This window comes from Aotus nancymaae, unplaced genomic scaffold (assembly GCF_030222135.1).
Source record: "Aotus nancymaae isolate 86718 unplaced genomic scaffold, 86718_ANA_hifiasm-v0.15.2.pri h1tg000059l, whole genome shotgun sequence".
Classification (NCBI taxonomy): domain Eukaryota; kingdom Metazoa; phylum Chordata; class Mammalia; order Primates; family Aotidae; genus Aotus; species Aotus nancymaae.
In genome coordinates this window covers 26,603,786-26,742,723 of record NW_026988473.1, presented here as the reverse complement: position 1 = coordinate 26,742,723, position 138,938 = coordinate 26,603,786, and the positions used below count along the sequence as shown (strand labels likewise).

The 138,938-nt window shown below is 42.7% G+C and overlaps 1 protein-coding gene and 1 long non-coding RNA gene across 14 annotated transcripts; both read left to right on the top strand.

Annotated features, from left to right (window-relative positions):
- The first annotated feature begins 18,563 nt into the window (after nucleotides 1–18,563).
- LOC105717270 (uncharacterized) lies at nucleotides 18,564–59,808 on the top strand. 3 transcript variants are annotated; one of them, XR_001107494.2, is made up of 5 exons: nucleotides 18,564–18,696; nucleotides 47,037–47,612; nucleotides 49,924–50,057; nucleotides 56,816–57,640; nucleotides 59,177–59,808. It is a non-coding gene; the product is annotated as an uncharacterized LOC105717270 (long non-coding RNA). The 3 variants fall into 3 exon arrangements; XR_001107495.2 differs by lacking the exon at nucleotides 18,564–18,696 and adding an exon at nucleotides 27,885–28,082; XR_010338403.1 differs by lacking the exon at nucleotides 18,564–18,696 and adding an exon at nucleotides 40,535–40,746.
- A 7,240-nt stretch (nucleotides 59,809–67,048) lies between these two features.
- Nucleotides 67,049–130,291, top strand: EHF (ETS homologous factor). Of its 11 annotated transcripts, none has more exons than XM_064365033.1 (9): nucleotides 67,049–68,415; nucleotides 110,444–110,543; nucleotides 114,178–114,423; nucleotides 116,743–116,805; nucleotides 118,653–118,721; nucleotides 118,844–118,912; nucleotides 123,964–124,026; nucleotides 125,614–125,809; nucleotides 125,913–130,291. In XM_064365033.1, the coding sequence occupies exons 1-9, from the start codon at nucleotides 68,368–68,370 to the stop codon at nucleotides 126,010–126,012; spliced, it is 954 nt and encodes a 317-aa protein (XP_064221103.1). In that variant the 5' UTR covers nucleotides 67,049–68,367; the 3' UTR covers nucleotides 126,013–130,291. The 11 variants fall into 11 exon arrangements, with proteins under 11 accessions (XP_064221103.1, XP_012307751.1, XP_012307754.1 ...); XM_012452328.2 differs by having other exon boundaries at nucleotides 67,049–68,436; XM_012452331.2 differs by lacking the exon at nucleotides 67,049–68,415 and adding an exon at nucleotides 80,977–81,191.
- The last annotated feature ends 8,647 nt before the right edge of the window (nucleotides 130,292–138,938 follow it).

Sequence of the window (138,938 nt, the reverse complement as noted above, 5' to 3'; positions counted from 1 at the left end):
GGCACATGCCTGTAATCCCAGCTACTTGAGAGGTTGAGACAGGAGAATTGCTTGAACCCAGGAGACAGAGGTTGTGGTGTGCCGAGATCACGCCATTGCACTCCAGCCTAGGCAACAAGAGTGAAACTCTGTCTCAAAATAAATAAATAAATAAATAAAATAAAATAAAAAGGGGAAATTTGGAAACAGAGACAGACATGTACAGAGAGAAGACAATGTGAAGACACAGGGAGAAGATGGCCATCTCCAAGCCAAGGAATGCCTAGCGCTTGAGGAGTGGCCTGGAACAAACTTTCCTTCATAGCCTTCAGGAGGAACCAGCTGGACTAACACCTTGACTTTGGACTTTTAGCCTCCAAAAGGCAAGAGAGTAAATGACTGTTGTTTAAGCCACCCAGTTTATGGTTCTTTGTTATGACAGCCTTAGCTATCAAATACAGGGAGAAATAACTGTACTTATTTCCTGGAAATGTGAGGATCTGGGAGATGATGTAAGAACCCAGCACCATCACTGGCCATAGTATGCCCTTGACGATGGAGGCAGGATGACTACTTTTGATCTTGGGGAATCAGGCAAGACCTCACAAAGGTGGTAGCATTTGGATTGAGGCATGAGGCTGTGTAGGGTGTCGGGATTGGGCATATGCAGAGGAAGGCTTCATCGCACTGTCATCTGCAATAACAGTCTTGGTCCCAGAAAGGACACAGGCCCAGGGCCAAGTAGCCACTGGATGGTGCAAGGGATCTCAGTAATTTTTGCCTATCCAGTATTCCTTTTCTTGTCTTCTGGCAACAGACACTCATTTTTCTTTTATCAAAGTCACTTCTCCCTGATCCAATCACTACTTAGCCCTTCCCCAGGCTGGCCAGTGAGAGTTCTCCAACCTCCTGGGTCTCATGATGGGCCCAGAAGGTAGCATATGCCCCAACAGGGCCAACCAAAGTTATCACTAGGGACAGATAGAGGTCCTGAGAAAGGGAGTGTTTCTCTTCCTCTGGGATAAGAAACAGTGAGGACAATGAACCTGGTGATTGTCGGGGACATTTTCCCTGACTACCTGGAGGAAGCCATTATCAGATGAGGGAAGGAGACAAATGTGCAAAGAGAAGTAAATCTGAGAGAAGGAGAGTGATGGAGATGTGGAGATGGATGGAGAGAGAGAGAGAGAGATGACTCTTTACTTATAAGGGCACTAATCCCATCATGAGGGCCCCACTCTCATGATCTCATCTAAACCTAGTTACCTCAAGTCCCATCTCCAAGTACCATCGCACTGGATGTCAGGGCTTCAGTATATTAATTTTGGGGGAACACAATTCAGTCCATAGCAGGCATATATTAAGCTTGCAGAATTCACTGTGACAGTGCCTTTACAAACTGGTTTTGACTACATGTTCATATAAAACCTAATTACTGATTGAAGCCTAGTGATGAATTCTGCTCTTTTACTGAACACTCAAAATGTATGCCCAGAACAGTGCCTGGCACATAGGAGACATCTAGTAAGTAGCTGGTGAATACATAATTGGATTATTTGTAGTGGATTCTATTTTCTGTCTCCTTCAACATTCCAGCTTTGCTGGACTTCTCCTTTTTGTTCCACACTCTTTCTCTCAAGTCCTGTGCACATGCCAATTCCCCTGCCTGGAACCCTCTGCGTTCACCTAACAAGTATTAATTGAGTGCTTTTTATGTGCCGGGCGCTTGCATAGGTACTGGGGACACTACAAGTGAGAGACACAAATTTCCACCCTCATGGAGCTTACGTTCTAATAGGGATAGAAAGGCAATAAAGAAAAATAAATGCATGACGTATATGCTATGTTAGATGAAGAAAAGAGATATAGAGAAAACTGAAGTCAGGAAGGTGGATGGGATGTGTGGGTAGGAGGGGGCAAGTCGTGGGAATTTTAATAAGAAGGTGACAGCTCACCAGTAACTCCCACTCATCCTTCAGATCCTCCCTGAACCCCAAGACAAGGTGAATGCTCTCCGTTTTAGGTTCCATGGTATATTTATTTCATTTGCCATTATAATCATTATAGCTGCAATTACTCTACAAAAACTGTCTTTCCTGCTGGACTAGAGCTTCACAAGACCAGGGACCATGTCATCTTGTTTATCACTCTATCCTAGCACCTGGGACTGTGCCTTGTCCATGTAACTGACACTCTGCAAATATTTGCTGAGTGAACGGACAAGTAAAAATTGGAGATTACTTTAGAAAAATATCCTGTTTTCCTACTTGCTATGTGTACACAGAGGGAGCATTTGCAATATAAATAATGTTCACTATGTTTCTTTGGTTGCTATACATAATAGGAAATTTGGAAATCTTGGTGTCCAATAAATAGTGAGCCCAACAATTGTTGTAGTGCAGGGCTTCTCAAAGTGGAATACACACACCAGTCACTGGCAGATTGTATTTTTCAAAGATGGTTACAATAATATATCTTTCCCCATGTGCTCTTCTTTGACATGCCAATGATTGAAAGCTGGGTTCTATCTTCCCACTCACTCACCTGAGACCATGACTACAGTGGAAGTGACATTATGTAGCTTTTTTGGGATGTTTGCTTTGGAACTCAGCCACCAGGCTGCAAAGAGACTTGATTTTGGCATCTTTCTTGGAGCTATTTAAAAGAATTTCTCTTTCTCCTGGGTTTGAAGCAGGGAAGGTGAAAGCCTGGAGCTGCTGGGAATGTATCATGTGGTAGGAGACTGCTCAAGAGTGAGACCCACACAGGAAAGCAGAGCTGACACACAGAGAGAACAAGTCTTGTTGATTGTTTGAGATCCTTGACCCAGCAATGCCTGAAGTCCCCTTAGAATTTTCACTTGGATGAGTCAATCATTTTTCTTTCTTTCTTTCCTTCCTTCCTTCCTTCCTTCCTTCCTTCCTTTATGTTAGTTTGAGTTGAGTCTTTGTTACCTGTATTAGAATCATGACCAATCGAATGGACAATATTCTTGGAAGCACAGAGTTTGCAAACCTAGTCTTTGAAATTGTTTGGTGCTATAAAGAAACAAGGATCTCATTAATCCTCCTTCCCTAAGAATATCCTTGAGGAGCCTTGTCTGTCAATTACTATTAATGAGCACATCCAAAATGCCAGCCCTTTGATGATCCAGGAACCCTCATCAACTATTTCCACCCTCTTCCCTCTGTGACCTCTGCAGTTTCCCTGGCTGCCCTGGCTGCCCTGGATGGAGGATAAACACCTTACACCTGCTCCCAGCATCCCCTGCTGGGGACAGGACTGGCTCAACCCAGAGGAACATCTTGGAGATCTCAAGTGACTCATCCTGAACAGAGCCCCAGTTTTGCCTGGGGACCTCAGGCAGTTGTTGGGTGAGAAATTCTAGAATATGCATGAATAAATAAACCGGAACTCAGTGCCAGTTTGGAGTGATTAAAGGATCCTGTGAAAGCAGAACCTCTGGGGAAATATATATGCTTCTACTGTATAAACTCCTAAATTCAAAAAGGCAGAGGAGTAGCCTCTTTTGATCTGAGCACCTGTGGGTACCCACTCTTGACCTGAGGGTTCTTGGATTGAGCCAAACTTCTCATCATGGTGGCTGGTCTCAGGCTCTTCCCTGTCACCCTGTAAATGCCTTTATAAAAGTTCCTCCAGAAGTTGGGTGCTGGGCTTGTGATGATTACTCTCAGTAGGTTGAGGTCTGGCCCCTGGGTCGTTATTAACAGCAGGAATGAGAAGGCAGGAGAGTGAAATTCTTCCTTCGAGATGGTTCTTCCCGCTCCTTTGTTTTACAATGGCAAAAATCGCAATTACTTTTGCACGAACCTAATAGTGGGAAGTAGTGATGTTGGAGGCTGGGGGTTTCAACATGTTCTTCCCTCTCTCTGGAATGTTCTTCCCCACATGCCTCCCCTCACTCCCCAAATTCCATTATGCTCCAGGGCTGTCAGATGCTACCCTCTCAAGGAATCCATCCCTGACCCTACTTCCTTTCAGGCCTGTTTAGTTCTTATAGCTGTAGGGTTTCTGGAGCTCTTTATCCATCTTTTAGTTCTTAATGAGTTTTCAGCACACTGCCTGACACCATGCTCCTCAAGTATTTGGTAGTGATGCTTCAGGCTTCAGAATTAGCTTCTTCAACTCCCATTTCTCTGGGATAGCCTGTAAAAACCATGGAATGAGACATGTTGAAATCCTGTGGGCTTTGGCTAATTGAAGGCAGTAACTCCCCTTTCTCCCCTCCCAGAGGGCAGAGTGGCTAAATTCTGGAGACAAGAGATCAGGATTGGAAACCTGTTCCATCACTTTCTGGCCGTAGCATCTTGGGCATGTAGGTTAACTTCTCATTACCTCCTCACTTTTCTTATCTGTACAGCGGGGATAACGTTGAACCCTACTGCTTAGCATTGCTGAGAAGATTAAAGTGACACAGAATTAGTTCAGTGGCTGGCATATAAGAAAAACTTAGCTGTGGTTGCTATTATAAATCAATAAAAATCTACTGAATATTTAGTAGGAGACAGGGCAGAGTTTTAGGAACCCCACGTGGAATTGACTTCTAGGTAGCTCAAGGCAGCATCCAGACTTCACTGTGACCCAGTACACGCTGTTTCATCATTTTATTCATTACTTAACACATGTTCATTGCCTGTCTATTATATATAAGCTACTGCAGCTTTCACAGTCCTGGTGTGGGAATCAGGATTAATGCTGGGAAAATATTTTGTAGTTTTGGCTGACTGATGGATTAGCATTCTAGACTGTTTATTTCTTCACTGGAATTTACTTTGCCAGCTCCCAGCCCTCTGGTCAGGGACAAGAGATCCTTTGCTTCACTTTAGGAGACTGCTAAAGGTGAAAATAATACTTCTGTTTCTGCTATTTTTTAAACAGAGCGACTGTAAAGGAAGCTTAAGAGAGAAGTGTATGGGTTCAGACAATACTTTCTGGCTGGTAAGACATGAAACCGCAAGGATTAGGAGGTACGCTGCACTTAAAAAAAATACCCAAACCAAGAACAGGCTAGGGACTTAACTCTTTGTGTACTGGGCTGAAATTCAGTATTCGTGATCCACAGTCTTTGGTTGGTAGTAGTAGAGTGTTCAGTAAACATACATGTATTTTTAGATTTGTAAGTATTTTGTTCAGAATATAGTACCCTTTGCCTGACTCCAGGTGGAGGAGCATTGGTTATATGCAACACTTTATAGATCTTTTCCCTGTTAAATTCTTTTTGCCCCTTCAATTCTTAGAACTTTTGGCCCCATAGATTCTGCCCAATTTTTGAATGTCAAGTACTCTAAAAAAAAACTTTGGCAGGTGGTGGTTTGACGTGCAGAACATTTTGTTGGATAGCTGTTTCGTGTTGATTGATTCTAATTTTTTCTCTAGTAAATCTGAGTACTATTAGCATTTTGAGGAGGACAACTTTTCTTTTTATTTCCTTTCTTTCTTTCTTTTTTGAGATGGAGTCTTACTCTGTCACCCAGGCTGGAGTGCAGTGGTGTGATCTCGGCTCGCTGCAACCCCTGGGGAAGGGCAACTTTTCTTTCTGTGAAGCTGTTCTTCGCATTTCCAGTGAAAGCTAACAGCACCTAGTTATTACAACAGCTGAAAATGCCTCCCCCTTTTCTAGAAGCCCTGGAGAGGGACTGCACCTGCCCTAGCTGAGAACCACTAGCTAATACTGTACGTCTCTAGGAGGTTTCCTTGTTTGGCAATGGTGTGGAGTCCAGCCTAGAACTTTCCCCACTAGAAGGGAAGCTCCACAAACCCTGCACAGACCCATGCTGGATTTTATTCCCTGTCATTTTTGGTGCTTGAGGACAGGGCTTGACCCTTATGGATTCTCAATAGATATTTGTACTGGGTTGGTGGAAAGAGTATACGTATAGTAATTATAGCATTAATTTCACATAACTTACTCAAAATGAATTGCAGAGTTTTTTATAAACAGAGGTGATATTCAAAATATTTAACAAATAGTACTTGCACAAGCATGAACCAGTCAGAACTTATTCTGGAGAATCTGGAAACCCCCCTGATGGAACAGGCAATCTTTACCTGCTAGCTCATGGGACAGTCCAGGGGGTTCCAGTGATAGGAGTCAGGAAAGCAGGGCACAGTGAGAGATGGCATGTATCTGTTAGCAAAATTTTAGTGGCCAGCAAGGCAATCTTACAACATGCTTCTGAATATTAGAAGACCATTTTGCAGAGTACAGTACACAGAATGTTTTTACTACATCCTGGTGAAATTTCCTTACAAAAGTTTCTCTTCTGGTTTCTACCTTTCACCACTTATTTTTCTAGAATTCTCTTCCCCTTATCAGTCAGTGGGAGTCCACATTATTCAAGAAAAGCATGAGAAAGTATTGGGATTCACCCTGGACTTCATGGGAGTAACCCACAAATGCCTGTTCCTCATGAGCTCAGGCGAGGTTTGCTACACTCACAAAGCCTTCTAACCCTTCTGCTCCTACTCTTGAAGCCATGACCTTTGGAAGAATAGTTCTCCCTGTGACAATCCTAAACTTCAGTCTCCAGAACTTGGCTGAGAACTTGCTCCTGTAGGAAGAAAGGGCTAGTGACAAACATTTGGATTGCAGGAGATCAGAAGCTCTAGAGTTTAGTTCTGCTTCTCCTCTTACCAGTAATTTTAGGCAGAGAGAGAAGTACATATTAGTGTCGGGTGTCTGTGGGCAAATCTCATAGCCTCTCTCAGTTTCATCAGCTATTGAATGAGAAATCTGCACTGACTGCTGTCTAAACCTCGTCCAGCCAGGAGTTCTTGAGTCCCATCTCCTTTGACTGTCTCTGGGTCATGGAGGTGGAAGGCTCATTTCTGTTTTAGTCTCCTGCCTACTGCCCTGGCTGCTGGTCAGCTCCTCCCTCGCCTACATGGCTGGCAGCTTTGGGCTCTACATATGGGAATCTGGGGCTTGGTTCACTCTCCTTTGGTGTTTGCCAAAGGGTCAACTGGGCAGTGGGGCCTCCAGCCCTAGGCCTTAGCTTAGGGCGTCTCCCATGGGAAACTGTGGCGATGCCTGCACTTCCCTCTCTGTTTCACTGACTCTCATTCATGCTGTTTCTCTTTCTCTATCTCCCTCTCCTCCTCTCATCTTCTTTCCTTCTTCACACCCTCAGACCTTTGCCAGCTCACCTACTTCCACTCCAAGGAAGCCAAAATGCTAAGGTCCCTGTCTCTGTTGTTAGATTGGTGCTTTCTTTCTCTGGGTCTTCAGGAAAGTTATGTAACCTCTCCTTGCCTCAGTTTCCTCATTTTTAGATGTAATGTTAATTCCCAGTTTGTTGGGTTAATTCAATGAGATGATCCATGTAAAGCACTTACAGCAGTGTGTCTGGGAAATGGGAATTGCTCGCTGCTAGTGATGTCTTTTGTCCCCTGCAGCAAGTTAATTTGGCTCATTAAATACATATGGGTGTGATAAAGTTAATTATTAATTTGCTCTGGGAAATTTGCATTATCTTTCCTTCAAGCATTTAAAAAATAGGTGAGCCATTTGCTAACTTAGTTTTCTTTTTAGATTCAGCTGCCATTCTCATCCTTTCCCACAAGCACACATATACTTCAGTTTCCTTGAACTATTTGGGGTTCCCAGACTCGTTGAGCTCTGCTATGCTTCCTTAATTTTGCATTTGCCTGGCATGTCCTTTCAGCAGTCTGTCTTCTTTGTCTTTGGTGGTGGTGGGACAGAGGGACTTCCTGTCAATGGATGTTTCAGGAATTGGCTCACATGTCACCTCCTCTGAGAAGCCTTTCCTGACCACACATCACCTCCTTCAGGAAGCCTTCCCTGACTGCTACCCTGCTACACAGCAAAGTTAAATGCTTTTTTATGCTTTGTAGATATCATTGTCATAGGGCTTATACCATGGTGGCACCATTATTTCTACCTACTTGTCTCTCATTCTAAATGCAATCCTTGAAGGCAGGGACTATGTTTTATCATCTTGTTCTCAGCAGCCAGCCAAGTTTTTTTTTTTTTTTTTTGCATACAAAGTGCTTAGTAAATGTTGAATGAATGAAGAAGGTGGAAAGAGACCTCCTAATACCTCAATAGAGAAGTCACAAGTCATTGTTCTAAAGGACATTCAGTTTACTAAGATAAAAGCTTCTGTATCCTATTCTTACCTTAAGTACAATTTTAACAATTTTTAAAAAATCCATAGCTGATTAGAAAGAACAGATTAGAAGAAGTGGGGAAGAAGCTGTTAGAAGTAAGAATACTGAAAGCAGAAATGACACTTGAACTCTGATAGTGATAAGAACAGCAAAATTACAAAACACACAATGGAGCGCTCATGTATGGGCTTGTTTCATGTATGGGAAGCAACTTCAGGTGGCACAGGACATTCCTGCACAGCCCAACAATTAATATTCAGCAGAATGCCCCGAGTTACAAGAACATTAAATTATACTTTGCATACTCTGCTTAAGAAAAAGCAAAAGTGTTGAAACCTATTGGTTTTTTCATGGAAGAAGCTACAGCCATCTGGAAATGACATGGGGCTCTTTAATCATGAAGATGCTTGGACATTTTAACACAGAAACTGTTTTGCTGGGTGGAGGATATTCCACAGTCTCATCACTGCATTTGGGTACGAAGGCCATCTTGCCAGTGAACAGCAGGATGGCAAGCAGAAGACATCATCTTAGGACATTGCTTTTCATGCTCTCCTCTTCAGAGCCCTAGGGTTTCCTTAGCATTCTCTTGTAGATGGTGCTGGGGGGTGGCAGGTGGTGGGGAGTTGTGTTCTCTCTGTCTATCATGATTAGCCCCCTATTTTCTGTGCAACTGGTTGGGTGTCAGAGGAAGATTTTGTTTGAAGGAAATAGTCCTCATCTGAAAAACATGGTAATAGTTTTCTTAGGACAGGTAATATGCATATTGGATATACGGTCTTAGGATGCAGTGGGTAAGAGCTGTATCCAAGGGAGTTTGAGTCCCAGCTCCTGGGATTCGCATCTCTGTACTTCAGTTTCCTCATCTGTAAAATGGGGATAATAATAGTACTTGTCTCACTGGGTTGTTATGAGAATTAAATTGGTTAAATAAAATATGTCAGGTGCTTAGAAAAGTGCCCAAGATATAATAAATGCTATGTTAACTGTTTGCTGTTTATTATTTAAGAAGCTCCTTGATCAAGCATGCCCCATGTAGGGGGAAGATGAAACTCTGAAAACTGGTGCTATTTGATCTTTGAAAAATAGGCAGGTACACCGCCATAAAAAAGAATTAGATCCAGCTGGGGGTGGTGGCTCACCCTTGTAATCCCAGCACTTTGGGAGTGTGGATCACCAGGTCGGATCACCAGGTCAGGATATTGAGACCATCTTGGCCAACATGGCGAAATCCCATCTCTACTAAAAATACAAAAATTAGCTGAGCATGGTGTATGCCTATAATCCCAGCTACTCAGGAGGCTAAGGCAGGAGAATCTCGTGAACCAGGGAGCTGGAGGTTGCAGTGAGCCAAGATAGCGCCCCTGCACTTCAGCCTGGCAACAGAGCAAGACTTGTCTGGAAAAAAAGAAATATAAGAAGAAAAAAAAGAATGAGATCCTGGCCTTTGCAGCAACATGGATGGAGCTGGAGATCATTATCCTAAGAGAACTAGCACAGGAACAGAAAACCAAATACTGCATGTTCTCACTTATAAGTGGTAATTAAACGTTGAGTACACATAGACATGAAGAGAATGAAAGACACTGAGGCCTACTCGAGGATGGAGGGTGGGAGACGGTAAAAATACTACCTGTTGGTTACTGTGTTTATTACCTGGGTGATAAAATAATCTGTACATCAGACCCCTGCAACACATAATTTATCCATGTAACAAACCTGCACATGTACTCCTGAAACTAACATGACAATCTAAAAAAAATCTTGGGTGGTAAAATATGAATTTTTTATGTTATTATTTGCTTAGTACTTCATTTTGTAATTCCTAAAAATTAAAAGATCACCAAATCGAGAAAGCAAAAAACATAAATAAAGATAAACCTTATTTTGCCTAAAAATTTTGAAAAAGGAAAATATGTTGGTACTTGCCACATGGAGAGGGGCAGTGCATTTCAGATGGAAGATCAAGGCAAGGAGGGTGAAAGATTGTATGTCCAGGCACTGTCAGGAGGTAGCACACAGGAGATGTGTGGCAAATGGCAAATGGGTCCCAGGTCAGCCATTGTGGTCAGAATGTAAGGGTGGGAGGGAGGTGATGAAGAACAACCAGTGCTGTACCTGTGCCATGCTGGGGATGATCTAGCTCTCTTGTTTGCCTTGCTAAGGAACCAGAACTTTCTTCCCAGTGACATCTTTATTGTTTATTTATTTATTTATTTATTTTTGAGATGGAGTCTTGCTCTGTTGCCCAGGCTAGAGTGCAATAGTGCAATCTCGGTTCACTGCAACCTCTGCCTCCCAGGTTCAAGCAATTCTTCTGCCTCGGCCTCCCGAGTAGCTGGGATTACAGGCCCCCACCACCATGCCCAGTTAATTTTTGTATTTTTAGGAGAGTCGAGGTTTCACCATGTTGGGCAGGCTGGTCTTAAACTCCTGACCTCAGGTGGTCCACCTGTCTTGACCTCCCAAAGTGCTGAGGTTACAGGCTTGAGCCCGGCCCCAGTGACATCTTTAAATCTGCATTCTAGAAAGGTGCTCTGGCAGTGCTGTGGAGAATAAATAAATCAGAAAGGGAAGAGGTAGATGAAGTCAGTGGCTGTTGTAAAGATAAAACTCATAGGGTGGGGTATGAGACAAAGAGAGGGAGAGGTCAAAGATGATTCTGGAGGTTCCTGGTTTGAGCAGTTGGGTAGATGAGATGCTGTTCATCAAGATAGAGAAGGCAGGAGGAGGAGCAGGTTTGGGTGGGGCAAGAGAATGAGTTCATTTCTGGGACAGGTTGAATTTGAGGTGCCTAAAGGGAAATTGAGGGGGATATACCCAGTAGAGAGTTGGATGGCTGAGTCTGGACCTCAGAAGAAAGAGAGCCAGAGATATTGATTTGTAAGTCAACAGCTTGTAGATGAGAGCTGAAATTTCGAGAATGCTTGAGTTCACTCAGGGAATGAGTACAAAGTGACAGAAGAATAGGGAGAAGAATGGAACATGGGAGAACATGGACAACAGAGGGGCAGGCCCAGGAAGTGGTCAGCGTAAGAAAGGGAGGGGAAATGTGACAAGGGTCTTGGCTTGGGCAAGTGGGATGCAGAGCAGCTGTCAAAGGGGACCCTCCTAGGCCTTGCCCACTCTGATAATTGATCTGAAAAATACTACTGCTCTCAAAGGGTAAGAAGGGATTTATGGTCTTGGGAACAGTGTGTCTTGGAGTTGGAAAGTATCTCAAAGATTTTATGGTTCAGTGGTTTAAAAAAGGTTTAAAGGAGACAGTCCTTTATTATAAAAAAACCGAAACCTTGTGCTAAATCCCAATCGATGGTTGATAAACAGGCCAGGCCTGGTGGCTCACACCTGTAATCTTAGCCCTTTGGGAGGCTAAAGTGGGGGATTACCTGAGATCAGGAGTTCAAGACCAGTCTGGCCAACATGGTGAAACCCCATCTCTACTAAAAGTGCAAAAAATTGGCCAGGCGTGGTGTCAGGTGCCTGTAATCCCAGCCGCTTGGGAGGCTGAGGCAGGAGAAACACTTGAACCCAGGAGGTGGAGGTTGCAATGAGCTGAAATCACACCACTGCACTCCAGCCTGGGTGACTGAATGAGACTCTGTCTCAAAAAACAAAAACAAAAAACCAGAAAACTCACAGAGCTGCTGTTATTAAGGCTGGAGCTGGACAGCTCCCAAATGTCTTGGAGCAGCCCACAGATCCCATCGTTCCACAGACATTTATATGCCAAGCTCTCTGCTTAGCTCTGGTTGTAGCTGTGGATAAAAAGACAGTTCTTGCCCCTGGGCTCAATGGTTTTCAACCTTGGCTGTATCTTAAAATCACCTTAGGAGCTTAATAAAGTTCCCAATACCCAGGTTGTTCCCCATACCATGAAATCAGAGTCCCTGGGCAGATACCTCAAGCATCAGTAGTTTAAAAACTCTCCAGGTGACTTCAATGTGCAGTCACATTTGAGAACCAGCTGAGTACAGTGTAGACAACCTGGTGAGCTAAAGTATTTCTACTGAAACCAAATGGTAGAACCTTGAACCTGTCCACTCTCCTCATTTTATTCAAGAGAGTCGAGGAGTTAAGTTGGCCAATGTGGACAGAGAAGGGGTTGAGCCTGGAACCTCTGTCCCCTGACTTCTTAGCCCACATTCCTGTCTTCCTACACACTAGTGTGGCCTCAGCTTGCTGGGTGCTGTGTGGCCCTTTACCTGGTTGGTCACTGGGTTTGGATGTTAAGTAAAAACCTGGTGAATGATCTCCATTGTTCTCTCTTTTCACCAAGGCTGTCTTCTTTCTCTGTGAAAAACTAGCTGAATTCTTTCTCTAAATGGGGTATTCTTCATTCAGAGGTGGCACAATGGGCCTCTTTCACTAACAATTCAGTTTCTAGTAACAGAGACCGTGGTGCCTGCCAGCAATCTCCTTGTGAAACTGGCATGCTCTCCGTTCTGAAAATGAACCGTGAGCACCAACACCTGGAGAAACAGGGGGCCCCTGTTTGAGCTGAGAAGGGCGCTTGAGGCACCTGTGTGATGTTGGGTCAGTGGAGGAACTTCTCTGAGCATTAGTTTCAGATGGAAATATTGGGGACATAGGATTGCTGTGAGGATTAAATGACTGGATGTATATAAAGGGTGGGGCACCCATCATGGGCCAAGTGCTAAGCTAAGGCTTTTGTATACACAATATGCAATTTAATCCATAGGATTAATTCAGCAAATTTGATGTTATAGATTGTTATCCCCTGTTTATAAATGAGGATATGTAAGCCCAGAGAAGAGAAGTAACATGTTCAATGCCACACAGTCATTGAAGGAGCTAATCTTGGGCTTCCCCACAGTGAGAGGTCAGTATTGTGTTAGCTGTTACATTTTATGAGACATTGTTTAGAATTCAGATGGGAGGAATGAAAAGATGGCATGGGAGGTAAGATTTTTCTTACTACTTTGGAGATGGTGCTGAGAACCATAATATTTAAGCTAGAAGCTGAGGAGTTTCATACTGGGAACAGAAGGAAAGAAACTAATTTTTGCTGGGTGCAATTTAAGCACCATCCCATACCTGTTTTGTATGCATTATTTAATCCACAGGAATAAACTTGCAAGGAAGGTGTTGTGGATTTTTATCCCCATGTTGGAAATGAGGATTCAGAAGCTCAGAGAACTTAAGCAACATGTCCAGTGTCACAGAGCAAGATCAAAGCCAAACTTTGGACCAAGATCCATCTGGCCTTGGAAGCGTCTCCCCTTTGGCTTGGGCTTTGCTCTGTATGTCTTGTTGACCCCAAAGAATAAAGTCACCTACATGTTCCAGTTGGCTTTTTAACTTCCTTTTGAATGTCATCCCCACTCCCTAGTTCCCACAATAATCAGAAAGGGCGGTTTCCTAGGCTGTTTCCTTGGTAGTCAGATTGGGAGGAGAATGGCACTAATACTAGTACTATTACTAATAACCATAATTATGAGTAACATTTATTGAACACTCTGTTCCAAGTGCTCAATATGTTCTGGACACTGTTGCAAGAACTTGACAGATATTATCTCATTTAATTCTTACAATGCTCCTATACAGTTAGAATAGTTGCTTCCCCCATTTTTGTAGATGGGAAACTTGGCACAGATCAGTTGAGCAACTTGTTTAATATTACACAGCTGGGACTTTTTTTTTTTTTTGAGACAACTGGGATTTTTTTTTTTTTCCAGATCTCAGCTAACTGCAACCTTCACTTTCCTAGTTCAAGTGATCCTCCCACCTCATCCTTCCAAGTAGCTGAGACTGCAGACATATGCCACCACACTTGGATAATTTTTTGGATTCTTTTGTGGGGACGGAAGTCTTGGTATGTTGCCCAGAATGGTCTTGAACTCCTGGAATCAAGTGATCCTCCTGCCCCGGCCTCCCAAAGTGCTGGGATTATATTGAGAGCCACCGTGCCTGGTTGAACCAGGATTTTAACCATGTGGTAATACCCAGAAACCACTTGGTAGAATGTGCTGGAAGCAGATATGGTGGTCCTCATGCCTCTTGACCTGGCTTTCTACTGGCAGCTGCCAGGTGTTTGATCAGGGAGTGCTCACTGTGGAATGACTCTCCTTCCACCTGATTTTGAGGGAACAGTGGTTCCTGGTGTGTGAGTTTCAGAGTGAGCCCGAGAGGAAGGTATCTGACTGTTTCCTGCCTGTAGTTGTCCATGGACTTGGTCTCCGTTTAACTTGGCTCCAACCTGCTCCCTCAGCTGGGCTCCCAGGCCTACCACATACCCCTGCTCTCTGAGAACCCAAGGCAGAATTCCCTGCCTCCTTTAAGGAGGGGGCTCCCTTCCCAGAAGTGGGTCTCTTGTGCTTTCTTGTCTTGTTCTCATGCCACACTCTCTCACTCTCTGCTTCAGGTCACCTTTGTTTCCCCAACCTAGGATCCGGGAGTCAAATCCGCATCCTGTCTGGGATGGCTAGAGATCCCTTGTGTGTCTCTGGCCTTGGCTACTGTATTCTTACGTTTGAATAAATTTAATGTGGAGAGATTAACTTGATCCAACGCACACAGTAAGAAGTAGCCAGGCTAGGATTTGAGCTCAGCTGTCTGACCCCAATCCTTCTAGTCACTATCTCATGTGTCTTTCCATGTCTTTTTTCTCCCCTCTCTCTCTTTATTCTGAAGTCCAAAGTGTCACATGGGTGGGGGAGCACTTGGGTCATTTGGGTGAGGAGCGCGGCTCTTCTACTTGCCATTTTCTCCCTGCTCAAACTGTGTGCCTTGTGATCCCTCAAATCTGGAACCAGGAGGATCCTACACAGTTTGTCTGGGGCCGAGTGTAAATAAGTCACTTGTCTTTCTGAGTGTGACAGGAGTGACTCCGTCATGTGTGAATGTGTGTGTACATTTGAACGATCCACCCTCCCTTACTTGCTCCTCCTGACAGATAGCTGGTCCTGTGCCCGAGTTTGATTCATTTTTGGTGAAAAACAACCCCAACCTGAAGATAAGAAGTCATCCCAGCAAGATTGGAGGTTGAGATAATGTGGCGCTTGCAATGAGTTCATTTTAACTGGTGACTTCTTCCACCTGAGTTCTCATGTGTGACGAGTGAGTCCTGATGTGGGGAGGCATGCTGGGGGAAGCCAAAAATTCAGCCAAGTTCTCTAAGGAGAGCTGAGGTCTTCCCACTGCAAATACTTAGGAGACCAGCCCCTGGACCAGTTTCAGAAGATGCAGTGGGGCTCCTGGTGCAAACCTCTGGGTACCATGCATTCTGTAGTGAGCATTTCCCAGGCTCGTGGCAGCTGGCTGTTTTGAATACTCTTCTTCGGTTTGTTTCTGCTTTCTGAATCTTGGTTCCCCAACAGAGGAGCCAGACTCTTGTCTTCTCAGCCCCCTTTACAGCTGGGTTGGGGAATAGGACTTAGGCTCCTTCAATGAGATACCCTCAAAGCGGAATTTGATTTTGAAGTGGGGGTACTAGGAAAAAGCCCACTTTTCATATTACCCCATACAAGGAATAATTTTCAAGCATCCCTGCAAGGGATCCATTTTCAAGGGCAGCAGTGGTTGGGGTCCTGGCAGGGTCAGTGTGGAGTTTGTGCCTAATGGTGCTGGCAGTGTCACCTCTGCAGGAGCAGGTGGAGATTGGGTGTTATTCTTGGTGGCAAAGTTTCCAATCTGATTCTTTTGGAGATTTGTGAGATACTCAATATGTTTTAAATATTTTGAGTTGTGTTAAATGGTCTAGGCTATGGTCTATCTTGGTATATATTCCACAGATGCTTGAAAAAATGTGTATTATTCTGTGTCTGAGTGGAGTGTTCTGTAAATGTTGATTAGACCCTTTTGGTTGATGGTGTTGTCAAATTCTATATTCTCATTGGTAATGTGTCTAGTTGTTCTATCCGTTGTTGAGAGAGGGGTACTGAAGTTTCCAACAGTAACTGTGAACTTGTCTATTTCTCCTTTCAAGTTTTTGCTTCTTGTGTGATGCATGAAGCATCATTTTTGCAGCTCCATTGTTTGATGCATACCTGTTCAGGATAGTTATGTCTTCCTTGTGAATTGGCCCTTTATCCTCATCATGTAATATTCTTTCTGCCTGTGGTTATCTTCTTTGCTTTGAAATTTACATTATCAGATATTGATATAGCCACCTTACTTTCTTTTGATTAAAGTTTGCATGACCTTTTCTTCCCATCCTTTTTTACACTCAACCTACCAATATCATTTGAAGTGAGACAACATATAGTGAAATCATATTTTACAATCCAGTCTAACAAGCTCTGACTATTTGTATGTTTAATTTGTATCTAAATCATTTACACTTAATGCAATTATTGATGTGTTAGGCTTTATGCCATTTTATTTTTTGTTTTCTGTTTGTTCTCTGTTTTCATTTCTCTATTTTATTTTATCTGCCTTCCTGTGGTTTAGTTGAACATTTTTAAAATTAAATTTTGATTTATCTGTTATGCTTTTGACTGTACCTCTTTGACAGCCTTTATAGTGGTTGCTCTAAATATTATATATGTGTGTTTATATATATGTACACACATATATAAAACTTTTATATGTATATTAAAAACTATATGTATACTTTTATATATACATAAAACTTGTTAAAGTCTACTGGCATGGACATATACCAGTTCAAGTGAAGTGTAAAAACTTATCTCCCTTTATATCCTTTTACTCCTTTCATTTATATAATGGTTTCAAATATTTCCTCCAAATACACTTAAAAACATATTAGGCAATGTTATAATTTTTGCTTTAATTATCAAATGTAATTTAGAAAACTCAAGAGAAAAAGACCATAGATTTCACTTACATTTTTGTTGTTATCATGTTCTTTTTTCTTCCTAAGAAAGAAAAAGATTTCTTTTTTTGGCCTAAGATTCCTTTTTTTTTTTTTTCCCAGAGAAATTTTTCCACCCAATCTTTTAGGGTAGGCCTGGTGGTGACAGATTTTCTTGTTTCATTCATCTGAGAATGTCTTAATTTCTTATTCATTCCTGAAGGATATTTCTGGTGGATATTGGATTCTGAGTTGACAGTTCTTTTCTTTTAGCATTTTGAGTAATTTTTTTGTGCCGCTCCCTTTTTCCTTCCATAGTTTCTGATGACAAATACTCTGTCATTCAAATTGTTTTTCTTTTATAGGTAAGGTGTTTCTCTCTAGCTGCTTTTAAGATTTTTGTCTTTGATTTTCAGAAGTTGACTATGATGTATCTTGGAACGGATTTCTTTGGATTTATCTTGCTTTGGGTTTACGACTCAGCTTCTTTAATTGGTAGGTTTATGTCTTCCAAATTTGGGAAGTTTTCAGCCATCATCTCTTCAAATACTTCCTCAGGCCTGCCCTCTCTCTCCTTTCATTCCCAGGACATGCACTTAAATCTTTTTTGATAATTCCATAAGTCCCTGAGGTGCTGTTGATTTTTTTTCATTCCAGTCTATTACCTCTCTGTTATTCAGACTGGGATATTGTTATACTACTGTCAAGTGGACTGTTTCTTTTCACTGTGCCCTCCATTTTGTTGGTGAGCCCATTCATTAAATTTTTAAATTTTTGATCATTATATTTTCCAGTTTAATTTCTATTTATTTTACTGTGATATTCTATTTCTTTGATGAAACTTTCTTTCTTTCTTTTTTTTTTTTTTTGCGATGGAGCCTTGCTCTGTGGCCAGGCTGGAGTGCAGTGGTGCAATCCTGGCTCACTGCAACCTCTGCCTCCCAGGTTCAGCAATCCAGGTTCGGCAATTTTCCTGCCTCAGCCTCCCCAGTAATTGGGACTACAGTTGCGCACCACCACACCCATCTAATTTTTGTATTTTTAGTAGAGACGGGGTTTCACCGTTTTGGCCAGGCTGGTCTTGATCTCTTGACCTCATGATCCACCCGCCTTGGCCTCCCAAAGTGCTGGGATTACAGGCATGAGCCACTGCGCCCAGCTGATGAAACTTGCTATTTCTTCACTTGTTTCAAGCATGTTTATAATTTGTACACTGAAGCACTGTAATGATATTTGCTTGAAAATCTTTGCAGATAATTCCAATGTTTTTGATATTTTGATGTTGACATCTATTGATTGTTTCTTTTACATTCAAGTTAAAATTTTCTTGATTCTTGGTGTAGAGAGTTATTTTCTATGGGAAGTGGACATTTTGGTTATTATGTTACTCTATCCTGGATCTTATTTACACCCTCTGTTTTAGCTGGCCTTTATTTTTTTGACACTGCTCTGATAGAGGAAGTGGAGTGCTGCCTTGCTGTCTACTGACGCCTGAGGTGGGCAGGGGCTCCTCATTACAAGGGCAGAATTGGGAGTTTTGGTTCCCCACCAGGCCTTCCTGATACCACCCTTGCTGGGAGGGATAGGAGTGCCTTATTACTGCTTGTCACATGTTGTCCACTGACACTGCAGTAAAGGGAAGTGGCCTCATTATGTCTGGGTGATGGTGAAGCCCTGACTTCTCCCTTAGCTCCACTGACACCGCCTTGCATGGAAGCAGAAGGGCACCTTGATATTGCTGGCTGGGGGTGGAGGTCCAAGCTCCCCATGAGAGATCTACCTATACTGTGGTAGGTGGGTGCTTGTTACCACTGGGTGGTGATGAAAGTCCCAGCTCTCTACTTGGCCTTCTCTGACACCATGCTAGCAGGGGTGTTAAGGAGTCATAAGACAGCCTGGTAAGAGTGGAGGTCTAAGTTCTCCACTTGGCCTTTGCTGGCCCAGGTGAGGGTGGGCACAATTTTTTCTGTGGTATTTGGCTGGACTAGGGCAATTATTGCCTAAAAATTTTCTGTCTTGCTACCTTCCCCCTTTCTGGTCCTTGGCTAAAGAGAGTTGGCTTTTATTGGGGCTTTTAATGTCTGTACTCATTTGCATTTCTAGGTTACAGAATACATGCTTCACTTAAGTCTGGGATATAGAAATCTCACATCTCTGACTTTCCTGGGGTTCCATCTACCTAGTCTGTCTGCCTTCCTCTGTGTACCTTTCAGAATTTTCTTGTGATTGTCTATGGTTTTCAGACATACTTAGTGGGAGAAAGAGTGTGAAGTACATCTACTCCATTTCCTCAGGAACAGAAGTCCCAATGTCCTTTGAAAGTTTCTTTTCTGCAGAAACTAGCCATACTGAGCTCTGTTGTTTGCAACAAAGAACCCCAGCTGATACCCTTTCCCTTTATGAAGGTCAGGAGCACAGAAGAACTGTCCTCTGAGCTGAGAACATTGATCTCATCAATAAGTTCCCAGAAGTGGTAACTCTCTGCTTTGCCTATGAGTGGCTTTCCTCTGTTTTCTCCAGATCACAAAGGTTATCTTCAGAACATGACCAAAAACATTTTGTTTTTTTAATTTCAAAAGTAATACTTGTTGCTTATAGCAAATTTAGAACATATAGGTAAGGGAAACAGAGAACACCCACATCAGAATAGCTACTGCTAATCTATGACATATAAATATTGTGTATACATATGTGGTATATAAATATAATACAGATACTCCTTGACTTATTATGAAATTACATCCAGATAAGCTCACTGTGAGTTGAAAATATTCTAAGTTAAAAATGCGTTCAATGCGCCTAACCCACCAGATATCATAGCTTCACCTAGCCTACCTTAAATGTGTTCAGAATACTGACATTAGCCTACAGTTGGGCAAAATAAGCTGACAAAAAGCCCATTTTATAATAAAGTATTGAACATATCATGTAATTTATTGAATACTATGCTGAAAGTGAAAAAAGGATGCTTGTATGGGTACTTGAAGTATAATTTCTACTAAATGTTTATGATTTTTGCAGCATTATGAAGTTGAAAAATCATAATCAAACCATTTTAAGTCAGGAACTGTCTGTATATTATTATATCTATGCAAAAAAAATACAATATGCTCTACTTTTGTTTAGAAACTTGCTTTTTCACTTAACCAGATACCTTAACATCTTTCCACTGCAATAAAGAAAGTTTTAGATCATAATTTTAATGGTTACATAATATTCCATTGCAAGAACAGTTCTTTACATATCTGTTCTGTTGTAGAATATGGAGATTATTTCCAATTTTTTTCCATTGTAGACAGTTCTGCAAGGAACTTCTTTGTAGATAGTCATTGTGCACTTATCTGATTATTTTGAGATAACCCCCTAGGAACGGAATTTCTGGGCTGTACGGAATGTACATTTTTGAAAAAGTATCTTTTGATATGTATCTTTACCTAGCCTCCTATCCTGCTTTTAGTACTAGTCCCATTGGTTGGCTCTCATTTGGCTCTAGAGTGATCTCATTCACAGAGCACCCATGGTGCCACCTCCAGCCTCCCCTCTGCTTTCTGTCCACAAGTGCTAGCTTGCAGTAGTATGACATGTGAGAAGTTAATACAGATGCTATCACACATTCCCTATTCCACTTTACCACATCCTGAGGGCCTTTCTTCATTCATGACATGGTGGAACTTCTGCACAAAGGTGGCAAGCGTTTCATTTTAGGTTCAAGTGCTTGAGGATCCAGATGTAAGACAGCAAGATTTGGGAAGTAGATGTGCTCAGTCAGTTCCTTCCCCTACCACTGACCTCTGACCTTCTGGGAATAATAGAGGTAGAGAGGAAGTAAGGGGGTTAGGCATGAATGGGAGTGGCCTTACTTTGTGTCTCCCTCCAAAGAGGAAGGTGTAACTTGGCAAGGAGGGGGATGGTAGTCCTATTTGTTTGAACACAATTTTTAAGGATGGCCAATATCATGTAAAGCCAGTAAAAGTAAAAAACAGCTGGTGGGGTAGGGCGGAAGTTTCCCATCAACTCTGAGGTTCATGAGGGGCCTCCAGGGAACCCTTATGGTTGTGTAGTGTGCACATTAAACAGACATGCTGGCCAAGGGGTCATGGAGTTGAGATCCACCACAACTTTCATTATCAACAGTTGGGCTCTGGTAGAGGACTGTGGCCATCTAGGTGAATGGGTGCACTTTTCTTTGCACAAAGTACAATCTGCTTATAAACGGTGTACCCAAAGAGTAGCATGTACCCAGAGGAGGTTTCTTTACAAATTCTTCCACCTAAGTGGGGCACCATTTTTATGCAGGCCACATAAAGGCAGATGATGCTCCTGCATGAATATACGTTGAGAACCACAATAAGTATTTACCAGTACATAGAATTTGGCCTTCTGTGTTAAGTCCCCAGTTTGCTGGTAAATTTCAAAACAAGTTCAGTACATTTCCTTGTCCCAAACTTAGAACATGACTGGTTGGGTGTGGGCAAGAGGCCAACAGCCTGTTGGAAGAGCAGTGACTGATATTGTCACTAAACTATGGAGAAACGTGCTAGGCAAGACCTTATCTTGGCAGAATCTTCTGTTGTGACTTTTTTGGGATCTATAAATCTCAACACAAGGAGACCAAGGGACCCCTCCAGTGAAACACCCTTATTTTGTAATCAGAAAATGATGACCCTGAGAAATGATAGCCTATTGTCAATGCTACAAGGTGGTGGAACTGGAACTCAAATCTGAAGTTTCCTGGCTGTGTTCCCAGGATTCTTTAGTTGGCTGTGTGATTACGGGGACCCTATTGCCAAAGAAATGATGGGGTCTTCCTCACTGATCTCTTTCCCCAGAAGGCAGATATATACTTCTTGGAAATGTTCTAGGCATGGTCCTACATCCAGGGAGGAGTATGCCTCAGACCACATGGGAAGTCTAGGAATGTGCCCTCCTGTGATGTCAATGAAAGGGGTGGTCTCTATATCAATGGCTTCTGCAGTATAAAATGCCTCCTCATTCTTGCTGTGGTACTGACTCAGCTGTAAGAGTCATATCTAGTTCCTGGGCTGCAACATGGCCACTCCAAACAACAAAAACAATAATGATAACAACACTAATGATGGTAAACACCATCATCATCTTGCTTGGTTGAGGCAGAGCACCTTTGATCTGGGGATCTCCGAGCATGTTACCAATGTGATCCAGCGGCTAGTGTCATTATCTCCCTTTTACAGACAGAGAAAATGAGACACAAGAAGTTTAAACCAGAAGCTCAAGGTCATGTGGGGTATTATTAGTTGGGACATATGAGGAGCTCGGATTGTTAGCTCTGAAGTAAAAGGTCAAGGCACTTAACAGGCTTTTGGTTGGCAATGGCTGCTGTTTATGAAGACTTTATATTTTTATAAACTATGTCATAAAAATAAATGCCAATCATTAGATTTTATTTCAAGCATGTCTTCCACAATCTTAAATGCAGTGAGCATGTGGCAGAACTTCCCCAGCTCTGAGTAACCAGTGCCACACATATCACCTCTCTAATATTCAAGTAGGTCTCCTGTAGTTCAGGAAGGTGAGCCTAATCTTCTCTACCAGGACTCAAAGCGGGCATTATGTGGCAGAGGAAGCACTGGTCAGAGTCTTGGTGACCTCAGTTTGAAACACAGCTCTGCCTTTATTAGCTGTGCCACCTTAGAGAAGGCACTTAAATTCTTTGGGCTCCCTCCTTCAACTGTCATGTGAAGAATTTGCAAGAAATGATTTATGTCATGTTTTTAAAATGAATTCATGGCTTTGTGAAAATTCATCCTACTGCTTTTTTTTTTTTCAAGCTTTTTCCCAGAGGCATCAGAGAACCTGCCTTTTCCTAGGTTTGAGCCTTTGGAATACTCCACATCTTCTTATATGTTGCTCTATTATCATTTTTCAAAGAGTTTCAAATTTTTGAAAGCAACAAAGATTCAGTCATAGTTCAGTGAAGGAAATAGACACCAATCCAGGTATTTCAAGTAGAGAGGGATTCAATTCCGAGAATTCAGAGCATATAGAACTGTTGTTGAGGGCTGGTAGAGTGGAAGTCGATAGATATTACACTATCTCAAAGTCATTCCATTGTAGCTGTGATCTAAATGTCAGGGAACTGCTGCCCCTGCTGTTTTCACTAGTGACTGGACACTGAAATGAGGACTCTCTAAGCACTTATGTCTCTATTATATTGTTGCTTCACACAAGGGCATTACTGGAGGAGTTCAATTTGCCTCCAGAACCATGCCTTTAGGGGTATCTCGGAAATGTTGATTTTTTTTTTCTAGCTCCAGAGTTATAGGGAATGGGAAATTACTCCCAACAGTCCTATTTAGCACAAACACTGCAAATGTCACCTTCCCTGCTGTATTAGTCAGGATAGGTTCTGCTACCCTGTAGTCATAAACAACCCTAAAATTTCAGTGACTTAATATAACCAGTGTTGATTTCTCACTCACCAAATACCTGGTGCAGGATGGGTAACCTTCCTCCTTCTTATAGGCATATCATCTTCTAGAACAAATGACCTTCAAGACATCAAGGCAGGAGAAGAGAGAGAGATGAAGGAGGCACATGTGTCATTAACCACTTCAGCTCAGGAGTGGCACGTGTCACTTATGGCTGTAGTTTGTGTCCAAAGCTAGTCACATGGCTCACCTAGCTGTGAGGCAGACTGGGAATACAGGGAAGCACATGGAATATTTGGTTAGCACTCACTGTTTCTATTAGTCATGGTAAAAAGAGGAGGTGTTTTGGTTTCAAGTTGGGGTAAGCCTGGTTCTTAATCTCTCTTTCCTTCTCTGAAAGTGCTAGAAGACACAGATTTTAGGGTTTCTCCAATGCCAATTTAAACCCATTTCCTATTAGAGGTTTTGGAACCATAACCTATAGATCTCTGTGGCATCTTTGGAAAATCAGAAAAAATGTTCTTTCTCTATAAATAACTCTCTGATTGATCTAATCTGGCACCTAAAACTTCTACCATTAATATGATCTTTTTGAGCCACCTTAAGGATACGCGTATTTCAGTAAGTTAAACAATGAGTCCTCTTGGATTATATTGGCACACTTTCAGGAAGCAGCATGTGGGATGAATGTGCTGAAGGCACGTATGGAGGGATGAGAAAGGAAAATTGGTGTTAGGGGATCCTCTAGATCAGCAAGAGGGCTCTGTGGACATAGAGCTGAGGATCAGAAGGGAGAGGACTGGTTACCTCAAGGAAGAGAAGGAGGCTTCACAAAGATTCTCCATATCCCCTATTTACCAAGGCCTGGATGTACTGAGTCCTCTGGGGCAGCTACATCTTTACCCAACTATATCCAGTAAGGTCACAGGTTCTCTGGACTGAGCCTGCTTTTCGAAGATAAACTCAGAAAGAGCTACCCAACTAAAGTATAGTGAAGAGAAGTGAAGTTGAAATGTATTAGCTGATTAATCTTCCCTGGCTTAGAAACCAGCAGGTCTGCCCTTGAGATTGGAAGATGGATTTTAAATTCTGACTCAGCCACCTACTCACAGGAGCTCCCATGGACTTGTAAAACAGCTGTGTGGCCTTGGGCAAGGCACTTAATGTTATTGCACTTCTACTGGAAGAATTCAATGAGGAATGCCTGATAAGGCCAAAGTAGAGACTCAGTGGATCCAAGCTCAGCGTCTCTTCCCATAGTTATTTCTGTAAAATAAGGTATGTGAACCAGATCTGTCTCCAGAGTCCTGGATCTCCATGGTTTTCTTAAGGGACAGAGGAGATGAGGAGGAGGCTGAGCTGGGGAACAGCATTTGGACTCTCCAGTCCTGTTTAAACCAGAGAAATCCAGGTAAGATTTAGTTTGGAGAAAAATGTGTTTTGCTGTGAAAATGAACCCTGAAATCCTCTGGAGTGGGTGATCACTAGAATTTCTTCTCACTAACACATTAACATCCCAAGAAATAGTAATGTTTGTGAAAATGCCTTAAAAATGATAACACACTATACAAATGTAAAGCTATATTATTGTCATTATCATTTTTCATTGTGATTTTAGCTTGAATTTTGGTCAGAACAGGTCATGTATCAGCCTCCATAACTCTTCCCAATAGCTCCACTAAATTATTGCAAAGCCCATTTAAAGTGAGATTGCTCAGATGAGATGAGAAGCTCCTATCTTTTCTTAGGAAGGAATGTGTTTTTGCAATTCAGTTCAATGCATTTATTGATATTACCATATCTAATATAGTGATAGGGTGTTTCTATCTATCGCTGTCTTTCTTGAAAAACGAGATTATCAGCAGGGCATGGTGGTGTGAACCTGCAGTCCCAGCTACTCAGAAGACTGAGGAGGCAGGATCATTGGAGTCCAGAAGTTCAAGACCAGCCTGGGCAACATAGTGAAACCGTGTCTGTAAAAAAAAAAAAAAAAAAAAAAAAAAAATCCAAACAAAGTTTCAAAGGATTTACAAATATTTTACCATTTGTATAAAATTTCAAACCATGCGACTAATGCCAAATATTGCTAATGGATACTTGAGTATATGATAAAGTATAAAATAGGTGTAGAAATGATGAACCCATGATTCAGGAAAACGCTTAATTCAACATCTGGAAACCACTCATGGCATAGAGTAGGTATTTCAATAAATACTGTTAAACAAACAAATGACTGGCACTTTCTGGGGAAGGTGGAAGAATAAAAGTAAGGGAGGTGTGCTGAGACTTTGGTTTTAATATCTCGTTTCTTAGGCTGAGTGTTACACAGGCATTCGTAATCACATATACTTTTGTACACTTGATATATATGTGTGTGTGTGTGTGTGTGTGTGTGTGTGTGTGACAGAGTCTCACTCTGTTGCCCAGTCTGGAGTGCAGTGGTGTGATCTCAGCTCACTGCAACCTCTGCCTCCCAGGTTCAAGTGATTTTAGTGCCTCTGTCTCCTGAGTAGCTGGGACTATGGGCAAGCACTACCACACCCGGCTAATTTTTGTATTTTTAGTAGAGAAGCGGTTTCGCCGTGTTGCCCAGGCGGGTCTCAAATTCCTGGCCTCAAGCGATCCTCCCACCTCAGCATTCCAGAGTGCTGGGATTACGGGCGTGAACCACAATGCCCGGCCTGAAATATTTCATAATTTAAAAAACTAAACCCAAATTCAGATGTCTGCTTCCAAGGTGCTCACAGGCCAGACCTAGGATGGTTACTACTAACTGATATTTATTATCCCAGCACCAGCATGTTTTGGCTGTGTGTCGTGGGTAAGTTATTCACCTTTTCTGAGACAGTGTTACCATTGTAAAATAGGGATAAAAGAGTTTAGACCTTGCCGAGTCCTTCAGATTAAAGGAGATAATCAGTACGTGGCACTGAGTACCTGGAATATATTAAATAGTGTGTGCTCAGAGATATGATCGCATACAGTATCTTGGATCTCCCCAGCAACTCTATGAAGATGAGGAAACAGACTCAGGCAGCTCAGAGCCAGAACATGATGTTGCTGGAATTTGAACCCAAACGTTATCCAGGCTGAGTGCTAAAGGAATTGTAAAAATAGAATTAGCCTGTTGCCTGTGTCTCCCTCTTTCTTTCTTCCTCTGTGTTCTCTGACCTGCTAGCACCAGTGGGAAATTTACAGTGTTGGCCTCAATGCTGTGTGCACACTTGTCTTCAGCTCCCTGAGTTAGCAGAGCATTGCCCCAACTCTGCCCTGTGTCCAGCCCATGTGCCTTACAACTTTCTGTTGCCAAAAGAGAGCCCTGCTCATTCTCTAGACTCAACCAACAAAAGCTGCCTGCCATTTTTAGAACACCCATAGGCACTGAGAAGTGCAGAGCTAGTGTCCTGAGCTTGGTAGCCATCTTGCTTGGTGTTAACGAAGAGTAATTAAGTCATCTCATAAAACTCAGTGGTGGAGGTTATGGTTCAGAGCAAGCTGAGTCAATGTCAAGGCCATTTTGGCTTCATCTGGTTCATAGCCCTACGTTTCTCTTCTGATGGTTCAGTTCAGGGGAATGAGAATCAGTCTGGATGTAAGAACACTTGAGTTTGAATCTGTCTCCTCCAATCACTAGCTATGTGACCTTAGAAAAGTGACTGAACCTCCCGAGCCGCTGTTTCCTCATCTTAAATGGTGATAGTAATCTTCCCTTAAGTCTCATCATACAAAAAGCTTTCAACTCATTATATTATTTAAGCTGTTGAGCAGCTTAAATAATATAATGAGTTGAAAGCTTTTTGTGTGATCTATTATTAGGCATGCAGATAGTGTTTTATAAATAGGAGGATAGAAATTGGAAAAACAGGATTCTGAAGGTTGGACTCATTGCATTCTTTGCAAACTGCCCCCTGAGCCCCAACTCTTCTGTTGGCTCAAAGTCACTTCTCAGAGCAAACCAGATTGTCTTGAACCCTGCTCTTGCCAATATCTCCTCCTCTTCCCTGATGTCAGATTGGGGCTGAAGTTGTGGTGGGTGAGGGGAAGGCAGGAGAAATAAAAAAAATGATGTTTTAAGAAAACCTATGGTTTTCTCGGATGCAAAGGCATAAGAATCATACACTGGACTTTGGGGACTCGGTGGAAAGGGTTGGGGGTAGCGAGAGATAAAAGACTATATACACTGGGTACTCCTCAGGTGATGGGTGCACCAAAATCTCAGAAATCACCCCTAAAGAACTTTCTATCTATCTATCTATCTATCTTATTGTGTTTTGGGTTTTGGGGTACATGTGAAGAACATGCAGGATTGTTGCATAGGTACATACATGGCAATATGGTTTGCTGCCTTCCTCCCCATCACCTATATCTGGCATTTCTCCCTATGTTATCCCTCCCCAGCTCCCTACCCCCCGCTGTCCCTCCCCCCAGTTCCCCCCGACAGACCTCAGTGTGTGATGCTCCCCTCCCTGTGTCCATGTGTTCTCATTGTTCAACACCCACCTATGAGTGAGAACATGTGGTGTTTGATTCTCTGTTCTTGTGTCAGTTTGCTGAGAATGATGGTTTCCAGGTTCATCCATGTCCCTACAAAGGATACGAACTCATCTTTTTTTATGGCTGCATATTCAGGTATCCAAACACCACCTGTTCCCCAAAAACCTATTGAAATAAAAACAGAAATTCTTTAAAAGAAAAAACCTACAGTAGTCTTGGAAGAAGCACGGTGGTGAAGTGGAATAGACGCAGGCGTGGAAGTGATGTGAACTTCGGTAAGTTGCTGAACCTCTGAGCATTCCCCTTTTCTGTCAATTCAGGAAACAGAATCCCTTACTTGTACAATGAGTATTATAAGGATCAGTTCAGATGATGCATGTAAAGGTGCAATGTGGGACTGGCAGGTAGTAAGCATTCCATAAATGGCAGCTATTAATAACTAATAATCACTGAGTGGTGGGCTGCCTTCCATGAAAACATTCCCAGCAAGCTGCTCTTTGGAGCCATCTCTGTCCAGTTCTTTCCTTCCAAAGCTTTTCTGAATATTCATTTGTTCCAGATTTCTCCTGTGTACAAAGCTGAGGAGTGAGAACCCCCACAGTGGGGCTTGCACAAAGATAGCCTGGGGGGGGACTTTTTCTAAGAGCTATGACTTTGAATGGTCTCTTCATCGATGCTGACAGATGAGGGCTGGTGGAAGTGGTCATGTTTTAAAATGTCTGATGTCTGGAAATACAGATGTGCACATAAAACATTCGTTCATTCAAGATGGAATCACTGTTCCAGACACAGAGACAGGGACTGGGGGTAAATAGCACACAAGGCTTGATTCCTGTCCTCATAGAGCTTACTCTCTTGAGGGGAAACAGATGAGTAAATTCAGCAGAGTAAGGGCTCTAATTGGGTAAATGGGGGCTGGGCTGCCTGTGTCTTTGGGTTGGTATGAAGGCTGCTGATCCAGGGTGCCAGGAGACCTGGGTTTTTGATGCAGGCTCTGTGACTTTGAGCAAGTCATTTCCAACTTCTGACCTTCCATTTCCCTGGCTAAAATTGGGGGCTTGCCATACTTGATGCTGTATTGTGTGGGTCTTTGCAGCTCTGACATTTTTTTTTTCTTTTGGTCACTCAGAGACTCCAGGATTGGGCGAACAACCTGTATTCTGATTTAAAGTGTGAATCTAATAATTTCAAAAAGAAAGAGACTAAAAGGGACAAACTTGTTTCTATTTATTTTCCATCCTTCTTTGGGGAAGCATAACATTTGAAATCAAATTCTCGCTGGCTTAGCCAATGTGGAGACTTCCAGGGGAAATTCTCACTGCTGGAATTTAGAGAAGTGGCTTAAAATGACCATTGCAACCGAAAGGAGAACAGTTTTTTTGAAATCTATGTAAAATCATCCATCTCTACAGATGGATGATGTGCTGCTGCAAATGGACAGAGTACGTCTGGACATCCAGGGTGAGCCCAGGGATCCAGAGAACGGACTGGCTGACCATAGACAGGGTGACCTATCAAGGTTAACTGTGGTCCTGATCTATGTGGTCTCTTCCTAAGGGAAGATTTTTCTCATGGTTGTTTCCTTTTTCAGCAGGTGTTTGTGAAGAAACTGTATCTGTAGTCTCATTTGGTCCTTGCAGTGACACTGTTGGCGGGATTATGATCAGTAAGGGCTGGCAAAGCACCAGGAACCATGAGAGCAGGAAGCCTTTTGCTCCACTAGGTAGATGGACCTAGTGACCGCTGGCACCATGTGTGAGGGGGCTGCCTGTCAGGAGCTGTGGCCGTAGCTAGGGGGTTACAGCTGCCACCACAACCCTGGCCCTGTAGGGAGGGAGTGGGGGAAATAAAGAGTTCACATCACTCTCCTGTTTTCCTGGAGTCTCCTGCTGGTACCTTGCATTGTCTGAGTCTAACTGGAAGCCAGAGGGCAAAGGAGGTACCTTTCCAGCTCTGCAAATTCTCTTCACACAGGGCCAGGATTTCTGCAGAGAATTTGCAGAGCTGGAAAGCAGAGCAGAATCAATGCCAAGCAAGAGACTCTGCAGACTCTCATAGTCTTGGGATCTGAGAAACCAGGTCTCCAGTGAGCATTCACTTAAGCCTGTGCACCTGGCTTTTTCTTGCTTTCTCTCCTACAGCAGCAGCAAAGGAACCATGGGCCAAAGGGGCTTGTTGAGTAGAGGTGGGCCAGCATTCTAAAGAGGAGTGGAGGAGAAACCTGATTTCTTTGACTCACCCTATCTCTGAAGATGAGGGGCAGGCACAGACCAGCCCTCTCCACAAAGACAAATGTATTCTTCCATTCACAGGAGGGGTAGGAGACCCTAACATTTGTTAAGTATCTATTACATGGGGGGTATGGATGTAGGCCCTTTGTGTGTTTGCCTCTTTTAATTCTTTGTTGATCAACTCAGGAAAATAAACAGCTCTAGAACCAGCTGTCTTTGGAGGGTGCAGGCAGGCCTGGCTCTAGAAAATCTGGTGACACTGACCAAGTTTGACTTCAAAGCCTTCCCTCTTCTCTGATTCTGGTGAGCCCCACCCTAGCCCCATAATATGGCCAAGCACCCAGATATTGCTTCTATCAGGAGAAAATAAAATGCCTGATGAATTTCTTCATTCAAGGTGTTAGGAACTTAATGTGTTTCCCCTCCCAGGAGAATTTGTGTTTTTCAAGACAGTCAGCGAGTGGGTGGCGCTGAACTCAACTCAAAAGAGTGAATCACTAATAGTGGAATCTCAGGCATCCAGGGAGGTCCTATTTCTGGGGTGGGTTCCTTCCTGGCACTTCATTTTCTACAAAGGTGGCAGCCACCTATTGTCTCTAGAAAGGAGGCTGTCCCTGTGGGTGCGGTGATGGTGGGAGAGGAGAGGCACCTGCAGGCGGAAGCCAAGGTCATCTGATACTCAAAACCAAATCTGTCCCTTTAAAGGAGAAGCAGCTTAAAAATCTACACAGCCTCCCGAGTGAGGGGAAGAATTCCCGCTCTCCTCTCTGAAACAGGGTTTTCTTCACCCAGAGCACGGTGCTGTTGTTATGCAATGTCCCTGTTGGCAAAGATATTTGAACCCCTTGTTTTCAGGTCTGTGTCATTTCCAAGAAAGAGCAGTGGCCTTTGAGTAGGACTGGGCTCCTGAATAGGGGCCCTGGTGCCAAATGAGGGAGCCAAGAAAAGGCAGAGAAGAGGAAAGTCCTGACTTTTACTCGAAGATGAGACAGCCAGCCCTGTGGCAGCCAGGTGGCAGCCCTGTTGTTCTGCAGTGGTCTTGGGGTCAGAGTAAGGGCAGAGCTGGGCTGAAGGCAGAAAGGCCAGGACAAGCCAGGTGGGAAGGGCAAAGTCTCCTGCAACCTGGTGAGAGGATGTGGGCTAAGCCACTCTCATCTGTAGCTGAAGGCTTGGTGGAGAATGGCCCTCAAGATTCAAGTTCACACCCATGGATTTATAGAGGGCAGGGCTGGGGCAAAGGTTTTTCCCATTATACTTAGTAACATCATCAACAACAATAATCGCTACTACCATTTATTGAGCATTGACTCAAAAGACAGGCCCTTAACAAAAATTATTTACTTAAATCCTTACAAAGGTTCTATTCATTCACCCAACACGTGTTTACTGAGTTCCTACTATGAGTCAGGCACTATTCCAGGTGCTTAGTGTAGATCAAGGGACAGGATAGACAAAACCTCTGTGCTGGTGTCAGGGTTACACATGCAATTAACAGCACACAACTCTAGGGGGCATCACACAAGGGGCCACCTTATGAATGGTGCACTCTGGTGTTGAGCATCCTGGTAGCCCCTTTCTGTGGTGTTTGCATTCTAGTGAAGGGAGTCTGATACCAGTGAGGTAGATGTTATTATCCCCTGACTACGGTTTAGGAAACAGAGACATAGGAGTTAAGTAACTTGCTGAGTTTTTCAGCCAAAAATGACTGATCCATGATTTATACTGAAGTCAGTCTTTGCAATTCACCTGTGCCACATACTTGTCTTTCTCTCCCTGGTGGGCACAGGGAGGAGGGAGTAGCCAGGCTGGCCGGGTGAGTGCTGGGCTGGCTGGCCCAGCAGAGTCACCGTGTCCTGACTGGATGGACAAGGACTGGGTAAGAGGTAACAGAGAATCCCTTGGTGAGTCTAACTTAGCTATGGGAAGGCTTGCTGAGAGCAGCTGCCTCCATGCAAAGGTTGGGGTGACTGGCCTTTAATCCTCCCCAGCTGAGGATTTATTCAAAGAAGTCTGTCTCTGGGGATACCCCTCTGTGGTCTTGAAGGGCCAGAGTTAGCTGTTAGTTCATCCATTTATTTATAATTCATTTGTTATTTTTTAAAAAAAGTCCTAGCTATGTCTGGGGGCAAAGAAGTGGGTCCAGAGACCTAGAGATTTGCAAGGGTAGCTTCTAAACTGTTTTGGTTCAGAACAGAATAGAAAGGATCCTCAGGTGACCTTGGGTCTGCTTCCCAAGTATATTGGGCGTATGCAGCAAGAACAAAGACTGCACTCTACTCTGGTAAGCTCAGCCTGCTAGGGTTGGATGGAGATTTTTTTTTTTTTTTTATGAGTGATTTACTTCCAATTATGTAGTCACTTTTGGAATAGGTGTGAGGTGGTAATGTATGTTTTGTGTATTTGAAGTGGAGAGTTCCATAAGTGTTTATTAAGTTTACTTGTTCCAGATCTGAGTTCAAGTCCTGGATGTCCTTGTTAATTTTCTGTCTCGTTGATCTATAGAATCGTTAGCTCTTCTTGTTACATTGATCCTTTTGCCATTATGTAATGTCCTTCTTTGCCTCTTTTGATCTTTGTTGCTTTAAAGTCTACTTTATCAGAGGTGAGAATTGCATCTCCTGCTTTTTGTTTAGTTGTTTATTTGTTTATTTTTACTCTCTGTTTGGTTGGTAATTCTTCCTCCTTCTCTTTGTTTTGAGTCTTTGTGTATCGTTGCATGTGAGATGGGTCTGGATGCAACAGATCGATGGGTTTTTGCTTTTTATCCAATTAGAATATATATAAGTTTAATACTGGCATTTGATGCTAGCTGGCTGTTTTGCCCATTAGTTGGTGTAGATTTTTCATTGTGTTAATGTTCTTTGCTTTTTGATATATTTTTGGAAAGGCTGATATTGGTTGTTCCTTTATATGTATAGTGCTTCTTTCAGAAGCTCTTGTAAAGCAGGCCTGGTGGTGGTGAAGTCTCTAAGTACTTGTTTGTTCGCAAAAGATTTAATTTTTCCTTCGCTTATAAAGCTTGGTTTGGCTGGATATGAAATTCTGGGTTGAAAGTTCTTTTCTTTAAGGATGTTAAATATTGGTCCCCACTCTTTTCTGGCTTGTAGGGTTTCTGCTGAGAGATCTGCTGTGAGCCTGATAGGTTTCCCTTTATGGGTAACCTCACCTTTCTCTCTGGCTGCCCTCAGTATTTTCTCCTTCATTTCAACCCTAATAAATCTGGCAATTATGTGCCTTGGGGTTGGTCTTCTTGAAGAATATCTTTGTGGTGTTCTCTGTATTACCTGGAGTTGAATATTACCCTGCCTTGCTAGGTTGGGAAAGTTTTCCTGAATGATATCCTGAAGAGTCTTTTCCAACTTGGATTCATTCTCTTCGTCACATTCAGGTACACCAATTCAACGTAAATTAGGTCTTTTCACATAGTCCCATATTTCCTGGAGACTTTGCTCATTCCTTTTTATCCTTTTTTCTCCAATCTTGTCTTCTCGTTTCATTTCACTGCGCTGGTCCTCAACTTCTGATATCCTTTCTTCTGCTTGATCAATTCGACTGTTTAAACTTGTGCATACTTTGCGAAGTTCTCGTGTTGTGTTTTTCAGCTCCATCAATTCACTTATATTCCTCTCTAAATTGTCCATTCTCGTTAACATTTCGTCAAACCTTTTTTCAAGGTTCTTAGTTTCTTTGCATTGGGTTAGAACAAGTTCTTTTAATTCACAAAAGTTTCTTATCACCCACCTTTTGAAACCTGCTTCTGTTATTGGAACACACTCGTTCTCCATTAAGCCTTGTTCCATTACTGATGAGGAATTGCGATCCCCTGTAGAGGGAGAGGCATTCTGATTTTGAGTATTCTCTGCCTTTTTAGGCTGGTTTCTTACCTTCATTATATATTTATCCCTCTGTCGTCTTTGTAATTACCGACTTTCTAAATGGGTCTCTGAGCGGACGTCCAATTTGTTGATTCCCAGCGCCGAAATCTGAGCAATCCACTGCGCCGGCCAAAATAGCGGTGTTAAGATTGATGGTGCTTTTCTGCCTGGGAATCTCCGGACTCTGCACCAAGAACTGCTGCGCTAAGGCACCAGCAAAACCGCCGTACCGGCCACAAGAGTCACTCTGGCAACCTGTGGGGCTCCTCCGCTGGGAATCTCTTGGTCTGTAAGTAACAAATATTCGTCTGAAAGTGTGGCGTCCTCTCGTTCTCTGTGCTTTCACTGGGAGGTACGAGCCAGAGCTGCTAGTGATCAGCCATCTTGGATCTCTCTCTGGATGGAGATTTTATAGCAATGAGCTTGGAATCTCACCTTTGGGCCAGATAGGGTACTACTCCAGACATGATGTAGGGAGAGCCTTGTCTATATTCCTCTACCTTTGTCCAAGCCTGCTTTGTCCTTCCTCTTGACGAGGATTAAAGATAGCCTCTGGGTATGCATCCCCTTCTTTCTTCCATCCCCGGATATACCTGTGTGTGCAGTGGGCTTCTGAGACCTGGGTGGGGATGCCAGAGACTGCATGCCAGATGTTTGGGATGCCAATCCTTGGGACTTTGAGGAGGAAGAGAGGTTCTGAGGGGTATCTCTCTATGGGACAGAGTCAAATGGAACACATGCAAGTCCCTTGGAAGGCTGGTATCTAAGTGTTGGTTACACAATGTCCATTCCTTTTCCATTGTTTGAATTTCTCCTTCTCTATTCTTTCATCCTCACTGGCATCTTGAGCCCAGGTCTGGGGTGAGAGAAAGGATGGTGTAGGTGAATTAGCAGTTGTTACCAGAGGAAGGCAATAAACCCAGAAAAAAGGCCATGTGACTTCTGTCTTGGGCCCAGTGTGATGCTTCTTGTTAGGCTAACGTGAATCCTGGGACTCTTCCTGAGATTTTGTGGGAGAGTCTTTGTGCTGGTAACAGAGGAAGGAAACCAGAGTTAGAGCTGGTGGGATGAAGCAGTGGGAACACTGATTTCTCCTTTTTTCAGATTCAGGGATTTCTTCCTGTCAGAGACATCTGTGAGGGAGGGATGGGATTGGGAGTGAGGAGAATCCCTGCCCTCTCCTCTCATCCAGTGGTTCCAGTGCCCACACACCAGCTCATTAGATGGACATTTTGATTCCCCTGAACATGTGCATTCTTTAAATCATTGCTTGTCATTAGCTCCCGGGAGAAAATGGAGGGGCTGAGATATTAGTGAGAAAACATAAAGTTAATGGAATGATGGAGACTGGGAGAAGGGGAATGTTAGAAGGAAGTGAGCGAGGTCTACTAAAAGCAAACTTTATCTTCTTCTCAATTTTTCCTAAGACTCGTGTTGCCTGGGCAGTCTCTTTTTGGAAAAGAAATTTTCATGACAGTTTGGGCCAGGGATGACAAATAAATGTCTGACAAGGTTGCTGCCAGCCCCTGTCTCCCAACACATTAGCAATGGCACACACCACTTCTCCTCCTCTCTGTGACTATAGACGCAGACCCATCGCAATCCAGCATCCTGCATGGCCCCATTGGTCAGAGTTGACATTTGCAACGAAGCCACTTCCCTATGCCTGGTTAGGCCTTTTGCTATGAGTTCTCTGGAGTTACCTATTTCCAAGGAGCTCCATCTTATTCTTGTGGTTTCCATAGGACCTGGAGCCCCAGAAGACAATCCTGTGTGGATTCACAAAATGCCCTCTGGATTTGATGGCTGTCAGTGCATACTAAGCCTGACTGACTCACTGGTAGATACTTGTTTCCTCCACTGACACAGCTGGTTCTTAGGCTCAGCCGGAGTTCGGGCTGAGACCTCTCATTGCACCATATTCCCTCTGTTACTAATGAGGCGTTGTTCCTTAATTACTAGGTGCCAGATACTAGAATTGCTTTTCTTTGTTTCAAGGGATTTAGCAAAGGGCTTATAAATATTTGTTATGTCTGGCATGAACTGCCTGATTTTTTCATTCTTCAGGTCACTGAGTAGGCAATCAAGGCAAATCCAAGTTAGCTGGGAATCAGAATGAAGGGAGACCAGGAAAAGTCATGCCTAGAACACCAACAGCTGTGGGATTTATCCTCATTGTACCTTTCAGAGCCTTAGATAAAATCCCTCTGGATATACTCTGCTTGTTTATTTAAAGGAAAAAAATCAGAATGTGGGAGAAATGGGTGCTTTGGGTAATTTCGTATTCTAATAGATGAACATTAATGAAATTACAATATTAAACTACTAATAGCCCTTGCTGTAAAAAACTCTTCCAAAATAGCTGAGTCTAAGTTTCCTGCCTCAGTGTGTCCCACCTCCTGCTCTCGAGTCCTTAATGATCCAGAGTTTCAAGGCCCCAGTACCCTAATCTTGAAAACAGAAACTTCAGAAGTTTAAATATATGATCCATCAAGAAACTGTCTTTTTTGAATTAAATTCAAGATAGTTAAAAAAAATCAGTTGTTTGTTTGTCATGAAAGCTAAAAAATTAACTGAAGGTACAGGCTAGTTGGAATTCCAGTTAATGGATGGGCTCTTTTTTCCTTCTTGAAGAAACTTGTGCCCAAGGGCAGACTGAATCCTGGTGGTCTGTGCTGGCCGCCTTCAGCAGAAAATGGTCTGAGGTTCTGATGGTCATCATTCTCAAAACTGTCCCTGCCAACACACTCTGTAATCCCAGGAGATCACCTGACCTCTATGAGCCTCAGTTTCCTCCTCTGTAAAAAGGGCAGGGTAATCAAGTTAGGCAAAACATTTAACCTAAATGAGGAAAATGTATTATTAGTGCCCTGAAAACCATGTAGAAAGACATTAGACATATTTATTCAATATCATGTTGAAATTAGTTTTTTAAAAGAAGACTTACTGGATTTTCCAAGAACAACTAAACTGAGTCCTTGTAGACAGTTTAGAGAATACAGAAAATTAGAAATAGGAAAAAACAAAACAAAACAAACAAAACCATCAAACAAAGTCTACTCAAATACAGGTACTCTTAACTTTTGGTTTATTTCCTTCTAGTCATTTTTAGGTACATTTTAAAATTGTGGTAAAACATATGTAACACAGAATTTACCATTTTAGCCTTTATTTATTTATTTATTTTTGAGACAGAGTCTTGCTCCGTCACCAGGCTGGAGTGCAGTGGCATGATCTTGGCTCACTGCCACCTCCACCACCTGGGTTCAAGCGAGTCTTGTGCCTCAGCCTCCTGAGTAGCTGGGATTACAAGCACATGCCACCACGCCTGGCTAATTTTTGTATTTTCAGTAGAGATGGGGTTTCACCATGTTGGCCAGGCTGGTCTCGAACTCCTGACCTCATGATCTGCCAGTCTCGGCCTCCCAAAGTGCTGGGATTACAGGTGTGAGCCACTACACTCAGCCTCATTTTAGCCATTTTGAGGTGTAGAGTTCAGTGGCATTAAGTACATTTATATTGCTGTGCAACTATCACCACCATCCATCTCCAGATTTTATCACCCAAGACTGAAACTCCATATCCACTAAATGATAACTCCCCATTCCCCTCTTCCTACCCTGGTGACCACCATTTTACTTTCTGTATCTATGAATTTGACTTTCTTGGTGCCTCTTATAAGTGGGATGATTTTCAGTCACTTTTATAATAGGTTATCTTAAAAAATATGAATGGAGCCTAATGAATATTGAATTTAGTGTACTGGCTTCTTTGAACATTTCGGCATCATAAGCATCTTTTTGTATTCTATACTCTTCTTGTATTGCTATATTATATAAATGAACATCTTTTTTTTTTTTTGAGACAGTGTCTCACTCTGTTGCCCAGGCTGGAGTGCAGTGGCACAATCTTGGCTCACTGCAACCTCTGCCTACCGAGTTCAAGTCATTCTCCTGCCTTAGCCTCTCCAGTAGCTGGGACCACAGGCGCACGCTACCTTGCCCCACTAATTTTTGTATTTTTAGTAGAGATGGGATTTCTTCATGTTGACCAGGCTGGTCTTGAACTCCTGAACTCAGGTGATCCACCCACCTTGGCCTCCCAAAGTGCTTGGATTACAGGTGTGAGCCACTGTATCCGGCCTTGAACATCATTTTTTTTGAGACGGAGTTTTGCTCTGTCACCAGGCTGGAGTGCAGTGGTGCAATCTTGGCTCACTGCAACCTCCACCTCCTGGGTTCAAGCAGTTCTTCTGCCTCAGTCTCCCGAGTAGCTGGGACCATAGGCGCATGCCACCATGCCTGGCTAATTTTTTTGTATTTTTAGTAGAGATGGGGTTTCACCATGTTGGCCAGGATGGTCTCCATCTCTTGACGTAGTGATCTGCCCACCTCGGCCTCCCAAAGTGCTTGGATTACAGGTGTGAGCCACCGTGCCGGCCTTGAACGTCGTTTTTAATGGCTGAACATTATAGAATCCAGTGGGTGTACCAGCCATTATTAGTCTTCTGTTGTTTCCAAATATTTGCTGTTTTAAACAGTGTTGTGAAAACATATTTTTGGGTTGAACTTTTATCATACTGCAAGGCACTTCCTCTGTGTGAATCAATAAATTAATTACTGGTTTATAAGGAATGTGAAACTTTCAGGCTTATAATCTGTATTACCAAATGACTAGGAAAAAAATGTCCAGAAGGTGCCATTCCCAGATGGAGTGGGTTGCCACCAGGGGCTGTGAAGCTCTAATCTTAAAGGATGTTGAGTATTGGTAGGGCTGATTCAAGTGTTAGATACCTAGTAAGGATAGGAAGGGCAGGGAAGCTTCCAAAATTCCTATGTAGGAGAGGTGTAGGGGTGCTGATCTCTTCATGAGCGGTGATGGGAGTTTTCCTCGAAACAGCATGCACAGATCAAGCACTGTTCGTTCCTTTAGATTGTGTGTTTATTAGGGGCGACTTGGAAGGTTGCTGGTGGAGATTATGGGTAATCTAAAGCCAAACTCCAAACCAGCCCTTGGTTCCCCTACCTGGGAGAGAGTTGACAGTAGTCAAACCTCTCCCATCTCTGAGATTTTGTGATTCTAGGACTCTTGTCACTGCACAGACTCTAGCTGGACCCAGAGACTCCAGCCACTCACATCACCCTGGCTCATCCATAACTGTCTTTTGTTTCACCTCAGACATCACTGAGAGGTGGCTGCCTCCTCTCCCTTCCTAGGAAAGCCCATGTCACAATAAGCATGCCTGTGCTTCTCCTCAGTGCTTTCTTGGTAGCACCATCTGACAAACACTGCTCCCGGCTGCCTTCAGCTGCTCTCCAAGAAGACGTCATAACCACAAGAGATCCGAATCAGCCCGTTTTTTCCCCTGTGGCACTGTGTGCTTTGGCTGCCTGGCCAGAAAGTTGGGACTGTATTTACCTATCATTTTGATACTATCTTGGGGTGTAATTGGAATTGAGCTGTTAGTGTGGAAACTCTTACTCAGAACACAAAGGATTGAAGAGCACTTGAAGGCTGAACTCTGGAAGGACACTTCCCTGAGGCCTCTTGGCATCTGGCTCTTGTTTCTTGGAGCGGTGGTATGGCCAACAGGTGGATGTTTCCTTTGGGAGCAATTTCTTGCTTTTTCAGTAGCTCTGGGCTGTCATTGAGCCCACTGTTCCTTGTCTTCTCTGCATTGCTTGGTGACGATGTGGGTGAATTACTCCACAGTTCAATTCCAGTGACAGAGCAGTCACCATTTGTTGGTTCTAATTGTCCCTATGGGAACTCTGGTATGCATCTCACTGTGTTTCTCTTGAATGTGTCTGGGGTCCTTCAAACAGCTTCATGTCCCTCTCAGTGTGGACACTGAGATTCCAACTCAGATTCTAAGTCAATGGTCTCAGCCTTTAGAACCACAGAAGGAGGCCAGGCATGGTGGCTCATGCCTGTAATCCCAAAACTTTGGGAGGCCCAGGTGGGTGGATCACCTAAGGTCAGGAGTTTGAGGCCATCCTGGCCAACATGGTGAAACCTTGTCTCTACTAAAAATACAAAAATTAGCTGAGTATGGTGGCATATGCCTGTAATCTTGGGAGGCTGAGGCAGAGGCAGGAGAATCGCTTGAACCTGGGAGGTGGAGGTTGCAGTGAGCCAAGATTGTGCCGTTGCACTCCAACCTGGGCAACAGAGCAAGACTCCATCTCAAAGAAAGAATAAAACCCACAGAAGGCACAGAAGAGGGAGAGATCATATATGACCTTGTGTGTGTGAAAAGTCCTATTATTGCTACCCACACCAACAATATTAGTGGAAAAATGTCTTCAAAAGACATTCATTTCAGTGATACAAGAGATTTGTTTCTTTTCTTAATTTTTCCCTGTACAAATATGTAACGATTTTTTAAATCACATCCTCTCCCCCCCATTAATTGTATTTATAGGATGAGATTAATTCTAACACAATAGCAAATGATGTATGCACATTTAACACAATTCATGAAGGCATGAAAGGGCATACAATAAATTTTGTGAATTCCACACTAGATCATTCCTTGCCTTTCTCAATTGAGAGGTGGGCTCTGACAGTGCCCAAGAGAAGAAAAAAATCAAGTGTGACAGTTTAAAAAAATATTTTAAGTATTAAACTCTTTATTATGGAACTTAAAACATACACAGAAGTTGGCAGAATGACATCGTGTACCCTCAATTTCTGTCTCCAAGCCTCAACAGTGATCAACCTGTGGTCAGTTCTGCCTCTTCTGGCTCCCATCTGCTCCCTGACTCCAGTTTATTTTGAAGCACGTCTCAGACATCCTGTCACTTCAGCATTGCACTCTGTATGTCCCAAAGGTAAGCATTCCCTTTAAAAAAATAGATCCACTTTTTAAATGAAGAAAAATGAGAGGCATTTTCATAAAGGTCTTAGAAAGGGAAGAAACTATATTTCTTTACTTTAAAAATGTATCAGAAAATGAATCCATGTTTACTGCTTCTAACATGGATACCATAATAATAGGATCATTCTATTATATGTAGTCTAGTGAGATCAGTTTTTCAGATAAACTTAGAAGGGCCATTAAGTAAGATATGTCATAGTTTTTAGTTACTTGCTGAAACCAAGACTTTAATTCTGCAGAACGTCATACCACGATTCCAAATTGTACACATTGAATGTATTTGTCCAGAGGTAATCTCAGATCCACTGTATATGTTTCCATTTGCCTAGCTATGGGGTTGGTCATGTCAGTTTTATCCAGACCAGGGGTCTCCTAACTTTTCTTTCTTTTTTTTTTCGGAAACAGTCTCGCTCTGTTGCCTGGGCTGGAGTGCAGTTGCATGATCTTGGCTCACTGCACCTTCCACCTCCTGGGTTCAAGCAATTCTCATGTCTTAGCCTCCTGAGTAGCCGGGACTACAGGCACCTGCCACCACACCTGGCTAATTTTTTTTGTATTTTCAGTAGAGACGGGGTTTCGCCATGTTGGCCAGGCTGGTCTTGAACTCCTGACCTCAGGAGATCTGCCTGCCTTGGCCTTCCAAAGTGCTGGAATTATAGGTGTGAGCCACTGTGCCCGGCCTCCTAGCTTTTTTTGGGTGCACACTTCTATCACTAGATAATTCTTCTATCACTAGATAATTAAGCATGTACTCATACTATTTTCCACAATGTAAGTTATTTATTATAAATTGCATTATGTACTCTATTATGCTGGTAAATTATATTCATTATAAAATAGAAACTAAAGGGATGAAATGAGAAGTAAAAGTGAGTAGCAATTCTAATATCTTCATCTTCCCTCGGTGGATCCTCTTGCACATACCCCCATTTGCAGACCACTGGAGAAGGCTGTGGGAGGCAATATTACATCCCATCCCAGTGAGGTGTGTGGGCCGTAAAGCTGAACAGCCTGGGTCCAAATCCCAGCTCCATCGCTCTTTTGTTCTGTGATCTTGGAAACATCACTTAACTTCTCTGCATCTATCTTCTTCTCATCTGTAATATGAGGGCATTAACCCTTTATAAGTTATTGTAAGGTTTAATTCTTACACAGTGCCCGTGATAAGCATGCAATACATTTTAGCCAATAATCATAGTAATGATAATAAGGCATTTCTAACTGGGATGGGTCTAGGTTTTTCTTCCCCTTTTAATGGAGGACTGAAGCATTATGCATGAATTTACATTTCCTCAGGCATTGCTGGTGTTGATGATGATAATGATGGTGAGGCCACGATGATGGTTTCAGGAATGGGTGTGTTGGGTGTGATGAACAACATGACCTATATTGTCATTCATTTAGTTTATCTGCATTGATGAAGCTGCTGATGACATGATGACTGTTACAGGGATGGTCACATGGGGGTGATGAATATGACCAGAAATGGAAGACTTTTACAGTCCCTACCCGAACTACATCGTCGATATTTTCATTTGTCTTTCCTAGGAACCCTTACCTTATCACCTGACCAATATGCTGATGACTAACGTGTTGTGCCCTGCCTCCCTTCCAGGCCTCTCTGCCTTGTTGATCTGTTTTGCTTGTGCGTCTTCCACTGTGCTCTTGGGTCTCTGTCTCTCAGTAAAGCCTAGTACTGCAGTTGCTGTACACAAACCCAGTAGATGGAGTAAGATCTCTGTTCACTGCAGGGCCATTCATCTCCCAACAACTATTTTATACTTATTTCAAGAGACTTGCCTCTCAGCCCCTGGGGACCATGGAAAGAGTGCTAGAAACTTACAGAATATGACCCTTTGTGACCTTATGTGAGAAGTGACCTGTGTCTTTCCTGTCATGAAAGGACAGATATTGTAGAAATCAAACGCGTAACACTTGTGCAGAACCAGGGGTAATACCCAAACCTAGTTAGACAGGGGTGCCTGGAACATGGTTGTTTAGGAAATCTTCCACTCAGTTCTGCTGCCTCCATGTACCAGATGATCACAGAAGCCTCCTGGGAAGGGCTGAATCCCCCCTGGGCTGGGGATTCCAAGAAAGCTGCAGAGGAAAGACTTTCTTTTCCAAGATCAGAACAAAGGAGGGTTAGCCTTGTGCTCAGTAGTGCCAAAAGGCAAGGGTGGATTAAAATAAGAATTTGCATTAAGCTTTTTTTCTGGGGGCTTGTTTTTATCATTAACCTTGTTGATGGGACTTGAGGGAAGTCTGCACCATCTTCTCCAGAAGTGCTTCAGATTTTGTATTTTTAAGAAATTGAAGAGTCTGAGATAGGCACTTCAAATTAACCTCCCCAAACCTTTCGTTCTAGGAATTGACTTGGGGATTAATCTTTTTAGCAAATTCTGACACAGCAGCATCTCACAGCTTTTTATTTTTTTCTGCAGACCACATTGTTTCCACCTGGGATATTCTGAAAATGAACAGTGACACCTAAGAATGTACCATTATCTCTTCATGCCAATTTTCCAACCCTGATGTTGGCTATGTCTTGAAATTACTTGGCTCCAATTTTAGGGCATGAAGTATGAGATTCTGTAGCATGAGATATGTTCTTTTTTTTTTTTTTTTTTTTTTTTCGAGATGGAGTTTTGCTTTTGTTTCCCAGGCTGGAGTGCAATGGTGCAATCTTGGCTCACCACAACCTCCGCCTCCTGGGTTCAAGTGATTCTCCTGCCTCAGCCTCCTGAGTAGCTGGGATTACAGACATGTGCCACCACGCCCAGCTAATTTTGTATTTTTAGTAGAGACAGGGTTTCTCCATGTTGATCAGGCTGGTCTCGAACTCCTGACCTCAGGTGATCCACAAGCCTTGGCCTCCCAAAGTGCTGGGATTACAGGCATGAGCCACCCTGCACAGCCAATATGTTCTTAAAATACTAAGTATATATGAGTTATTCCTTAACATCTTTAACATGCAATTTATTTTTTATTTTTTTTTAATTTTAATTTTTTTTAGAGACAGTGTTTCTCTGTGTTGCTCAGGCTGGTCTTGAACTCCTGGGCTCAAGAGATCCTCTCATCTTGGCTTCCCAAAGTGCTAGAATTACAGGCGTGAGCCACCACACCTGGCCTAACATGAAATATTCTTTAACAGTATTCTTTAGGATAATATATTATTCTACAGATTTAAAATAATTTATCAGTTCTATACTTAATTATAAATACTCTTGGGATTAAAACATACTTGTCTAATAAGCAAATAGTCATGCTATTCCAAACAATTTTGAATTGCCTTTCCAAGCATCTTTTTTGGGGGATTCCTTCAACTGATTAAGAAACTCCAGGCCAGGGAAGAGGAAGAGAATTTGATTTGTGACACTGGTGGAATGAACTACATCCTTTTGGTGGTGACTCTACTGGGGACTTGTCACAGAGCTTATTTTCTAAACAGATGTGAAAATGAAAGTCAGGCTGCTGTCTGGGTGGTAAGATAAAGTTTGCATTAATACTTGACAGCATTATTTTGGCCAAAGTGTCAGATCAAATGCCCACATTATCACCTCCCCTTCCCATTTCCAACTGCCTATGATAGGAAAGAATTTATAAAAGACTAGAAATAGGTCCAGCAACTGATGAGTGGCTAAAGAAAATTAGGTATATACATACGATAGATTGTTACTGAGTCGTAATAGGGGATGAAGTACTGATACATGCTACGAATAGATGATCCTCATAAACATCATGCTAAGTGAAAGATGCCAGATAAAAAATGTCACATATTGTATGATTCCATTTATTTGAAAAATGCAAAGTAGGCAAATCCATAGCGATGGAAAGTAGATTGGTAGTTTCCAGGTGCTGGGGAGAAGGCAGACTGGGAAGTGACTGCTTAATGGGTGTGGGGTTTCCTTTTGGGATGATGAAAGTATCTTGGAACTTAGACAGAAGCGATAGTTGCACAACATTGTGAATGTACTAATTGCCATGGAGTTGTACACCTCCAAATGGCTAAAATGAATTTTATGTTATGTGAATTTTATCTGAATTTAAAAAAAGAGTAGAAACAGAAAAAGACCAAGGAAAAGGGAGGAAAGGAGGCATTATTGAACAAGACATTTCAACAAGTTTTGGAATATGGAGAATATATGGAGAAGTGGCAACTGACTTATCAGAGTGGCAGAAGAAATAGTCTACATGACTGTGAGGAACGGGGTAGATATGGAACCAGTGAGAAACAAGCTGCTTTACTGGGAAGAAGTATAGAAAGACGGAGGCTTGGAAGCAGCTGGTGCTACTACAGATAGCAGTTATCAGGGAATTTGTTGAACTTCAGAATACGGAGAATTTGGATGTAAGGGGCTTTTTTCCCCCTCATCTCAACCCAGGAGACTGTTTTTTTTTGTTCTCTGGGTGGGAGAGATCTAGAGACAGCCAAATACAGGGTACGGTATTATCTAGAAAATAAAGAAGAGGTTCGAGCCTGCAGGTGAGACTCTTGCTCTCTTCCTGGAATGCCGGCAGCCAGGCTTAGATCAGGCTCTCCACCCTTCCCCAGGAAGATGATAGGAAGATCCTTTTCTGGAGAAACCGACTCATCCAAGAGTGAACAGCTCAGATTCTTACTTTTTAAAGCTCCCCAGTAAAAATGTAGCTCACCACTTGATCAGTTTCCAGTGATGACCCCTGATCAGGCTCTTACTACAAACCTCTGGATTTTAAATTGTTGCTTAGTATCTCAATTTTAAAGATCAAAAGACAGGGTTACTTTTGAAGAAACGTCCAACTTGAATAAAGGAATTAAAAAAAAAAGGAAAAAAAAAGTAGTGTAAAGAGCAGGGAAATGAAAATTAAGTTAAAAAACAGAAAGTTTTATATAATTGTAATCCTTTGCAGAGATAAAGAAAGATATTGCACACCTAAAACAAATACAGGTTGCCATGGAAACAGATTCATTAGTGAAGAGGAAAGAGACCTTGGAAATTAAAGACATAAAAGACAAAATAAAAATTAAAAAAATTAAACGTAACTTAGAACATAACATTGAAATGATAAAACTTTAGATTTCAAAAACAACAACAGAGAATCAACCAAGGAGATTGCGTGTGACCAAAAGAAGTCTCAGAAAGAGAATAGAGGAAAGGAAGAAATATTATAAGAAAAGTTTCCAGAATAAAGCATCATGGGTCTCCAGATGGATAAAAATCTATCCTGTACCCAGAAAAAATGGACTTTTTATGAATTGCATCAGAATCCATCCCTGTGAAATTTTAGGACAAGTAGATCCTAAAATCTTCTAGAGGGAATCCATACAAAGGACTTGAATAGCATTAGACTTCTCTATAGCAATATTGGATACTGAAAGAAAAAGAGCAATACCTTAAACTTGCTAAAAGAAAATGATTTTTAACTAGAATTCCATTTCCATCTCAATAAAAAAAAACTTGGTGTGAAGAAAAAATTCAGATCTTCTCAGGCATATAATAGCTCTAAAACTCTACCTCTTGTGCACCTCATCTTGGCAAGTATCTCAGGAAGGTGCACTTTGTCAGAACAAAGACATAGTTCAAGAAAGTGGAAGAAATGAGATCTGGTAATGAGGGGGATCACATTATACAGAGGCACAGCCAGAGGGGTCCCAGGGAGAACATGGCCAGGGTGACAAAGGGATGGACAACTTCAGAAGGGGCAGCATCAGGGGAAAATGTGAAATGAATATCTGATGGGCATAAACATTTGGAAAGTAGTATGGTTACATAGTGTGTTGTTACATTTGCCAAAAAAACAGTAAAAGGCACAAAAATTCCCAAGCAGATGAAAAGTAAAGGCAATGGTTAACTCCTGGAAAACCAAAAAACAATATTCAAGAAAGGAAATGAAATCATGGTGTACCTCTGGACTAATGGGTGAAAAATGAAGATGTATGTAGTTATTAAAAAGCAAATATTTATTATTGATTTAACCCAAAGTTGTGACATTTGGAAGCAGGGGTAGGGACAGTGGGATGTAAGAGACCTAGATCCTCACTTACTGTAATGCCTAAAATTGCCATACCAAAGAATAGCAGCATAGTATATTATTTAGAAATGTGGATGCAAATGCCAGAAGAAAAATTAAAAGAAGTAAAAAATGCTTTCCTCCAAGAATAGGACATAGGAGGTAATAGTTAGGGAACAGGTACTCTGCATCATCTCAATTAATTCTCACAACTGTGACTGAAGCTCTTTTGCTCTCCTTGTTTTACAGATGAGCAAACTCACAAAGGGATGCAACTTGCCTAGGGTCCTGTAGCCAGCAGCTCATGAGTGTGGAATGGGGATTCAAACGAGGTCCAGGAGACTCCAAAACCCATGTGCTTAACCATGAAGTTTTACTAACTCTTCTCTGCTTCTTCATTAAGTATTTTTAGTGTCTAATTGCCCATACTCTGTGCTGGGTGCAGTAAAAGAGGATTACACAGGTGCAATATGGGCCATGACTCTTGTTGATATCAGCACATCAAAAATCAAGGCTAACGAGCACATGAAAAGATGCTCAACATCACAAATCACTCGGGAAATGCAAAACTGCATTGAAATACCACCTCACATACATTAGGATGGCTACTGTCAAAAAAACCAGAAAATAACAAATGTTGGCAAGGATGTGGAATAACTGGAACACTCATGCACTGTTGGTGGGAATGTAAAATGGTGCAGCTACTGTAGGAAACGGTATGATGGATCTTCAAAAAATTTTTAAAATGGATTTATCATATAATCCAGCAATTCCATTCCTGGATACATACCCCAAAGAATGGAGGAAACAGGATCTTGGAGAAAGGTTTGTACACCCACGTTCATAGCAGCATTATTCACAATAGCTAACATCTGGCAGCAACCCAAGTGTTCACCAACAATAGGATATTAGCCTTAAAAAGGAAAGAAATTCTGATACATACTTCATGGATATACCTTGAAGACATTATGCTAAGTGAAATAAAGCCAGTCACAAAAGGACAAATGTTATATGATTCCATTTATATAAGCTACTTAGAGTGGTCAAAATCATAGAATGGTAGTTGCCAGGGATATAAAGGTGGGCATTTTTCAAAAACTGAGAAATACAGACAAATAAAAATCACTGAAACACTGTTTGCCATACTTCTACCTTAGTTCCTCTTAGTTCCTTTTAAATCTATTTTTCTTCTTCTTTTTTTCTCAAAGAAATACATGTTTATAGTTTAAACACTCAAATAGTACTATAGATTTGTAATAAACAAGAGCAGTCTAATTCCCCTCCTCCAAACCCTGTGCTCCAATCCTTTCACATGTTATTTCTGGTCTTTATATTTATCAGTAATATGCCTAATGGCTTCTCTGGCTCCTTGTATTATTTGTTTGTTTATTATTTGTTGAATTTACTGCTATGAAAAATAGCGATTAGATCACTTACAGGGCCTTCCTCACACCGTGCTCACCGTCCCCACCTATATGCATAATTCTCCTTCCCTGTCCTCCTGGAAGCAATATTACTCTTTTAGTTAAGTCACAGGTCAGTATTTATGTTATAACTATGTAAATATTGTTTATGTAATGTGTTAGGGTTACACACACACACACACAATATGTATATATTTACTATTCCTTATTGTCTTTCACCCCCTCCCCAACCCCAATCTCATCCTGGAGTTCAAAATTACCTTATTTTTTTTTCCTTTGCTTGGTTTTCTAAAATCTATCTCCCGACTCCTCCAGCCCTTCTCTCAGCAAGATCGTTTCTCAGCTCCACCTTTTCCCCTTGTTGACATTGCTCCCGAGCCCTCCAACCTGACCAGGTGGCTTTTCTTCTTGGTCGCTCTCTCATCCTCCTAGGTTTTCTTATTTCCAACATCCTGGGAATTCTGGTCTTCCATTTCCTGTGTTGGACCAACTGTGTCTTGGATCCCATATCTTTGTCTCTTGGTTTATTGCTTTGCTTTGATGGAACATATTACCTATGATGTTCCTAAGAAAGAATGAAAGAAAAATGAGTTTTTGAGTTCTGGGATGAATATTGAAGTCACCACCCTGGAAGCATCATTGTGCCTTTATCTGTACGAGAGATTCCCCTTGCACTTCTCAACCATAGATAACTCTATTCTGTCTGTTGAGCTCATGGTGAACCCCTCCCCCAGGACAACCTTTCTGTGTGTCCTGGTCTGGCATGAGGTGACCATCTATTCCCAGCAAATGCCAATCAACACTTGTCTTAATAATACCTTAGCCTCAACACCTGAGGTTTAAGTTGCATTAATCACCTAATAAAAAAACCGTCACAAGTGCTAATTACTAACCTAGTCCTTAAGCTCGACTCATTTAAAGAGGTGGCATCTTAGAAGTTATAGTGTTTATAGTCATTCAACAAACATTTATTGTCAGCCATATAGAAGACACCATGCAAGGGCTTTACATGGGTTATCCGATGTAGTCCTCATGAAGGTCCTGTGAAGTGGGCATTATTGCCGTTCGTAAATGAGTTTCAGAGAGATAAAACTTCTCCAGCCATTCATACAACACATTTACCAAGTATCTACCATGTGCTAGAAAATGAGGATACTGCAGGGGACAGATGCATGTGTTCCTGGCCTCCTGGAGTTTCTAGTCTAGTCTAGTCTGTTTCCAAGGGTAGCAGATATTAAATAAATAATTTCACAAATAGTTTCTTAAATACATTTGATACAAGTGTCAAGAAAAAGAAATGCAAGGTGCTATGGGAATGTATAAAGGCCATAAACTATCCTAGTCTGGGGACTCAGAGATGGTTCTCCTGAAGCAGTGCATTAAGTCTGCAAGATAAGAAAGAGTCAGCCAGATGAAATGAGGTCTGTGATTGGAAAGGGGGAGGGAAGAGCATGAGCAAAGTCTCAGAGGCAGGAAGGGGCTTTGCATATATAAAGAACTGAAAGGCCAATGTGGCTGGAACAAAGAATGGAATAGTGTGGCTTAAAGTGCAACAGAGACCAAGTCAGGGAGAAGACCATGAAGCATTTGTGCATTCTGTTAAAGAACCTGTATGTGACCTTGGCGGACATGGAGACATGACTTAGAGTTTTGTGCAATGGAAAGAAATGATAAGATTTATTACATAAGCACTCATTCTTATTTTTGTGCAGACTCCATTGGAGGGGACAAGAGTGGACATGTGGAAGGCCAAGAGTAGGCTGCTCCAGACACTATGACCAGAGGCAATGACTGCTGAACTTGAGGGGCATCCCTGGAGATAGGGATAAATGGAGGAATGCAGGAGGTATGAAGCAAGAGCCTTGTCCCTGGTCAGAGTCGGCATCTGAACCCAGCTCTCAGGATGAGTCCGCTGCTCTTTTTGATACACGAAAACTGTTTCTTTCTCTGTGCGAGAATGAACAAGGTGCCTGCACATTTTTCTCTCCCAGTGCAGTGTTTGGGATCCTAAATTATACCTCAACAGCTGTGTAAATCCGTTTCTGTCCTGTGCAGCGATGGAGGCTGTACATTATGTTGTACAATGTGTCAGTCATTGGGGAAATTAGAACAAAACATAGTCACTGCCTTTAATAGCACAGAGCCTAATAAAGGCAATAGGAATGTAAATAGGGTCCCAAGCCAAAACTAAACATGAGGAAGTTATAAAATCGTATACAATTCTTAGCTTGGGGTCATAATTCTAGGGCTACATTTTTTTTGACTGTTTGACCACACTATATGCAGCAATATCGTTAATGGTCCTGGAACTAGGCAGCATTTTCTAAAGTAGACTTAAAATAACATCATTCTTAGACTGGCCTGATTCTCTGTCTTGGCTAGGAATTGTGTTCCTCAAGAAGAATAACAAAACATTTGAAATCATCTTTATTTTTTAAGTTCAGGTATTCTGCTAAATAATTGATTTTCATGGATTCATTGGTCAATATTTTAAAACTTTCTCATGAATGAGCTTATTGGAAATGGAGGCAGAAGATAAGCTCTTCAATAACTGACCACATGGCCTAAATTTCCTACAATATGCTTAGTTTACATGTGCAACACCTTTGTCAGACAAATACCCAATTTTGGTTTGAAAATAGTGTTTACTTCCCAGGAGTGGTGTGTAGGGACTTAAGGGTGTATGTCTGTAGTGGAAACTTTGGGGTTCAGTTTGAAAAGGCAGTGGATCTCATGTGGATCCCTCTGATTCTCAGGGCTTCTAGACTAGGGGAGTCCCTGTGGATGCCTGGGGAAGTTGGGCTGTGATCCTTAGAGACCTTCTCTGAGCTGCAATATGGATGAGGCAGGGGGTGAGTGATGGAAAAAGAGCAAATATTGCTGATGGTCCATGATGCATCCTCAAAGATTGTAAAACCCTGTATTCCCTGGCTTATGCCTTAACAAAATAGCTTGAGGGACATGAAAAAAGTAGTATTCCCTGGTGTGCTGGCAAATATTTAATGATACAAAGATTGTGTCATCACAATTTAAAATATACAGTACTCTTGATTGTAAATTCCTTATAACCAATGGATCCCCATAGAATGCTTTTGTTGATTTTTGCTTGAGGCTCTTGTATCTATAGTGTATCCAATCTATTACTGCAATTGAGGAATAAGTGCCATTCTGATAAGAATGTGGGCTGAGATTTCCCTTTATGTTAATGAGTAAGAAGAAAGGGAAATGAAAGAGCTAGACATTGGGCTTTCAATTGTTTGTTAACAACATGAGCAACATTTTTGTTGAACTGGATGATAGTTTTTGAATACCGGAAGAATATTTCCTCAATCTTTTCCTGCTATTCACCATGCATTGGCTACAGAATTTTAGAATTTAACCTGCATTATTAACATTTCTCCATCACTTTTTCTAAGTCTAGACTAGGGATTATTAAACTATGGTCCAGGGGCCATATCTGGTCCCCCGATCTGTTTTTGTACATAAAATTTACTGGAACACAGCCATGTCCACTAGTTTTATATATTGTGTATGGCTGATTTTGTGTTACAATAGGAGAGGCAGAGTTGAGTAGATTGAACAGAGATTGAATGGATGCAAAGTCAAAATTATTTAATATCTGGCCCTTTGAAAAACAAGATTTACCAACCCTTGGTCTGTATAATCAACAAATCAATAAATCAAGCCTTGATCTGTAGTGTCTGCCAATTTCCATGGTGTAAATAGTCTCACCACAGCCAATTTCCATCTACCAACGTGACACAGCAAAACAGAGTTGGGAAGAGATGTGTAAAGTGCACCATTATAGAGTATATTCACTCTATAGTGACAGTGGCCATAAATAACTTCCAGAGCATAGACAATAGTAAAATGCAGTCATAATTAAGAACTGGTGAGTTTCAAGTATTTATTACCTTTGTTTCTATATACAATTTATTTATTTGTAAGTTTATATTTTAATTTCTAATAATGGCTGGGCTTAACAAGTGGTTTGCAAAATCTCTGAGAACTTAACAGTCAATTGCCATAAGTTGGCACTACTGCTTTCCTTTAGTGCCCAGCTGTCTTCTTTTTTCAGCCATTTCCCTGTCTCCAGGAGATAATCCCTTTTTTCTTCTTAGCCTGTCTGCTTCCCAAAGTATCCTTTGCTGTTTTCATGGCGCTCTGGAACCCTACACAGGAACCCCACTTTTTGCCAAACTAGTCTTTGAAAACATTTGTCCCACTGAATACCATTCCCTTTCATCTGCTTCCCAACAATACTCTTATTTCCACAGTAGGGTTGATACCAAATGGCCAGCAACAATTTACAATAAGGTGTAAATGATTAATGGCCTGGGAACACTGGCATTTTTTTAAAAAAGGAGTCTTGTCAACCCAAAGGTTATAGGGTTTGAATGTCTGGCAACACTGCAGGTGTGAGGAACGTCTTCAGAATTCCTAGTTCCCCCCAAAAGGTTACTGTCTTCTCCAGTGGCACACCACCAATCCAAGCATGTACCTTGATGTTTCTCATTTCCCCTGAAAACTTTTCCCTCTTCTCTTTTTTTCATTTTAGCTCTTTCTTTCCCCTCCACTTTCCCTCCTTATTTAAACCTCTCAGTTGTGACTGAGGCAGATGTTATATGAACTTGAAGAAAGGGATCAAGAAATCATTCAGCTGTTTGTGCTTATCTAGAACTGTCAGCCCCTGACCTGTGTGGTCTTGGCTGGTATCTGAGCACACCTGTACATCATCAAAATCAATGTGTTCTCAGTTCCTCGTTGGCTCTACTGTCTGGCACCATTCGGCTGTTTGTACTTACCTAGAACTGCCAATGGGAAGATCACATGGTCATTGAGAAACCGCACCCTGAAGAGAAGGCTAGAAGCCTGGAGGGCATGCCCATCACAGCCTTGCCGGGAGTGGGAAAGGTGGTGTGAAGCCCCTGAGGCTCCCGGACTCCCTCACCATGGGCACAGTGTAAGAAGGTCCAGGGTGAAAATGCAGTAGGAGGCAGTTACATCAGGCTCTGGACCAATGAGGTTAAGGAACAAATTGGGCTGAGGGAAAGGGCGTTTGTGTTTTAGGAACGATGTATTGAGCCTCATCCATGCTCCAAACTTTGTTTAGGCACTAGGTTACAGCATGGAATAGAAGGACACTCCCGTTCTTTTGTTTCTTACAAGTTGAGTGGGTGACGCAGAAAGCAGCAATATGGTAACGAGTGAGAGCAGGGGAAAAGTGGTAGGAGGTCAGGTTAGAGAGGGGAGTGGGCTAGATCATGGAGCAACCGGGTTTTGGGCAAGAGGATGTCACATTCTGACCTACATCTTAAAAGAGCAACTCTAGTTGCTGTACAAGGAGACCAGGTCAGAGGTTATTGCAATTGTCCAGTTGAAGGTGGCTGGGTAGCGATGGAGGAGAAGTAGAAAATTCCGTGAAGGCAGAGCTGACAAGATTTACAGATTGGTTGACATAGGTCATGAGAGGAAAAGACGGACCCAGTGATGATGTCAAAGTTTTTGGCCTGAGAAACTGGAAGAATGGAATTTCCACTTACAGTGATGGGAAGGTTGTGAAAGGATGAGTTAGCAATTGGAGAAAACCGGGAGTTTGGATGTGGGCCTTAGACATTGCCATGCAGATGTTGAGTAGACAGGTGCACATATGAGTTGGAAGTGCAGAGGGAGGGGCTGGGGTTCTGAGTATCAGTATATGAATCATCAGTGTCCATATGGCATTTAAAGCTGTGAGACCAGATGACCCCCCTGCTTACAGAAAAAGATCAGATTCAGAAAAGCAGTGGTCTGAGGAGTGGGCTTTAGGTCCTGATGCTTAGAGGTGAGGATCCAAAAGCATAGAGAATCCTCTTTGTCAGATTATTATGAAAAGGCTATTTGGAAATGGTTTAGGTGGTGACTGGGTGAAAAGTCCTTTGAACAGCCTCAGGGACCTAGGCTGGTGGCCTCATAGGCTGAGTCCTGTTGTGGCTCACAGGAGATGTTGTATATTTGGAAAAATTTCTGCAAGTCAAATATAAATTAAAATGAATGTCGGCCGGGCATGGTGGCTCACACCTGTAATCCCAGCACTTTGGGAGGCCGAGGTGGGCGGATCACAAGGTCAGGAGATCGAGACCATCCTGGCCAACATGTTGAAACCCGTTTCTACTAAAATACAAAAAATATTAGCCGGTCGTGGTGGTGCGTACCTGTAGTCCCAGCTACTTGGGAGGCTGAGGCAGGGGAATTGCTTGAACTGGGGAAGCGGAGGTTGCAGTGAGCAGAGATTGCGCCATTGCACTCCACCTTGGGCAACAGAGCTAGACTCCATCTTAAAAAAAAAAAAAAAAAGAATGTCGTATGGCTTTTTAGTATGTTCTACAGTCAAGCAAATAACAATTGGATAGGGTAGCTGCAGGAAGACTGGGTGCCTCTACAGTTGTCAGGCTGGAAGAACAAGTAGTGAGGGAACAAGGAATGAGTGATTGATCCCTCACTACTCACCAAGGGGAGAAGCCATTGAGAGCCTCCTTGGAAGCACTTTGTACCTCATCTGGCTCAGTGTAGATTAAATATCAAGTTTCCTCCCTTCTTTCAAGTCCTAGTGCTGCCATAGTGCTGTGACTTCAGGAAAGTTGCTTAACTTTTCCAAACCTCGATTTCCTCATTAGTAATGAGCAATAATTCCCAGCATAGGGTGTTTATAAAGATTAAATAATTTTAAATGCATTGAAGCATGTTTGAACTGCAAAGCAATATGCAAACATAAGAGGTGGGAATGACTATGCCTATGATAACATGGCTCAATTTACACAATAATAGATTTTCACACTTTGCATAAATAATGAGGGTTTCTATACTCAAATCACTGAACTTTCTATCTTCAGGATCCAAAATCCCCAAGCAGAAAGCATCCCCTACTGTTAGGTCAAATATCTCTTGCTGGTTTAGAGAGTTAATGTGAACCCTGCTGCCTCCTGGGCTGGAAACATGAAACAAAAATTTCAGTTTCCTAATCAATCCATTCTTTCTTCCCCTGGCTTCTGATAGGCCTCCTCCTTATCTTTGTAAACCCTCTAGCTGGTTGCCAGTTGAAAGCGCCTCTTATTTTCCTCTTCTGCCTCCCATGACGTTGATAAAGGGCACGAAAGAACATGCAGGATGAAAACGATCCTGGTCCTGTCAGCCTGAATTATTAAAGCATTGCAGGCTAAAGTATGAGGTGTGTCTATGTCAGGGTGCAGAGTGAGTTGTGGAGCTGGGAGAGAGCTGAATTACTCACATAAAGGTGAGAAGATCTGGGTTCTAGTCTTGAAATTCACAAGCCATCTCTCTACAGTATTTCCATTACTCAGTAAAGTAAAGGCATTGGATTTAAGCTTTAAGGACCCTTCTAGTTCTTTCCAATTAGAATTCTGTGACCTCATCTCTGGTGGATTAGAAACTCATCACTCTGTTCAGTTATTTCTATATTATGCCACCAGATGGCAATGTTTCCTTAACTCCAAAGAAAGTTTTCGTTCTGGTAAAAAGTCAAGTTTTGTGGCCAACTTTTCCCCCTCTGAACATGCAAAAGAATGAATTCTCTGAAAACTGTGGAGGAAAGAAAGAACTTTCCTTCTGAACTTCTCAGATGGTTTATGCTGGAAACAGACAGGGCCCCTGTTTAGAGAAGATCTCTCTTCTCTTTGAGAACTGGGAGCTCCAGTCAGAATTATATCTTCTGTGATTGCATATGGTGGGAGCTGGGAGATACTGGAATTGGCGGGTCCTCAGGAGGCTTAGGGGGCGTGGAGATGTGCTCTAACTGGTGGGCCTGCGTGAGCCCTGCAAAACTCTGACTTATAGAGGGGCATCTGATGCCAAGTTTTTCCAGACCATGCAAAACCAGGAGTTGTCAGATGCACTCACAGGGCAGCTAAAATGGTCCTGGCAGAATCAGACTCTCACTCATAAAGGTCAGAGTTGCAAGGGAGCAACATAAAGTCCAGCCCTTTTCTTGGGCAGATGGGGAAATTGAGGCCTAGAGCAGATCAGCTCTCCTGATTCTATCTCCTTGCCAAATTACTTTGTACTTAAACATTTCAAGTAAACTTTTCAACTGTCTCATCTTGCTGTGTTCAGCTAGCATACCGTGTTAAGCCTGTAGGCCTCTGGGCCTGCCAAGCCTCCACATCTATACACACCAGGGCATGCTGCATGCACTCAGTGAGACTCCAACAGTTGACAGATTGGTTCAAAGCCATCCAACAGCAGATCTAGCCAGTTGAGTAGAAAAGTCTTTAAAGTAATTGCTTATTAATCCGCAACACAAATCTCATAGCAGGTTTTTTTTTTTTTTTGCATTTAACAACAATATAATAACAATGAACATTTATTTAGTGTTTCCTGTGGACCAGGCTCTGTGTTAAGCACTTAACATCACTATGTCATGCACTTTTCCTAATAAAGCTGTGAGATAGTTATTATAGAGACTCAGAGAGGTTAGGTAACTTGCCCCAGGTCACAGAGCTGGAAGTAACAGAGCCAATAGTCACACCCTGTTTTGCTTAATTCCAGATTTGATCTTCTGGGCTGTATGCTGTGCTGCCTCTTCATGATGGTTTTTCTCATTTACAGGATATGATGCAGAAACTTAGCAGTTTCTTACGGGAGCACCAGTCACCTCTCATCATTTTCCTGTTGTGACATGAAGTCTCAGTGATAGCGAGCAGGCTTAGGGTCTATAGAGTTGGTGATATCAGCATCAAGCCTACAGGACATTTAGAATGTGGACTCCAGGGATATTGAGAGAGAACTCCTGCACAAAGCTGCCAGCACCTGCATCCAAGAAACACTCAGAATCTAGGTCTCCTTGGACATTTTCCCCACTGCCTACAAAGGCAAAGAGGAACAGGCAGTGCTGGGGACCAAGGGGGCGAACAGTCCTAATGGAAGCTAGCATGTTGGGAGTCTCCTCTGTGCCGTGCTCTGAGAGAAGTGTTTTACATGCATGATCTCATTTGGGCCTTGTGACAGTGTGAAGTAGCAAGGACCCCATCCTCACAGGTGGCAACGTCTGCAATACAGAAAGTCATCCTGAAGAAATGGATGCCAGATAAAAATGGTCTTCATAAATCAACGTTCCTGTTTTACCTTAAAAGTGTGTGAAATGGAAATGGAAATGGAAAGATCTTATGAAGATGTAGACAGATGACAGTCAATGCCCAGAGCAGTAGTTACTGTCAGAAAAACAGGCAAGGATTTCCAGTCTGACAGATTGGATTCCTGGCTCAGCAACACCCCCTTCTAACCATGTGACCTTGGGCAAATTACCTAACCTTTTCTGAGTCTCAATTTCTTTATTTTCAAAGAGGGATAATATTATATACATCCCAAGATTGCTGTCGGTATTAAATGAGATGATGTATGTAAAGTACCTGGCCTGGAAGTTTCTGGCACATAGTAAGTGTTCAATAAAGACTAATGGTGTGGATGAGTGTAGGGGCTACTAATGCCCACCCTTACCCCAGAGCCTTCTTTCTGACCATTGTGAAGCACTTTAGAATCTCTAAACCCATTTAAAGTCCAATTATCTCGAGGGCTGGCTGTTTCTACTTACTGACAGCTCATTTGCCTCATCCTACAGACCCCTTCCATGTTGTGTCAGACTCCAGAAATTAGGTATTAAATTCTCAGGGCTTCAGGATCCATGGTCTATGATGAGTTTACTACCTGTGCCCAGTAAATGTTTAAGGAATAAATAAGAGCCCATATAACTATAAAGACCAAGAGCCAAAATAAGTCTCCTTGCTTGTGCTTTAGATCTTAAGAGTCCTTTATATTCAGGCTGCTCAGAGTCAAACATGTGCCTAATAAACATTTTACAAAGGGCCTGGTGTGGTGTGACCAAAGGAAGAGAGAGGGCTCCAGTGTCTGTTACTGGAAGACAAGATGGACAGCCATCTGGGGCAGGGCCAGTGGGGCCACATCTCCAGGTCTGTTAAGCTCCATGAAAGACATCTGAGTCAAAATCTGTTTCTATCGAAGAAAAGAGACCATAAATGGAAGAGGGAGAGAGGAAGGGACCTCTCAAGGGCATCCCCCTCTAGAAATAAGAGACTGTGAATCTATAACAGAAAGGTTTTAAACAAGGGATAGCAAGATGCCTGGATGGTGTTCTAGTGCCTGAATGGAAAAAGGCCACAATGACCAACAAATCCCACCTCCATCCACCTTCCTCACTGTCTGAAACCCCACCATTAAAATTTTTTCCTTTGGGTTAGCAACCAAGAAAGAGTAAGGTCTGGAAGACTCTTATTCCACATCTTCACTTTGGATGGCCTCTTCTTGATTACAAACACAAACAAAAACTAACAACTTCCGAGTTTTTTCTTCTTCTTTTTTTTAATTACAAAAGAGATCCGTATTCATCACAGAATATTTGGAAAAAAGAGATAAAATCAGAAAAATAAATTCAGCCTGTAATCATCCAGAGATAACAATTACTAAAATGTAGGTATTCACTTTTCCTTTTTTAACAAAACTTTTTTTCTTGTGAAACTTGATAGAATACAACTGAAGAATCTTTTACTTTATGGTTAATGATTCTTGTTTCTTATTTAGGAAAGTGTTTCCTGAGTCATAAACAATTGTCTTATATTTTCTTCTAAAACTTTATACAGTTTTGCCCTTCAAATAAGGTTAATAATACACCTAGAATTGATTTCTGTGTATGGCATGCAGTAGAGACAAGTTCTGCTTTTTTCTCTCAAATGAATATTTGGTTGGAACAAGGCTGTCCTGTCTCCACTACTTTGCAGTTTCACTGTTTGTTGAAAACTCAATTGTTTACACATGGGTGGATCTCTTTCTGGGCACTCTTGGAGTCCATTGGTCTGTCTGTATGTTGGACAGGATCAGATAGGCTGTGCTTTGTTTCAGGTAACAAAGAATCTCATGAATGAACATACTAAAGTCATTTTTGTTTTCCATTGGCAGGTCACTGCAGAGGATGCATCAGGGCAACCGCCCTTTGCAAGATGAAGTGTCTACATCATTAGGAGTACTCTCCATCCAGGGGAGAGAGACTGGAAATGGTCCATGAGGTTTTCATTGACCCAGAATGAAAGCATCACCCATCATTCCCTTCCTCTTACAGCCTATTTGTCAGAACCAGTCAGAGTTCCAACCACCTACGAAGGGTTATGACATGCTGTTTGCCATTTGCTTGGAAGGAGGGAATACCCAGATGCTGGAAAATACTAGTGATGTGTACTTCCATCTAACTATCATTGAATGAAAATGACAGTCTTAATTACTGCAGTAAGATAGGAAGACTCTATAACTGTTAGAGCAAGTCCTCTTACCCTCTTCCTTCTTCAAGAAGGTCTTGGCTAGTTTGGAACCTTGGCAATCCCATATAAACTTTAGAAAGTGCTAGTTAAGTTCTTTCTGCTGAGACTTTTATTGAATCCATAGCTTCATTTAGAGAGAGCTGACATTTAAAATGGGGAGTGCTCCAATCCACTAACAGAGAATTTCTCTCTTTGACTTCAGGTCTTCTTTAATTTCTCTCAAGAGTGTTTTATAATGTTTTGCTCAAAGGTCTTCACGTCTTTTGATAGATTTCCCCCTGGGTTTTGGATATTTTAAGATGCTAGTATAAAAGTTATCCTTGTATATTTTTCATTTTACAAATATATGTGTTTAGTATATAGAAATTTAATTCATTTTTCTGTATTGACTTTATTCAGTAAGCTTATGAAATTTTCTTAAATTCTAAAAATTATCTGCAGCTTCTCATAGATTTTCTGTATAAATAGTAACATAATCCACAAATAATGGCAATGCTATTTTTTCCTTTATGGTTCTTATGCCTTTATTTCTCTTTCTTGAATTTTCCATGTGGGGAAATACAACTTTAGAATGGTGTGAAAGCAATATGCATTCAGTATGCTCCATGACTTATGATGGGGTTATGTCTGGATAAACCCATAGTAAGTTGAAAATATCCATGGGCTCCTCCAGATGTAACTCCATCATAATTGGAGAAACAGCTGTATATTTACCATGGTGTGCAACAGATCTCAAAAAAATACTTCTTCCTCCTAAAATTTTGTACCCTTTGGCCATCATCCCTTCATTCCCCTTATCCCCAGCCCCTGTAACTATCATTCTACTTTCTGCTTCTACAGGTTTGGTTGTTTTAGATTCCACATCTAAGTGAGAACATGTGGTGTTTGTCTTTCTGTGTCTGGCTTATTTTACTTAGCATGATGTTCTCCAGTTTCAGGGACATTTCTGCAAAGGACAGAATTTCCTTCTGTTTAAAGGCTGAATTATCCCATTGCACATACATACTACATTTTCTTTATCCATTCATCTGTTGATAGACACTTAGGTTTATTCCATAATGTGGCTAGCATGAATAGTGCTGTAGTAAACATAGGAGCAAGAACATCTCTTAGACAAACTGATATCAATATTTGGATAAACACCCAGAAGTGGAATTGCTTGGCCCTATGGTAGTTCTAGTTTCAGTTTTTTGAGGAACTTTCATACAGTTTTTAATGATGGTAATATTAACTAACACTCCCAACAGTGTACAAGGTTCTCCTTTCTCCACAGATGTTCTCTTTTTCATTACTGACATGAGTTATCTCTGCCTTTCCCGTTTTTTGTCTTCATCTGTCTCAGCAGAGGTTTATCAATTTTATCAGTCATTTAAAATTTTTATCTTTTAAATCTTATCTATTATATTTTTTCTGTTTCATTAATTTTTGCTCTGATATTTTGTATTTCCTTTCTTCCGTATTTTTAGGAGATGACTTTGCTGTTCTTTTCACTTCTTTTTCTAGGACTCCTAGAAAGACGTTAAGTCTGCTCATTGTATTTTTCTCTTTATATTTTCCATCGTTTATCTCTCTTATGCATTCTGGGTAGTTTCTTCTCATCTATCTTCCAGTTCATTAATTATCTCTCTACCAGTGCTGCATTTGCTATTAAACCTATCTGAATGACTTTTTCATTTATTTTATTGGTTTTTAAATGTTAAAATTCTATCATTCTCATTTGGTTTTTCCTCAAATTTGCAATGATTTTGTTTCAGCTGATGGCTGAAACATTTTTAGTTCAAGTTCATCTCTTTGAGCATAGCGAGCACAGTTGTTTTACAGTCTATGTAAAGACCTTCTATTTTATTCATCTTTCCACATTTCTGGTGGAGGATTAGCCATGAGAGACAAAAACTTTCTTTCAGGTGCCTTTAGGACTTACCCACATTTCTTTCATGGTGTTTATTATTTTCTCATCTCATCATTTAGATATTTTTCTCCTCTACTAAACTAATAGTTCAAGGTTTATCAAAGGTAAATTCTCTGTCTTGTTCATCTCTGTGTCTCTTATGGTACCTAGCAGACTTCCACCCAAGTTACAAAGACACTATGACTAAGTGAATGATTTTAGTCTTACCCTCCTACCTGTTAACCTACCTACTTACATCTCACTTATAGTTTGTCGCTTGGCTTCATCCCTAACCTCAACTACCCCACTCTTCCCATGGCTCACTGTGCTCAGTCTACACTGGCCTCCTACTGTTCCCTAAATGAGGAAGCTTGCCCTAGCCTCAGGGCCTTTGCACCTGCTCTGCCCGCTGCCAGGAATGCTATTCTCCCCAGATACCCATCTGTTTTAATCCCTCATCTTATTCCCATCTCTTCAAATGTCACTTCTAGAGAGGGGTCATCTCTGACCACCTTATCCAATAACCAGCATTCCTTCTCCCCTCTGCCATTCTCTATCATCTCACCCTGCTTTATAGCACTTATCACTAAATGACAGAATATTACAAATGTATCCATTTGTTTACTGCCTGCCTCCATGACTCATATATAAGCTCTCTGAGGGCAGGAACTCTGGTTTTTCTATTCACCGCAATCATCTTCAGTGCCTTAAATAGTGTCTGGCATGTAGAAGGAATTCGAGACATACTTATAAGCTAGGTGCTGTGATAACTACTTTATATGAAATTAAGTATTTTTTCTCCAGCAGCTCTAAAAGTTTAGTATGTTATTATTGTCTTCATTTTACTGATGAGTGAACTGAGGCTCAGAGAGGTTATTTAGCATGCCTAAGGAGACAGAACTAGTGAGTGATTGACCTGAGATTTGAACTATGCTGTGCTGTCTAAAGCTAGCTAAGGAACCTCACATATATGGAAAATGCTTACTGAGACATGAATATGCAATTAAAAGAGGCAGATTGGGATCCTAATCTGTTGGGAAGCATAAAAGAAAAACACTAAAGATGTGGGAGCATAGGACTTTTTTTTTCTTTTCTGGAGACGGAATCTCACTCTGTCTCCCAGGCTGGAGTGCAATGGCAGAATCTCGGCTCACCTCAACTTCCGCCTCCCGGGTCCAGATGATTCTACTGCCTTAGCCTCCCATGTAGCTGGGATTACAGGCACCCGCCCCCATGCCTAACTAGTTTTTGTATTTTTAGTAGAGACGGGGTTTCACCATGTTGGCCAGGCTATTCTCGAACTCCTGACCTCGTGATCTGCCTGCCTTGGCCTTCCAAAGACTTAAAAAAAAAAAAAAAAATAGGCCAGCAGCCCTCTCTGCAACCCTTTGAATGATCAGCTTGATCAGAGAATCCTCTACCCCCACTCCTGCCTCAGCCAGTTTCTATCTGGCTGTTTCATCAGCTGGCTGATCCAAATAGCAATGTCAACAAAAGAATGGTGATCAGGCACGTAAAGCAATGTATCAGAAAGAAAGAAAAGGCAGCTCAGGTGATGCAATATTATCCGGATGTCAAGCACTGTGTGCTTGCACACTTGCCCATTCATGTTGTTGATTTTTTAAACATTTGTAATGAGAACTATGGTTTAGCTGCCTCCTTCAGGTCCTGTATGGATTAGTGCAGACATCTGCTGCTTCAGGCTTTCTGATTGGTTCCCACTGGTTTGGGGCAAAACTGGAAGCTTCTGAGCCAAGTACAGGGGCAGAAGAGCTCCCAAGAGCTCCTGGGAAAAACTAGGAAGGACAGTCAAGAGACCACTGGTAGCTCCACTTTCAGGATCCCATCTGGTCAGGGGGTGGTTCAGAAGAGGGGATTGGAATACCACTCACCTGTCCCCTTTGCAGATACACTGATGTCTTGTTAAAGAACAAGCAGAAAGGAAACACCAGACTATCCAGAGAACAGGATTAGGACATACCATATAGAGCCAGCTCAGCATATAATTGTTCACCTAATCATCTGGGGATGAAGCAGGCTCCATTCTGGAAGGGGCGAAATAGAGAAGGCTCTGACACTGGAGTCAAGCAGAACTTGGTGATCCAGAGACAGTTATTTAATCTGAGTCTCAGATTTCTTGTCTGTGAAGTGGAAATTACAGTAGCTGCTTTACAGGATTGCTATAAAGAGTACACAAAATCGTGCACCTGCAGTGTGTAGTGCTAAGCCTGACACAAAGCAGGGTGTCAGTAAGTGCTACCTCTTATTCGGAATGGAAGCCAGAGGAGCTGGACCCTTATTTGACTGACCAGAAGCCAGCACTCTAGTCACCTTCCTGATCCTTCCTTCTTTTCTGTGAACATGGACAATGTTCTTCTATCTCATGGAACAGTGGTCCTCAAAACTTGTTTTCATAAGAATTATCTGGGTTGCTAGTTGTTATTACTAGTTTTCTAGGTTGCAAGTTAAAAATACACTGTCCCAGTTCCCATTCCCCAGATTTTCTGTTTCAGTAGGTGGTAGCGGGTCCTGAAAAATTGTGTTTTTACCAAAATATCCCCTGCTATAGAATTAATTTTTGTGTTCCCCCCTAATTCATATGTTGAAATTTAAACCACCATTGTGATGCTATCAGGTGGCTTTGGGAGGTGATTAGATGATGAAGATGAAGCCCTCATAAGTGAGATTACTGACCGAACAAAAGAGACCCCAGAATGCTCCCTTGTCCCTTCTGCCATGTGACGTTACAGTGAGAAGATGGCATCTATGAACTAGGAAGTGGGCCCTCACCAGACACTGAATCTGCCAGTGCCTTGCTCTTGGACTTCCCAGCCTCCAGAATTGTGAGTAATAAATTTCCATTGCTTATAACCTAGTCTATGATATTCTTTTGTAGCAGCCCAAATGGACTAAGACCTGCACCCTCATGCCCTATAGGGAATTGTGACTTTGAGAAATACTGCCATAGGATTTACAGAGTGCTGACAAAGCCTTGTTGACTCAAATGCAAAATATTCTTATAAAGACCAAAATAGAAATGAATACTCCCTTGAACTCCTTTGGATGTGCACTTTGCATAGTTATAGCACCTTTTCATCATGTGCAAATGAGACCCAAATGAATCCTTATTTTGACCCAGAAAGAATGTCTTTGCCAGTAAGGACTCGGAGAGAGAGAGAAGGGCCTGAATACTGTAGGAAAATTAACACTGGCCACAAGACACCTGGCTGCTAGCTTGGTAGCTGTGCAACGCTGGCACGTTACTTGAGCTTCTATAAATTTGTTCTTTCTTTTCTAAAATGAATGTGGTCTGGAAGGTAAAGGCCAGTCACCTCCTCTATCAGTTAGAATCTAACCAGGAAGAAACCTAAGTGTCTTCAACAGAAGGAATTTAATACAGGGAATGGGTCACACCAGTGTTAGAAAAGTTGCAAAGCCAAATAGGGGATGAAGAGGTAGCTCAAAAGTTGGTAAGAACAGAAAGTCACTAGTATTCGTAGGCTGAAAAGAGAAAGGGAGGAGGTAGTGTTACCAGAATCCCTGATGGGCTTGTCTGGAGGAGGCTGGGGCCATGGAGGAAATGTATTAGCTGCTGGAGGCACTCCCAGGGCAGAGATGGAGCAGAGAAATACACTGGCTTCTCATTTCCTCCCACTGGTCCTTGCAGGCACCCCACTGGCTGAACTCGGGGGAGCATTTCTCCTCTACAGAACAGAGTTTCCTTGCATACAACAAGAGGATCAAACAGAGGTTGGCTCAATTTTTCCTTCCATTTCTCACTTCTATGATTCTTTCCTGCAGGGTAAGTAAGTGAGGGTAAGTAAGCTACCCATTAAGCAAACACAGTTTTCCAAACAAGCCACAGCACCACCTCTATATGCAGCAACTCTGTTTACCAGTGCTGCATTAATCAGGACTAGGACTTCCAGCTCCTTAAATTTCTACATGGTTCCTGTGTACTCCCAAAACATCTTCATCAAAGAAACATTAAGTTATGCTTAGAGGCCATTTCCCAATTGAATATAGATGATAGATTTTAAGGCCTTGAAAAAAAAATCAATACATGCATATTAGATATCATAGCTATAAAAGCCTGACTATCTGATTAATTATGTGACTGTATAAACTGTTTGGACAAAGGTTGGGTAAATTCCCTACAAATACTTACTTCCCTACTTCTGTGGACAAGGAAAAATAATATTGACCAAAGGTTCAGATAAAAGCTTGATTCAATTTCATCTCTTTTCTCAAGAATCTTGGTCATGTGGGGAAGTGACCTAGATCTAGAAACTTAGCCTTTGGGACTTTAAAAAAAACTTTTGGGTTGAATCATTTAGTGTTATTGATGGACAGGATGGAGGAGGGTAGCTTTCTCAGTTCCAAGCCAAATTCTGTTAACAAAGATCTGTGGGTAGACCTGTGTCTGGGCAAAAGATCAGAAGATGTCCTGTTCTAAGCCTCTTTGCCCTCAGACCCATTCCCTACCCTTCCCCGCCTCACTGTACCCCACCCCCATCTCTTCTTCTGCTCTTCTCCTCTGGGTCTGATGCTTGAAGCTCCAGAAGTTTCTCAGGCTCCCATGTTCCACCAATCCAGGCAATTCGGGACTCTTTCCTAGTAAGTAATGAGTACAGGAGCCACATGTAGCCCCACCAAGTTTGGTAATGCAACTTGAAATCGACTTGCAGAATGAATAATTATATATGATGTGACTCAAGGACACCACATGCAGTTGTGTCACATATTCTCACAAAAGGTCCTCATTTCTTGGACTCATTCCCAGACTCAGTCTTTCTAAGGGTAGGACCAGGAATTCCGCCTTTTTCACAATCTTCTCAGGTGATTCTATACATATTATAATAATACAAATTCATGGAAATGTATTAAATGAAAAATGAATAAAAGAATGAATGAAGCAGCAGATGAGGATGGCTGGCACAATGTATGTATCCATTCTCCTACTGCACTTACATTGCTTCCAAATGTTCATTTTATAGATAGTGATGCATTGAATATCCTTGTACCTGTGAGCATGCAGTAAAGTTTCCACAGGCTTGTATTTGCTGGATTGTGGCCATATGCATCTTCCTCTTTTCTAGATATTAACAAATCACTCTCGAAAGTATTTGTAACAATCCACACTCCTGAACCAGCAGTGGGTTAGAATTCCTTCCTCATCACATCCTAGCCCACAATTATTATCATCAGATTTTAAAAATTTTGCCAATTTGAAGGAAATACAGTGGCTTCTCATGTGTTAGTTTGTGCTTCTCTGATGATCAGTGAGGTTGAACATCTTTTTTTTTTTTTTTTTTAGATGGAGTTTTGCTCTCGTTGCCCAGGCTGGAGTGCAACGGCATGATCTCAGCTCACTGCAACCTCCACCTCCCGGGTTCAAGCAGTTCTCCTGCCTCAGTCTCCTGAGTAGTTGAGATTAAAGGCATGTGCCAACATGCCTGAATAAGTTTTGTATTTTTAGTAGAGACAGGGTTTCACCATGTTGGTCATGCTCGTCTCGAACGCCTGACCTTAAGTGGTCTGCCCGCCTCACCCTCCCAAAGTGCTGGGATTACAGGGGTGAGGCGCCACACTTGGCCAACTGAGCATTTTTTATGTGCTTAATAATGTTCATTTTTTATTGACTTTCTTCTGTGTTTTCTTTTTTTTTTTTAGCAGTGAATTTGAGTTGTAAGAATATATATTTCTTTCACTCTGGGATTCACTTCCATAAAGTAATTTTCATTTGAATGAAAAAGAAATAAATTGCATAAACATTTGTTTTTTCTGAATTTTGCTGGTGTAAAAATGGCCACTCAGCCCTGGAAAAAACAAAGGCACTTTACAGACTGAAGGTGCACATGGGAAATTTTAGAAAGGTTCTGTTCAACCTCTGTAAGGGACAGATCACATCTGAATGTCAGGGTAATCCACCTAACCCAGCTGTTTCCTCTACTGCAGATTCTGAGGATTAGTCCCTGTTTCTTCTGTTTTGCTGCCATCTATCTGATTTTCTTTGCTAGGTTCCTCTTGCTATCTGGGCTACAAAGAGGTGCTTTGTGGCGCAGAGTCTTTGCCTCACCTTCAGTCTTGCGGTCCCCTAGGAGTTATTAGTAGTTGCCACTGGAAGTCATTCGAACAAACACAGGGAAGGCACAAAGAGATAGAAAGCCTTTAGCCAATATGATGCCAACAAAAACAAACAGAGCTCGCTGCCCAGTCCTCTTCTGGTTACCTTTACTAATATATCAGTCATACTTCTTCTGCACTTGATCTTAGCCAAGAGGCGGAGAAGCCATAGTCATACTTCTTCTGAAATTAATCTCTTCCTGCCCCACCTCCCCATCTTCTGTCTTTGAATTCCCAGGGCTAGTACTCATAAGATTATCTCTTTCTTCTCTTTTATAAGGAGACCCATTCTTTTTCACAAACCAGCCACAAAAGTGAGAGTCATTACCCCCCACCGGAAATACCAGACAGAGTTCATCTGGGATCAGTTTCTAATCAAGTCTCCTACCTGGGTTTTCCCTACTCCTTTCTTGAAGCTACCACAGGGAAGTGCAGTCTCCAGATATAATCCCTCCTTTCCACTGTCACTTGTCCACCCAGCCCACTGTCATTCTTCTACTTGCTTCTCCCCTGGGTCAGCCAGGAGCCTAGGTCAGTGACAGGACAGGCAGAAGAGAGAGGGGCTTCTGGAAAGGAGAGGGGGCAGCTCACAAAGTGGCAGCAGGGCAGGAAGGTGGGCAGGGGCTGAGAATCCAATACATATCTAAGTACATTTTTCTAGGATAGGCTTCTACACTCAGCCAAAGTGTATCTCGTTTATTATTATTATTATTATTATTTTATAGGTTTACAGGTCTCCCTGTGGAATTATAAACCTCTAATAAAAAATCCCAGGGTTAAAGAAAGGAAAAGATGAAGGAGAGGCCCATACTCTGAATGAAATGGTCCAGTGGCTCCTGGAAGGTTCCGGATGGTGCTTCCTGGACCAAGTCAGCTGCTTCTTCTACCTGGTATCCTTTGTGGTTCAGCTGGGGTGGGGCTTGCTAGAAAAAGCTGTGGGAGGTGGTTGCTCCAACCTATGGGGGCTGTGTGTAAATGCAGGTGTTATCTGATGAAAGTGGCCCAGGGTCAGGGTTTGTACAGAAAGCTCCTGGTGGTGGGGAGATAAGGTCAAGCTTCTCTCTCTCTCTCCCAGATTCTGGTTGTATCCCCTGTCTCATTTCACACCCACCCACAGACTTCCAAGGAACCGGCGCCTGCAGACATGCCTCTCTGGTGCCCTTCCAGTAACCCCTGGCAGGCAGCACAGCGCCAAACCTCTTGGCCTTACCCCACTGGGCCCATGACCCAGTGGCTGTGTCTCTGGGTCCTCCCTGTCCTGCAAAGAGAACTCGGCCCTGAGTCAGGTTCTTCTGCTCCAACTCAGTGGCCACCTGTGCTCCTGGGGAGCTCGGGGGAGGCTGGGAAACTTTCAAAGAGCAGTTAATCACTAACTAGCTGGAGATAAGAGAGAGAGAATGAAACAATTGAGAAAATGCCCAACCCAGAGCCTAGTGCTTCCTTGCCTGCACACGCCAGAACTTGGCCCGCCCAGAGAAACCCACAATCAAACTGAGTTTATTCACTCAAGAGAGCTGACATACCAGTCTCTGGGGGGCTGCAGTACCCCAGGCTGAGGGTCCAATGGTAGTTGCTGCCCCTTTCCTTCTAGGATCCTTTCCTTCAGCCATGCCTCAGCCTGGAGGACAAACAGGAGCAGTTGCTCAAGGAGCCCTTCCCTTATCTCTAAGGTCAGGGCCTGGAATTCAGCTTGTCCCATTTACTATGCCAGCTCTGTGCGGGGTACAGAGATCCAAGATAAATCAGACAGGGTCTCTGCTGTCAATGTGCTCATGGAAAGAAGCTTTTAGGGTAAACAAAGCTAAATGCCTGCCAGCTGGAACTTCGACTCTGCAAGGGAGCACCCTGCCACATCTGCCTGCTGGCACATTTTCATCTGCTGGGCTCACGTAGCTGTGGAACAGCTGGGGCTGGGGGCACATTCTGGGCTAATCTAACCATTATCTTGGCTAGGGTGGGCCCATCCTTTTTGGTTGCAGGAGCTGTTCAAGGGTGGTCTGGTGGTTTGGATGAAGACTAGCCAGATTCCAGAAAAGAATACGTTGACTTTTCTGGGGTGGGGTCTGGGACAGAAAGCAAAAAGGCTGCCTTACTTTAAGGAAGGAAGGTTCTCCTTCCATCTTCTGCCCTCTGAGTGCCTAGTATTAGCAAGTGACATTAGACAAAATGCTTAACACGTATTACCTGATTTAAACCTCCCAATGATCCTGTAAAGCAAGTACTCCATTATCATCACCACCCTTATTTTTACAATCAAGGCACAGTAAGTTTAAATAACTGGCTCAAGGCTGCACGGCTGATAAGTAGCAAATTTGGACTTTGAATCTGGGCACTCTGGCTTCAAAGTGTGCTATACATTGTTCAGGTTCTGGTCTGGTACTGCAATGTCAGCATCACCGGGAAGCTTGTTATTAATGTCGAATCCTCAGCCGACCCCAAACTCCCCAAATCAGCACCATGATTTTAACAAGGTCTCAGATGATTGGTGTGTACATTACAGAAGCACTGCCCTTTCCACATTATATGGCTCTATGCTCAGTACAGATTTAGTTTTCAAACTATTCATTCCACCTGCCAACGATTACTGACCTCCAGGCGTTGTGCCAGGTGACCAATGGAGGTACAGAGACACATGTCCTTATGGAACTTGGTCACACCTTTCATGCAGGCAGTGTGTGGAGTGCAAGTCAGGACACTTGGATCTAAATCCAGTGCTACCACTTGCCAGCTGCGAGACCGTGGCTGAGTCATTTCACCTTCTTGGGTCCCAGGTTCCTAATTGGTAAAACCAAGAGGCAAGCCAGAGATGCGCCCGGCCCCAGCAGCATATTCTATGTGCACAGGATGAGGTGCCCAGCAGGGACTCAGTGGGGAATCTGCCGAATGAGGGAACCAGTAAAGGAGTGAGTGAACTGATCATCCACTACAAAGAAACAGCCCCCATTTCCAAATGAAGAAGTATGTGGCTGGGTGCGGTAGCTTAAGCCTATAATCCCAGCACTTTGGGAGGCCGAGGTGGGTGGATCACGAGATCAGGAGATTGAGATCATCCTGGCTACCTTGGTGAAACCCCCGTCTCTACTAAAATACAGAAAAAAAAATTAGCCAGATGTGGTGGTGTGTGCCTATAAGCCCAGCTACTCAGGAGGCTGAGACAGGAGAATCACTTGAACCTGGGAGGCAGAGGTTGCAGTGAGCTGAGATTGTGCCACTGCACTCCAGTCCAGCCTGGGTGACAGAGCAAGACTCTGTGTCAGAAAAAAAAAAAAAAAGAAAAAGCAAACAGAAAACAAAAGAAGTATGCTAGTAGAGGGGAGACAATGTCAAGCATATCTGCTGTGTGTCAGGGAAGAGTAGGGCCTTTCCAAGCTCCCCTGCTGTTAACATTACACAGCAGTCCCAGCTTGCCCTTCTCAATGGTCCACTCAGTTGATTTCTCTTGGTGAATGTCTGCCCCACATCTGTGGGTCACTCAGCAACTTTGACCACTTATCCAGTGTGGGATCTCCATATCAGAAGGTGGGGAAAAGGGTGACGAATGACCTAGAATCCTGGCTTCTGACCTTAGAGCCTCACATGTTAAAGGGACAGGGACAAATAAGATCTGGACATCAACGATTATTTCAGCTTGCTTTCCTTCGCACTCTTCTCTGTCCCCTTCTCCTCTTGTCTTCCCTGCAAACCACTTTGAGTCCCCTTTGGTTACTGAGATAAAACCAATCCACATTAATTATGGCCGGTATTTCTTTAGCTTTTACTCCAAGCCAGTGCATAATACATTTTGCATACATTATATTATGGAATCCTTCAAACGACCTGATGATGGGTAGGAGCCATTGATACCCCCATTTTATAGCTGGGATAATTGAGGCTCAGAGTGGTTACGCAGCTAACTTGAGTCACTTCCTTGTGGTGGGCCCATGATTTGAATCCAGGTTTGCTCAACTCCAAAGCCTGTGTACTAAATGACACTTCCTGCCTTGATAAGATAATTGTGGTTGTTACTTGGCCAAATAAAGAGCTTATGGAGAAGTTGTTTCCAGTCAAGAATATCAGCTCCCAAATCTGACTGAACATTGGACTCTCCAAAGGAGCACAACATGCAGCTTTCTGGGCACCATCTTCAAGTGCCCGATTCAGCAAATCGGTGGTAGGCAGTGAGGCAACTGTATTTTGGTAAAGCTCCCAGGTGATTCTGATATTAAACTTGTGCAAAACCCATTGAGCTAAGGAGAACACAGGTTCAAAGGGACTGGACGGCTCCTCCTTATTTATAGTAGGAGACTGTTGGCTTCTGAGAATGACGGGTAATTAACTTTGGGGAGCTTCCTGGAGTGACCTTTGCCCTCAGTGAAAGTGTGGAGATTGAGATAAGAGACAGAAATCCTTGGTGGCCAGGAGGAAAGGCAGGTGTTTGCTGTCAGTCTCCAGGCTTAGCCCTTGTGGTGTCCCACCTGGAGATGGTGCACATTGAGTGCAGTGGCTGCTGGAGAGTCGGTGGTGAGATGGAGGTGACAGGTGTGGGATTAATTAAAACATGAAGCAGTGTAGCCGGGCATGGTGGTTCACACCTGTAACCCTAGCACTTTAGGAGGCCAAGGCGGGTGGATCACCTGAGACTGGGAGTTCGAGTTCAGCCTGACCAACATGATAAAACCCCATCTCTACTAAAAAAAATACAAAAATTAGCTGGGTGTGGTGGTGCACTGCAATCCCAGCTACTCAAGAGGCTGAGGCATGAGAATCTCTCAAACCCGGGAGGTAGAGGTTGCAAGTGAGCGGAGATCACGCCACTGCACTCTGGCCTGGGCAACAGAGCGAGACTCTGTCTCAAAAAAAGGAAGCAGTGAACCTTTAGACCATCCTGCTCTAAAAGTGAGGCAACCTTAGTTTGTCTGGGTCTTTAGAAGCAGAAGTGCTCTTGGCTGTTCCCAGGCTGAGGGCCCCACCTAGTTCAAGTCTTCTAAACATCCAGTGTTTTGCTATATTCATTTACCACTTGTCCTACTAGCCTCTTAGGTTTTTTTCTTTAATGACTCACTTATTAAAGAATGTGCATTTATTTACACAGCAACAATATCACTACCTTTAATGGAAAATTAGCAACCCTGGCTACACCTGGAAGGTAACTGGTGATAAATAGGATGAAACCCAAGGCTGGAATTAACTTCTCACTGGATCCTGCAGCTGTGCTCTTTTAGTTGAAGGGGGCTATCAGCCAGCTGAGATCTCCTCTAAAGTCTGTGAAGGAATGAATTAAGAGAATTGGAAAGGGCACACATTTCTCATGATGTGACTCAATATTGATTAATTCCAGCTCCACCTATCATCTAAAACCATGTCACTTAAAGCTGCTTATAAATACCACATCACCAGAATGTAAGCTCCACGAGGGCAGGGTTTTTTGGTTTTGTTTTGTCTTTTAAAAATCTGTTCATTGCTGTATTCCTAGACCCTGGAACAGTACTTGGAATATAGTAGGTGCTCACATATTTATTAACTACGTGGACTCTTTCTAGACTGAGAAGCAAAAGATAAAGTGCAGAGGGTCCGACTGGTGATCGAATATCTTCGTTCCTTACTCTGAGCCCACTCACCCACTTGTTTTGAGAACTCTGGTGACCCGACCTACAGCCTGTCCCACCTTTGGCTTCTTCCCATTTCTTGGGTACACATGTTACTGAGAGGATCAGACGAGGTCATGGATGGGCAGGACTCTGAACCGCATGTCCTCTGCACAGAGAAATAGCTGGGCCGATTGTAAATAGCAAAGGGGATGCCTGGCTGTGGCCCCATGACTTTGCACATGCTTTTTGGGCTGCTGTTAGAGAGAGGACCCAAAGCCTGATTCTGGAACATTTTCTTTGCTGTCTTCTAAACCAGAACCTGCTTGCTTCAGTTCTCCCACTGAGCAATCATCCTGACATGAGGGAGATGGAGTCAGACCTTACATTGTTGAGACAGAGTCTGTGTTCTACTGAGTACTGGGAAGGGTGATGCAGGGAGGCACCCACATGTTCCCTGTGAGTGCTTATTTTTAATAAAAACCTTGCTATGTTGCTATTAATGATGATAATAATAATTACTCCTGCTAATAATATAAGGAAACACCCACTGGTCTGTGACTGAGCCAGCCCTGCCTGAAGGAACGGGAATGAATTCAATGACCTCTTGACATTGGTCTCAACACTTTGGTTCTATTACCACCTTGTAAACCTGAGTGTGTTCTGTTTTTATCCTTAGGAGTTGTGGTTAGAACCTGCCAGAAATTTCTCACAATGGACCAATCTTCCATTGTTCACTGTCCTTTTCAACATGCCTTGTCATTCATGACAGAGAGAAACTGGCCATGTGGTCCAAGGCAGTGGGATTTACGTGACACCTGCCAAGCCAGTGAGGCTAAGTTCCATTGCTGAAGTCTGATACCTGTCATCTGCCATGAGGTGACATCCATACCGTGTCATTCTCCATTCATTCAATACATATTTGTGGATTCCTAGAGTGCCCCAGCCACTGTGATAGTCCAGCTTGAGAGAAAGGAAGTACACGAGACATTACAACACAGTGCAATACGTGCTGGAGAGAGGAAGACTCTGGAGCAGGAAGACAACAGCTCAGTGGGGACTGAATGGTGGCGGCGTGGGTTCGTCGGGAAGGGCCTCCGGGGAAGCTGAGTTTGGGCTGGGTGTGAGGATGAGTAGCAGTTAGCCAGGGAAGACAGAGAGTCGAGGTGCTCCAGGCATGTGGGATAGTACATGCAATAATGGGGCATGGGGACAAAGAAGAGAGAAAGAGAATGGAGAATGGCCTGCCTGTTTGGGGAAATTAAAGGAGCCAGTATGTAAAAAGCCAGCTGAGAGATAGCTGGAGATGAGGCTGGAGAAATAAGTAGGTGCCAGGTCACAGATGGCCTTGTGAATAGTGTCATGGAAGCTGGACTTTATTCCAAAGGGTATGGGAGCCATCGACGGGTGTCGAACAAGGAGATGCACATTATAGAAAGGCCAGGAAGGCCTCTGGGATCTCCTCTTCTCTGAACTGTGGCTCTGGGGGCAGCTCCCTGTGGGGATCTCAAGGGCAGAAGTGGTCCCACCACTGCACTGGGGTTTAGGCTCAGCTCACATGGGGTTTAGGTGCAGCTCAGAGCAAGATGGTGACAAATGACTCATCCTCAAACAACAGAGCAGGCATAGGAAGGAGACTCCGGTTAGGGTCTTGCCTACCTGATTTGCCGATGGCCTATGCATTTAATTATAGAACAGGATGCCAAGCCTCTTGTGCCTTCTCAAACACTTTTTTTTTTTTTTGAGATGGAGTCTTAGTCTGTCACTCAGGCTGGAGTGCAGTGGCGCCATCTCAGCTCACTGCAAACTTCACCCCTGGGTTCAAGCAATTCTTCTGCCTCAGCCTCCCTAGTAGCTGGAATTACAGGTGCTCACCACCGCACCCAGCTAATTTTTGTATTTTTAGTAGAGATGGGGTTTTGCCATGTTGGCCAGGCTGGTCTCAAACTCCTGACCTCAGGTGATCCACCCGCCTTGGCCTCTCAAGGTGCTGGGATTACAGGTGTGAGCAACTGCACACGGCCCTCAGACAGTTTTTTTTTTTTTTTTTTTTTGAGACAGTCTCTCTCCATCACTAGGCTGGAGTGCAGTGGCACAATTTCGGCTCACTGTAACCTCTGCCTCCCAGGTTCTCCTGCCTCAGCCTCCCAAGTAGCTGGGACTACAGGCATGCACTACCACACTCAACTAATTTTTGTATTTTTAGTAGAGACAGGGTTTCACCATTTTGTCCAGGATGGTCTCAAACGCCTGACCTCAGGCGATCTACCCATCTTGGCCTCTCTAAGTGCTGGAATTACAGCCATGAGCCATTGTGCCTGGCCTCAAACACTTTTTAACCTTTCTTCTCCACCATGCCCTACACTGCCCCTTCTCTCTCTGCTCTTCTCCCTTCCACCTTCAAATTTCTTAGCCATGCCCAGGTCTTGTTTTCACCTGTGCCAGAGAAGATCTATCTGACTTTGGCCATGGGAAAGATATTGCAGGTATCAGTTGGGGAGGGCTGGAAAAAGTGCCTGGTGCTGGATATGGACAAACTGGGCTTCCAGTCCTGGCTCTCCCAGCCACCAGGCATTTGACATGGGGCAGAAGCACTTTTCCTCTCTGAGCCTCTGTTTCCTCATCTATAAAATGGGAATTATATCATAGTGATCGTGTGAGATTTAAACAAGGTTTTGTTTGCAAAATTGCTTTGTAAACTACAAAGCTCTGAATAAGTGTTTGTTTGGGGTTATTAGGCACTACTTTGCCGAAGTAGTCTACCAGAGGGATGGAAGGAGAGGAACTGAGAAATCTATTCTTTGAAATATTTTTTATCATATGAGATATAAATATATATATCTATAGAAATTTAGATATAAATATGAACAAATGTATCTGTTATAAAATTTAAAAAGAATGAACTTTCCCCCATCTCACCCCTAGCAGCAACTGTTAATTGTTTGTTGCATATCCACCCAGGCATGTGCAATGTATATATATTCAAACAAAAATATAATCATATTATAAGCTTTGTTTTTTAGCTTTTTTTTTCACATTACGTGGAAACCTTTCAGCATCATGGCATATAGATCTGCCTTTTAAATATTACTTCATGGTTTAGGTGAACCATAGTTTATTTAGCATTCTCCTTTTGATAAACATTAAAGTTAGCTGCAATTTTTCATCATTTTTTTGTACATATATTTTGTACATATATGTCTTTTGTACATATATTTATGAGAGAAATTCCTAGAAATAGAGTTGCTGACTCAAAGGATATGAGCATTTTAAATTTTGGTAGGTGCTACCAAACTGCTTTTTATAAAGATGGTACAAATACATCCTCCCACAAACAGAGTACCTGCCTTCCACACCTGGACCAACCATAGGCGTTACCACCTCTGCTGAAGCTTTATTTGAGACAAGGTCTTGCTCTGTTGTGCAGGCCGGAGTGCAGTGGTGCGATCTCTGCTCACTGCAACCTCTGTCTCCCAGGTTCAAGTGATTTTTTCATGCCTCAGCCTCCTGAGTAGCTGTGACTAAAGGTGTGTGCCACCACACTTGGCTGAGTTTTATATTTTTGGTAGAGATGGGGTTTTGTCATGTTGGCCATGCTGGTCTCGAACTCCTGGCCTCAAGTGATTTGCCTGCCTCAGCCTCCATGAAACTCTCCTCTTCCCTCAACTGGTCATGTGGCCACTGCCTGCGTCATCACACTGCTCCTCTGTCTGACAAGTCTATTCTTATACAACACCAGTAGGTAGGGCCATCTGAGACATGGTTACCCAATAAAATGGTAGGAACCAGCCCTAGGGGATTTGGGAAACTGGCTTTGAGGGTTCAATGGAGTATGCACACTTCCAAATATACAATCTAGCAGCAGTGGAGAAATGCACTTTAAGTAGATAACTTTGCACCTGACACAGGAAATAATTATTGTTATTATAGAAAGTTCTGACACACACATCTCGGTTGTGTTTGGAAGGAGGATAGTCAGAGAGAGGAGGAAGGTATGAAGAGGTCGAGGTGTTAGTTTTAAAAAGTGTGTCTTTGTCATTGTTGAGCTGTGGCTAGTCCCACAACCTCATTCTATCCAGGCCTTTGGTGTTACAAAATGCAAATCACCAGGCAACCAAATAGCATTTCCATGGGAGTACCCCATGACCTCTGGTGCTGTGTACAGGTGAGACAGTGAGCACTTAGAAAGGGATGGCCAGGGTGAGGAGGAGGGTCAAAGCGGCCTCTCCAGCCTCTGCAACCTAAAACAAGGGGCCAATGGGAAGTTCTGGAACTGGATCACTAAGAAGACAGGCCCCACTGCTGGCATGCCTGGGATGACCAAAGAATTAGGAAACTGAGATTGGAGTTGGTCTCCAATTCAACTGGCCCCATTTAAAAACTCTCATAAGCAGAAACAGAGGATTAAGCCCAAGAGCACTGGGGAGATGGTAATCAATGGAAATTGTGTAAGATAGATGGCTATGTGCTGGGGAAGGAGGAGGCAGAATTCAGAATTATAGGAATAATAAATGAAATGACTGATAAAAGTAGCCTTCTACATGTGTTATTTAATTTAATCCTCTTAACCCTATAGAGTTAGCACTGTCAGGATCCTCATTAAAAAAAAGAGATGAAGCAGAAGCTCAGAGAAGTCAAATTACTTGGCCAAAGTCACACAGCGACACATGGCAAATCTGGAACACAAACTTAGGTCTATCTGACTTTAAACCCAAGTGCTGCATATAGCTTCGATTTCACCATGGCAGGGTTCAACTTGGAGGTAGAGGGTGGTGTGGTAGATTACCAGATATGATAGTGGTAGGTTTTTTTCTTCTATCTTGAAAGAGAAAATGAGCTACTTTTTTTTAAAATCTGTTGCAAGACATCACAAAGGATCATGACTTCCATTTTTGAAATGACATTGTAGATTTGTGTATATTTGACAGCTGTAGTACATTACCAACCTTATGCCCTCCTCCCACCCTTTCTGAGAATACTGGTCTAGTTGTGGGGAGTGTTGGGGACCTTGCGCATGGACATATGTTGGGAGAAAAGGCAAGGAGGTTATGCCGTGTGTTAGTAGGGACTGGGGGAAGTTTTTTTGGCTTGGGTTTTTGTTTTTAAAATCCTAGTTGGTCCCCAGTGTCCTGGTGGAGCCTCCAGACCTCCTCAAAGTCTTTGAGATTGTGATTAATTACTGTATAAACTAGACAGCCCTTGGCCTTGGTGCTGCCATTCCAGCCTGTAATTATCTTTGTCACAAGTTGCTGTCTGGCTTTGTTCTATAGGTAAGAGGCTTTTTCGTTGGTCCCGGCATGTCCCTGAGTCACTCGCAGGCTCACTTGTGCTTATCCAGACTGGTGAATCATTCGCCGTCACCCTAGAGAGCAGTGCAGTTTGGGAAGGCGTGGGTGCTCCCATGGAGAGGGTGAGCCCCTCTCTCTTCTTTCCAGACATGTGTAAGGAGCAGTGGCAGAGAATTGCAGAACAGACGATGCAATCATAGAGTGACCTATGAGCCAGGCACGTTCATACGTGTCATCTCATTGAAAGCTTTACAGCACAAGTTATACAAGTAGAACACAGGGATAAAGAGCAAGGTACTTATGTGGGTTTCAGACCTGGCTCTGCCACTTATCTGGAGGTATGACCTTGGCCCAAACTTCTTAACTTCTCTAGGCCTTGATTTCCTCAACTATAAGATAGAGATAAAAATAGTAACTGCATCCAAGAGCTTTCAAGAGGAATTGATGCAAAGAAACAAGAATAGTGCCTAGCAAACTGCAAGCACTCCACTAGAACTGGTGATGATGTGGATGCTAATGCTGATGCTGGGACAAACTTACGCCCATTTTACAGATGGGAAAACTGAACCTCAAGTTGTCCAAAGTGGCATAGCTAAAAGTGATAGACTTGGGATGAAAACCCCAGTCTGTTTCCAAGTCAGAAGCCCTTTCCTCCATAATGCTATCTACATAAATTAGACTGTTTGGCTGAAAAATGATCTGTTCAATCCACAAGGGTACCTTGGCCCAGGTTGCTTCTATGTTTTATCGTCAATCTGAAGCAATGTAATGAGCAATGTAATGAGATTATGTTAATATTTACTCAGGGTTCTGGGAAATCCAGAAGGGTTTCAGGGTAAACCATCTACCAGCAAGCAAGGGCTCGCCTGCTAATTCCCCTTTCTTCCAAGACTGATCAGATTGCCCAGCGCCTAGTAAAATGCCAGTTTCCTTCTGTGTGGAGGGGAGCAAAGCTGTTAGCTCCTGCTGAGGCACAGGGAGAGGATGTTTCTTGTGCATGGATAGGTGGTGCTTAGGGGTAGAGGCTCTGAGATCAGGCAGACCTGGTTTCTATCTGTCCTTCCCAGCAGTGTGACCATGGGTAAGTTACTTAATCTCTCTCAGCTTCAATGTCCTCATCCTTAAGATGGAGGCTTATCATGCTACTTTGTGGGGCCTTTGTGAGGATTAAATGAGAACTTGCATACAAAAAAGTTCTTAGTATCTGGCACATAATAAGTGCTTAATAAAAATAATAAGGCAGAGCTGGGTCGATTGAGAATTTGGTTTACAGCACTTTGCCAGCAAATCTCTTGTTTCCTGCCACTCAGAGACCATGGCCTAATTATGTCCATTGTGGCCACATGACCATTGGCATGTCAACCTCCAAAAGAGAGATGGCTTCTCAACAGGCATTAACCAGCTCAGGTTCTTTGATTCAGCACAGTGCTCTCTTTTTGCACTGCTCTCAGTCCATCAACGGTATTAATCACAGCAACCATTCATGGTGCAAGGTGCTCTCCCTAACCTTACATTATCTTTTTAATCCTCACAGCAGCCTTGGGGGAATGGTATTATTTGCATCTGTAGATGGGACAGTAGGGGCTCAGAGATGGTAGGTAATTGTCCAAAGACACACAGCAGTTGGACAAAGTACTATTGGAGCATAATGTATGTGCATGCAGCTGGGTTGACCAACCTTCCTGGTTTGCCTGGGAATATGGGGTTTTCTAGGATGTGGGGCATTCAGTCCTAAAATCAGGAAAGTCTAAGATGAGTTGGTTACTCTATACACAGCCTCTCTGTGGAGGGTTGGTTGGTGGGCCTGGAAAAGGCCCACCTTTCAATTCAATAAGCAGGTTTGAATGCCCTGCTCCTTGGAGGGAGTCGTGTCAGGACTTTCTGGGTATTTGACCATGATGAAGAGCCCTGTCTGCCTGGGTTCACCAGGCTGGATGTGGAAAAATGGTGCCCCAAACCAGCCCCACATGGCAGAGTAGGAAACATGCTGTCATCTTGCTTCACCCAAATCTGTGTTACATGAGGGCAGGAATTCTTTTCTTTTTTACTTCTATAGCTGAAGCCCCAGTACCTAGCACGGTGCCCAGCACATGGCAGAAACTCCAGAAACATTGGTGGGATGTTGACTATCGAATGGTTTCAAGTACAAACCAATGGTCCAGGGAAATTTAAATTCTGATGAAGGCAATTTGGGGAAGGGAGAAATGGCATTGGAAAGGGTTTGGGTACCATGTATTGGGATCAAGAAGCAGAGGAGTACAGGATGCCTGTGCAGAAGTGACATGTGTCCTTTGCACCTGGGATGGCCCCTGTGAGGTAGAGGTGGAGACCAAGGGCCTGAGAACTAGACATGTTGGTGGAGATCAGGTGGTGGGGGATGAAGAATGCTGCACCTTCAGGGAGTCTGGACTCCCTTCTTTAAGCCATTTTTTTGTCCAAATTTCAATCCTTCTTATTCCATTGCCACTATATTTGCCATGTTTGTGTGCCCACCTATATTATTTATTTAATACTTTTCCTTCAAATGACTGACTTTTTAACTTTACATTTGTTTTCCTATCAAACACACATGGCTGTTAAAATTAAAATTATGATTTGAATGTAGAATCATCTTGCCCACCACCTGAGGTAGGTGTACTTCCCTCTGAGGACCACAGCTCCAGCAATTGGGGAACCCGCAAAGATTTTTGAAAGAAGAAATGATTCAGTTGCTTTTTGAGAAGACTACACATGTGAGGAAGTACTGAGTGGAAGATATGTGCATAAAATGTTGGCACAATTGTGACTAACATGGTAAGAAACATTATCAATGCAAGTTTGGGGTGGGGCATTCCAAAGTCTCTCTGTGGTCATCAGGATGAAATATACAAGAACTGCTCGCTGTCACTGTCTTTTCCCTTTCTGGTCTCATTTTGCTCTTTTTCCCAGAAGCTCTGCCTTCTCCCCAACGCTTGCTGCCAACAGCTCTGAGGTATGGGAGGGATTGCAGTTCAAAGAATAAACAGTTCTACTCTGAGTAAGGCCGTGGGCCGTGCAGTGACCCCCAGTGGGTCTGGGTGCCTGGCAATGATGTCTGCACTGGCATGATGCTGTGGCTTTCCAGGCTTGTTTCACCTGGTTGTACAAAGAATGTTACCCCCAGCCAAGGCTCAAGTTCACAGAGCATTGGCCCATCCCCTAACAAGCATATTATTCCCAGCTGGGCATTGAGCTTCCAAGTTAAGGTGACCTGCCAAGCTGGAAAGAAAATGGATTTGCAAAAATCAGATGTTTGCCAAGAGCACCATCCCCCACCACAACCATACACAATTGTGAGATCTAAAGTTGGACTCCCTGAGGTTTTCTGCCCTGGTGGTTCTGGCAACTCCTGGAGAACCACACAGACTGATGAATTTGAGGATCATAAACCTTAAGCAGACTTTAAGGTATTTTTGGCATTGGTAAACAAAGTCCACAGTAAGCCAGGCATGCCTCTCAGTCTCCTTGTGAGGGATGTCTCCTTCCCCTTGCTCTCCTTACCCCGTTCTTTCCAGCATAACCGAGCCTAACAGCCTCCATGTTTCCACTGTAAGGAAGTGAGCCCAGTGTGGCTGGTCAGTTTCACAGCAGGGCTATCCTCACATGAGAACTTTTCAGATGCACTGACTATGCAGATTTTTGGATTAGTTTGCAGAAGACTTCCTGATTTCAGTTTTACTGTATACCCACCTACACAATACTTTTTGGTTCTCAGAATTACAGCGCTATTAACCTCTAACCTTAAATCAAAATTCTCATAAAATTTTCCTAGGGCCTTGTCATAAAAGAAACTAAGTCTCAAAATAGGACTTTTTGGCATACTTTCCTTGTCCAGGAAGACAGATTGACTAATTCCAAACCCTGGACTCACATGTGATTGCTAAGAATAGGAGTGGGGGAGAGAGAGGGGACAAAAATCACAGATACGCCATGACACATGTTGGGAGATTTCATCTGAATTTCCCCTGAGTATGAAATTATTCAGAAATAATTCCAAGGGCTTCTTTCCTGACATTCCACCAATGTGCAGGTGCATATGTTTTGAATGAACTGAATGGATAGTTTATTTATACAAATGAGTCTTTTTGCATAGTTGCAATGGATGTGCTGTCAGCTCTCTGATATCACTTCCAGGAGGTTTGTAGATGCATTCTTTCCATGGGCATGAGCAGGTCTGGATCTCCTACTTTCTATCTGAAAGGCATTTATAGGCAGCAGCTGTCTGGTTCATTTTATGCTACTTTGATACACTCTCAATTGCAGATGAAGAATGGGGATAGAGAAACTGATAGTGACCCTCACCCCAGTTAGGTTTCACTACTGCCCTTCACCTTCATATTTAATGCCTTTGTTATCACAGCAACTCTTTGTTCTATTCCTCTCTGCTATTTCTGGATCCCGATGCCTAAAAATCTCCCTGGAGTGTTTAGCCTGTTCAGTGCTATTAAACCTGGTGGGTGGCAGAGTGACTTTTGTATCACAAGAGCCTCATGACTTCCCAGGCAAGGTCAAGTCACAACTTTTCCAATGGATTTCCCCTTGATTCTTATTCTGAGCATTTAGCTTTTTAAATATTTGGTTCTGAAGGGCAAGGGCTAAACATTGTTCTATAAGATCCAAACCTGTTTGTATATTTTATACTTTGTTTTCATTTCAACTTTCCAGTCTCCTCTTCTGAGAAACATTCACATTTCCAATTGCATTCCAAAACTGAGCTTGACTTTCCATGTCTATGTAAGATCTTGTAATCCAAATTTCAGCCAGCTGCTAAGCTTCTGTTTTCTGGAGGGGGTTGTGGTTAAGGGATCTTGTTTTGCAATGACGCTGTCTGATCTGAGCTCCAGCTACTTGTCTTATTTACTGTGCAACCTCAGCCATGTTAACTTATCAGGCTCATGAGGCTTGGTTTTCTCATCTGTGAAGTGAGAATATTAATAGTGCCTGTCTGATGGAGTTTTTGTGGGGCTTGAATGAAGTAATGCAAATTAAATTCTTAGTCTAGTCACTGGGACAAGATAAAACTTAACAAATGTGAATAGTCATTATTCTGTTCCTTTTCTTCTATGCCATTCCAACTTCACCACCTTCTCTTACTTTTTCTTTTCTTTCTTCCTTCCTTCTGTCCTTTCTTTTTTTTCCTGAAATATAAGCTTTATTTTTTCTTTCTTTCTTTCTTTCTTTCTTTCTTTCTTTCTTTCTTTCTTTCTTTCTTTTTCTTTCTTTCTCTCTTTCTCTCTAGCTCTTTCTTTTTCTTCTTTCTCTGTCTGTCTGTCTCTGTTTCTCTCTCTCTCTTATTTTTTTTTTTCAGAGTTCCACTCTTGTCACCCAGGTTGGAGTGCAGTGGCACGATCTTGGGTCACTGCAATCTCTGCCTCCCAGGTTTAAGCGATTCTCCTGCCTCAGCCTCTTGAGTAGCTGGAATTACAGGTGCACATCATCATGCCCAGCTAGTTTTGTATTTTTAATAGAGACAGGGTTTTATCATGTTGGCCAGGCTGGTCTCAAACTCCTGACCTCAGGCATCCCACCCACCTTGGCCTCCCGAAGTGCTGGGATGACAGGCGTGAGCCGCCATGTCCAGATCCTTCTACTTTTTCTTATAAACATGGAGGGTTAGTTCTCTGGCCACTCATATGAAACTTCATTCCTTACTAATGTGGAGGTACTGGGGTTCAAGCTCTACACTTAGTGGAGGGAGTAAAGAAGCATTTCCAGAGACCCCACCAAGTGCCATGCAGTCTCCTAATGCTTTGTACTATTTCTCATTTAACTCCGCAAGCAGCTCACTGCGTATGTCAATATCCCCAATAGACAGATAGGGAAACTGAGACCTAAAGTTTGAGCAAATATGGCAAAGTTGTCCTAGTGTGTATGGCTCTGAGAATGATGTCCTCTTCACCACACCAGCCTGCTTCTGAGGCAGCAGGGCCACCTTGCTTTTCTAAGTCTGATGGAGGAGGCTCTGAGAGTCCCTCGTCTTCTGACACCACAAGTTATCCCAAATAATTAGGCATATGGATGGAGATTTTAGACATTTTCTACTTGGGCCTGAGAGTTTGCTGTCTCTCATGACTCCTGGGTGAAAGAGACCAGGCCCTGAGACATTTACCCAAGGCTGGCTCCACCAAAACATCCTCTTGAGTGGCATGAATGGAGTTCTCTGGTTGATCATCCTTGGAATGATGTGGGAGCCCACTAAATATGAATGGATGATGAGCAATTCAAAACGGATGGCTTTCTCCACTATCACCTCACACTTGGAGGTGTTTGCTGATTTGGTAGATGTGGGAAGGAACTCAGGAGTCTGAATTTATAAAGGTAATTTGTGTGCTCCATTAGCTTAGAAAGGACACAGCAGGGAGAACTATATAGCAGAGAAGGCTGGATGCCTATGAGGGTAGAGAAGGGAAAACAAGGAGTAGGGGCTGTAGCTGCCCTACCTCTGGTCTATATATATCTGCATTTCTTTAATCTCTTTTATATTTTGGGATTCCATGGTAGTAGAAAAAGAGTTCTTATGTTGAAACAACATACGGAAACAATTGCTATCTAACTGTACAGTATGGTGAATATAGCAATAGCGATGTATCATGTATTGGCAAATTGCTAAGAGAGTAGATTGTGTTTTCACCAAGCACAAAAATGGCAAGTATACAAGGTAATGACTATGTTAACTAGCTCAATTTAGCTGTTCCACAATGTGTGTGTGTGTATATATATATGACATATCAAAATGTTCTGTTTTACTCCATAAATATATACAAATTTTATTTGTCAATATAAAAAGAATAATACCTGGAAAAACAAACAAAACATCCTGAGTGCTATACTTATAAAGAACTCTTCCTCATACCAAAAAGAAGGAAATTCTGGCCACAGGAAGGTTGCCTGGAAATGGCCACCTTTTTCATGGTCTCTCCCTTTCTGAGACTGAGAGATGAGCCTTCTTGAAGACCCTGATGGAAATGCTGTGAATAAACTGAAGACAGTTGGATTCAAGAACCAAAATGCTTACCGTAGCAGTGAGGTTAGCTTTAAGTCAGGGAACTGTGTAAAGCTATTTGTGGGGAAAGGTAAGGCCAGAAAGAGATTAATAAAATATAAGCAAGGTCAAAGAAACAGAGGAGGGGCAAATTAGTTTAGGCAAAAATGGATGTGTCCTGGGAGTAATTAAATATGAAGGAGGAGTCCAGAAAATTCATCCTTGGTGCTTGGGTAAGTTTAGCAACATGTTCAGATGCCTAAGTTTTGTGTGTGTATGTGTGTGGGTGTGCATGTGTGTGTGTACACAGTGGGTCATTCTTCCTAGGAAGAGTGAGCCACTCTCCCCTCCTCCAGACCAAGGTGGTCCCCACCTCGGCACGTCAGTGGTGCATGCCATTGGCCAAGGATTTGCTCAGTATGCAGGCACACAGATGTAATGGCAGGAGCCATGACTGGTGTGTTTCACATCAACCTGTTAGAACAACTGTCAATGTGTCACCTCTCAAACAGAACAGGTGCCCTTTTCAGAGACTGTGAAGCTTGTCCTTAGAGGATAATGAAGATCCTCAGGAGTCTCTTCTAATCCAAAACCAAAAGATTTAGGAAACATGACCTTTAGAGGGGAGTAGTGTTCAGAGGCAAAATGATACTTATTAATTCTGTTCCTTATTTGACTGTAACCAGTGTAATAAATGATTATATTCTGCTTGATTTAATTCCCCCTCCCTGTGAGTTTCACAAGACCAGAGGGAGTTTCTTCTTCCCCTTGGTCTTACATTAATATTCTTGTATGGCTTTCACTAAATAGATGCCATGTTCTGCCCTGGAGGTAACAGCATGTCATTAGGAGGAGATGATAGACAGAAATATATACAAACACATACTTGCTTTCAAGAATAAATATAGGGCCTCTAGTTAAATGGTATTGTGTAAAGTGTGGAAGCATCCTCTTTCTTGCAAAGAAAGCATGCAGCTCCCATTAACCTTGTAACCACAGCCAGTGTTGGTGTTAAGACTCAGACTCCTTAGGGCTTGATACTTGGCTTAAAGAGATTATTTGCCCTGGCCTTGATTTGGGAATTACGATCCCTAGGATTCTTTGGTTTTACAATATGGATCTTCTAGCAGACAACCCAGCTGACCTCGGGATCTTCAGTCCACCACACACAACCTGGTCTGGCTTACTCTGTTCTCCTTTTCTCTGTGGGGACCAGCACAGGACTCGACCCAAAGGCTCCACGTCTGTCTGCAGGTTGGAGACGGTGATAGGGCCTTGACCTGTAGGGAAGACCAGGAAGATTTCTATGCAGAGTAATTGGGTTTCTAGCGTTTGTTTCAGTCGATTTGAGGGCAAACTGCCTGGCCTCTCTTGATTCTTCACATCCACACAATGGAGGCAATTAGCTTTGTTTATCACTCTGTTCACTTTGCTGTGTTTTTATCAACCTCCCAAAGAATTCAGGAGGACAGAATAAGCGTTGGGTCTCTCTTGCCAGAGTCCTTCTTGAGAACTTACAATGTGTCCACATAATGGATCTGCTGTGTTTGATGATTTTGTGATCACACTTGAAAATTTCTTATCCATAAGGGACATACTTGATATATCTGAGACTTGTAGTAGAAGGCCTTGGGACATCCATCCTATCTATCTATCTATCTATCTATCTATCTATCTATCTATCTATATCTATCTGTCTATCGATTGCCAGTGCTGTCTTGTTGAAGCTGGCAGTAGGGTGAAAGACCTCAAACTCCAAAGAACTTTCCCTATGGATGCAATATACTTGCAATTCTAGTTTTTTTTTTTTTAGGTCCAGGGTGAGGGGTATTGTTTTTATTTTTGTTTTTCTTCTGGGATGTTCAACTAAGACCCAAGTAGAGAAGAACCAATACTTAATAAGTACCCACTAAGTAGCAGGCAGATTTTTAGGTACTTTATTTACAAAAAAAAAAACCTCCATAAATAAAGAGGCTTGTGAGTATGAAGTGATATCTTTCCCTCCCCTACCACCATTACCACCCCAATATGACTTCTCAGAAGTCCTCCAATCAAAAATGGACTAAATACAAGTGGTTAAAGACATGAAGATTTAACCAGAACTCTTCAGCTAGAAATTTAAGGGCCTGTAATTAAAGGTAATTGGGACTGGGTTAGAGAGCCATGTCACTTTTGGGGTTGCATTTGAAGTTCACTACCTCTTTTTTTTTTTTTTTTTTTTTTTTTTTTGAGACAGAGTCTTGCTCTGTCGCCAGGCTGGGGTGCAGTGGCACAATCCCGGCTCACTGCAACTTCCGTTTTCTGGCTTCAAGCAATTCTCCTGTCTCAGCCTCTTGAGTAGCTGGGACTACAGGCATGCCACCATGCCCAGCTAATTTTTGTGTTTTTAGTAGAGACGGAGTTTCACCATGTTGGCCAGGATAGTCTCGATCTTTTGACCTTGTGATCTGCCCACCTCGGCCTCCCAAAGTGCTGGGATTACAAGCATGAGCCATCGCACCTGGCCAGAAGTTCACTACCTCTTGACCATACAACCCTACTCCTTCTACTCCCACCCTGCTGTCTCAGGTTAATCTCAAGCAACAGAGTAAAGAAGGCCAAATGTGCTTCCCTGGAGTCCTGCAGGCTCTAGCACTAATGCTTCCCTGCTCTCACGTGTGTATGCACCCCCACCACCTTCCCCGCTTCACCATCACCACACAGGAATGCCCTGCAGTGGGTGAAGTGTAGTTACTTCAGGTTGTAGCAGATTCGTCTCTTAAGCAAAACTCCAGCAGGCCATTCCCTCAGGGCCCTGCTCTCAGATCTGGAGCTGATAGACTAATTGGGGCTAATGTGATAATGGGCAGTAATGAAAATTGTTGTTTTTAATCAGTGCGTGTGTGGGGCGTGGGGTTTACATTTGCATTTTAACAGGGCCCTTGGCAAGTTCACAGAGTTGAGCAGTAGGGAAGGGTGGGAATGTCTAGATCAGGTTAGGGAGGCAGAGGGTCTTGTTAGAACTCCGCTAAAAAGCACTGGCCAAACCCTCAAAGACCTTCTTCAAGATCTGCCCAGCTTCCAAGACCTTCCCAAGACCACCCTTGTCCTCTCATCAAGTCTTTTACACTTTCGGAAACTTCTGAATTCTTGTTACATAAACTAGAAAAATAAAAAAAAAGCAAGAAAGAACTAATACTACTGCTCACTCACTGTTCCCCCTTAATATAATAACCACTTTTCATTCTATTTGGTCAGCCTTTGGCCATAAGCAGATCTTTTTTTTTTTCCTCCTTTTTAACACAAGGAACTTCTTGGTTTTGATCACACAATCTTCATCTCTTTGCCAAATCTCAACTTCCCTTCCCTCTCCTACAAAGGGGAGGCCCGTTGAGTCAAAGAAATCTGCTTAGACGCTTTGCTCATGCCAGGCCAGTGTCCTGGAAGGTTCAACAGGGAAAGTTGATGGTTAGGGGATGGTATTTTTCTTTGCTAGGAGCAGTCACTCACCTGTGTGGGAGAAGGTACATTTGTGACCCAGTGAAGCAGGTACAGGTGACTCCCCATATGTCCCTTGGCCCAAGGGAATAGAGGTTAGATGGGTATTTAAAATCCATAGATCGTCCCCAATATTCCACCTTCTTCTTGTCCAAACTGTACTGTTTTATTTCTAGTTTCAGCATTTTGGTCTTCTCATCTCTAGCTTCTATAGGGAGTGTCAATAAACCTTTAGGAAAAAGATCATGTAAGTGTCAAGAGGAAGTGAAGAACCTAGATAATCCACCAACCGGATAATCAGCTCTTGCATATTTGAGAGTTGACTGCCTGACCTGAACATCTCCTCATAAGGGACCCTCCCTCCCAGGACCTTCCTTTTCAAACCTCTCAAGGCTCTTACCTGGGGCCAGGGGAGATAGGCTTTTCAAAGTCCATTGAATTGCCAAGAGTCTCTGTCAAAGAGGCAGTCATGGTGCCTGGAGAGGGATCTTGCTGGGAGCCCCTTCAGAGCCTGGTACTTAAACAGCTAGGGCAAAGATCTTGATGCCAAAGCAGGGTGGACTAAATACACACTAACAAATGAGACAGGTGCTCTAGAGGGTCCCCCAGTCCCCTATGCCATCATCTTCTCCAGATTTGGACTTTGGCTCACTTTGCTTTTACATTCCCTCTTCCCGATAGTATCTTTGGTGAGCAGGGTGCTTTTCACCTGAAACAGCCTCTGAGCTGAAAAGAACAGTCACCACCAAATCAATTCCTCATCCATTAACAGGTTGTCTCTCTGTTCTTGAGACACAGGCATTACCTGGTTAGACCTGTTTTGTTTGAACACTAACGTGTGAGTTGGCCAAATGCAAATGAGCCAATGTTTGTAATCCTTTATTTTATTTTTTTAAAGGGCTAGGCAGCCAATCAGAAGAGGGGGAAGTAACTTAGGGAATTCCCGGTTGGTGGCTTATTGCTTAACATCCTACAAAATGATTTAAAATTATTGTCATATGCATTTATCTTCACTCTGATGAGGGCTCAGACGTGATAACCCCATAGGAGCTGGTGAGCTAGCAGCCTACTGCCTCCCCTCCATCAGCCAGAGCTATTGGATTTCCCACCCAGAATCTTTAGGTAAATGAGGTAAGTCCTGATTTTTAAAACTTCTTTTGAATCTGGAATCCAAACACCTGAGTGGAAAGAGAAGCCTGCCTTAAACTGGACAGATAAAACTAGAACAGACTCTTGGAGACAGCTGGCAGGAAGTGAAGCTCACCTTACCTGGGCTTACCTCACTGGGTCAAATCAGAATTTTATGTCTTTAAAGGGCAAGTTGGCTACTTTGGATATTATCTGTGAATTTCCTGCATTGTCTGGACCGCTAATCTCTGTGAATTTAAAAGTCCCCTGGCTTCCCTCTGTCTGTGTGGCAAGACCATTTCCCTGGGTTGAATTCTTCTTAAATAAATAGGCAGCTAGAGATAAGTGGCTCTAATATAGCTCAGGAAAGAACTGGTTGGCTATATAGCTGTTAGTGTTCAGAGTACACGGTCTTGCTTTCTAGATATGTCTTCTGCTGGTAATTTTTCTGACTCATGAACTATAGGGAAAGGCCAATTTGTTTTTAATATGTTCCAGGACTGGAAAATGGCTAGAAATAGGCAAGAACATACACATCCACACTGGAAAAAGTGGCCAGGCAGCCAAGGCACGCAGGGGTATTGGGGAGAGCTGAATATCTTAAAAAAAAAAAAAATCCAGAAAAAACAAAAATAAATTTTGGCAAAGGCCTTCACTGTATAACAAGGGGACAAACTAACCCTTTGTTTACTCCATTTTGGGAGACTATGATCAGACAGGCAGTTGTGACTCAGCAGCAACAAATGCCTTCTAAGACAGGGATTCTTTTGATTTTGCTTGGACACTGTGGAGAAGCGTTAGCCCCAGTGTGGACTGACCTGGGAATGGTGGGGAATTATTTCTTGTTGGTAAATATCAGACTGAGGTGGGAAAGTGACATTTTCACCACCCATCTTTGCTGATTTATCATGCTCTCAGTATGGTGGGAGTGTGTGTGTTTAAGATGGAGTGTATGATTCTGAGTCCAAGTTCACAGGCGTCTCTGCTGGTTATTTGCACTCACCTTGGTAACAGGGGAAAAGTGAGTGAATGGATTCCAAGAACTTACTGATGGAAGGTCTAATTCAGGAGTCGGTTCTGCAGCCATGGGGGTGAAGATGTGTTCAGAGTCTTTCAATGTGTAAAAGGGCAATTAGAGACCCTGTATGGCTATGTGTTAATTCCACTGGGGTCAAGGGAAAGGTTTATTTCTAACAGAAGAGAAGATATGTTATTAGGAAGAATTTCATGGTTAGGAGATGCTATTGGAAAAGGCTCTAAAGAGATTTTAAGAATGACTTTAACAGCTGCATTTGGAGTTTGCAGAATGATCCACTTTTCCTCTTTTTGTGACTTCAAATTCTGGGACTATGAAATAACTCACGAATTCCATCTTCTTATAATATGGAGTCATGTCAACCACATCATTTTCACGCCAATGGCTAATGGTATTTAAAAATCATGATGGAATGTGAATTGAGAGTTATTTAGAGGTCTTTAGTTGAACTTGAAAAGAATAGTAAATGTAATGGAGACAATACTTCACCATGTTTCCAAAATATTTCACAGAGGCATTTTAAATGAAAGTCCCTTTGAGGGAATAGCTGTGAGTTCTCTTACATAAGCGGGCAAGATGGTGGCCATCATCAAGACCTTTCAAGGCAGTGTGGGTAGGATGATGTGTTTGATTCAGGTCTCATTTGTTATGAAAGGGCTCAAATTCGATGGTATCTTTTCTTTTTTTAATTAAAAAGCACTTATTTGTTAAATTCAAATTATCCTTTTTGGGTATTTTTGTCCATTTTTAATATATTAATCTATTGTGATCTACCAATGAAAGTGTCTTTGGCCTTTTGGACTTCAGAAAAGCCCTACATTCTCACTCATAATTCCATGTTTATGGGTACCCTAAATGCTCCCATTAATTGATCAGCTTGACCCTGATCTTCTTTCAATATCTTTCTGATTCCTTGAAGGTGTAGGACAAAATGGAAACTGAGAGGTTAAAGCGTTTACTAGGTTGCCTTCAATTAGCAAATTGGAAACTGGAAGGAACTCCTATCAGGTCTCAGGTCAGAATGTGAGTGCGTCTGGCCAAAGTTAACTTCTAAGGAAGTAGAATTTTGCTTTCTGGAATCTTGCAATGTTTTATTTCCTCCATATCTTTTCACCCCCGTGTCCCACCCAATCTCCCCAACTTTGAGGATTTGAGCACTGGGTTGTGATCATTAGACTATCTTGCTTTTCTGAAAGCCCAGCACAAGATTCCTGCTTCATGTCACAGCATCAAGCACAGACACAGAAGCTTATACAAATTATTGAGAAGTTATTGTCTTTTCTCCCTTCTTCCAGATGGAGTCATCTCTATGTCCTTTCACACAGATGTGATTTCCAAAGACCTCTGGGTTAGGGGTGGGGTGGAGAGCAAGAATGCCACTGTAGAATCTGCTAACACACTTGAGAAAGAATGTCACGGTTTTAAGGAACTCAATCTAAAGCTTGAGCCTGATTTTCAGAGATACCATTTTGCTGCCGTTTCAGCCCATTTCTCTGGTTAAGATCGCTCTCTGGTAGAGTTGACATGACAATCATTTCTGTTGTGGGTGGGGCTCTGGTTGGGAGGCATTAGCTCCGCTGCAGCCTTGGTGTCTAGAGACCACATTCCCACCCTGCCTTTGTTACTGGGAAACCAAACGCGGTGCTGTGGCTCTCAGCTTGGGTAAGCCGGGTCTGTGATGGGGATTGCCGTCTGAAGACAGAGGCAGGAGGGCAGCCACACTTTGCTCAGGTTTTCTTAAATCTCTTGCTGTACAACCAAAAGGAAGGCATAGATCATTAACTTTATTTCACATTTTCATATCTAATTTTTAAGAATATGATTTTAGAATAATAGATTTGTTCTAAAGAGCAAACAATTGTGCTGTTATTAAAAATGTGATTACTTAAATTGAACGGGTTTCACAGGGCCAAGCTCCTAAGCTGTGCAGGAAACACAGTTCAGGGAGGAGAATGGCTTGTCACCACAGCTATTCTTAGGGTGGGACATAGTTTCAAGCCAAATGGCATTGAGGTCCGGAAGCCAGGAAGTAGAAATTTCCAGGGATCCCTCCATGTTATATGCTAAAATGATTATTATACTTCAGAGGGGAAGAATATTTCTTTAAGAATCTTCCCTGAAGAATTTCGGACTCCAGCTTTGGAGTGATGGAAGCACAGTGCAGGGAAGGCGGTCTGTGAGGCGGTGCTCTGGACGGCAGTCTAGGGACCTGGTCTTCCAGCCCTGGCAGAGCCGTGTGGCTAAGACCACATATTGCCCCTTGCCAGGCTTTAGTTTCCTCCTCTGGACAAAAGGGTTTGAATCTGATCATCTTTAAGATCCACTTTAACCCTCAGATTCTGTGGCTGTGGTGATTGGGGGTGTTGGGAGTGCCTAGGGGTCAGCAGGATTAGCACAAATCTGTGAAAGCTGACAACAGGTGGGAGAAGACGTCTAAGGATGAGACAGGAAAGATTAGCAAGAGCCCTTAAATGGCTTCTTTAGGGCCTTCAGCATTTTGGCTAAGGGCTCTATAATCAGTGGAAGTGCTGAGACCTGACGGGAGCCTTTATTAGGGATGTTAGAATCTACTCCTGTGACAAAATCCAGCTTTGTCAATTTGCCTCATGTGTCTCAAGCTGGTAGGAGGGTAGACGTGGATGAAGCGGACTGTTTTGTGACCGCGGGGAGCAGTCTATGCACGGTGGCAGGAGCTCTACTGGTGTCTTCTAAAAGCAGCCTGACGGAAAATGGACACTGAGGCACTAGTGATGTCTACTGAGTTTGTGTAGTACTGATGAGCTTTCTTGACTGATTATCCATGACTTACTGAGTAGCTCGAATGTATGTGGACTCACTTCTCCCAGAGGAAGACCCTGTGGCTGGCCGAGCCACCGAGCAGCCTAACCTGGAGACCATGATATACCCAGAGAGCCTCAACCTTGTATTTGGAGAAACCAGAACTTGCAACAGGGCCAAGCAGGGTGGCCCATTTAAAGAGGCTCCTAGGGTTTTAATTGACCTTGTTTTAAAAGAGACACCCTGTAAAATACTCCTGTGAAAACGAATTTCACTAGCACCTAACCACATTCTGTCTTTGGTTTGTTTTATGGGGCCGGGCCCCTTGTTCTGGTCGATTGGTCCGCATTATCTCTCCTCCTACAATCTTGCTGCACATCCTAGCCCTGGGAACTTTCCTCACTTCTTTACTCAGAAGCATCTTAGTTGTTATTAAGGGTACTTGCCTACTTATTTAAAATATGGCCAGTATAGGTGCATACAAAATGTGCTTTCTGATTAAAACAAAGCCAAAAATAAAAAGAAACCAAAATGCCTGTTTTAATAGTTGGATTTTTAGACTAATAGACCACCTCATATTTTACCGTAACAACTTGTTTTTACTTTTATATGACCCTGTCTCAATGTCCTTTTTCTTTGATGTTGTTATAATTATGAACATAAAATTTCATAGCTGCTTTTCTGCCTCACTTTCTATCACAGATGCATAATAAATCATCTTGGGGGCTGGGCTCTTATTGGCCGAACTATGACTTTGAAAAATTTCTGTTGCCCATCCAGCCCTTTCTCATCCTGATACAACGTCCCCCAAAAGTCTGTTGAGCTTTTCCTGGAGTAAGAAGAGGGTCTTCTACTTTTTGAATAGAGCAATGGAGACTGAAATATCTCATGGAGATTATTCCAGGCTTCTTCTTAGGAACCTTAAAAAAATTCTCCTCAGTAGGGCTGATGATATATTCTGGATAATAAGGTGAGCAGGGTCTGAAAGATGAAAGCAATTTTTAATCTTGTCATCATGGTGACTAATGATAAGACTTGCTTTGTCTTTGCAGTGGACTCTAGATTTGACTCTAAATTCAGCCTCTGTCTCCACCATGCCCACTTAGAAAATTAGAGTGCACCTAGCTCACCTTTCAGTCACCTTAATTCCATTAGGCAGAAGGCTGTGAGTTGAGGAAGGCTGATGGAGTCAAATTTGACTGCATGTGTATCTGAAGGGGTAGGAGGCTGAGTTTTTATGGCTTGGAAGCTGCTGAGATGTGGTGTGAAGACCACCGGACATAGAGTCCAGATATCTGAGTTCAGATTGGACTCTACCACTGGGCAGTTGGATGACTTTGAGTGAATTACACAAGCTCTAGCATCTAAGTTTTTTCATCTGGAAAATGGAGTTAATAATATCTACTGTCGTGGGCTGTTGTAAGGATCAAATTAAACAAAGAATGTGAAAGCACCCGAACAAAAGCTTGTGAGTAAATATTTAGTAATTTGTGGAATGGACCTCAAAGTTAAATCCTCAATTTGGGTGTTTTTAGTGAGTTTCTGTTGGGTCAGAGTGGATGTGTATTAAATTCCGGGATAGAGAATGTGTGTGTGTGTGTGTGTGTGTGTGTGTGTTTAAGTGGTGATCAACGTTGGTTCTTCACTGTGACCTTGGGAAAGAAATGCAACAGGGTTTTTACTGGAAAGGTGGGCAGCAGGGAGATGGATGAACCATATTTAAGGGAGACCTCCAAATTGAAACTTGTTTTGAGTCAGCTGCAAACCACAACCAAGGAGGTCCTGGAAAGACCTCGGGTGAGTGGGTATGCAGCACGTTCCTGTCCTTGTGTCATGATGCCTGGCATGTAGGGACCTGCAGAAAATACTGATTCTCCTCCAGGCAGTTCACGTGACTAGCTTTTAAGCATGAGTATACCATTGTCCACCTCTAAAATTCCTGATCATGTCTCCAGATGTCTACTGACCACTGATGCCGAGGTCATTAATCTTGGACATTTTAGAGGCTTTGGGAAAAAAAATTCTACTTACTTCTTTTGCCCAGACGCTCTGGGGTCTACCTCTTGGTAAATTATTCAAATGAGGTTTACCTGGTCATGCAAATGTGGTTCCTAGAGGCTATTTGAGTTGAACGAGTAGTTCTTGTTATTAGTAAAACAGCAAGGATTCCTAACCTGGGGTCCAAGGTTAAATTCAGGGTTTCTGTGAACTTGGATGTAAAAAAAATTGTCTTTATTTTCAATAATCTCTAACTAGAATTTAACATTTTCTTTCAATATGAATGTAGGCAAAACTTCACAGTAGTATTAGCTGCAACTGTGATGTCACCAAGAGAAATCACATTTTCATATCTCATTACACCTATTACATATATCTCAAAATGTGGATATTTGATATCAAGTTAGATCTGCACTAGGTAGATATTCTTATTCAATGTATTAATGAAGAAGCACATATATTGTTATTAGGTTGGTGCAAAAGTAATTGTAGTTTTTGCCATTAAAAGTAATTACAAAAACAGCCAGTCTGGCCAACATGCCAAAACCCCATCCCTACTAAAAATATAAAAATTAGCTGGGTGTGGTGGCACAGCTACTTGAGAGGCTGAGGCAGAAGAATTGTTTGAACCTGGGAGGAGGAGGTTGCAGTGAGCCAAGATCGAGCCACTGCACTCCAGCCTGGGCAACAGAGTGAGACTGTGTCTCAAAAAAAACCAAAAACCAAAATAAAAATATTTTGATACTGTATTTTAATATAAATTTTTAAAAATCTTATAACATTTTACTTTGTCAGGTAAAAATACTATTTTGAGAAGAGGCTCGTAGGCCTCACTAGATTACAAAACAGGTCCATCATACAGATGAAAGGTTAAGAACACCTAATTTACAGCATTTTCTTGCACAGGACTAACAAAACGACTTCTGAACAGCACCTGCTGATAGATGGTCTCTGTCAAAAGGGGAATATGTCCTTCCCGTATATTCCTGCCTATGGGTAGTCTTGGGGTTTTGAAGGGACTTTGGCATAATGAAGATAATGATAAGAATGAGAATGGTAATTTGCTGAGTGCCTGCTCTAAGCTGGGTGGTTCCCGGACTGTTCAATGTCATGTTTAGTTTAATCCTCCCAACTACCTCAGGAGGTAGTGTATGGAACGAAGACAGAAGAGGTCCCCTGCCCACCCACAGTCATGAAACATGGGTACAGGCAAAGGCAAAAGTGGGGACTGACTCCTTGGAGAAGGCTGATGTCACGAGTGTGCAACTTGTGCAGCTCCACAGGGCCCCATGCTTAGAAAGGTTCCGGATTTGGTTTAAAGCTCTGCTGTTGCCCTCTTCAAATTCTTCATAAGTTTTGAATAAAGGGTCCTGCATGTTCCTTTTACGCTGAGCTCTGCAAATGATGTAGCTGGTCCTGCCTCTGGTTGTGGTGAAATGGAATGTGTGGCAACTCCTGAGGCTAGGAGTCTGGGACGCTGCTGCAGAGAGGCCCCTGCTCATTTTCATCAGGCTCATCTATGCAACTTTTGGTGAAAAGCTATGGCCTGTTGAGGAGGGAGGGTGGAGTTTTTGAGTTAGTGAGTTTTATAGTTTTGTTTGAGCTCCAAAAGTTTGCTCCAAGCAACTGGAAGGATGGCTGAATAATTGACTGGAAGGGATTTAATTCCTTGAAAAACCTTTCTGGTAGGGAGTTGCTGGCATTGCTGGTGGTTTTTCATGATTTTATTTTCCAGAGGGCTTGCTACATAAACCAGTGAGCCAGGAGAAGGAGAATGAAGTCTGTTCTGGAAGGAAAAATGAGACCTGGTGTGCCATGAGTCTAGTAGGTTCTCATAGGCAGGCTCTGAAAACAAACTTAGCTTTCTTGCCTGCTGCTATTGAATGAAGATCACTACAAAAGGAAAACTCTACTTCTTCTAAAGAAGAGGTCCTCTAATTTGTGAGAAAATTAAGATGTCATTTGCTTCTTAAGCTGCAAGGATGCTAATGAAATAAGGCTTATGAAGTTCTGTCAGTGTTTTAGGGCTAAGTTTTTGTAAACTGTTCCAACATTCAAAACAGGGTCATGAACGTAGTGATGGTGGAAGAGGGGAAGACTTTTCCTAGATTTATTTGCCTGAGTGATGGAATTCAGCCTCCCCCAATAACATATTCATCGTCAGTCAGTGATGTTCACAACACAAGCAAGTCTGTCATCAGGACCAATTCGTGATGGCTAAGACATCAGGCGCTCTTCAAAAGAGCCACAATTCACCCTTCGTTTTCCAAGTTTTTTTTTTCTTGCTGTTATTATTGCTCTTTTATCATGGCTAATAAGCCTGAGGTGGCTTCAGGCAGTCAATCCTAACCCCTGAGTCAATCTGGAGCCTCTAGCAGGAAGCCAGACTGAAGTTCTGATAGATGGGTTTGAGTGGCTGTGAACTGGCATTTCTGTAGCATCCAGACTGATTTGCACTGTAAGGGAGCTTCCATATTAGGGCACAAGGATGATTAATATGACTCCTATTCACATTTGGTGGAAAATGTGGGAGCTGTGCTTAAAGGATCTCAACTTTCAAATTAAAAGTATGAGGTCCTAAGACACATCCTTCTCCTCTTTAGAAACACAAGCATCCATTTTCAAATAATTTTAAAAGAATTATATTGCTTTCCCCACCCCTTCCCAAGTACACTTATTATAATATATCTAGTCCATTTGCTAGCTGCATATCTTTGGAAAAGTTGTTTAACCTCTCTGCCTCCACATCTATAAAATGGTGCTAATATTATTACTAACATTCAAGGTTATTGTGAGGATTAAATGAGATAATTCATGTAATGACTAGTTCTACTTCTAGCACATTTTAAACTCTCAACAAATATGAACTATTATCACTGTTACAGCTTTTGTTGTTGTTTAGTAATTATATAGCCTTCAAGATTCTGAGCTGGGGGCTGTTAATCTTTCCTTGGCTTGAACATCTTGGTCTTTTCCTAGGAGGAAACTTGACTCTTGAAATGGTCAAATCCATTGTCCTAGTCCATCCTGACCCCTCCCTGGCTCCAATCCCCACCCCTTACCGTCCTCCACCCTTCCCACATTCCTGTACAGTTGGTCTTATTTATTTTTCAGTCAACTAAGGATGTTGTTAAATCTTTTATTTTCCTGCTGCCCGATTTGGTTCTAAGCACTCCACTCCCTGCCCTGTTCATGACAAGAATGTCTGGGAATGCTCAGCCAGCCATATCCCTCCCCTGTCGGAACACCTAGTTCTTAATGCTCCTGGAGACGCAACATTTCTGAGGCCATTCCCCACTGCTGTAAGCCCCCTCCCCCATGAAGCCAGTGGTCTGACTGAACCCCCCACGGACCAGAGAAATCACCCTCTCTCCCATGAACCCCCCATGGCCCAGAGAAAACTGGGGCAAGATGTTTGTCTGGGGAAATGTTGCATGTTGCCTTGACTGAGCTTTCTTCTATGAAGCTTAAAAAGAGATATGATTTTATTTTATTTTTATTTTTTTTGAGATGGAGTCTCACTCTCACCCAGGCCGGGAGTGCAATGCAGTGGCACAATCTTGTCTCACTTCATCCTCTACCTCCTTGGTTCCAGTGATTCTCCTGCCTCAGCCTCTGGAGTAGTTGGGAGTACAGGCGCCTGCCACCATGCCTGGCTAATTTTTGTATTGTTAGTAGAGACAGGGTTTCACCATGTTGACCAGGCTGGTCTCGAACTCCTGACCTCAAGTGATCTGTCTGCCTCAGCCTCCCAAAGTGTTGGGATTACAGGCGTGAGCCACCGCACCCGGCCAAAAAGACATATTAAAAAGCTTCCTCTGATGGTGTGTGCTGAAGGCTGAGTGCTGATGCCATTGCTTAATTAGTGGTTCATGATCTCCATCTGAGTGATTTGTTTAGCTCCTTGTGGCCCTTTTTGGACTTAGCTTATCATGTGATATTGACAAACTAATGAGAAGTGAGCATGTGATGATGCAGGGATGAGGACAGAAATCACATCTAGGACACCTCAGGCCCTTTCCACCTGGGACCTGCAACTTCGAATCTCTTGGCAGGAGATGAGTGGGTCTTCACAGTCCACTTTTGAGGTAGGAGTGTCTAGCCTCATTTATGCAATGGGAAAACTGGTCTGGGGACTAGGGGTTTTCAAATTATGCTCTTTGCCCAGGGCTGGATGTAGGATGTCTGTGGGAGAGGCTAGACTGAAGTTTGGGTACACTGAGCCTCCACTTTAGGAGATAACCCAGAGACTACACCTACTCCCTAAACTGTATTGACTTTCGGAAGTCAACCATTTGGAAGAGTGTGGTTTTGGTTTCGATCATATCCCAGCAGTCTTTTCTCTGCCCTTGTTAATCTGATTCATGATCTGAACCTTGGCTGTCTGGAGGCTGGCCATGTCACTCTGCAGACCTTGGACACCCCTGAGTGCCCTCACAGAACCAGCCAATGGAAAAGTACAATGTCTTCTGGCTTCTCAGCCTTGCCAGCACCCGCTGGCCTATTTGATACCCCTTTTTATATTGAGGGAGTGAAAATGTAGCATCTAAACTGAAAACGAAGGTTTTTCTTTGGTTTTTATATGGAAAACAAATTGGCATGAACACTCAGTAAAACCAGCTCAGGCTGTTTGGGCAGATGCCTTTCTTTGCTTTTTTCTGTTTATTTTCCTACAAATCAATGCTTAACTGTGTTGTTATCGGAGCAGAGCAACAGGTGCAAAAAAATAACTCTGCTGCCAACTCAAATGAAAAGGTAGGGCTTATACCCTCTGGGAGGTATTCAGAAGATAACAGAAGTCCCTGCCAGCAGCCGAATTAACAGCTCTGTTTATGGTGGGTTTTATGTTAACAACCTGCTCCTGACCCTCCTACACATAAACACCCTATTGTCTTGGAGAGAGACATTCAGCCATCCAGACAGCCTACCACTTTATTCTGCCCTGACGGAGATTGGTTTGGCTCAGACTGCTTTGTGAAACTCAGAAGCATTATCCTGTCTGCCAACCCATGTCCTAGTCAGAGTTTTCTGTGAAGGCAAGGGCATGGGGTTGCCGGAGAGAAGAGGATCGGTCCTGCTTTTAAGCCTAGTTGAAATTCTTTTCAAGGTTGGTCATTCTCAAATGCCAGAGAGGGTTGCCTGGCTCCCTCTGCTCTTGCCCCGTTCCATTCACAACAGGAGGTGGGGAATGCGCTCAGATGACTTTGGAAGGAACCACTATTGTTTTGGAAGCCGTGTCCTCGCGAATAGTCCATCAGGGTAGGGCAGCATCTATGTCTTGTTTACTATTGTGTCCCCAGCACCTAGCAAAATGCCCGGCATCTAGTAGACATCTGGTAAATATCTATGAATTATAGGGGGTCTGAGACATTATTGTAATGGCTGGATAAGCATTTCTTGGTGATAGTTTCTGCTAAAGGCTGAGAGACTAATTGTCTTGGGTCCAGGGTAGTTAAGTAATCTTTTGAAGGACTGAGATGGCCGTGAGATGGAGTAAGGGGTGGTTTGGCCAGTCTTGAGGTCCTTCTGATGGAAGTAACCATCAGAGAGTTCCTCTGCAAGCGCTGCATTCTGAGGCCAGATTTGTCTGTTTGGCTCTCGGAGACTCATACTTGCAAGTATCCAAACATTGTTGAATTTAACCATTTGGTATTAACAGAACTAAGCAATTACCTGCTTTTTTCATGCTGGCAAATAATATAATAGTAGGTTATCTGCAGATGGATTAGAGCTTGAATTCTCTACATTGAATCTTTTGTCTCTGACTTTGTAAGGACTTCCTTGAATTTATGGACATTTCTTTCAAGGCTGGTATCTCCTGGAGTTAGTCATCTTGTGGTGGCAAAGGGAAGGGAGGCAAGTGGGTGGGTCTATAGACCAGAAACTTTCAATGGTGAGCACATTCAATACTTCATTAAGGGAGGTTTGCAGAAATGCAGATTTTAGTTTAGAGGTCTGGGGTTTCAGTAGCCAAACATTGTTGAATCTAACAATATGGGGGTACTGAGCATTATGACCTATTTTGTTTCAAGTTGGCAAGTAATATGGTGATAGGTTGTCCACAGAGGCCCACAGAAAACAAGCAAAACGAGGAGGATGTAAATATTTGGAAGAAGAGGAGAGTCAAAGCTTCTTTTGAGGCCTCAAAAGTCTCTGTGATCTTTTACAATCGGAAGCTTGCCCTATTCTTACTTTATCATATCTGAATGGGTTTGATAAAGGCTCTGGGGGTCATCTTAGGCAAGCTTGTCTTTTGATCAACTTGGGTGACTGCCACTGTCAGTATGTGCCGCCTTGTCTGGGTCTGACACCAAGACTGATAAAGATCAGCATAATATGTATATTTCCAAATGGCTTGCAGTCAATTAAGTGTACCGATCATGGATCCAGACTTGGCCTCCCAGTACTGCATTATTGGTCATGAAAACCCTTGAAACCCCAGCAATAATACATCAGATGTTGCCCCTGGGAACATGAAAAATGTCTGTTTCAAAACACATTATAAGGCTACGAAATTACCTGTGATGTAATCCCAAGAGAATCAAATACATTCCCCAAGCTTGATTCACAATTTGATTCATTTGTAAAAACACAAATGATTGTCTGTATTATATTCAGTTGCCTTTCACATGTACATGAATTTTTTTTCCCTCTTATTTGGGAGTAGTCCTTTGAAACGACAATCATATTGAAACAGGAAGTCAGTGAGCTGTTGCAACATCCTTAGGGCAAATGCTGTGAATTCACCTGCTGGTAACTTTGATTAAGGACTGAGAATGATCTAGGTATCGCTGTCATCACAACAGTAATTACTTAAAAGGACTAATTGCTTCTTTGGCTTCAGGAGTCTAAATGCCCACCTGGCAGCCAGTTGTGCGGCAGTTTGGGGATGATGCGGTTGGATGAATAAGGGAGCTAGGAAGAAGGCTGATCATGGCCTTTTCTCAATCCTCTGGGGCTGGGGACAGGGAATGCAGGTGCAAGCCCTGCTTAAGATCTGCTCTGTGGCCCTGGTGGCTTCCAGTGTACCTTCGCCTTTGCAGCAGGAGCAAATCATCTTCTCTGGCCTGAGGTCTGATTCAGGTAAAACATAAATAATTACGGGTCAGTTTATTTCCCAAATACAAAATTAAAATAACTATCGACTCATAGGGAGAGGATTTACATTACATATGCATGTATGTATATATGCATGCATATGAATATATGTGTGTATGTGTATATATATACATATGTATGTGTATATATATACACATATATATCTATTTATCTATTGATAAAGGTTTAAGGCAGTAGATGATACAGGGAGAATGCTGTGATCATGTCTAGAATGGGGATCAAAGTAAGAATGAGTCTTCTCTGGCAAAACGCCCTCTTCTCAGCAGAGAGTGGCCAAGTTCCCAGGTTTTATTGCAAGACAGTCTGAGTTTGAATTCTCTTCTAGCTCCAATTCTTGCTAAGCTGTGTGACCTTGAACAAGTCACCGAATTCCTCTGTGCCTCAGAGAGGCCATCCGTTAAATGACATAATGCCTCTAGAGTTGTTGTGAGCATTATTGAGATAATATGTTTACCCCAGCAGTGCAGAGCTGGCACATTTGTTGAAGTATTCAATAAGTCTGAATTACTATAGTAAAGTTATTACTATTACTATTTTTAAAGTGTTCAATCCTGAGTCTCAGTAGCCCCATCACTGAGCAAAAGAAAGAACTCCCTCCAGCTGAGCAGGCCCAAGCCTGCATTGGTCTCTCCTGGGAGGTTCACTCTGTATATTTAAGAAGGGAGGCCAGTGGAGCAGTCCTTTGCCTGGTTAGGAACCTTGGGGCTGAGCAGAGCCTCCTGGGTCTTGGGATGTGTGGTTCCAGCTCCCTGCTAGAGTCCCAGGGGTTCTTCTTTCTTTTCTGTACCTACCAGCCCCAATCCCAAACCTTATTATTTGCAGTAATGGAGCATTCCCTGTGCTAAGGGACTCGGAGGATAGAGAAACTCTTCAGCTGCTCTCTGCCAGGGACTCGCATTTTAGACATGCTGCTCTTCCTGGTTTTTTTTTTTTTTTTTTTTTTTGCACCTGCAAACCAGCCATGGTGTGTGGGAGTGCAAAGCCTTTGACAGCCCAGAGCTTCGGATCATATGCCCTGCTACTGCTCTTGGCAGCCTTGGCAGTGTGTCTGCTGAGAAGCAGCGGGGCAGGCGGGATGGCTTTCAGTCCTTTGAGTAACAACTGTGCCCAGTCAGAGGGGAACATCATGGCTTCTGCATGCAGGGTCGAAACCCTGCTGTTCATAGTTCAAAGTCTACACATCAGCCCTCAGAATAGGGAGAGAGGAGCAAGGAGATCCAGTCCTAGGCTCAACTGTGCCAGTCAGCTGGAACTGGAGAAGACTGTACAGATAAGAGAGGTTTGAAGCCTTGCTTGAAATGAACTTGGCTCTCAATTTTCTCCTTGGGAGTTCAATAAAATAAAAACTACAAGTATGATTATGATCATTATTATGAAAACCAGCAAACATTTATCAAATATTTACGATGTGTCATGCTTTTCCAAGCATTTTTACAGATATCATTTCACTGTTGTCTTTCAACAACTTTTTTCATATCATCTCTACTTTATAGATGAGGAAACTGAGGTCCCAAGAAGTTAAATAACTCATCCAAGCTTGCCCTGTTAGGAAATTGGCAAAGCCAGGATTTGAACTGTGGCCATGTAACTCCAGAAGACCCTGGGGCTCCCAACCATGACACTGTCCTGCTTCTGAGGAGTCTACCGCTACCACAAGGATGTCTCCAGTGCCAGTCAACACAGCTTAAAGGGAAACTCATAGGCAGATCCTCTAATAAGCTAGACACTTGCCACATATAAGACATTATGCTGGGGACTTTCCAAACAATCTTATTTAATCTTCATATCAGCTCCACGTTCCAAAGTGGAATTTTGTTATGTGGGGAGACTGAGGCTGTAGAGAGGATAGAAATTCTCCAAGGTCAACAGAGGCCACCAAGCTGCAGTACCAACATTTCAACCCTTGCCATCTGAGTCATGAGCCCTCATTCTCCTAACAGCTTCCCTCAAGACACGCAGCACCACTAGGCTGCATTTGAAGCTCCTCACACTCTTGAATGTGTCCTCTCAACTCAGCTTTTAGTGGGATCCAGTCTCCATGGCCAGGCCTCACCTTCTGCTATGCCCGTATTTGCCACTGACCAGCAGCCAAAATGGGAGACTCTTAAACTTCAGGGTTCGACCAAGTGCTCTGTTCCCCCTGCTTCCCTTCATGGGTCCTGCCTGTGCGTGGTGGGCAGGGTGATGCTCTCTGGAAGCAAGGCCTCAACGAAGAAAGCCTGGAGAAGCAGGCACAGGGATCTGGGATGTGTCTCTATGTGTGGCTGGCACAGAAGCAGTCCAAGTCCTTTGCAACTCAGGGCACTGTGAGAGTTTCTGTTTACCTGAAACTGCCCTTTAAGAAGTGAGAGGCAGAGGCTGGCCTATCTCCTGCCATGACTCAGGCTACCATTCAGCACAGAATGGGGCTTTCTTGTTGCAAAAAGAATTTTAGATTGGCCAAGCCCCAGTGGCCCATAATGTTAGGGGAGTTGATGGCACCTCATCTGTAGGGGACTTGCTGCCTCAGGTTAAATAGGTCCTGGCAAGAAGCCTGGCGTGATGTACTTGCCGGTTCTTCAGTCTATTGGGTAGCACACATGGCTCCTTCTCTTCAAATAAAGAGTAGAATTCTGTCCCACAGCTGTCAGTCTTACAAACTTCTGCACAAAGGGGTGAAGTTTGGGACAAATGTCAACCTCAGGACAATCAATAGTGTCTCAAAATCAAATACCATTCCCTCCAATTGTTCCTACCTATGAAAAAGGATAGGGGGATATATATGAAAAAAATCTCTGGATAATCCACATTTCATTTCACTCTTTTTTTTTTTTTTTTTTTGAGATGGAGTCTTGTTCTGTTATCCAGGCTAGAGTGCAGTGGCACTACCTTGGCTCACTGCAAACTTTGCCTCCTGGGTTCAAGCGATTCTCTAGCATCAACCTCCCAAGTAGCTGGGATTACAGGTGTGCACCACCACACCCAGCTAATTTTTGTATTTTTAGTAGAGATGGGGTTTCACTATGTTGGCCAGGTTGATCTCGAGCTCCTGATCTCAGATGATCCGCCTGCCTTGGCCTCCCAAAGTGCTGGGATTACAGGCATAAGCCACCGCACCTGATCTCATGTCACTCTTTGAGTTTGAAATAAAAGGTATAGTTTTTCTTTGTGTGTATGCAGTTTTTAATAGCCCAGTTAATAAGTTATACTATCTCCCTAGAATACACACCACCTGGGAACAGACAAAGGTGGCTCTGATACCCAGTGTATTCTCTTAAACCTTCGAAGATCAATTACTCTATAGGTACCAGGCACTGTGCTGTGGGCTTTGAGGTGCTTCGTCTTATTTAACCCTTTAGCAAGCCTATGCCTATTCTCCAAGAGAGGAAATGGCAGTCCAAGAAGGCTAAGGGACAGCCTAAGCTTGCACATCAGTAAGAGCAAAGCCTGAGCGGTCTGCCTCCACAAGCTTTTAACAAGTATTCTCCGCTGGGGGTGATTTTTGCCCCGGAAACATGGTATGTGTGGAGGGATGCTGCTGGCATCTAGAGGGTAGGGGCCGGGGTGCTGCTAAACGTCCTACAATGCATAGGCCAGCCCCCACAGAAAGGACTGTCCACATTTCAGTGGTGGAGAGGTTGAGAAACTCTGCTTTTAACCACTACCTAGGGTGGCTGAGGATTTGTCCTCTACCTCCCAATCCGAGGTTCCTGCCTCCAGCAGAAAATGGGGAGAAGCAAGTCCTTTTCTCAGCTTCCTTTTGACTCCCAGGGTGGAGTCATTCTGACTTAGGCTCTCAACTGGGGATTCAGTCCTGGAAGAAGCAAAATGTGTTTGAGGAACACCTTGAGAATTAATGTTGAAGGAAGGGAAAAGAAACTGATTTGATGGTGGTCATGTTTGCCAGGTGCTAGACAAGATCCATTATAATTATTTATCTTTCAAAACAGCCCTTAGGCTTAGGAGAAACTAATATTCTCCCCCCAACCCCCTCCAGTCCTCCCATTTCTAAACCAGTGTGAGAAATGGAGGCTCAGAAAGGTTAGCATGCTCAAGGTCACATGGCTGAAAAATGGGACCCAGATTCTAACCCAGGATTCTCAGATTCCAAAGTCTCTACTTCCACATATTTGATGGTATGTGTATTTTTTAAGAAAATAATGAAAGCTATGCTGAAGGTAAAGTAGGGAGCGGAAATAAGAGCATTCAATAATTTCCCTACTTTCTAATTAAAAAGATTGCTTCTGATACCCCCAGAAAGCAATGACTATATACCATAGAAAGTCTACATTAGCACATGGGGTGTGGGTGAGTTGTTTATAATAAGACTTTTTTTTACAATTCTCAAGTCATATTGTTATCCATGATTTCATTCCATCTCAACAGTCCTGTGAGGCTGTTGGGAACCAATGTCCTCACTTTGCACCTGAAAAACTGTGCCTCAGAGGAGGGTAGGACTTGGCCAAAGGCCTTCAGTTACACTGGCTGTGGGCCTCTTGGGCCCACCCTGAGGGCATCTTTCCCTGCAGCTCCCTGCCAGGTTGGAGACGCTGACCTTCTTTGCTTACAAGCCCAGGTGAACTCAAGCGAACTCTGACTCACTAAGGGTTAAGCCACACAAACTCTTTTATGAGTGGTAACCACTTAATGTGCCCTGTAAAAAAGGGCCCCTCACCATGCTGGCTGCTTTCTCTTGAAAAGGGGGTACCGGCAGGGAGCCGTGCCATGCACAGGTCATCCTCTGGCGGGAGGATGGCGATGGGGCAACTGCCACCCTGTCATCTTAAAGGCATCTCTGGGGGTTGGAAGAAGTTCTGGATGCTTCCAGAAGGTCATGGTGGAAAATGACGTCGGCCCTAAGGAGAGGGGCTCATGGGCATTTGGCCACAGGTGGAGAACTGGTCTATACTGTTCTGCAATTGTTATTAAATTCTTTTTTTTTTCACTACTTGCTAAGCTCTCTACATGCATGACCTCATTTGATTCATACAGCCCATTTAGTTTGAGGTTGTTCCCATTTATCAGGTATGGAAAGTGAGGATCAGAATTATTTTGGTTAGACAGACTCAGCACTGTCTCAGGGTCACGCACAGTAAGCCGGGGAACTGGAATCTGAGCCTGCATCTCCCCAGTGCCAAAGCCTGGGTGCTCGGTCTCCACATCACCCTGCTTTCTGTTTGTCAGGAAGCATAGTTGGCCCAGGCAGGTGCTGCCACTGAAATGACCACTTTGAAACAACCCTGCAGGCAAATCCTTGTGAAACAATTTTAGAGAAGCCTTTCCCTGCCTGTCCTCCCTAAGCCTGGATGGCCAATCTCTTCGTGCGAATGGTCGGGGCTCTGAGCTTCAGCCGTTTCAGGGTTAAACAGTAACCTTTCCACTGCTTGTGGTTGAGCAAATGCTAGCAAGGAACAAGCCCAGCCTTGAGCAAACAAGAGACTGTGCCCTGTGTCCCCCCTCCTTCCCCCAGCCATCCCCTCTGGGGACTTGGAGATTTTCTTTCACCTTGAAGTTCCCAATCTGATTTCTTAGCTTTAGGGCAATTGCTCTACAAACCTGGATGAGAAAATGCCCAGTTATTGTGAAAAAGGAAAGATTTGACTTGAGTTTGTTTTCTTTGAGAATCAAAGAAGTTTTCAGAAAGGGAACTTACAAATCAGTATAGTCACCCTCTTCACATTTTAAATTGGGGAAACTGAGGCCCAGCGTTATTTCTGGTTCAGGTTGTCCCCAGAGCTAGTGATGCACCTCATCATAACACCTCCCATGTATTTGTGACCTACTTTGTGCTAAGTGCTCGAGGTACAGAAACTCATTTAATCTCCAACCAATGTATAGATGAGGTATGATTAGGTGCATTTTGCATATGAGGAAACTGGGGTTCAGAGAGGTTTGGTAACTTGGGTCAGTACTAACCTTAACTAGCAAGTGGGAAAGCTTGGAATTGACCCCAGTTCTTCTGGCTTCAAAGCTCCTATACATGGTGCCAGGACGTAGAATCCAGTGCTCCTATCTTCCTGCCCAGTGGCTCTTCACTGTTATAACATCCATCATCCCCACCCTGTCTTTCCTTCTCCACCTTCTACTTAGGCTGGATTCAGTCTTAATTATTTACCAAGCAACAGTGATGATGATGCTAATAATCATTATACATATTTGTGTCTAGCCTAGCTCAACCTTTAATCATTGCTCTCTCCCCAGCACCTAGAATAGTGCCCAGCCCATTATTGGGTTGATAAATATTTGTTGAATAAATGAATACATAAATACATTTGTATGCCTTTGGCAGACCCCTCTTCCCCCTCCACAGGCCCTACACAGAACCAGAGGAGCAGTAGTTAAATTAGGAGAAGGAATGCCCAGGGCTGAAAATACTCTGGGTTGGCAATTTTAATCCTGTGGACATTGGTAATACCTGAGGATGCAAAATTTCCCCAAAACAGGCAGAAAATTTTCCATGAATTGCTGCTATAAAGCTGAATTCCTCTCCCCACCCCAACATTTTATAAAGAGCAAGTGAATTTTACAGCCTCTGGGTATTGCCCAATAGCGATCTGGAAACAGGCTGCTCTTCGTTTGAATGACCGAATGCACGGTTGCGGCTCTGGTCTGCAAGGTGGAGAGTGTCCCAGTTGGGAGAAGGGACATTATGAATGCTGGACATTTGAAGACAATATTTCTGAAGTGTACAACGTTTACATTGTTATAAAAAAAAATCCAAAGAGTCCCACAGAAGAAATCTCTTCTCCCGAGTCCTTTACTGAGAAAATGATCCCGCAGACGAGGAAGCCACTTTTATTTAGGTCAGCTAGGAAACCCACTAAATTCTCCAGATCTCTAACAGGAGAAAAAAACTAGTTATAATTGTTGCCAGAAAGGAAAAATGTTTTCTTTATCAGAAATGGTCAGTGTCTGCCAGAGAAATCAACTGATTCTTGATATTATCACAAAGCTAGGTACTTGAAGAGCTCTATTAAAATATGACTGAGGCCCTCTGATGATCAGCCCAGTCTGTGGCAGATATCCACACTGAGGAAACCTGTTACTGGGTGTGCAGGTGTGACTGCTGTTCAAGTTCCCACACAGGTGCTGGGGCTGTGCTGCTACTGGCTTGGATTTTCATTGATCGAAATTTCACTTTAAATAAATTCTCCTTGGCATTTTCATTTTTGTAAAAAAAAAAAAAGAAAAAGAAAGAAAAGAAAAAAAAACCCAACACTTGGATGCCAGCCAGCCTCGCCCTGAGAGCAGGTATTTCATTTTCCTCCCGCTTCATTCCTGATCAGAGATTATTCATTTATGAATGGGTGGCTGTAAAAACTTGCCTCATGCATATGAAAATTGTACCTGGAAATTTTTAATTGCCGTGAGTTTTGCTTTTACAAAAAAGGCTTTGGCAATGGGTGGCAGGCGATGGGTGGAAGGACACATTCTCTTTATTTTTTTCCTAAATTTACCCTGTGATCTGCACTTTCAAATGGTATTTGTCCAAGAGGCACTGACTAAACAGGCTGTTTGATCTCCTAACAGATCATGATTCTGGAAGGAGGTGGTGTAATGAATCTCAACCCCGGCAACAACCTCCTTCACCAGCCGCCAGCCTGGACAGACAGCTACTCCACGTGTAACGGTAAGGGGGCCCATGGGTGTTGGTGTCACTGCTGCGTAGTGGGGACTCTTTGCTTTAATTCCTCTTCCAACCTGATGTTTGAAAAATATAGGCTTTATCCAGCAGGAGATGTGGGACAAGAAGGAATGGAGAAAACTCTCAATTTTGTAGTTCCCTACCGGCCCCCAGAGTTCCCACAAAAGCCCATTTGAGATATTCTATCATCTCCTCCCAAAATTCAAGGTTCTAGGATGACAGCCTGGCAGTGAATGGGGTAGAAGATGCCTAAAGGAAAGACTCCCTGTTGAAGCTTTTAATAGTATTTTGCTGGGATATCAAGATAGGCTAGGAGAGAAAGGGGTGTGTGTGTGCGCGCGTGCGCACGCACGCGTGTGTGCGTGCGTGTGCATGCACCTGCATGGATGTTAGGAAGGAGAGGGTTATACAGTTTAATCTTTCTTTTTCATCTTCCAGGAGAATGGGTGTTCTCCTTAGTGCTTTAACCTAGAACACATCTATTAGAAGAAGAGGGGACCTGGTGGTGTGGCTTATAGAGGGTTTGGTGATCAAGACTGTGGCTCCCTGTAGAAGCTGAACTGAACCAATTGCTGAATCAGGAACCCCACACCCCATTGTGAAGGCATCCAGTTTAGGCATTCAGCTGTGTATCCAACAGCAGCGAGTTTTAGGAGCTGTGGGCCTCTTTCCATTCCACACCCACCGCTAATCTCCCTGCCAGAGGCTCTCCTGTTCGAGTTTGCTTTAAAACGTGGAGATGGTTTGTTGGTGACCAGAGCTTGGGCAGCAGGAGTGGGAGGATAATGGGAGAGTTATTCTGCAGCAAGTGCTGATCCGTGTGGAGCTCCACCTCTTCTAATTTGGAATCCCAGTCAAACACAGTTGAAAGGGTGAACAGGTGACCTTCCCTTACTCGGTCACCTGTCCCCCCAAACTAATGTACTTTCTGGGCAGCTGCATTTTCTGCTGTGGACCTCGGATGCCCTGTAAAACTGAAATAAAACTGAAAGTCTTTGGCATCCCCAGGACCCTGGTCTCTCAATTAAGGCAACGTTTCTCCTGCTTGCTCTGGGGAAAACTAGGGAAATGTGTTTAGTGGGAAGTAGAACTGGGGTGCCTGCCACTTTTATTTCTTAAATCCCAGAGATCTCAAAGAAAACTCAGCTCTTGATCAAGACTGAAGAGGAAAAGGAGATCAGCTGAATGGCAAAGTGGATGTGAACTCATAGGATTTTTTATTGTTTCTCCTGAAACTTCAGGAATTTAGTGGATTCCATGTCTCATGCAGAATCTCACCAGTCAACTTCAGACAAAATTCTCTGATTCTCCCAAGTTTGAGCAACAAACACTAGCAGGGACTACCTTTTAATCTAGATCATATTAAGTTTGCAGAAGAGATTATTCTAGATGTGCTGTTAGGTTATTAAAAGTGCCTCTTGTTGGTGCCTCTTGTTGCCAAAAACAGAGCTGTACTATCATAGCATCACAATTATTTTAGAAAAAGGAAGATGAAAGACTTGGGGAGCCACAAAATATATGCCCCATCCATAAACAGCTTTATTTGTGAGGCACCAAAAATTGGGGGAGATGGAAACATCCAGCCCAAGGTCTGTGTATTTGGGACTATTTCCATATGATTAAATTTTTAGATTAGATTGTTCCAATCCTCCTCCAACCCCAACTATTGGCTTCCTCTTTAGAGCCCACATTGAGGTCCTGGGGCTGCTTCTGTTTGGCCATGAGGTCTGAGGAGTGAAGTGCATACTGTGAGTGATGGGTATTACTAATGGTGGTCACCTTTGTGCCCCATATAAACTTGACCTCCTGCTCTTAGTACTTCTGAGGTCTGGAAGCTGTGGATCAATTCTGAATGAATGAACAAGAAGAGGGATTGGTTCAGAAACATTTCCTCTTCGGTCTCTCTGAGGGTGTTGTGGGTTGGACCATGGGCGTTATGGGAGTCAAGCTTTTCTGAAGCCTTTAGCTCCTTGTAATTCAATAGACCAGCAACATCAGCATCACATGGAAGCTTGCTAGGAATGCAGAAACTCAGGCCTCGCCCCAGACCTGTTGAATCAGAATCTGCATTTGAACAATATTCCCTGATGATTCACAATCATATTAAAAGTTTGAGAAGAAATGATCTGGCATGACCTTGAAGAAAAAGTTAGAGACAGTTTTCTTGCAATACATTTTCTTCTACTGGTCCACCCTTGAGTTTGTGGGAATATCCATGTGTCACGTTGGGTTGGATTTCCCCTGCTTCAGCTTGGTGGGATGCAATAGCCTTTGCCCCTTGCCCCTGCCACTCACTTTTCCTGAAGGAGAGCTCCTTCCCGACCTCTATTTCCAAGGGAACTGTTAAGATCTCTCAGTCCTGTTCCATGCCCCCAGATGCGGGCTCTGTCTTTTCCATCACCCCAGAACTTCGGGCAGACTATGGAATGTTTTTTGAAGTGAGCATGAGTCACATATATAGACGGTTAGCACATATTAGGCTCAACAATATTTATGCAGTTGAATGAACGTCACTTCTTCATTGGTATCTGAATGCACCATCTTGTAAATGCACCTCCCAACTACTCAGATGCTTGCCTTGTGTCTTCTTCAAAAACATATTCCATTAAATAAGTATACGGTGAACATCTACTATGGCAAGGTCTCTGAGGTCATTTTTATAGGCGATACAAAGATAAGTAAAACAGTCTGTGACCTCAAGGATACAATTTACAAAGGAGAATAAGACGACACTCAGAGACTTGTAGAAAAAAGCAGAACATGACAAAAGCCATTAAGACAAATACCAAGCATGTCTCCTGGAGTGTCAGAGGACAGTGAGCCCTTGAGGCAAATTGGGGAACTGGTGATGACTTTATGGGGTGGTCAGAGTTTGAAAGATGGGTAGGAATTCAACAGGAGTGAGAGGTAGAACACAAGCTGAGCAGACAGAACAGCACAGAAAAAAAGACAAGAGTCATTGTGTACTTGAAGAGTTAGTGAAAAGTGTCAATGCCTAGCTAGGCAGTTTTACACATAATTTCAGTGGATGATGAGGCCTACTAAAGGTAACTGAGTAGGGAAGTGACATGATAGCTTTAATGACCAGGCTGGGACAGTGGGATATCAGTCCAGTTAGCAGATCAATAATCTGAACCACTCTGAGAAAAGCAAAGGCATCGTAGAGAAAAGAACCTTAATTTCAGGCCTTATTTTTGATTGCAAATGGTCTGAATTTGGGGGGGGTGTGTGTGTGTGTGTGTGTGTCTGTGTGTAAGACAGAAAAAATGGGAAAGAGTGAGTGAGAGAAAAGAGGAAGATAACTATCTAGGTATGGACAACGAGCTAATAAATTGCTGAAATGATAGCAATGCTTTAGCTTTCATGATATTTTACTTCGGGTGAGATAGGGAATGAGCTCCGAGCACTTCAGCTCTCTTGTCCTCATCCAGTGCCCAGGCGTAGGCAGCATGCTAGGGAGGACATGCAGATGCATTTCCGCTCCAGCCACCATGCCGGCACATACACGGACTGTGGTTGTGTCTCCAAGATATCTGGCAGCCAACACTGCATCTCTGTGTTGGATACTATGGCCAGAAACAGGCAGGGGTCACTCACAAGGCTGCCTCCTGTTTTGCAGTTTCCAGCGGGTTTTTTGGAGGCCAGTGGCATGAAATTCATCCTCAGTACTGGACCAAGTACCAGGTGTGGGAGTGGCTCCAGCACCTCCTGGACACCAACCAGCTGGATGCCAGTTGTATCCCTTTCCAAGAGTTCGACATCAACGGCGAGCACCTCTGCAGCATGAGTTTGCAGGAGTTCACCCGGGCAGCGGGGACGGCGGGGCAGCTCCTCTACAGCAACCTGCAGCATCTGAAGTGGAACGGTGATTTTCTCTTTCTGTGTCTCTCCCTACCCTGCTAGGAGCCAGCTGGAAGAACAGAAATTCTGCAGATGATAGGATTCTTTGTCAGGGACAAGAAAGAGTGGTCTCCCTGTCCTAAGACAGGGAAGTGCAAGGAAGATGAGAGGACAGGATTGAAGCCCAGGGTACCTGGTGTGTCTAATCCCTTATAAACGCCAATGTAATTTAATTCTTTCCTTATGGAGATAATTTTCAAGAAGACAAAAGCTGGCTAGGAATTCACAGAATATTTACTACCCTTGGAAAACATTTTCTTCTTTCCTTTGCAAACAGAGTTCAATAGTTTAACATCCAATCACTTGCTTGTTAAAGATTATCCTGGTTACTTAAAACACACGTGCATGCACGCACGCGCGCACACACACACACACACAAAACCAATCTTCTAGACCTAAGTTCTTAAGATAGGGCCCCAAGGGTGGGAAGAAGTTATATAAAATTAGATCTATGTTTGTGTTTTGGGTGGGGAAAAGACTCACTATATTTCAGCAGGTTGTTAAAAGGTCTGTGATTTAGAAAAATGGTTAGAACGTATGGTCTAGACACGTGTATGGGGAATGTTTCTGTGGTGGTTTCTGGAATTTCTGTTGCCCTAATGCCCCAGTTGTCTCTCTGAGGCTCCCCTAGCACAGCATGGGCCACCATTCCAGATGTTGTCCTTAAACGGTAGATTATTCATGCACGCACACGTCCTGTGCTGACATGTAAGACCTGGTAGGGTGGACAACTGACCTTCAGCATGGCTTTGACGCTGCCATAAGATTTCCCCGACAGTGGCTGTAAAAAACTAGCTCTTCTGAGAACTATGGGCATCCTGGAAAGTAGCAATATGTAAGAACAGGGAGTTGGCTTGTCTGCACTTGGAAAAGGCATTTATGTCTTGGTAGAACCCATGTTTAGGCAAGTAACCAGGGCTGGGGCAGCATGAGCTCCAGGGCTGTGAACCAGAGTCATACCCTGGCAACAGCCATCAACACTGAAGAGGACCTGGGGCTTTGCAGCAGAGCTTGTGGCTGCGGTGGCCATTTTAGATGATGTCATCCAGCTCCCTGGCCACGCCCTGCTTCCCACCCACCTCACATTGGTGGCTGCTCATATTTCTTTGACTAGAATCAAACCAAACAAGGCTTTATAAATAACCCTCAGGAATCTTCAGAAAGATCAGACTTACACTTGAAGAATTAAAAATATTTACCTCCACCTGCAATTAAATCCACTCCTTTAAAGCTTTGCCCTAATTGAGGCCTGAAGCAGGGAGGCCTGGGAGGTGCTGTGGCCACCTTAGACCTTCTGTCTCTGACCTCCCATGGCTTGTTCGGTCTCATGGCATGCTGCTGTAGCCTCTGAGTTCCTAGCATCCAGCCTGATTTCTCACTCTTTTGTTGTTTGCCTTTTTATAGACATTCTTTTAACTTACATTTATTGACTATTTACTTATACTAGGCACTGTAAGTGAATTAATTCATTTAATAACTTTACGACAAAGTAAATATTGTGCCCATTTTACAGGTGGGAAGACTGAATATCATAGAGGTTAGAGGCATGACTTCTGCTCCTGAGATGTTTAAAATCTGTCTGGGGAAGAAAAATACAGTAGATTTATTTGTGTATTTACATATATATATAAAAGCATACATATATATATGCTTTTATATATGATAATAGGAGAGGTATTGCAAGCAAACAAAGTCATGTGATGTGCACTGCTTGTATGTGTGCTGAAGCATAAATAAGAAAAGAATCACTGCATTTTATCCAGACATATCATAGATTGGATCTAATCATGATGAGTTTGATTAGATTTAAAATCAAGGAAGAATCAAGCTAGTTAAAATGGTTTTCCCTGTATTTTCATTTTCATATCATATCTTAGTATGGGCAAGCACGTTAGAAGTCATCTAGTGACCTTATCTAGTTTAATCTCATTGCAGATGGGGAAACTGAGACCCAGAAAGGTGAAGGGCACATACCTTCTTCATATCTAGCAGTGGAAAAACGGGGCTTCTGAAATTCTATTTCCACCATACTGGATGCCTTTAATATACTACATCAAATAATTGCTTCTAATGTAGTGTCTTAGATTCCTGATTTTCTGGGGCCAGGGACTGTAGGCTTGAGTTTGTAGAGGCTGACAGAGAAACCCCCTCCCATAAACAAACATAGGTGACCAGGTAGTAGGATGGCAGAGGCTCTGCAAAGAAGCCAGTTCTGTCCTAATTGAAGCATCCGGTTCTGGCTCCATCTGGGCCCTCTCTGACTATCTCAATCTGTCCTTCACAGGCCAGTGCAGTAGTGACCTGTTCCAGTCCACCCACAATGTCATTGTCAAGACCGAACAAACTGGTGAGTAGTAGTGGACAAAGGGAGACAACCTAGACAGGCAGAGCCCCGGGGAGGACAGTTGGGAGAGAGCAAGAGAGAATGTGGGAGTGTGTTTTGGCAAAAAACACAGGGAGGCCTTTTCCTTGGCTGTTCCCAATGGGCCAGCCTCACCATGAACCTCATTCCTCCCCTTGCCACCAGTGACTGCCACCTATTTCCGATTTATAGACTTATGGGGAGCCACACTTCTCTGCTTCCTACGGACTGGCCTACCATTATTAAAGAAAAAAGGAATAGCTGCTAAGCATGTGAATTAGGCTTTGCTAGCCCTGCCCTTCTCTTCAGAGGCCAGGGGATGGGCCACCTGGATGTTCTGTGCTTTACAGACCTGGCCTTGCCCTAGAGACTGATGCAGGACTTGGTCGGGAGGATGGCACCCCCTCCCCTGCTTGACCTGACAGATAGCCCCACCGGAGGAGCCAGGGAATACTGGAGAGGTCCCAAATAACTTGATAATTCCTCCTTGACCATCCAGACGTTCTTGTGTTGCCAGTTCAGAAAAGCTGAGCTGAAGGGTGGAGAAGAAGGTCCACCCTAGGAGGAGGGGAGAAGAAGCTCATAGAGGGGCCAACACCCCCAAACCTCTCTGGTTCAGTTTGTTTTCAGAGACAACAACAGGTGTACAAGGTGACCCAACAAGGAGAGAGGGTGTAACCCTAAGAGATTGGGCTTGGGGTGTCCAAACACGTAGCTATTAGTTAAAATACCAGCTAAATCCCTATGTCGTAAACAGGAGGACTTAGCCAGTAAGTCAGGTTTTATACCATTTGTGCTACAAAAACAAAATGAAACTCAGCCAGTGGCTTACACCCCAGCCCTAAAACTCAGAACCTAGCAAGGAGGGGAGCTGAGGGTAGCCTAGGTCTGTGGTAAGGAGAAAGCAGGAAGTTTCTGGTGAGGACAAGGTGAGAGATCTCACAGCTTTTGGCTAGCCAAGAAAGAGAATGCTTCTGTTGGAGACCAGCCCAGATCTGGGGGTTGTGTGGGAGTTGAGCTCCATTTGGGGTAGGCGGAGGGGAGTTCCCCTTGAATCTGAAATCTGAAGAGTCAATCAAAGTGAGACGTGCTTGTGCGTACTACAGCACATAGAAGAGAGAGAGAGAGAGTACGAGAGCGCTTCCTCTTTGTGATGGGGCTCCACTCTTAAAAGGTGCTTGTTTGATTTAGTAACACTGTCCGCCCGTCTTCTTTTTTTTTTTTGAGAATTTTATGTCTTCCTCTAAGCTAATTGGAAAAACCTAGAGGGAGGGGGCTGTCACCCAACTTGGATGGCAAATCTCTGTATTTCAGCAACTAAGAAACTGTGATAAGTCTGAGACAGACTAGACTCTTCCTGAAAGAAACATCATTAACGCTCCAAAGAAGATATTAATAGACAAAGATGCTTATTAATTATTTATTATACCTTTAAATCAATTTAACCCTAACAAGGCCTTCCCCTCACCACACCCCAGGGTAAAAATATTCTGGCGATTATGCAGTAGAATGTAAAACAGTGCCAAGCCGGGTTAGGAAAATTCCCGGGAACCACTGGTCTAGGACAGGTTCCCACTCTTGCAACTTCTCTCACTTCCCTAAAAATGTGATAGGTATAGAACACATGGATGAGGCCATTTCCTGAGGACGCTGAAAGGCAAATGAGACGACATTATTATAAAGTAACACGGCTGAAGCAGAATCTTATCCCTCGTCTCTGAGGACCACTCCTCACCCTCCATACCTTGTTGATGAACAGTGAGTTAGAAAACACAGCCTCTTCTCCCTGGGGAAAGTGATCGCTGACCATTCTCCTTCTCTATTTTTTGTAGACCCTTCCATTATGAACACCTGGAAAGATGAGAACTATTTATATGACACCAACTATGGTAGCACAGTAGGTAACTAACTCTCTGACACTTAAGGCCCTTTACATTCTTATTCTGTTTGTCTAATAGCCACAATGTTCTATTACGAGGTGGAGTGGGGGCTCTAAATGTCCTTTATCTTTTCATGGACACAGATTTGTTGGACAGCAAAACTTTCTGCCGGGCTCAGATCTCCATGACAACCACCAGTCACCTTCCTGTTGGTAAGTTGTCATCACATCTGAGGCTGGGTGTGCCTATGCTTAGGGAGAATTGGTGGGAATTACCAACAACCGACATTTCTGCCTTACTGGAGTCTTTCTCATTAAAGGGCTAGGAAAGGGATGGAGTTGCCGTTAGACAAGGTTTGCTTTTGAGGCAGTATTTGTACATTGAAGATGACCAGTAGGGATCCTCTCGGCAAAATGTTGGCCCCTGTGATACCAGTGACGTGACAATGAAAGTTGTTTAGGCTTTTCTTTCTTTTGAACGAAAACTTACTCTTGCAGTATAGCTGATGAAATTATTCATATTTGTGTATACTTATGGGAAATAAGGCTATTTTTAATTTTCAACAAACTACATCTGGCTTTAGAGAAAGAATACCCGATAGTGAAATTCAAAGGTCTGTTACCCTGTAGTGATGGTTTCTAGGTGAAGGGGTAGCCATTGGAAACTTCCAGAATCCCCACAATTACACTGTTTTGTCAGTTTTTAAGTCTAATTCTGATGACTCATCAGTGCTCTCTAATCAGTCAGAGCACCTGCATTTTATGAGTTACATTCATATTAGCTGCATTTGGTTAAGATTGAACGCAACTGGGGCTATCCATGCTTCTTAACCAAGGTTACGCTGGATGAGAAGGTTGGGATGTTGGGAGTCTGGGAGAGGGGATTTCAAATTACCACCCCCACCTACAAATAGGTTTATTGGCATGTACAGTGTGCGAACTGGTTGAAAGAGGATCTCATGGTTTCTGGTGATCTGGGTACAAACTTGTGGATCTCTTTGGGTCTATGAAATGGCACTTAGACATCATTCACAAGTGATAGCACCCCTCTCCTGGAATTGAATTTGGGGCAACTTCAGAACTGGGATTTAATTGAGTCTTTGTGAAAGAAATTAGTCTGCAACCCTTGCTTCCTATTTTTTTTTTCTGGTTTTGTTTTTGCTTTTGAGAACTGAAATAATGAAAGTTTTTGGTTTGAGGTTTTGTTTGGGTCAAGCCCCTTAAATGAGATGGGGCTGGGAGCCAGTGTAAATGCTTCTGGAATTGAGGTTAAGAGCTGAGGCCAGCGTAGCTCTTGCCTTCTCCTTCCCCCAGTAGCCCTTAGCATTATGTGTCACTTGAAATATTTGTTAAAATTAGGAAATACATCAAACACTGGCAAGGCTTGGCCATATATTTGCTCTTCTGGGGGAATTGAGCGAACAAGGGTCAAATTTCTGTGGCAATCGTTGCCACTCAGTCAAGACCATGGGTTTCAGGGCTGAGGAAACCTCCCGAGTCACACTCTGAGTTCCTCTGCAACTTCCTACGGTGTCACTTCCCACACCCTTCCATCCTTTTGGGTGGGTCTTTGGTTTATGGCAAAAGATTCCAGCTAAGAATGAAGCTGAACCATTCACTTCCTGAGCCTCAGGGGCTGGTAGGTCTTGAGGTACCCAGGAAACCAAAATGTCATGGCCACAGCTCTGCTGCCCTGATGGCGGGACATCCTCTTTTCTATATCTTGACTTACACCTTCTAGAAGCTCAAAATCAATACGGGCCTTAGGGGCCAGTTTCTGTTTTCACATTTGCAGCAGCAAGGAACTCATTCTCTCCAGAGTTCACCGATTGTATTTTTTAATTGTCCTTCTTAAGATGGGCTCAGGAATCTGCTCTCCTTTAGCCTCCTGATCCTTGTTCTCCCCAGCCTCCCATTCCTAGCCTGTGATTGTAACCCAGGCTGGAAAATGAGATCAACCACCCAGGCCCTAAAGAGTCAATGCAGTCTCTGGGGTTGGTGTATTCGTTGGGGTAATAGCCAGCCCTTCAGTAGGATAGTTAATTACAACCTTATATGGGTCAGTTTCTTTCAGAATAGTTTATAGTCTCTACTGGATGGAACCAGAACCCCCGGAAAAACCTTTGTCATTTGCCTGAGTCTTTATATTTCAAGCTCCCATGAAACTGAATGCAGTGAAATATCTTTCTATGTTTTAATGCTAGTTACCAGCTGAGCTAAGGCGAGGCTCAGTGTAAACTGATGCCCTCTGTGATAAACGCAGGTGGGGAAACAGGCTTTGTTTTGATTTCTCTGTCATCTGTGTCATCTGCCCATTTCATAAAATGCCCGCTGCCAGTGTCCTGTTCTGCTCGACAGTCCTCCAGCCTGTCATGCCAGCTCGGGCTTGATGTGTTTATCCACTGACTTGTTGAGCCTAAAGCTAGGGTGGCACGGTCTATTAGAACACTGAAATTTGTATATCCCGTAAAGAAATGGCTCACAGCTGAATCATAGGCAAATGCTTCTAATCTTTGCTTCTTGTGAAGCAGCTTAGCTGAAGTCATGCTCTCACACTTGCATCATAAACCTGTGGCTTGTTGCTGCCCCTGCCTGGACTGGAGAGACCTTGGCCTGGAGTGCCTGGGAGCCGAGCAAGAGAAAGCCAGGCTGGACAACTTCTCCAGGGCAAGCCATTATTTTATAAGAATGAATCACTTAACCACATGGCTAACTTCAAAGGTCTTAACTTTTATTCTAGGGCACGTATTAAAGCGAGGTTAGAGATCAAAAGATATCGGTGGTAAGGCAGGCCAGTGATTCCACAGTTTACTCTTGCACACTGCGACAGGCAGAGGGGGCTGGAAGAAATTCAGTTCTTCTTTTGCCCTTGACTGCTTATTCCCCTTTATTATGACAAAAAGATTTTTATGTGGGGATTTAAAAAAAAGAACGTTCCTAAGCTGGATGGAGTCTAGCTTGGGTAAATGACTGACAACTCAAATAATATTTCCTCATGGTTTATCTAGTCTGGGGGCTTTAAATTTACAGTCCATGGACTTCTACACGGGCCACAACCCCCTGAAATTGCTGAAAAAATTTCATGTGTACATATGTGCACATTTTTCTGGGGAGAGGGTCCAAGATTTTCATTTTATTCACAAAGGTACCTGAACTCTAAAGTAACTGATTCCAGATCAACTAGGAATCCACAAACAATGATCGAGGCCAATACACTGAGAGACTCTTGTATTTTTCTGAATTCAACTCCTGGCTCTCAAATAATGGCTCTGCATCCCTCCTGGATGTCATTTGAAAAGGAGCTTTGCTTGTGGCCTGCTGGGTAAATGCCACTCTTTGTCTACAGTACAACGTGGCCCTGTCAGAGTGATGCATCACTTGGAAACCGGGGTGGATGCCAGACCTGTCGCAATATTGTCACATCCTGATGGGATGTTGCAACCTCACCTACAACCTCCAGGGAGGGAGAGTGAAGTCTCCTTGCATTTCCTGCGAATTTGTCCTCTCACATTTCAGAGAAACTCAAGTCAGGTGCAGGCTCTGCTAGTGACAATGCCAGGAGAGAAATTCTTAACCAGGATGAGAGGTTTCTAGTTTACTCACGTCTTATTAAATCCCTCTCTTCGTCCTGCCATGACGTTTCGAGAAATTGCTGGGAGCGCTGAGTCTTGACCAGCTGGGTGATAAGATGGGTGAAAGTGTCCATGAACGTTGGGAAATATCGAATTGTCAGATTGAAATGATCTTTTCCACTAACAAGAGCATTATAGAAGTGAACCTAATTCTTGGTAGGAAAGGCTTATGTGAAATCTGTTATGTGCCTAGGGATATTATGTACAGGCCACCATTTCTGGAAATGACATAGAATCTTGGTTATGTGTAAAGCTTCTGGATTCAAAACTGTGTTCATATCCTGGCTCCACATTCTGGCTGTGTGACTGTAGACAAATCATTTGACCTCCCTGTTTCTCAGATCCTCCACAGCTGAAAACTGTGGATCATATTAGTACTTGCCTCATATAGTTATTGTGTAAATTAAATTAAGTGATTCATGTAAAGTGCTGAGTACAGTGCCTGGTACATAGTAAGTGCTCATTAAACAGTAGCTTTTTTTTTCTCTTAACCAATTTAATTAGGAGCTAATGGTCAGCAGTTCATAGCTTTTTTGAATAATAGGTCTCTCTTGATAATCAAATGGATGCTATGAACCCTGTCCCTTCACATGTGGTTTCAGTCAGTCCAGATGCCCTTGAAGGCCACACTGGTCAGAGGACCCTAGGTGAGGAAGGGCACATGGAAGAGATCAGGTTTGCTGGCCCAGGGACTGCTTTGTATTAAAAATGGCTAGTTTTTGAGTGTGAGAGTCTTTGTAAGATCTGCTTTGGTCCTCCCAATACACACACACACACACACACACACACTCTCTCTCTCTCTCTCACACGCACACACACATACACACACACATACAGCTTAGATCACTTAGTTTTCTTTCTGAGAAGAATTTTTATTTCCCAGGTCCGCCTCCGTCATCTCTTCTTTGGTAACAGTCCCACGCATGGGTTGCCATAATGAGTCATTTGTTAAACTAATCTGTGTTTCCATAGTCCACTGTGGCCCTCTGTACTGAGCTTGGGCCACTCAATGGCCCCTTTGTCAGGCTGATTAAAATGTAACTTTGCATGCCAAAAAAGGGCACTCCTCTGGCTTAAAAGCCATCTTTCTTTGTTATAAATGTTTACATTTTTGTATTATGTAAAAAAAAAAAAACAACCTTTCAATGATCTAAATCTTTCAATGGTTTCTATCTTCTCAGAGTCATGTCCTTAAAAGTCCCATAAGGCTTTAATGATCAGAGCCTCAGCTCAGCCCTCTCTACCTCTTACAGCCACACACATACCAAACACACATCAACCTCAGGGCCTTTGCACTTCTATCTTCACACATGGAGGCTGTTCCATAACCTTTCCACATGGCCGTCTCCCTCATATCCTTCAGGTCGTGGAATCAGAGAGGTCTCCTATGACCACTTTATATTAAATTGCAAATTATTCTCAAGTCCATACATCTATCCCCATTTCTTACCCTGCATCGTTTTTCTCCATAGCATTTATCATTTTTGTTTGGCTTGGTTCACTAGCACATACTCAAAGAGTGCCAGGCATGCAATAGGTGCTCAATAAACATTGCTTAAATGAGTGGATGCATGAATGAAAAGGAGAATTACAGGAAATAGGTCAACTAAAGGCTCTCATTTTTTTCCTTAGCAGAGTCACCTGAGATGAAAAAGGAGCAAGACCCCCCTGCCAAGTGCCACACCAAAAAGCACAGTAAGTTGGCTGGCTTTCAGATGGCCTTTGGGCCTTCCCATCACATCGGGCATATCTGTGAGGCCACTAGTTTTTAGGCAAATATTGCCTCCGCCTGATGCCTTCATGTCTTCACCCCAAATAGGGTAGAGTGAGAAAACAGAGGCATCACTTTTTAGCAAAATAACCTCCCTCTGCAGCTGTTTCTCAAAGTGGAGCCCCACTGGACATTTCTTCCTCATTCTGTCATATGTGCTCTAAAACTGAGACACCCAGTGCCTGAGAACTGCTTGCAGGCATGGGGTTAGCGATTTCCATCTCTCCCAGAAGAAAAGGGTGGGAAGAGGAGGGAGAGAAGAAGAAACAGCTGAGATGTTTCATCCTTTCTTTTGCTGAATGTTGGCCTCCTACCTTTGTGGAGTTATCATTCCAAGAAATGACTGTTTTTTCTTAAGATTCAACTCTGCTCTTTGGAGTTGGATCTCCCCCAGTAATAAAATCTTATGAACATATACAAAATATCAGAGACATGGAATTGCGGGTGGAACACAGAAAGAAATCAAGATAGTATAATCCAGGCCAGGTGTAGTGGCTCATGCCTGTAATCCCAGCACTTTGGGAGACTGATGTGCTTGGATCACTTGAGCTCAGGAGTTCAAAACCAGCCTGGGAAACATGGCGAGACCCCATCTCTGCAAAAAATACAAAAATTAGCTGAGCATGGTGGCCCATGCCTATAGTCCTAGCTATTTGGGAGGCTGAGGCAGGAGGATCGCTTGAGCCAGGGAGGTCTAGGCTGCAGTGAGCTGTAATTGCACCACTGCACTCCAGCCTGGGCCACAGAGTGATGCCCTGTCTCCCCCGCCTAAAAAATGGTATAATCCAGAAATTATAAGGAATTGGAATGTCTTTACTATTTGCTATTGTGCACCATCCCACAAAACTGAATTAATGCAACCCCCAGTATGTTGGATGGAGTGGGAGTGGGACATCACAAATTCAGTAGGAGCGAAATTGAATTTGGTTGATAATCTCATTGCAGTAGTGGCTTCATTTTCAAACTGGGTCCTCTAATCCCAGTGTGACCACCCGCTTCCCTACCACCCTCATCTATTCTGGAAGTTAACGTTGTAGAGCCTTATTGATTTGCATTTGGCTGAAGCACAGTTGCTGAGTCAAAGCAATTTAATTGGTTGAGGTACTAAATAAAAGTGATTGAGAGTTGCTCTCTGGGGAAGTAACAGGTTGAAATGAACCTGAAGCAATCTGTGTATTCACATAATCAGAAGAAACGTCCCCCTGGCTTAGGAGACCTAGGACCTATTCCTTACTCTTGATTATGTCACTCGTTAGCTGTGTGACCCTGATCCAGTCACTTAAGTTCTCTGTGCCTCAGTTTCCTGATTTGTAAAATAAAATATTGTGATAATTTATTGTTAAATACCTTTTTAACGTCTAACATCTGGTGATTCTGTAATCTATCTTCCCTGAGAAGTAGGGGAAAACTGAGTATCTCTACTTAGAAAAAGATGACATCACTCAATGCTCTCTGCCCTATCTTTGCTGTGACTTAGGCCATTAGTAACCTCCGTTTCTTCTTTTCATCAGACCCGAGAGGGACTCACTTGTGGGAATTCATCCGTGACATCCTTTTGAACCCAGACAAGAATCCAGGATTAATAAAATGGGAAGACCGATCTGAGGGCATCTTCAGGTTCTTGAAATCAGAGGCTGTGGCTCAGCTATGGGGTAAAAAGAAGAATAACAGCAGTATGACCTATGAAAAGCTCAGCCGAGCTATGAGGTGAGGAGCTTCATGTCTCGGAAAACAATAAGGCTGCATGACCCATTATTTACCTAGCAACCTTCATCTGATCAGTCACCTTATGCAATCTCCTTTGTTACAGATATTACTACAAAAGAGAAATTCTGGAGCGTGTGGATGGACGAAGACTGGTATATAAATTTGGGAAGAATGCCCGAGGATGGAGAGAAAATGAAAACTGAAGCTGCCAGTACTTTGGACACAAGCCAAAACATACACCAAATAATCACAAACGAAGAACTCCTGGACGTAAATATTTCAAAGACGACTTTTCTCTGATATTTATGTACCACGAGGGGAAAAAGAAACTACTTCTGATGGGAAGAAGAAACACTACAGTTGATTAAAAATTATTTTGTTACTTTGAAGTATGTCCTATATGGGGAAAAAACGTACACAGTTTTCTGTGAACTATGATGCTGTATGTGGTTGTAATATGTTTTCACCTCTATTGTGAATTCTTTTTCACTGCAAGAGTAACAGGATTTGTAGCCTTGTGCTTCTTGCTAAGAGAAAGAAAAAAAAATCAGAGGGCATTAAATGTTTTGCATGAGACATGATTTAGAAAAAGGTGATGCATCCTCCACACATGAGCATCCACATGGCTTCGTCAAGGGAGGTGAACGTGGTTGCTGGGTTGAATTCTAGGGTCTCAGATGGTTAGGACAAACTGGACGGATGCTGGGAAATTGAACCTGAGCCTTAGGATCCAGTGAGTGGAGAATGGGGACTTCAAAAATCCAAGGTTGGCTATAATCTCTGCATAATCACATGACTTAGAATGCTTAAATCAGCAAGAAGAATAATGGTGGGGTCTTTATACTCATTCAAGAATGATTTACCTGATGCCAGGGCTGTCCTCCTTCCTCCCCCTTTGGATGATTGGTGAAATACTTTAATTGCCCTGTCTGCTCACTTCTAGCTATTAAAAAGAAGGAGACCAGCTTGGTTCTTTTTTGTTCCAAGTGCTTAAAAATAAGTTGGGAAAAGGAGACAGTGGTATGGAAATGGCTGAAGAGTTTACTCTTGTATCCCTATAGTCCAAAGTTTCTCAATCCGCACAATTGACATTTTTTGCTGGAGCATTCTTCGTGGTAAGGGCTTTCCTGTGCAGTGTAAGATGTTCATCAGTATCCATACATGACCTCTAACCACTTGACACCAGAAATTCCCCAGCTGTGACAACCCAAAATGTTCCCTGGGGACAAAATTGCCCTTGATTGAGAACCACCAGTTTAGTCAGTCAACATGAGGATGGTGGTTTATACTCAGAAGAAAAACATTTGTGAGGTCTTTCAGTCTTTTAGAATGAAGCAAAAGCAAGACTTCAACCTCAACCTATCTTCATGTTTTAAATGTTAGGGACAAAGAGGTGCTTCTTTTCAGAACCCCAGATGAGAGCCAATGTCAGATAAGGTAAAGATAGTAATGTGGCAGGAACTATAATAGAAGACATTTTCACAGGATTACAATGCAGAGTTAAAATCATATTGTAGGAGGAAACACCAAGAGAAGATTTTCCAGGGAAAATCCACTTTGCAGGTATTAATTCTTATAATTTCTTGTCTTTTGGATTACCTGTTTACTGTCTTCTCTGAACTGACTCCAAGTGAATGGTTTGTTGCCTAGATTTGTACTCAGAGGAATTTTTTTTTTTTCCCTAAGAAAATCAAGAAAGGGCGAAAAGACAAACAGAAAACTCAGCTCAGGCACTATCGTCACCAATGAGCTGGAAGCTTCTTCTTCAATAGAGGAATTGTTCTGGGGGTCCTGGAGACTTATCACTGAGCCATGAAATCTGGGAAGAACATGAATCAGTAGACACTTTGAAAATGGATTTGAATGTTCTCATCCCTTCTGTAACTTTTCTTTCTGGCTCTCTCAGGTCCTTGGCTTGCTCCTCCATTCTACCTCCCTTTCTCCAGCAATAATATGCAAATGAAGACACATATCTATAAGAGGGAGTGCTCTTCGTCAACTAATAGAGCAGCTACCATAGTGTCTTAGCCAGCAGAGGTGAGCAATTCATATTCAAAGGTTGCAAGGCGTTTGTAATATATTTAGAAGGCTAGAAGTAAGAAGAATTAAAATTTGTCCTAATTATAATGAGAACCATTCTAGGTGGTGATCTTGGAGCACCCATGAATAACCTTCTGAAGGTGCAACCAAATCCATTGTTATTTCTGCCTGGCTTGGTCATTTCTGCAAAGGTTTAACTTGGTGTTGTCAAGTAACAGTTCCTGCAATAGCTGAGAAAAAGAACAATGAACAGCAAAGATCTTGACTCTGCAACTCAGACATTCCTGCAGAAAAGACGTATCTTGCTTTCCAAGCAAGGCCAAAGAACTATGGGGCCTTCTCAGCATTTGACTGTTCATTACATAGAATAAATTAAATATCCAGTTACTTGAATGGGTATAACACATGAATACTTGTGTGTATGTGTGTGTCTGAGTTGTGTGATGTTACTAGAGACATCTGCTAATTCTCTCTCTGAGGTTTTCTCTGGCTTTGCCTGCTCATCATCTAAGGAGACTAGATCCTTCTCTGAGTTCACCCTTCCTTAAACCTGTAAGTTTCTTACTTCTTCCAAATTGGTTTTGGCTCTTTCTGCAACCTTTCCATTCAAGAGCAGTCTTTGCTAAGGAGTAAGTGAATGTGGAGAATACCAACTACAACAATTCTACAGATAATTAGCAGATAGTGTTGTTTGTTGAGAGTGAAGGTTTCTTGGCATCTGGTGCCTGATTAAGGCCGGAGTATTAAGTTCTCAGCATATCTCTCTATTGTCTTGGCTTGAGTTTGCAGCATTTTCTATGTGGTGTTCGTGACTTGGAGAACTTATAGTAATTGAGCTATGCCAACTTGGGGTGTGAACAGAGTACTTCCCACCACAGTGTTGAAAGGGAGAGCAAAGTCCCATGGATAAGCCTTCCTTTCTTTTGGGGACACACAGCTCTCACTTGAGAAGCTCCCCTGTGCTGAAAGTCCACATGGTCCCTAAATATGTTATCCTTAAACTCCTTTTATGCTTGAGTTTAAAGGGCTCTCTCTTATTAGGTTTTCACGGGAACCTGAGGCACCAAATCCATTGTTAAGACTTTACTAGGCTCAAATCATCTGAGGCTGCTCGATATTTGACCTGGTAAGACTTAAGCAAGGCCCTGGCTCCCAGGGACATAAGCAACAGTTTCTTGAATGTGCCATCTAAGAAGGGCAGACCCAGGTTGAGTTTTCCTTGGAACACATTGGTCTTTTCTCAAAGTTCCTGCCTTGCTAGACTGTTAGCTCTTTGAGGACAGGGACTATGTCTTATCAATCACTATTATTTTTCTGTTACCTAGCATGAGACAAGTACACAACACATATTTGTTCAATGAATGAATGAATGTCTCCTGAAAGACTCCTCCGATTGGGAGACCATATCTATAACTGGGATGTGAATCATTTTCAATGGAATAAGAGCACAACGGCACAACCTTCAAGGACATATTATCTACTATGAACATTTTACTGTGAGACTCTTTATTTTGCCTTCTACTTGCGCTGAAATGAAACCAAAACAGGCCATTGGGTTATAAGTCAACATATGTTGGATGAGAATTCTGTTGCCTTATTTGGAACTGTGAGACTTATCTGGTATGAGAAGCCAGTAATCAACCTTTGACCTGTTTTAACCAATGAAGATTATGAATGTGTCAATATGATGTAAATTGCTATTTAAGTGTAAAGCAGTACTAAGTTTTAGTATTTGGGGATTGGTTTTTATTACTTTTTTTCTTTTTGAAAAATAGGGATCTTTTGATAAAGTTAATAATGCATGTTAGATTTTAGTTTTGCAAGCATGTTGTTTTCCAAATGTATCAAGTATAGAAAAAGGTAAACAGTTAAGAGGGAAGGCAATTATATTATTCTTCTGTAGTTAAACAAACATTTGCTGAGTGCCTACTATGTGCATGGCATGGGCCCATGTGTGTGAGGAGCTTGTCTAATTATGTAGGATGCAATAGATCTCGGTAGTTACTTATTGAGCAGATACTTACTGTATGAATGAAAGAACATCACAGCAATCACAATATCAGAGTTGAATTATCCTCAGTGTTGCTTCTCTGAATTCAGTTTCTGGAACTAGAGATAGAGCATTTATAAAAAACTCCTGCTGAGATTGTGTCTTATGAACCTCTGAAATGTACAAGCCTTCACAAGTTTAACTAAATTGGGATTAATCTTTCTGTAGCTATCTGCATAATTCCTGTTTTTCTTCCCGTCTAGCTCCTGGGTTGACAATTTGTGGGAAACAACTCTACTGCTGCTATTAAAAAAAAAATCAGAAATCTTTCCCTTTAAGCTATATGAAATTCAGACTATTCCTGTTTTATGAAAGAATTATGTTTTTCAAAATATGTTTGTTTAATGGGTCCCAGGAAACACTAATAAAAACCACAGAGACCAGCCTGGAAATGTGTGTTTTATTCTTCAACAGCCATTCAACTCTGAGCTTAGAGAAAATGCACTTAGTCTCTAGCAACAGAATGTATACAGCTTCTGCATCACTTTACTCAAAAAGCATTTATCAAGCATCTACTATGTGCCAGACATTGTTCTAGGCACTAAATTATAGCAGAGGATGAAAGAGACAAAAATCTCTGCTCTCATAAAATTTATGTTGTATTGAGTAGAAACAGTCAAGAAAAAAGCACAAATAAATAAAGCATAGCATATCAGATGTGTAGTAAAGAAATATAGAGAGGTAGAGAGTGCTAGAGCACTTAATACAATAGGGGTATGCTGTAAATTTAGGCAGTGTTAAGAAGGAAACATTTCAGTAAAGCCCTGAAGGATCTAAAGGAAGGAGCCATGCAGATACAGAGATAGCTGGGGGAGTAACCCATACTGAAGGGATGTGAGAGGGTCCTGAGGTGGGTGTGTTCCTTATCATGCCCAAGGAATAGTGAGGAGGTCTGTTTGCCAGAGTAGACCAGCAATAGTAAAAATAGTGAAACAGAGGTACTGGTGGAACAGATCACATAGAGCTTGGAGGCCATTGAAAGGCTCTAGTTTTCCCTTTGCATGTGATGGAGAGACTAGAGGAGTAACATGATCCAACTTCTGGTTTAAAAAGATTTCTCTGGCTGTTGTTTTGAGAATGGATTGCAGGAAGGCATTCAGTGCTGGGTATAAAGAAAAGTAGAAAAGATAACCCTCATATCCAGGTCTCCAATGCAATACTTAAAAATGTTTCCAGGCAAACCATCATTCTCAGCAAACTGACACAAGAACAGAAAACCAAACACTGTATGTTCTTACTCAGAAGTGGGTGTTGAACAATGAGAACACATGGACACAGGAGGGGAACATCACACACCGGGGCCTGTTGCGGGGGTGAGGGGATTGGGGAGGGATAGCATTAGGAGAAATACCTAATGTAGATGACGGGGTGATGGATGCAGCAAACCACCATGGTACGTGTATACCTATGTAACAAACCTGCACATTCTGCACATGTACCCCAGAATTTAAAGTATAATAATAATAATTAAAAATGTTTCCAGGCAGTAAGTGGGCTCTAGTAGTTCATAGCATATTTCTCTCTGGGTCCAGAAAGTCTCAGCTGTTTAGTCAGATAATTTCAGAAATGACCATGAAAATAGTAATAGTTAACGACTCTGGGAAGATTTCACTTGTCCCAGGAATTGTGATAATGTTCTTTACATATATTCAATCCTCATATAAGCCTGGATATGTAGATATTATCTCCAATTTTCAAATGAGGGAAATGAAGAACAGAAAAGTTAAGTGACTTTCTGAAGGTCACACAGCTAGTAATAAGTGGTAGATCTGGCATTGTTTACACAAGTCCCTCTTTCCTCTCTGCCACCCCCAACCCAAGTCCATGTTCTACCAGTAATATTTCTCTAGTTTCTCAGGATGCTAATGTTTTACACACACACACACACACACACGGACCGACACAGAAGTTTCCATGGTTAAACAGAGTTAGTTACTGTAGGACTTCTCAGAGTTTTTATTATGATAACGTACATTGTGAATCTACAAGAGAGGGGAAAATTGTACCCACTACCTCAAGCCTATTAGACAATGGTCACCTTTCATCAAAGAAGACCTCATGAAACCAGCACCCCTTAGAACACTCCTAATCTCTAAAAATTACTTCTCAGAAGAGGCAGTATTTTTCACGTTTGGGCCAAATAAGTTTTCTGATAATATTTCTGCACTTCAAACTTGGCCAGCTTTGAATATATTCTGTTGTTTTCTCCTTGAGAAGAAATCCCTCACTTACCAACCTGGACATTATTTATTTGCATTGATGCATTTCTCAGTAATCATAAAGATCTTGCAAAGTGACTCTTTGAAGACTATGAACTCTCCTGAATTTTAATTCATTGGAATTATTTACTCAAAACTATAGGCATTAGCCCCAGGTGACAATTTAAGTTTAAATTACTTACAATTACATAAATTAAAATTTAAGTTACTAATCACACTATCTACTTTTCAAGTGCCAAACAGTCACATATGGCTAATGGTTACTATACTGGACAGTGCAGATACAGAACATTTCTATCATCAGTGAAAATTCTATTCGATAATACTGCTCTAAAATCTGACCTGGGAGAGTGGGGTAAGGGTGGGAAGGATAGTGAGCAAAGCTAACCAACAGTGAAATAAAATCCTGGGAGTCTTAGAAACCAAAGGTGACCCTGAATTGTAGAGAACAAAAAATATAGATCCAAAGCAAATAACTCTGTATTTGCTGGAGCGCTGACAGTATCTGCCAGTACAAACAGGTTTGATATTGTCAGTGGAGCCTTAGAGTGGGAGGATTTGATTATTCTTATCTCCAAACCCCAAAAATACCCTACAGTCATTAATATGAATGTTCCAAGGATGTGGTTTTTTTTGGTTGAGAATATTGGCATTGAGGGGAGGTGACCAAAATGGGAAGGGAAATGAAAGGTCCCCAAATAGGAATGGCTGCCACTACCCACTGCTATAAACGGCACTAATATCACTTTCATCCTTGTATTCAAGAACAACTTCTTGCATAAGTCATCTGCCCTTAGGTGCTCTCTTTCCTTACAAGTCAATTCTCCTTCATTAACTATCATGATCTGGCCTCTATTCACATCAAGTCACTGACGATGCCCTACTGGAGGTCGTAGTCAAACTTATTCCTGCTTCAGGAACTTTGCTGTAGCTGTTCCCTCTACACAATGCACTTTCTGTCTTCCTGTGGCTGATTACTTCTAGTCATTCAGGTCTCAGTTCAAAACGTTGCCTCTTCTGATTGTACTTGCTTTAGCAGCCCACCTACCCTGCGTTGCTTCGTATTATATTATCCACATTTAATCTTCACAGAACTTACAGAATCTGAAATTACTTTTAAAAATTCATTAGTTTATTAAGTCCTTATGATTTTATCTCTGACCAATCAGCACTCCTGACCCACTGGCTTCCCTCTACCCAAGTTATCCTTAAATGCTTGTGGAATCTGATTTGAGTAATAATAAAACTCTGGTCTCCCACCAAAAAAAAAATTCATTAGTTTACTTTTATAGTATTTCTTATCCCTGCTAGAACATAAGCTCTCAGAGAGCAGAAGCCTGGAACTTCCATGTTGACCAATGTGTTCCCAGAGTGAAGATATGCCTGACATGTCCCCCTGACCTCATCAACATTTGTTGAACAAATAAAGAACATGCTTATTTTCAAATTCCAAGGCCTTTCTTTTGACTTTATGATTTTTGATACTGGTGACGTCCTACCCCCTCTAATTTTGGAAAATAATCGAATCCCTTGTTTTCTGCACCAGTGAAATTCTTGCTCTTCTGCTTTCCTGAGTATTCTTTCTTCAGTTCTTTCTCTTCCTATTCCTCTGTGTGTGTTCCCAAGATTAAATCCTCAGCCCCCTCCTTTCTTCCCATTCTCTCCTTCGAAGTTTAGTGTGGGAAACTTGAAAGGTGAGCCTCAAGAAACATCATAATGATATAAGGGAGGTACAGGCTGTTTTCTTCCTGGTTCTGGCTTCAACTCTAACTGGTTGGAGACTATGAACCTGTCACTTCTCCATTCCTTAGCTTCTTCTTCAATGACATGGGAGCATACCTTCTTCCCAGTGTTGTTGTGGGAATCAAGCAAACAGATTCTAGTCCCTGTTCATTTCACAATTTTAAAGGGTTTATATGTGCAGGTATTGTGCAAAACACTTTGATTTACCCTAACCCCAAGAGACAGGTTTGGAAAACTGAGATTCAGAGAGGTGAAGAATTGTAGAGATTTGAACCTCTGCCTGGCTGAAATCAGAATTCAGATCTTAATCATGATGCTCTATTTTCTTCTTTTGAAAGAATTAAGAAAATAATTAAGCACTAAACAAAGTAAGAGACTTATTTTCGAATTTATGATGACCCAAAGAGAGGTATTAATATTCAGAGTGTCCAGCATAGGAATGAAATGATAACTAGTCAACATGGTGTCTTCAAGTCATTTTACCAAGTGTTAAAGGGCATACCTGACCATCCCTGGGTAGGGACTAAGATTCAAAGGGGATTTGGTATCTGATCTGTGTTAAAATCATTGTCCCAGAGCTGGAAGATTATTTGTTACAAACTCTTGTCATAAGAGTTTAGAGAGCTTAAAGAATAAACCCAAGGTCACCCAGGCTCATGGGTAGAAGGAGAAGACACTCTTCCCTCTTTCCTCTTCAAAAATCCTTTCACCCAATGTGAATCTTCTTGGTCATCGTCCTCTCATAATCGCAGGGCTCTTCCATCCCCAATGCAGAGACATCTTCAGGGACACTCCTCTTTCCTCCTGGCCTCCATGGTGATACCGTGCAACTTTCTCGTGCTGATTCCTCAAACCCAGCCAACATCATCTTCCCTCTGGGCCACAGCCAAGTCAGGGAAGAAGAATTGCACATCCTAGACATTGGTGGAAGAACAGATGTGTGGAACCAAAGGGACCATGTCAGCACTGCTAAGAAATGATAGATGGATGCAAAAGTCCCAGCACTTCTGAGGAAGGGACACAGAGTGTTCCTGGAATCTGGTAAAAGATCCCATTAATCATCTCTCTGTCTTCTCTCCTCTGCTTCACTGTGTGTATGCGTGTGTCATGTGAGTGTGCGTGTGTGTTGTATGTCTGTATGTCTGCCTGCCCTTCTCTCTCTTGGTCTCTTTCAGAGTCCCTGTTCCTTTATCATACCCTTTCTTCCTCTTGCTCACCAATCCCTTTCAGACTCCTTCCCTCTCCAAACCTGTCTTTCCAGGTTGCTGAAAGAGCCAATGAGAGGACAGTCCAGGACCAGGAATGGTGCCATCTCTCTGAAAGACTCAGCAGTGACAGTAACAAATGGTATTTACCTAAGAGTTATTAACACATCAACTGTTCTCTCTTTTACTGTTTAGTCATGTCATTCAGCACTAATGGACTTTTCCAATGACAAACAGAAAGAGAAAAAGGAAAACAAACAGTGTATTCACACTAGATAGAATCGGTGATCCCTGCTGAAGCTGTGAAAACAGAGGGTGTCTCTTAGGCTTGACCTGAGGACATGTCTCACCTGGATGTGGATTGCAAGATTCTGGGCCTATGGTGGCCTCTCCACCAAGGTTTCCTATGAGAGAGAAAGGAAGACGTGAAGGAGATAACTTCATGGTGCAAAAAATAAGTGCTTTACTTATTCAATACTCTCAAGTATGAATTGATGACGATCAAGGTGCACTGCACTAGGTGCTGCCATATTGCAGCAGACAGACTGAAGACAGGTTATGACTGGTCCAAGTTCACACAGTAAGTGAGCATGACAGCCCATCTCGCTTCCAGTTTTATCCCACCATGCTGCCTCCATTGATGCCCATTCTTCTTTCTCTCTTTCTTTTTTGACAGGATCTCTCATTGTCACCCAGGCTGGAGGGCAGTGACTTAATCAGGGCTCACTGTACCCTTGACCCCCTGGATTCAAGAAGTGATCCAGCCTCAGCCTCCCAAGTGGCTGCAACTACAGGTACACACCACCACAACTGGCTAATTTTAAAATTCTGTTTAGAGACAGGCTATGTTGCCCAGGCTTGTCTCAAACTCCTGGACTCAAACAATCCTCCCACCTTGGCCTCCAAAGTGCTGGGATTACAGGCATGAGCCACTGCACCTGGCACCATTCTTACTTTAGTAAGGAAACTGGAATACAGGCTAGCAGAGACTGGAAAACAGGCTAACAGAGTAAAAAGCACAGGCTTTTGAGTTGGAACAATGCTTGTTTTAATTCCCATACCTTCACTTACAAGCCAGGTGATGTTGGACAAGTGACTTAACCTCTCCAAGTCTCAGCTTCCTCATGAAAAAGCAGAGGTTCTAAGTGGGAGCTTATACTTATGGGGAAGAGGGCCAAATAACCAGGCTATTACGTTGCAGTATGATCAATAAGAGGGAACTGCAGGGAGACAGGATGCCTGGTTTCCAGGCATGGCTCTAACCCTAAGTAGCCATGGACCTCAAGTTTTTAAAACTCTTTTGCCTTAGTTTCTTTGCCTGTAAATCACTGCAAATCAACAGATTGGACTAGATCATCTCAGGCCATTTCAAACAGAACTTTCCAGGAATTTATGAAAATCAGTTTGAATCAAGTCCAACATCTCTTTAAGTATTTCTATCTCATTTTAAATATTTCTATCTCATTTAAAAATGGTTTCCTGTATCCCCCTAGGATGGGTTGGGAGCTAAAGTGAATGCTGAGCCATCTCTAGTAGAGTTTTAGGGTTGAGGAGGTGGGAGGGGAGTGGAGACAAAATCAGCAGAGCCTGGATCCCTGGACATACTTAGCCAGTTCCAGGGGATGCTGTCCTTTTGGATCTAAGAATTGCATCCCCACCTGCTAATGTTGCTTCCGGGGACATGGCTCCAGGTAACAGCAAAGGCTGATATTTATTGTTTACTCTGTGTCAGACAAGGTATTGTACTTTACCTGTATGATTTTGCTTAACTCTATGAGCTAGGTGCTGTCATTATTATCATCTTCCCCTTGGGAGGAAGATACTGAGATTCAGAATGATGATGTAAATTTCCCAAGTGGCAGAATTAAGATTTGAACCCAGCTCCAAAGCAGTGACATTTCTTTCAGTGAAATGCCTAAACCGCTAAAGGAAGCACTGTCTGAGGTTTGAACAGCTAAGTGAAGTCCCTTCTTTCTTTGAGTCTGCTTTCTTAGAAACAGGAAGTAGGTTTTGCCAAAAACACAAAAATAAACAGGTCCCTGGAGCACCACATGTAATATGGGATTCAAAACTCTTGAAGGATGCTGAGTCTGGTTGGTTCCAGCCATGCTAATGATGGAATCACAGATTGGACTCTTAGGGAGCTCCTGCAACAGGAATATATGTCTACTCTTTGTAGACATGTAACTCCTAAGTGTCTGGGAATACAGGTATACACATATAGCTACAGGTCTACAAAGAATGCTGGTCTCAAGGCATATGTGTGGTGTGTGAGTGATGCAAAGTTGGCATACAGGATGGCAGAGAAAAGCAAGGTGATCTCTGGTCCCGGCAACCGGGAAAGCCTTTTCCAAAGCATGGAATTTAATTGCCATTAAAAGACAGTAACCATTTTCGTTTCTAATATTATAACTTAAAAAAAACCCTGATTTCTGATCATTTTGAAAAATAAAGAAATATAGAAAATACAAATGAAGTTAAAAAATATGTACTACAAATCTCACAACTAAAAGAATCATTGAACACATTTGATAGATACCTTTTCAGGGTTCTAGAATAATAAAAAAAAAATGATTGTAGGGTGGAAACTGAGAGTGTGCAGTGAATCAAGATTTGCAAAACTTTGTATCTGAGCCATATTAATGTGTTACTCATTAAAAATAGTGTAGAGACAAATAATTTTATAAATATATGACCTGACATGCTATTTAAAATTTAAAATTAGTCAATTTCACTTGAACTCAACTTGAGGAAAAAGAGATGGAGTCAATTCAAATAAATGTTCTTATATGATATCTTCAAAAGATAGCTATAAGTTTATAAAAATAAAATTATGAAAAGATGGACATTGGAATAATTATGCTGTTACAAAATTCGTTCATTTTTAGATAGGATTGGTTGGCTCCTTGCTGTAAAAGATGATAACATTAACTCTTGTGTTGTTTCTCACATTTTCCTTTCCCTACTTACCGATTTGGGTTAGTCCATTTTTATTTTTACGTTACTGAGGCTTAAATATATTTTTATTCTTTTTGACAAAATCAGGACCAAAATACTAAGGTTGTTTATTCTTAGATCTAAATCTATGTGTGTCAAATATTTGCCACCTGTTCTTTCACATTTATTACTCATCTTGTACTTCTTTATTTGGATTCACCTCTTGGTTGGCCAGATTTCGTAATGTAATAAATTCTTGGTTCCTCCTGAGTTTACATTCTTCTCTTTTCTCTTTCTAGTTGTTCTCAGTTTACATAGGGAACTATGTGGTTCTGAGGAAACTAGCTCTTTCTTCAACTCCAGACATAAAACCCACTACCAAGGCTGAGCAGATCACAGCATTCTGCATCCTTTGTGAGGGTTATCTATGTGACCTCAGATAGCGTGACCTCAGATGGCGTGACCTCAGATGGCACAGAGTGAATCTCAGGACTTTTGGCTGGAAATGTTGGAACACATAACTCTCTTCCTCAAGATTGAATGGTATGAGGATGGGAATCCCAGAACTACTGCAACTATCTGTTTGCTTTCATGAGAGAAGTTAGCCTGAGGATAAAGTCAATACATTGGGAGGGGTTAGGACAAACCAAATTTCAGAGGACTTTTGCTAGGTCCTTGATGATATAATGAACTCCTGGATCAGGTTGGACCTGAAGTAATCCCTCTTATTAAATTTTTCAGTTACAGCAGCCAATAAGTTCTTATTTTAGATAGTATGAGTTTTATGTTGATTACAAAATGAAGAGCACTAGTTCATAAAATTGTGACAACAGCTGGTGATGGCGGCTTACGGAAAACAGTTCTGTAGAGAAAATGACATCAACAAAGCTTCAGAGGTCAAAGAACAGAGGGCATATGGCCCACTCTTTGGGAGT

What these genes read in the sequence shown, in the direction of transcription:
- EHF (XM_012452328.2), top strand. Translation starts at nt 68,368, where the DNA reads ATGGTCCAGTGGCTCCTGGAAGGTTCCGGATGGTGCTTCCTGGACCAA. An exon ending in GTGCCACACCAAAAAGCACA is followed by an intron (nt 124,027 to 125,613) that starts GTAAGTTGGCTG and finishes TCTTTTCATCAG; the next exon opens with ACCCGAGAGGGACTCACTTG. An exon ending in AAGCTCAGCCGAGCTATGAG is followed by an intron (nt 125,810 to 125,912) that starts GTGAGGAGCTTC and finishes CCTTTGTTACAG; the next exon opens with ATATTACTACAAAAGAGAAA.